This window comes from Apteryx mantelli, chromosome 3 (assembly GCF_036417845.1).
Source record: "Apteryx mantelli isolate bAptMan1 chromosome 3, bAptMan1.hap1, whole genome shotgun sequence".
NCBI lineage: Eukaryota > Metazoa > Chordata > Aves > Apterygiformes > Apterygidae > Apteryx > Apteryx mantelli.
Window position 1 is genome coordinate 74993512 of NC_089980.1, and position 137131 is coordinate 75130642.

At 37.3% G+C, this 137131-nt stretch overlaps 1 protein-coding gene across 4 annotated transcripts; it reads left to right on the plus strand.

The window, feature by feature from the left end:
- Positions 1-2351: 2351 nt before the first annotated feature.
- On the plus strand, positions 2352-111677 carry AHI1 (Abelson helper integration site 1). Of its 4 annotated transcripts, none has more exons than XM_067293687.1 (25): positions 2352-2624; positions 6639-6710; positions 7557-7678; positions 15654-16264; positions 16835-16992; positions 18028-18241; positions 18985-19177; positions 20627-20722; positions 22317-22511; positions 23666-23818; positions 25969-26101; positions 27098-27221; positions 29675-29904; positions 31304-31407; positions 32003-32121; positions 35163-35293; positions 36820-36960; positions 39168-39370; positions 55770-55887; positions 84641-84699; positions 90104-90169; positions 92363-92525; positions 93996-94096; positions 105375-105454; positions 109445-111677. In XM_067293687.1, exons 2-25 carry the CDS (start codon positions 6701-6703, stop codon positions 109671-109673), a joined length of 3753 nt encoding a protein of 1250 aa, XP_067149788.1. In that variant the 5' UTR covers positions 2352-2624; positions 6639-6700; the 3' UTR covers positions 109674-111677. The 4 variants fall into 4 exon arrangements, with proteins under 4 accessions (XP_067149788.1, XP_013814566.1, XP_067149789.1 ...); XM_013959112.2 differs by having other exon boundaries at positions 19066-19177; XM_067293688.1 differs by lacking the exon at positions 2352-2624 and adding an exon at positions 4089-4435.
- Positions 111678-137131: the final 25454 nt, after the last annotated feature.

Below are 137131 nucleotides of genomic sequence, written 5' to 3' on the forward strand. Positions count from 1 at the left end.
GAGAGCTGGGCCTGTTGAGCCTGGAGAAGAGAAGGCTGAGAGGAGATCTTATTAACATGTACAAGTATCTTAAGGGAGGGTGTCGAGAGGATGGGACCAGACTCTTTTCAGTGGTGCCCAGCGACAGGACGCGAGGCAACGGGCACAAACTGAAACACAGACGCTTCCATCTGAACATGAGGAAAAACTTCTTCACTGTGAGGATGACAGAGCACTGGAACAGGTTGCCCAGAGAGGTTGCGGGGTCTCCTTCTCTGGAGATATTCAAAACCCGCCTGGATGCAATCCTGTGCAATATGCTCTAGGTGACCCTGCTTGAGCAGGGGGGTTGGACTAGATGATCTCCAGAGGTCCCTTCCAACCTCAGCGATTCTGTGATTCTGTGAGTAAGGGCTGCAGCACCATATTGCAGCTAAACACAGATCCTCTGAGAATTAAATTTCTATAAGCAAAGATTTCTCCCTGGAAACTTAAAGATGTATTTGCAAACATCACGCATGGATGTTTTTTCACCTCATCACAGTTGCACAAAGATATGTAGGCAACAATGGCTGAAAAAAAAAGAAAAAACAACTAAGAAAAAAAGAACTTCAAAGAATCAGTAGAATTTCTCATAGCTTTAAATATAAAAGGATTAACATTCATATTTGGATTCCTAGTTTGGTTGGTTTTGCATATTTTTATTTTAACCATAGGGATGGTCACAATAGTAACCAAGAAGTTCTGTATTACAGGGATTTCTGTACATCAGCAACTAGCAAAGATGAAAAAGACAGCGAACTGTTAGAGGTAATAGTTGTACTGCTAATACCTCATTCCCCAATCAGTTGAGTGTTCGCATGCATTTGAGAAAAAAGACAGCAGAAGAGAACTGGAAAAAGAAAACAGCTGCTTCTAGTAAAACATCTTGAGGAACAAACAAATAATAATGACGTATATTCTTTTGATAAATGGTGCAAGTCTTGACAGAATTCTAGGAACTGTATACTTTCATCGTGACATTCACTTTTCCCAAGCATCACAAGCATTAACTCACCTCTAGGTTGTACAAATGGCACAGAGTCAACTGAAAGTGAACTGAAGGCTAATTCTGCCTGATCTAGCCTATGAATAGATACGGTCACACTTATTCAAGACCTGCATTGATTTCAGGAGCTAAAACAGCGAGCCCTCTAGTGTTGTAGTGTTGAAGGAACTTGGAAATCTTGTTTTGGGTTTTTTGTTTTTTGTTTTTTTTACAAATAAGAAATGAACAAACCTTTCTTGATAATAATCAGTAAGTATTTAACTATTCATAGAGAACAAAACATCACATAAATTAGCAACTAAATCACGCAGAAAAGTTTCTGGAGTATCTGTCTAGCTTTAGGGCATACATTTGTACTGCCCTTTGCAAGAGCAGATGTCTTTACTACACAGTCCACGGAAAAACTCCCGACTGCAATAAACATAGAGTACTGGCCAGACACTTTATTCTTCTAAAGTAACTTTCATTGTCAGTATGAGCCCAGAAAGATATTTTGTATATTTGACATTTTTTGAAATGGATTACAATTTAAAGTATCTTTAAGGGACTCCTCTATTAGTAAAACTTTCCACATTTTTTATGCTTTTTTAACTTCCCATTTCATGCTTTCAAGAAGGGGTTTTATCAGCCTGTCACCCAGAAGAAAGCAACACTATGAAGAGACTTTGAACGCCTGAGCAACTGCACAACTAATGAAAGCTACTGACCTTTTCCTGTTTTGTAAAATGCACTGTCCTGGTCTAACAATGAGATTTTTGCATGGTGCATCGCTTTTAAACGATTAATATTTCTCTCCCGTTTGCCACATGCAGTCACGTAGGGGCAGCGAGCAAAGGCAGGGGTGCAAACCGCGCCAGCACGCTCCCGCGGCGGAGACGGGCCCGTCTCGGCCCCCACCGCCTGTGGCGGGCCGGGCGGCGGGAGGCGCCTCCCGCCAGGCGGCCCGAGCACTGCCGCGAGGCTCCGCAGCGCCCTGGGCTGCGACAAGCGGGACTGCACCGCCGGAAAGCGGCGCCTCGAGGCGGGCACACACGCTCCCGGCCAGCCCCCGCCCCTCCAGCGCCAGGCCCAGCCCCGCTGTTGCCACCGCCTCCGGGCGCCAAGCCCGAAAACAGCCCAGCACCGAGGCGGCGCAGAGGCAACGCACGCACAATGGCAGCCTCAGCCCAGCAGCTGACTCTGCGCGTGCGCATGCGCACGAGGACCTCCCCCGCGTGCCCTACAAACTGCCGCGACGGCTCTCAGAGAACCCGGCCCTGCCGCGCAGCCGCGCTCCCTCCAACCTCCGTGGCTCACCACGCATGCGCATCGCCGCCGTGCAGCCGACGCCCCCTTCTGGCAAGAAGGGCCGTGGGGGTGCCCCACCTAAACCGACCCGACGTGAAACACAAGCCATGCGGGTTCTCCATTCCGCCCTCCTGCGCGCATGCGCGCTGTTTCCTTGGCAGCTTCTGGTTGTTTTCGGCAAAACCAACTGGGAGGCGCTGCGAAGGGGGAGCCCGGGATGAGGGAGAGACCAGTGACGGGGGAAGGCAGGACAGCCGCAACAACCGCCTGGCCGTGGTAACGGCGCTGAGCGTGAAGCCGGCAGGCCCGAGTGAGTGATGCCCTGGCGCTGCTGAGGAGCTGCTGGGCGGGGGTGGAGGGAGCGGGGCGACGCCGGGCCGTGCCCCCTCTGCGGGCTGGAAGGCCCGCGCACGGCCGGAGTCCCGCCGCGCGTCTGGGTGCGCGGCCGCAGAGGCGGGTAGGCTGGGGCACGCCTCCCTGCCGCTGCTCCCTCCCCCGGCCCCCCTTCCCTCGGAGTCGCCCTCCCCTCTCCCCTTCCCCCGCCGGGGGCGGGGGGCTTGCGCTGGGGGTTGGCAGCCGTTACAGCGCGCGCCGTGACGCGGCCGTTGGCGCGCGCGGGCGGGCGGGCGGGTTGGGGAGGGGGGTGGAGAGGGACCGGCGCCGGGCGCCCCGCGGGCGAGGCCGGCGGCAGCGGGGCCGGCGCGCGCCTCGGTCCCATCCGTTAGTGCCGTGATGCTGTGTGTGCTTCTCGTGCCCCTTAATATCTTCGTTGTTTTCCGTTATTCCTCTACGCAAAGAAAAATAGCGTTCGGGAAATAAATACTTGAGCGTGATCTGTTGCAGAGAACCCATTTTTATCATTGTAACCTATGATAAGGCAGAGACTTAAAAATGTACGAAGCAATTAATTGAGATATACTGCTTCATCGGAAACTGAAATCCATAGTTCTGCCATCAGAGTATCAGACTGATTTTAATTCAACCTTCTAACCAACAAAAGTTCCCAAGAGTTCTGGAAAAACATGACGATTACTCAGAAACTAAAGTTTTCTGGTATGTTACTATTACACAACTCAAATGGATAGATAGTATCAGCTCCTTTAAATGTCCTTTTAAAGTAATGTAGGCACAAGGTTGTTACAGGCATGTCTAAAAAGCTAGAAAGCTGGAGTGCCTCTAGTAATGTTTTTGATATGCTGATTCATAGGTATTTATGTGGAAATAATAAGGCTTTTAAGTGATACTGGCAGTCAGCTTTCTTGAATAAAATACTTAATTTTCATGAATAAAAATGGGCTCCTCTTTGGTATCACATCCATCATTAGTAAATAGTGACAGATTCTTTAGTGCTATTTTGCTTTATAATTCTGATTTAAACCTTTCTCAGCTCTCAAGAAATAGTGATACCTGTAAATATTTAAATGAGAAACCTATTAGTAAAACCCAAGTTATCTCACTGTGATGACTGATCTCATCTAAAAGTCTGGTTCCATTTGTTTCCAGTCACTTGATGATTACATTTGCTTTTTGCAATAGTGGGAAAATGTGGGGTTTATTTCATTAAAATTCTGAAGTGCACAATTATATTCTGTCAACTCAGTTTCAGCAGTGACCCTAATTGAATAGGGGATTTGTCACTTACTACCATGTAACATTGAACAAATTTGTTCTTCTTTGTTATATTATAGGTTTGACTTCTTTTTCTTTAGTGGTTAATGAAAGAAATTTTCCTGAATTGTGTGCTTTGTGATGTGTTTGGGATAGAAAACATCTCTATTACAGATAAAAAAAAATATAGGTATTGTAAAGACAGCAACAGCTTGATGAATTGGAAAAACATATCTATAAATAAAGGTGAAGTATTAGAGGACAGTAAATTAGATGATTTTCAGAAAGTGTCCAGTAAATTCTTGGAAGCTTTGGCTCTATTATTTTGTTTTCTTGGCTATTCTTGATGGCTGGCATATACCCAAGTATGTATTTTTGTCATTCCTGGAAACATTGCCTTATATTAGCTAACATAAAAAAGATGAAAACTGATCATGCAAAAATACCATTTAACAGATGCACCTCAATGATAAATGAATTTTTTCAGATTGGGGTACTGTGATTGCTGAACTGGTAAGATTAAATTTCTCTTATTTTAAAGTGAGATTATACAGAGCAAACACCCTTGTTCTTACCCTTGTTGATTAATGGGCTATATTTACACAAGTTCTAGTTGCTTTAATGAACTGTGTCAAAGGTTATGTAATTCTAACTTGGAAATATGCTGGAAATAACAGTGCTGTCATAAGACTTAAGATAAATTCTTCTGCTGAATAAATAGAGGTAAATACAGTGTAGTGAACTCACTGGTGAATTTCATAAATCTGCATTTTACAGAGGAGAATAGTGGTAGAAATAAGATGAACAAAGCCCTTGGAAAGGTGATTGTTCAATGATAAGCAAAAATATCTGCAAAATTAGTTTGCCTATAGTTTTTTGTGGTGTGATTTATTTATCATTTGGCTATAAAATTGTTTTCGTGCTTGGACTACGTATGCACCATGCTTACTTTGCAGCATTGTTCTGTATTGTTTCTCATATTTTTTTTCTTTCTGATAAATCTAAAAGCACTAGTTTTTCTGAGAGGTGGTTGAAATCACTAAGCTAATCATAACAGCAGTTTCTGTGTTCCTGCTATCTGCAATGAATGATTAAAGTGATAGACTCTGCTATATTTTATAACTATGTTTTGTTTTCTACACTTTCAAATTATAAATATTTTCTAGCTGATTGTGAATTGTCTAATTGAAAAGCAGCACTTACGACCATGGTACTTTTAGAATGGGCTTCCTATGTATCTAAGTATAAACTTCAAAGGCAGATTTATTTTTAATTATGTTTTCTTCTTCATATCTTGTAAGAATCAGACATTTGTATTATTTTTAACTGTTACTGTTTTAATTGTGACAGTAAAGATTTGCTTTATCAGGCAAAATATATTTTAGTAAGGGAAAATATTGCTGCCCTGTTGGTGAAATGATGAAACATATTATGGAACAAAACATTTTTTTCCTTATATGAAGGCAGTTCTGGTCATCCTTGCTCATTTCAAACAGGCTTAGACTGTAGGATAGTTAGTATAAAAGCTTTTGCTTGATACACAAAATAAACTAATGAAACCTGGCAGCTGACTAATCAGTACTTTCATAATTCCAAACCAGCCTCGGGTCTTTGCCTTTTTTGGGTGTTGTTGTTCTGGGATGGGATTTTTTTTGTTTGTTTGCTGTGGCCAGTTGGCAGACTAGCCTGCTGTAAGTAGTAGGTAGTGTTGTTTGGGAGAATGCTAGCTGGCTTGGACTAAAACTGTGCCAGGGATAATTTAACCATATAGACTGGCAGTATCTTCTGGTACATCTTAATTTACTAGGATGGATGTAGTCTGGGTGTACTGTGGGCATTAGATGGTGGGGTATAACAGAAGGTATTATGCGAAGAGAACTTGGGGCTATTGCCTAATGGACTATTGGGGGGATAGGTAGGTATAATAGTTTATTGCATGTAAGGCTAAGAGGAACATAACGCATTCATAGGGAGCGAGGCTTCATTAGTTCCACTGTTTACAAAGCAACTATTTTGTATTAAAGTTTTTTGTAAAACATTCTGAATTCTGTTGATGAGAAGATAAAGCTGTATAATATTATCTGCCTTTAAGCTTTACTTGGATTGCATTTTTAAGCTTTTCTGCCCCACCAGGAGGGCCTAACATTTTTTCTTTAAAGAAATGACTTTCATGCAACAGCTTGTATGTTTTATATGAAATACAAATGCTTTATGTAAATGTAAATATTTAGAAATTTGCAATGAAGTTGGATTTGCTGGCAGCTATGAATCTTTGCATTTGAGGCTATCAGCTGACTAAAATGTTGCTTTCTTGATGATACTATCAAGATAGGAATCTGATAGAAAGGCTTCTTTGTAAATGGCTTCACGGGTCACTATTTAGATAAATTGAGCTTTTTTTTTTTTTTAAGATGGAAATACTATAGTACTGAGATATTTAGCTACCCAGAAAAAAATAGTTATTTAAATTGTTGTAGCATTGCATTTTATTTATTCACAAATAACAAGTATCAGATGGATAGTGAGAAACCTGAGCTGAGATGCGAGGACAGAGAGCTTGTCATAATTTAGACAAATATCTATTTTTAGACTGTTTGTGTTGTATGCCTGATTTGAGACCTGTACTCATCCTTGATATTAATTAGTATGCATTGAATTTGTAGTATCAAGTCTATGGGCCAATTTGGTCATTAAAGCTGTCAATTACTTCAAATAGGATGATGAATTCAGAGGAAGAAGCGGGTAGTGTGTTGAGCCACTCTTAATTCAGAACTGAAAATGCCAGCAGGTAAGATTATTTTGTGTTTGATTTCTAATATGTATTTTATAATCAGAACTAGATGTAAATGATAGGAGTTACTTCCGTCTGTAAATTTGTAATGCTGTATTGGCTTAGTTTTGAGTCAGTGTCCATAGCTGATTTTCCGTGTGTTTAATTTTGGGGGGGGGGGGGGGGGATTTTACTTCTAATGGTAAACATATAATAGCTGAAGATACAGTAGCCTTTTTTAGCGATGTGCCAAATTGCATTTTTAATTCTTTGGCTACAAATGAGCATGCCTCAGGGGAGGAGCTGGAACACCTCCTGCTTCAAGGGTTGAAATGGTGCTGATGGCAGTATCATGATTCACTGAAAGGCAGTGTCTCAGCTCCTGCGGAGTTCAAGTCTGTGAGCGCTCCAGCCTGTTACAGCTCCATCTCGGGGAGCAGCGGCTGCTTGTCTCCTCTGGGTTCCAGCTTCAGTAAGAACCCAGCCCTCCTCTTGCAAGCAGCGTGTCACCTCTAGCAGCAGTGTGCTACTGCATGTGAACGGGGAGGGCAATAATCTGTCATCTGCTTCAGCTAGCTGAGGGTCTTGTGCTGATCCTGTTATGGGCGCCCTTCAAAATCTTAGACAGTGCTGACTTCTGCAACAAGTAATTGCGTGGTGTGTTTGCACGCTGTTGCTGCTGAGTTATCCTCATGAAGCTTACGTTGTCAGGGAAAATTCTTAACTGAGTTCCAAGTAAATTTCTTGGTAATTTTTTCCTAATAAAGTAATTGTCATATATTGCAATTTTAAAGCATGATTAGGCACTATTTTAGCAACGGTGATTACTGAGCAGGTAAAGCATAGTCTAGCTTCTTTTTACAGTTGAAAGTGAGGCAAAGGCAAAAACCAAAGTTCGCTTTGAGGAAATCTTCAGAAGTTATGCTGGCCTAACAGACAGAAAGAAATCAAAGAAAAAGAAGTTTCACTCTCAAGAGAATATTGTGGTGAGTTTGAACACATCCAAGTTTTGTTTGGTTGCCTTAATGGAAAAAGTTCAGGAAAATACGTTTTTGTAAACATTTACAAAAATAAAATATAAAGTATCTTTGTGTACATATCTTTTATTGTCAGTGTGGTATTTATTTATTGTTTGTGCAACAGAAATACATCCTAGTAGTTTGGAGGTACGCCAGAGTTATTCAGAGTAAGTGGCACATGCAGACGTGCTCTTATTAAAAGTCTGTCAATACTTTTTTTTTCCATGTTAGGACTTCCTCACAGTGTGAGTGATGGGCTTACAGGCCATAATAGTATTTAGTTTTGAGATTAAGTAATACATCTGTGTGGTACAGATGCACCTGTGTAATACAGATACAAACGTGCAATACGTGTGAATTGACAACTGGTGAGAATTTATAATAATGGAGATAACCATCAACTTTATTACATTTCCTAAAATTACTGATATGAGAACAAGAATTTACAAACACTATTATACAACATTTAAAACAATTTTTTTTTCATTATGGTCCCAGTAATCAGCATAATTCTGTATGTGCTAATCTTTGTGGTCCCGTTGTGATTACATGTGTACTTAGGCAGTACACATCTCTGAAGAGTTGTTCTAAAGATTTGGGCTGCAGTGTATAACTTGCAGATTAGGAATGATTGTATCAATCTCACTTTATCATTAGGTGACATTTCTGTTTGTGCCATATCTCTGATTAAAAGAGCCTCAGAGGTTTGCTAAGGTTTGATTCAGATTGCGGTCTTTTTCTTGAACACAAGAATAAATGTTTAATAAGAGTCCTATAGATCCCAAATATTGACTCATAATGCTTGGAATTAAAACAAAATTGCTTAATTGACAAATGTGCTGGGTGTTTTATTTTCCTCTTGTTAGGATTTATGTTTTCAATCTTTTCTTTGTCGCATCCATACCAGATGTTGGAAGTGAATGTTCATTTTATTCTCTAATATTTGTTTAAGATACAGGAGTTGTATTTTCTGTAATATCAGAAATTAACATTTGCTTATTGTATACAACTATTTTCTGCATAGTTGTAAAATACTTCTTAGTGTTGTCATACTGAAACATAATTTTGTCTTGAGCTTAACAATTCAAAGTTGGTATTTGCATGCATATTTTTTTTTTTAATTTTGTATGTCTTTTAGTATGCAACATAATGTCCAAAATATAGTATAAAAAAGTCAAAGATGATTTTTTTTCTTTTGCTTTGCTGGCATATATATAAGCACAAGGATAAATTCCTCCTTGCTTAGATTTATTTCTTTGGTGAAACATGAGTTTTTAAATCTATGTTTTGTAAGTATGATGTAAATATCTTTGAACACATAATTGTACATTCATATCCAACTATATATCACTCAAACATCTGAAGATTACTTTGGTTTTAAAATTGGCTTCCACTCCGTTCCAGAAGAGACTTTGATGTAAAACACTAGTATTTCAGAGTTGACTAGAAACACTTAAAGTCACGGTGAACTGAATCGAAAGTTAATGGTGCACACACATATTAAGAATTGTTTTAAGATCTACATTAATCAGTATGGAAGCCTAACTATTATTACAGTTTTGCTGAAGCTGTAGATTTATAACAATTAAAACACTAAAAAACTAAGAACTTAGGAACAGCGTGTATCAAAACGCTTCCCATTTGGAACATTTCATTATAGTCTGGCAAAGTACTAACAAACAAAGAAGGCCTGGTTGAAGATGTGAAGGTCGGCGGCAGCCTTGGCTGCAGTGACCATGAGATGGTGGAGTTCAGGATCCTGCGAGGAGGAAGCAGGGCACCAAGTAGGATCGCAACCCTGGACTTCAGGAGAGCAAACTTTGGCCTCTTCAGGGACCTACTTGGAGTAATCCCATGGGTGAGGGCCCTAGAAGGAAGGAGTGTTCAAGAGAGCTGGTTAATATTCAAACATCACTTCCTCCAGGCTCAAGAGCGGTGCATCCTTATGAGTAGGAAGTCAAGCAAAGGAGGCAGGAGACCTGCATGGATGAGCAAGGAGCTCCTGGCAAAACTCAACCAGAAGAAGGAAGTCTACAGAAAGTGGAAACGGGGACAGGCCACTTGGGAGGAATATAGGAACGTTGTCAGAGTATGCAGGGATGCGACGAGGAAGGCTAAGGCCCGTTTGGAATTAAATCTGGCTAGAGATGTCAAGGACAGCAAGAAGGGCTTCTTCAAATACATCAGCAGCAAGAGGAAGACTAGGGAAAATGTGGGGCCTTTGCTGAATGGGGTGGGTGCCCTGGTGACGAAGGATACAGAGAAGGCAGAGTTACTGAATGCCTTCTTTGCTTCAGTCTTTACTGCTCAGGCCAGCCCTCAGGAACCCCAGATCCTGGGGGCAAGAGAGAAAGTCTGCAGAGAGGAAGACTTTCCCTTGGTGGAGGAGGAGTGGGTTAGAGATCATTTAAGCAAACTTGACACCCACAAATCCATGGGCCCTGATGCGATGCACCCATGAGTGCTGAGGGAGCTGGCAGATGTCATTGCTAAGCCACTCTCCATCATCTTTGAAAGGTCATGGAGAACAGGAGAGGTGCCTGAGGACTGGAAGAAAGCCAATGTCACCCCAGTCTTCAAAAAGGGCAAGAAGGAGGACCCAGGGAACTACAGGCCAGTCAGCCTCACCTCCATCCCTGGAAAGGTGATGGAGCAGCTCATCCTGGAGGCCATCTCCAAGCATGTGGAGGAAAAGAAGGTGATCAGGAGTAGTCAGCATGGCTTCACCAAGGGGAAATCATGCCTAACCAATCTGATAGCCTTCTATGATGGAATGACTGGCTGGGTAGATGAGGGGAGAGCAGTGGATGTTGTCTACCTTGACTTCAGCAAGGCTTTTGACACTGTCTCCCATAACATCCTCATAGACAAGCTCAGGAAGTGTGGGCTAGATGAGTGGACAGTGAGGTGGATTGAGAACTGGCTGAATGGCAGAGCTCAGAGGGTTGTGATCAGTGGCACAGAGTCTAGTTGGAGGCCTGTAGCTAGCGGTGTCCCCCAGGGGTCAGTACTGGGTCCAGTCTTGTTCAACTTCATCAATGACCTGGATGAAGGGACAGAGTGCACCCTCAGCAAGTTTGCTGATGATACCAAACAGGGAGGAGTGGCTGATACGCCAGAGGGCTGTGCTGCCATTCAAAGAGACCTGGACAGGCTGGAGAGGTGGGCAGAGAGGAACCTCATGAAGTTCAACAAAGGCAAGTGCAGGGTCCTGCACCTAGGGAGGAATAACCCCATGCACCAGTACAGGTTGGGGGTTGACCTGCTGGAAAGCAGCTCTGCCGAGAAGGACCTGGGAGTGCTGGTGGACACCAAGTTAAGCATGAGGCAGCAATGTGCCCTGGTGGCCAAGAAGGCCAATGGGATCCTGGGGTGCATCAGGAAGAGTGTTGCCAGCAGGTCGAGGGAGGTGATTCTCCCCCTCTACTCAGCCCTGGGGAGGCCCCATCTGGAGTACTGCGTCCAGTTCTGGGCTCCCCAGTACAAGAGGGATGTGGCACTACTGGAGCAAGTCCAGCGAAGGGCTACAAAGATGATTAGGGGACTGGAGCAGGTCTCTTATGAGGAAAGGCTGAGAGAGCTGGGCCTGTTGAGCCTGGAGAAGAGAAGGCTGAGAGGAGATCTTATCAACGTGTACAACTATCTGAAGGGAGGGTGTCGAGAGGATGGGACCAGACTCTTTTCAGTAGTGCCGAGCGACAGGACGTGAGGCAACAGGCACAAACTGAAACACAGACAGTTCCATCTGAACATGAGGAAAAACTTCTTCACTGTGAGGGTGACAGAGCACTGGAACAGGTTGCCCAGAGAGGTTGTGGAGTCTCCTTCTCTGGAGATATTCAAAACGCGCCTGGATGCAATCCTGTGCAATATGCTCTAGGTGACCCTGCTTGAGCAGGGGGGTTGGACTAGATGATCTCCAGAGGTCCCTTCCAACCTCAGCGATTCTGTGATTCTGTGAAAGTTGTAAGACCTGAGATTGATATTTTCCATGCTGGTTCTTACATTCCAGTAGAAATTTCTGTAAAAGCTTGAGCAAGTACCTGTAATTTCTTTGTCAGAAATAAATGTGGGGTGTGGGAGGAGATGGTGGTGTCTGGCTGATTCTGTTTCAGTTCTGTTCACTTCATATAATTTAGCTCTGTAGTGTTTCACATACTTTGAAAATATGTGAAATCTATCAGTGATGGTTGTCCTTGTGTCCCTTGCCATGAACAGTCTTGATCAAGAACAGGTCACGGCTGAGAGCATGTTTCTACTGGAAATGTTCCAGCCTGCTTCTTTCCTTTTTCTTTACTGGATCTAGCCTTTCTTAAAGTAACAAAACGTTCTCCATTCATGATCCATCAGCTCCTTGAAACCTGAGTTCTGGAACTGCAGGAGATTGCTAAGTTTGTTCTGGAACTGCAGGAGATCGCAACTTGCTGTTGCCAAGTCCTCCTGGAGAGAAAGGCAGTGGCCTGACTGGGATGGGAAAGGCTGATATCAGTGGGGTAGGAGGAGTCTGAAGTCACAACAGTTCAGAATGAAGGGATCATAGCAGAGATGGTGATAGCAGTTGTTGCAAGTAAAAGATCTGGTTTGACATTCAATAGCCAGAGATGCAGTGGGTGCGAGGCCTCAAGGCACGGCTGAAATGAGATTCCAGTTTTTGCTTTTGAAAAAGAACAAGCAAAAACCAAGCAATGGGATGCAGTCAGAAAGGAAAATTGTTAATATCCGTTCCAAGCCAACAATATCGTATTTATTTTTTCCCAGTTTTACCTCCTATTCCATTTATTAGAATGAGGTTAGCCTCAAACCAGGCAATGATTTAACATGTCTAAAGTCAGTGTGAAAATGATTGAGCTTATTTATTTCTGTCTAAATTTCATATCAGAAAAGAGAATTTTTAAGCAGGAAAATATCAGTGATGCTTTCTACCAGATAAAAAGCAAGGGAGGCAAGAAAGTCTTTCCTAGATTGCAGCCTGGCCAGGTTACACTATTGAATGGGCACACATTGATAACTAAGGCTTAGTTTTTTGAGGCAGGACTTTATCCATGGGTTTATCCATTTGAAATTTTTTCTTCTATCTCACTGAGTCCACTCTTTCCCTTTCTTCATAAGGCCCTAAATGACAGCTTGGAATTTTGAATCTGATGAGGGTACCAATAATGAGTCTATCTCCAGCCTTGAAAAATCTTGCAATTTTTCTTTGGGGAAACATGGACATTTTGTAGGTTTTTTCAGGCTAATTCTGTCCTTTAGCTTCTGTCTTATATGTAAGACACCCCTGCTGCGCTTTGAGATTGTAGAAGTTTCTCAGGTCTGTTTTATAGTCCATTTTTTTCCATGAGCTGACATTCATTGGATAATTGTGGAGATTCAACAAATGGAATTTGCTGCATTTTGCGATAGTGTTTTATTTCATTATGAGGATTTTTTTCTTCCTAAGAATAAATTTGCAGTAATTAAGTATAGGCTGCTATTATTCATGTCAGGTATTTGTGGATGTGTGTTTTTGTTTATAGGTATAATAAATAATAGATGCCAGTAAATATTTCGAGCAGGACTTTGCAACAGCTAGCTTTCTTTGAGGAAATGATTCTTGCATATGAGAGTGACATTTCTGAGAGTTTCTAAAATAAAAATTAGTTTTCAGTTTTGATTTTCTCAAAAAATTGTAGTTTTGGGGCAGCAGAAATGGATTAAAGATCTATCAAAGGCAAAAAAATTTACATGATCTTGATTGTTGGTAACTGTTGGGTCTTAACAATTGCTGCTATGTTCTAGCCTTCATTCCTTGTACTCTGCATTTAAAGCCTACCCAGTAAAAATGCAGATAAGGAAGTAGATAACACATGAGAAAGCGTTCTTATTTTTGTTTTAATTTGGTTAATACAAAGCTTGCTGCTTAAAATGTTATTTTCTTTCTCTGTCTCTCAAGTTATTTGTATTTAATCTTTCACATCCTCTTAAATTATTGATTTGTGAATAAAAAGGATGTTACTGGTCTATTTAGGTGAGAAAAAGTTGAAGGTACAAGACAGGATTTTTCATGATTTGATTTTGAGATAATTTAAACTACTTTTAGATATTTGGTACTAAAAATAAACATACTGACTGAAATGATATATGAATGGCTTTAGATTTTTCTGACGTAATAGGTACACATCCTTGCATGAAATTCTAGACCCTATTTTTCCACTCTTTTATATTCTATTCCTGATACTGTCATTTAATATTTATCATCAGTATTTCTAGTTAGTGCATTTTAAAGCTTTTTCTCTAGTTTCAGACTTCAGCTTATATTTCTGTTTCATTTCTGTGTATTTTCCTCATCATACTGCTTTTATTTGACAATTTTCCTATACAAATAATAGGCTTCTTTAATTTCTCCCTTCTCTGTTGTTACTCATATACTCCAAACTTTACTTTCTTTTTCCTACCTTCTCCTTCAATAGGTATAATTCCTCCCTTGGTGTCCACACTCTCTCTTCAAATGTCAGATGTGAATAAAACAGAGTAATGATGAAGGTTCGCAGGCTAAGATCATTGTAATGCGGGCTAAGCTAATGTAAGGAATATGTTATGGAGGTGATGACTTGCATATAGACTGTACTTCTCTTCCTAATCAGGCATATCATTCTCACTGCTGGGCAGGTGGGCGTTTTTAAGTCAGGATCCTCCAAAGCGTCATTGCCATTGTAGCTTCATTTTCTGGCCATGTCAAATACTTTTTTCTTCCCTTTTAAGTTTGTAGATTTTTGTGATTATATTCTTTTTTGTATACTGTCCCCTTTTTAAAAATGTTTGAGACAAACATGATTTTTACATTCTGCATAGACTGTTTATTCAAGAAATGCCTATGATAGCCTCCATGTTCAGTGTTTGTGAAAAAGTACAAAAGGAGTCTTGGCTTCTGTGCATTTTTAACACATTTCTTAAAATGGGAGAAGAATCCCAGGTAGGCTGGAAAGACGTTTATGTTTATTGAGGGAGGAAGAAGGCCTTGGCAAAGAAAAGATTAAATGTAGATACTTAATATTTTTTCCAGGTATATTTGTTTTTATTTGCATTCTTAATGTTTTAAAGCCTTTCTATTAATGTTTCATCTCAACACTCCAGAGACTTTTAAGACAACAGAGTAAATGAACCACAGTGACTTAATCTGTGCAAGAGGAGAGATCTGTGTGTCAAGCTCCTTACAGAATCGGGTCTTAGTTAGTTACGGTGTTGTTTGGACATTTTCCTTGGAGTAATAGGGGAAACAAACCTGTAAGGAGGGAGGAAAGTTTACAATGTGTTTTCTAAAAACCACAAAAAGTGGGCAGAAGGAATGTAAAGATAAATGTGTTAACTGAAACTAATCTTAGGTTTTCTTTTTTTTTACTGGACTGGCTTTAGATTGACTATTTTTTGTCAGTCTACTAAGAATAATGTTCTTTTTCAGCTTTATAAATTTCTTAAAAAATGGCTTAAGGGAAATCAATTTTTTTAATTTTAGCACTTTTTAGTAAAATTTCAGTGTCAAACTTTGGCAGCCAACTTTCAGCAGAGTCCAAACAACTGAACCTGGAGTCTGCCTCTAACTTACATTTTAAGTGGATGTAAATATTTATTTTGGTACTGCATGTTATTTCCAAATCTTCCATAGTGTAAAACATTGGCATATCTTTATGGAGTAGATTTGTCTTCTTGTTGGATATACATAAAAGTTGTTTGAAACAGTGAAGCAACAATCAGGATGGAGTGCCTAAATACAAACTGTTTTTTTTTTCCAGTATGAAATATCTGTTGCTTTTCAATCTGTCACTTGTTAATTTTAAACAAGAAGGTAATTAATTTTTGATTTTATTTTATTTTGTGTAATGTTTAAAGAAATAACATTAAAAAGTACTATGTTTATTCTTAGAATGTAATTTTTATTATCAAGGATGTTTTATATTCTTATTTATAGCTTGACACTTTTAGAAGTAATGTTGATCTAGCTAAAGAGAGTGGGAATGATGAAGTAATTATAAACAACACGTATAATCCTGAAGAAAAGAGTCCCCGATTTACAAAAAATAAACTGAGAGAGAAAGCTTCAGTTGCAGAGAAAATAAACAATGATGTTGTTAGTGGAGAGGAGAACAAGCAACCGAAGTTTAACAAGAAGAAAAAGAAATCACTGTTACAAGAACAATTTAATGAGGAGGAAATTTTATATGAAGTTAAATTGGAGAGTTTTGAAAAAAAGAGTAATGATGTTCCAAAGAAAAAAACAAAAAGTAAATCACAAGCAGATGTACCTCATCAAGAAGGTGATAGAAAGATTAAAAATTCCTTGACTGAAGTGAGAAATGTAACTGAATTAGAGGAGGAAGAAGAGCTAATTCAAGCCTATCAGGTGCATGTAGCTGAGGATGAGGCAAATGCAATTAAAAAGAAAATAAGAATGAAACTTAAAGAACAGATGTCTGAATTTACTTCCACTGTTCAAAGCCATGAAGTTGTATTGAACAATGAAGTGGGCAAAAAGAAGAAAAAGAAGAAAGAAATGCCAGTTTTATGTGAAGCTGAAACAAGGTACCGTGATAAACTGTAGTCAATGTGTCTTTAAATCTTTAGCAGAGTGTTTCATATTGTTTTAAGATAGGCAAAAGCTCTCTGATAAATTGTACATATTTTCTAAGTGACGAACTAACTAGATGATGCTATTATGGAAAAAATATTACTACCTGATACTGTTTCAGAATGCTGCCAAGATTCATATTTAACTTGCAGATTTTGTTTAACTTTTAAAAAATATCTTCCATTACTATTTGACTTTTATTTCCTGTGGAACCATCTCTTAATTAATTTAAAACAATTTTATGCATGTTTTACTGGTGATGAGTGATAGCCCTGATTCAGCAAAAAAACTATTGGCTTAGCTTTATTCACATGAATGGTTCTACAATCGTCTGAAAATTAACGGGAAACAAGGAGGGGAAAAAAATGAAAAAAGGAGGTGGGAAGGGTTGCATTTTGAAGATGCACAGATGATGGGTTGGGGAAGTAAAGAGGAAGTTTCAAATGGATTAATAATGGTAATGAGTAATTGTATCCACATATGCAATAGAACATAACTGCTGATAGTAATCGATTACATTGCAGTGCAATGTCCCTCTCAGAGCTACAGCATTATCCAGCAGAAGATGATAATGAAAGTCAGTCCCTGGAAAGACTGTTTACATCAGAAGGACAGAAACTGGAGGAAGGCGTGGAAAAACAGAAATGTAAAGCAAGGAAAGTTAAAAGAAAAACTAAAAAAGGTTCGCCATCAAAATGTTAGAATGGTGTGTTTTATTACCCAAGGCTTTTTTTTTTTCTTTCTTTTTTTTGATTCTAAGGCACATTTTAACATAGTAGTAACACAGAAGTGACTGAGACTGCTGTTGAAGTTACTTATGTTTCCTTTACTTAATTGTATTTTTGTGCTTCCCAATTCTGAGCTTAATTTGTAAGGAAGTCAATTTGATATAATTGTATAAAATCCTGAGAATTCATTTACTAGAAATACTTTTGAAATTGATAAATAGTTAAAAATTGTTTTTGAGCATAATATTAATTTATTATGCTTAATACGTACCAGCTTTACAGCGTAGTACTTAGATGCATAATCTGATTGTCTTTATTATTTCAGCATTTTTAGTTGCTATATATTATAAAAGGTATATGACCCCTGTTTTAACCTGATACTCAATTCAAACATAAGAAATACTTTTTCCTGCAACACATAGTCAAATTTTGGAGTTCATTTCCTCAAAATGGTGTGGAAGCCAAAATAAATGGGTTCAGAAAAAGGAGGTTACACAAATTAATGAGGGATAGGTCTTTTGATAACAATTAAGATAGTGGTCTCACTGTAATATCTGATTCAGGAAGTTCTTAAACCAATGGTTGGTAGATTCAGGGAAGACGCACTATAGAAAGCATGAGTTGATGCGTATCTTGTTTCTTACATTTTCCTTAAGAAACTGTTACAGGCTACTGTCTGTAGCAGGATATTGAGCTATATGGATTTTAATTCATCATGGCAGAGAAGAACCTATATCAGTCAAGAGAAAGAGCTTGAGTTTTAAATTAAAAAAAGAAGTTTGTCAGTAGAAATACATTATATGAATTAATACATATTCATGTATACCTTTATCCATGTATAAAATGCTGCAAATTTGCTGATTTTATTTTAACCTATTACATAGAGAACACACGAAATATTATTGCTTTATTGTTGATTGCTGAGAGAATACTTTTAACTGTCAGTAACAGAATATAGTAACCTCTATTTACTTTGCTTCTACTTCTAGAAGAAAACACAGAAGTTGCTGCAGAAAATGTAGAGGAAATGAACAGTTCAGAAATTTCAACTCAGTCTAAATTTGTTTTTGATGATGATCTTGTGTTGGGAGTTTATATCCATCGAACTGATCGACTCAAAACTGATCTCCTTGTATCTCATCCTATGGTTAAAATCCATATTGTTGACCAGAGAACTGGCTTATACGTCAAGAAGAATCATAGGTGACTTTTTTTAATAAACTGATTCTGTTGTCAATGATTCTTACAATACATTGATTCTTCCCTAGAAAACGAAATATGTAAATAAAAATAGTGCTAAAACTTAAGCTTGCAAGGCCATTCATTAGGTTCTACGTCTCTGATAATGCATATCTAAGAGAAAATTAGAGTGATATTCCTCTTTTCTTTTTGGCACTTGTAAATGCTCTACATTGCAGTATTGCTCTCAAGGTCCACACTTTTACAGCATGGTTCATTCTATCTTCTTTCCAGAGAGAAAAATTCCCAAATCTCAAAATATTTAGAAGCCAAGATGAGAATAAGTAAGCAAAAATCATGTGGCATAAATAGCATTTGCCTTTTTTTATAAAAGCACTTTTAAAATGCTGAAATGAAGTTTGGTTCTCCATATTTCTAATCACTTCACTGACTTGTTTCGATTGTCATTTTGTATAATTATCCTGCAAACCAAATTTTACAGAGTTATATAGTAGACTCCATCAGGATCATTATGCACAAGTTTGGTTACAGTAACTTAATTTTTAGGATTTTGTACTTCAGCCTTTCTTATTTCTACATATATGGTCAATTGCCTTAAATTTGGGGTAGTTTTGGAATTTTCTTTCTAAAATCAAGTGAATGCATCTTGTATGTTTCTTTGTTTTCAGTAATTGGAATACTGCTTTGCGCGAGTTTTTTTTTTAAGGCATTATAACAAATGTAACTGTTTGGAAATTTTCAAACAGCAAGAGGAAAGTTTCGTCTTACTATGAACAAGAGCGAATAGAGCACATTCTTCCTATTATGACGCAACCGTATGATTTCAGACAGTTTAGATCAACGCTTCCAGAGTGGGAGGAGCAAGTCATATTTAATGAGCGTTTTAGTTATTTTATTCAAAATACTGAAGAAAGTCCTAGGGTAATCCTGTTCTTTGAGGTAAGGCTTAAATATTTTACATCAGATTTTTGCATGTTACAATTTTCTGTCTATGCTGCTTCAACGGTATATGTTTAACTGACTCAGTTCTCTTTTTCAGTTATATTGGATTAATAACATAGCTTAAAGATAAAGCATTAAGTGGAGATGCCAAAAAATGATATTGGGGTTAGTTAATACTAATAATCATTATTTATATGTTAAGAATCCCTGTTTTGATAATAGTAAGGAGGACGGACCGTTCTTATTGACTCAGTTGAGAAACTTCTGGGAAAGGCTGCTAAGTTTGTTCCAAATCAGGAGTCATAGCCCCACACGGAAAGGATACAACTTAACTTTTTCACATTCTTGAAATACGGAAAGATGCCTAAGTATCAGCAGTTCAAAAATGGAGTTCGTCTGCCTGTAGCGACACCTCTTTTCTCTTGTACCGATGAACAAGCTTTTATATTGTTTTCCATTAACATTGTAGACTTCTGCTTTTCCTCTCCTGTTCTTTACACAGTAGTTATTACTTCAGCCCCCAATAAATTCGTGTTCATAGGAAAAATTGTAAGGTTTTCAGCATGCTTTGAGCTTTAAATATTTCAATATTTGTAAAGACTGTGTACAAGAGAGATTCTGTAGTGTTAACATAAAAATGGAAACCTAGTACAATAAATGTTTTCATTCCATGTTACTTATGTTTCAAATACATTGTATATACAATATTGCCAGATGTTTCTTTATGTTCTGTGATATTCATAAATGAACACATTTATAGAATTAAGAGAAGTCCCTGGTTGCTTAGCACAAAAGTAATTACAGTTGTGTGGACGAGTTTTCGTGAAAATAATGTTAATGTTGGAACCAAAAGTATGACTACACTGAAAGCCTGCTATTTGACTTTGGTGTGGTTTCTGAAATACAGATTTGAGGATAGCATGATTCCAATTTTTTGTATACCATATAGACTTCCAGGAGTGGCTAAATATCAGAAGATTCCTGTTACAGACCAGAAAAATCAAAAAAATCTTGGTCATAACTGATGGAGTTAGAAAAGGAAAATTAATTCTTTGCCCTTTTTTAGCTAGGTAAATATACAGATGTTTCTGGCGAACTATAAAGGACTTATGAAAATTACATATGAAATCAGTGAACGATATCTCTTTTCTAGCAACCTTTTCCTTTTTTTAATGATAAAGTGGGAAGCATGAATATTTTCTGAACTTGCTTATGATCTTTTTTTTTCTTTTTAATAGGCCATAAGCAGCCATCAGACAAATGCAAAAGGGTCTGCTATTTCTAGTTCTGTCCTTTTGTGGAAGAAGTACTGTTTTTGTAATTGCCTAGAATTGAAATCTGCTTAACTTAATGAATCACATCTAGAATATTTTCAGTAGTATTTTTTATTTTCATGAAGTTATATATTCATTAGAAATATAAATATATTCCCACTAATGCTTGCAGATCCTTGATTTTCTAAGTATGAATGAAGTAAGAGCCAACTCTGAAGTACAAATTCAGGAATGTGGTTTCCGAAAAATCTGTTGGGCATTTCTAAAGGTACTGTGAATATTCAAATAAAGAAACAAAAATTACAAACACTTTTATTAAATTATCTATAGAAACTAACTCTATTAAATGGGAAAACTTTTTTGAATATTTCCAGGCAACAGACATGAAAAGCAAATCCTTGCTTGCTTGGCTGTTTATTCTTTCCCTCTCCTTCCCTCCCCCCATAAAGTTCATGGTACAGAAAAGTTTGACAGTAAAGAATGTAAAGGAAGCATAAGAAGTGTGAGATTTTCTTTATTCATTGAGTGTAGAACTTGGTAGAAAATTAGCAGATACACTGAGGAATATAATGAGTTGAAATACTAAACGTCATGAAGGTTTTCTTTGTGTTCCTGAGACTGTCTCTGCAAAGAAAAGGACAAATTTGCTGATATCTATACCTCAGCTATTCTGTATTCTAGTGGCATTTTTAGTTAACCAGTCTTTGAAAAGACTCGCTAGCCTAATTATAAAATGCCTGTCACTTCTAGTTGCAGAGTTTGAAATGATCCAGCAATGAGATACAGGCAGCTTAGCCTGCACATCATGTACCTTTTTCCCCTTTTAGGAGAGGCTTGGATGTGCCTGTTGATTGGCCTTTGGGAGCTGACAAGATATTACATGCTTTAACTTGCCTGAGGGTTGTTAGTTTTCACTTGCCCCTGTGGATAGCAGATCTTGACAGCCATTGACCGGTCCAAAGCAGCAGGTGCACTGGAGAGGCTGACTGACTGCAAGCTTTGGGGAAGGGGAGGGACCTCCAGATACTTACAGACTGAGTCTCTTCTCATCTCAAGTCAAGATGAATCTGCAGGAGTCAGGGGTTTGGAATCCCCTCTCTGGGTGTATATTGATGGGAACTGTGCATCCTGGCATTCAACACAGTCTAATACTGAACAGATGGATGAATTTCCAACTCATAAATACAAATAAAATAATGACTTCTTGTTCATTACTTTTTGCTTTATCTTTTCACCTGTGTCTGTCAAAGCAGAAGCATCCAGATAAACAGTTGTTGGTGTTAACGTCAATAGGTATATGCAGAATGAAAAGCATAAGCACCAGTTTATATCCTCTTCTAATAGTATAACTTAATTTTTAAAACGTAACAGCAGTTCACTCTAATTCCATTAGTTTAACAGAACTCTGTTTCCTCTGAAGTTAGAAAGGCTGCTGCTTTGCTATATCTTCTGCTCTGAATCAAAGCCTTACCAGTGGCCTTTGCTGCAACATTCAAAATAATGTGGGGGAGGAGGCAGATTTGAAAGATGCTCTTTGCAGCATTGACAGTCCACTGAGATTTTGGTGATTCCAGGAAGTGTTGATTTAAAAAAAAAAAAAAAAGTGGATGTTAACATTGAATCAGTGGATATGAAGTACGTTTCAAAAGTAGGCTGTGTTCTGAGCTTTAATCTTCATTGTTTATTCATGGGGATGGATATTTAATGCATGCCTACTTCATTACCGCTTTTAGGAATAGTAAATTTCCCCAGTGGGAAGTGGATTTCAGAATTTAGACTGTAGTTGTTTGATTTTAATTATAATAAATGACTTTTATTAATTTTGTGTTAACACATTTTTTCTCTTTTAATCACCCTTTCAGCTTGTAGGTGCAAATGGAGTTCTAAACATTGACGGAAAACTGCGTCTGCAATTGTATTACCCACCTCCAAGACCTCCAAGGACCAGGTCACATTCAAATGTTGTTGAGGTTTATGAGTGGTGGGCAAAATGTCCTAGAAATCGTTACCCATCAACTTTATATGTAACCATAAGAGGCATAAAACTGCCAGATCATGTAAGTTAAATATATATAAATGAGATTCTTCTGTAGATGCTAGTAATTCTAGCCTTTGTGCCTGTGTATATGTGTATGCATGTATATAAAAGCTATATTTATGTATATGATATAGGATAGCTAGTATATAACTAGCTTTTTACAGTCCTGTCTAGTCTCCTGCTGCCTCTCCAGAAGGGCACAGGTCTCCCATATCTGCTGCATGGGCTGGTAGATGTGAAAATGGATGTCTCATACAGCAGAGCATCTGACATGGAAGCAGACGCCTATGTGTGGGCGACTGAATTAAGTTTCTAAATCAGTTTCTACTTGCGTAGTAGGCATCCAACCTCACTTTTTAGTCGGTGGAACTAAGTGTAATCCACCCTACTGTGGACACTTAGTGCCTGAAAGAAAACAGTCAAAGTGGTTAATTCTGCCTGTTAAGGTTTCCGAAAAGACTTTTTGTGAAAGTGATCAGAACAGCTGCCGGTGTTCAGTGGCCTCTGTGCCTGTCAGCCACGCTGCTGCTATGTTATTTGACAGCATTCTGTTTCCTATGCATTAAAGCTTTCCTTAAATCTTAGCTAAGTTTAGTAAGCAAACTCACAGGGTATTGGAAAGCATATATGCTTCACCTACAATTAAAATCACAATTGTTGTCAATCCTCCTGTTCTTTTGTCTTGGCAACACTTGCACATAGTTTGTTGAATACACAGAGCTACTAATGTCTTCTGGTATCATGAATGCATTTCACTACCGAAGCAGTATCTTTGATTTGAAGGTAGTAGATTAATGTCACTGGAGCCATTTACATGCCAAAATGCTTTTTTTATACAACACCTTTACCAGGTGCTAGAGCATTACTAATTTTTACCAAGGAGGATGGTTACTGAAAATAGAAAAGTATTAATTATTTGAAAAAAGCTTTAATATGGTCTGATTGATGCAACTTTGGAAACCCAGTTTACTTTCTGACTTGTTGGTTACATTAAATGAAATAGTTGCTATGTAGTTGTCATGTGTAAGGCTTTTCCCAATCTATTTATTTTTCAGTTGAAAAAAAATAAAATGCAATGCATTTCATGTTAAAAGCACTTTTTAATCTTTTCAAATATCACAGTGTTCATTTTGAAAATATTTTCTCCTGATATTTCATCTTGTTTGCCTGAAGGTTGATCCTTCTTTCCGCTCTATGATGGCTGTTCAGCAGGAACAGGGTAGTGCAACACTGTGTGAGCTACAGAGTGAGGGATCTAAAAAAACGGGTGAATCTCTTCCAGAGGAGAAGAAAGAGCAATTTAAATGGACAAGATTGCCTGGACAGGTGAAGCATTTTGTTTTTGCCTTTTTTTTTTTAATAATGTAAAGATCTGCTATCTGTTTATGAATTTATATTTATGATGTAAATGTTATGAGGCAAGTGCTTCATTAAAATGAATTTTTTAAAAATCAACAAAATATAAAACATAAGAAAACCTCAGAAATAGGTAGAGGAGGCTTGGCTTCGTATGCAAACCAAGTGTGGTTGATTTAACCATTTTTTACCCAGAACAGTCACATGCTTTTTCTCCAAAATTCTCTAGTAATTTGAAAGAGTAGGGCTATTCAGGTAGTGGCATTAAGACACAAAAGCAGATCTCAGCTGCATTCACATGTTTTCTTGGTTGGTTGGTTGGACCTTTTTTTTTTTTCTTTTTTTTTAACGGTGTAACAGAATTCTGAAGGAATTATATTGATGAACCTTATTATGAAGGTTATGGTGGCTTCATGCCAGCTCCCAGATCACTGTTGCTAATGGAAATTAGCAATCATGAAATGGGAATCTTTTTGCAACCCCACATAGAATGTCCATACAATGATTTCACGTTATTCTGTTGAATGGCATTAGCATGAGTTCACAGGTCAGAACAATTCAAATGATAAACCTATTGCACAAGGCACATTTGCTTACAAGAGAATGTTGATTTTTGTTTTGTTTCCATACCGTAGTCCTTGTACAGATCGCTTCAAAAAGAACATTTATGTATATATGGACATCATGTTATTTCCCAGTAATGTTTGATAATAATAAAACAGTGAAGAATCAACAAGTCTGTTTTACAGTGGAAACTTTCATATTAAAAATGGCAACATATTTAAAGCATGTATTTATGTTACTGTTAATTATTTTTCAGAAAGCTTCTCAAGATGACATTTTACCTTTTTACTAATAAGTGTATATTCCAAACCAAGTGAAATAAGATCCTAAGAATATTGACTTGCCATCATAAAAATAAAATTTGGTAGCTCATTTGTTCTTAGACTAGTCCATGTACACATTGAAGAACTGAGTAGCAATGATGATGTATTTTCTTGTGTGCTGTCATGTGGAAAAGTTTCAGTAAGATTAGCATGATGTTGTATATGTCTTTCTTCCAAAGAACATTAAAGCATATATTTCTGTTTAAAAATGAATAATCACTCAAAATTATTTCCTTTATATACATTACAGCAACTGTTTTATGTTGACCTAAAAGGTAAATTATTGTTTAAAGAATCACTCCATATTGAGACTCTGCTGTCTCTGTAGATAAAGATAGATAGATGGATGACATGTTACTTTCCCAAGATTCTCTATAGAATTATGAATTTATTTTATATATGAATTACATATACAAATGAAGTGAATTTTATATATAGCTATATGACTTTTAAGGAAAAGAAGTTTGTTCTAAGCTGAAATTGCATCAGTGTTGTAATATTTTATTTTAGAAGTTAACAAGCATTACAGTGCTTAATTGCATATATAGTTTCCAACAACATGTATTTACCTAGATCTACTTGTATTTTTTGAAGGCTTACTAATTTGTTCTATTTTTATTCTTAAAAGTATATAAAGTTTAGGTTAAATAATGTAACTGCATTGGATAGCTTAATTTGCCTTCAAACTTTGAATTTATTTCTTTAGAAAAAGCCTGTGGAAATGTTTCATCTCCAGTTATTTGAAAAAAAAAAAAAGTACTGAAATTTAGATGAAAAATGCTAAAGGTGATTTGGTAAACCAGAGTTTTGTTTGCATATAGTTAGTTTTCTGAGTTTACACTGCAACAACTAGTTTGAAAAGTTGAGCTTAGGCTCCTTAAACAGTTTAGACTTACAATCTAACTCTACAATTTATATTAAGTGAGGACAGATGTTATTAAACATCTCTTAAAATTAAGGAAATCATTTTGGTTTTAGCTTTTTTAGATTTTTAAAAGTTGTTACCAGTCAGGAATAAAATCTAATGGAACAGAAGCTAATATACAAACTAAATGGAGCCTAAGTTTATACAAGAGAACAGTCTATGGACAAGGTTGAATTTTTGTGTTCAATTTGCTTAGGATATCAGTGGCTCTTTAAAACCTATGCATGACAAGAGCTGCGAATGTGTTTTAAGCATTGGATAATTAGTATTCATAACTGTGAAGTCATAATTCTTACCTGAAAAACCAGGTTTGTCGCATACCAAACAAGCATCTGTTTTCACTGCGAGGAGGAGATATGGGCTGTTTCTGTATTCGTTTCTCTCATGATGGGAAAACATTGGCAGCAGCATGTGCAGGAAGGAATGGCTATCCCATTATTTGTAAGTTAAAAACGCATTCTCCCTCCCCCCCACCCCCAATAATTCATGTACGTCGGAATTAAAGGAAAAATGAGTATTTTTTAAAATTCTTTTAGAAGTTTTGTTTTATAATTTCATTTATTAAATTGTTGTATGCATTAAGCATTTTTCAGAAAAATGTTCTTGTGTGAAAAGTTGGCTTTTAGTGCATGGTAATGTACTTGCAGTTTAAGAGCACAAAATAATATCACTTCTGCACAGAGTTCTAATGGAAATAAAAAATCAGTTTGCACGTAAAAACATGCTTGCTGATAATAAGGTTTTAAGGGACATAATTTTTCAGTAACACACCCTTCCCCCCAAGTTTTATGTAAGTTTTTTTGTTTCTGTTTTTTTTTTTTTAACCTCTTATGAAAGTCAGATACCTGGGCATACTGACATCTCCAGAGAAACTTCTGGAGGCTACTGTTTCCCATGTTCCAGTACAGTTCGTCTGGAACTGCAGATATTCCACATTATTTAAACTGGGGGCTGCTTTTCACAGATGCATCAACTACGTAGTACTGAGACCCATCATAAGAGTTTAGAGATTATATTATAGAGAACAATATTTTAACTGCACACAGAATAAATGTTTAAATGCAAGGTACAGTAAATTTATAATGCTTTACCACACAGCAACAGAAAATGATCTCTACATTAATATTTTTCTAAGACTGTTCAGGTAGCAGTCAAAAAAAAAGTAATCTGTCTCTAATAATTTAAACCAGGTGGGACCAGTTTCTTGAGGGTTAATATGTTAGTGACAACCTCAGACCACTAGATGGAAGTATATGCTTGCTGTCCATGCGTATCTAGCAAGTACTTGATCTCTGAAAATAAGAAGTTGAAGGAAAGTAGTTCACTTATGCTAGCAGAAACTTAGCCTAGACTGAACTAAACTTTGCACTAATAATTGCATATAACTGCTGGTAAATACTTACACATTTTTTATTTTTCTATTTAAATTTTCACTAGTGTATGAAATTCCTTCTGGACAGTACCTGAGAGAATTTTATGGTCATCTTAACATAGTGTATGATCTTTGTTGGTCAAAAGATAATCAATACCTCCTTACTGCATCTTCTGATGGCACTGTCAGGTCAGTATGACTGAAATGTTCTGGCAAATAATGTCATAAGCACAAAAAAAAGTGGTGCACTCTGTGGCGTGTTACTACAAGTAACTACTACTACTTTGCTGTGAGGTTTTAATTAAAGATTATTGCAGTGTGACTTGTATAAAAATTGTGATGGATTTACAGTTACTTGTGCTGTATTTACTATATTAATCTTTAGCGTATATATGTTTGAGAGTGAAGCTTTTCCAGTAACTGTAGGATCTAATTCTACAGCACAGCACCAAAATTAATCGATTTATATTTCAAGAAATCAGTGGTACATATTGTTGAAGAAATTATCATATTATGAATGCAGTATTAAGTTTGCAAATTTGAACATAAGGCAGAATATTTTAAATCTAAGATTCATTTAATGTGTTTAAATTGGCCACATTGTATATATATGTATGTAGTTTATTGGATTTCTGGATACACAGCTAAATAATTCAAGTTAAATTACTTTAATGTGATGGTATTATTTTTGAGACTGAATGTTTATCCATTTTTCTCTATAATTACAAAGTGTATTTTAATGCACTGTTAATGTTGAAATCCTAATTTGTTTGAGGTTTAAAAGAAAAGCCCTCAAAACCCTAGGAAAAAAACAGGAAAAATATGGTAATGACACTGCACAATTTTATTAAGAGCAACTTCATAGATTTTGGGGTTTTCATAGTTTTGTTTTGTTTTGTTTTTTAGCTCTTCAGATTCCTCTCTGTTGTTTCTGTTATGCAACTTAGTAATGCTACAGGCAATTGCGTAATTAAAATGCCAGAAGAATTGTTAAATGATACATTGTATGTGTGGAACTGCTTTGTTTTGTTTTTCCCACTGATTACTGCTTGTATATAGTAATAAAAAGGGTATTTTGAGTGTTTGTCCCATGTATTTTATTTTTGCTTTGGATGCAGATTAAGTAAGAATTTTTGATATTGAAGTAAATATCAATTTCAGTCAGTCGTATATATATAAGGCCTGAATGTTCCTCAGTTCTTTTTACAATTTGTGGCAGCAAGATGCAACTCTAGTGGTCTGCCTCCTTTTCAGTGTACTGTGCATCGTCATGGTATGAATTGTTAGTTCCTGTATTTCTTGTCCGTTGTCTTAAGCTCTTTAAAAGAAGTCTAAGTTCAGGCAAGGTCTTTCTTCTCTTTTCCCTGTCATATTGGAGCCATTTTGTTGTGAAAACATGGTAGAATTGGAGGATTAGGACTGAAGGCGCCCTACTGTTGTAAAGCCCTACCAGTTTATTTCCTGTATCATCTGTGAGATGGAATTCTAAGGCAACTTGGAGAGAAGGGAAATTTGAGAGCTTATGTGAGTCCTTTATATGGACATGGACGTACATGGACAGTATTACCTTTGAGCCTTTTCTGATTCCAAACCCAAACTTTTGTCCCACTTTGTTTCTGGGTAGCATATAAGCGAATCTGGGAACCTCTAGTTTTCTCCCCCAAGATTCCCTTGATATAAAGTTAACTGAAACTTTAAATAATAATAAACTTTTCTACAGTCAGAGCAAAACCGATCTAAAAGATAGGTAGACTGTTTGTGACCTTTGTATATTAAGTTGCAGTTTAATCGCTATATTCTTAGAGATAGTGTTTACAGTAATTTTGTAATAAACACTTTTTTTAAGCCACCTCAGGGTAAACTTAAAATTCTTCGATTGTCACCAGTAACAGAATTTGGAAGGACAGCAGTCAGAGTTATCTTCCATATTGTAACTGTGTGTTCTCTGAAATGTGCTGTCCACCCGGATTTCGTGATCCGGTACCATTCCATTCTTTATGAACTCTTCTGGGGGGAGGCTCCATAATAAAATGCATAGGTGCAATCAAAAGAATACTTCCTAAGAAAAATCTGATCTTATGGCTATGGGTGGTGAAGGATAGGAAATAGATAAACAGATTCAGAACTGAAGAAAACATCCTTGAGATCACAATCAGTGTCTGGTAGGTAATTGTTCTTCTAAAACCTTCTCGACTTTTATGTATATGTAGTGATTCTAAATGTCCCTTGCGGGTTTTATGGGTTGGTTTTTTTTTGGGAGAGAGGGGGTGTCTTTTTTTTTTTTTTTAATGAATGAGATCCCAAAATATCTTAATAATATAACTTCTGAAGGAAAGAGACTGATAAATTCCTTGGAATACTTTATGTTTATTTTAAAATGTGCAAAATATCTATTAAATGAGAATGTGATCATGAATTTACTTGGAATACAGAGTCATAGGCAATATCCTAATTCTTATTAGAAAATACCATATTAAAGGATTAAGTATAGATGGAAAAAAATGCTAGGATGTGGCAGGTGCCACTAGGTGTTTGCATGCATTTGCCTCTAGCCTCATTAGCACAGAATATGGCATCAGTTATATGTAGCTGTGTGTGTGATTGCTTTATACAGTAGCTATCCTAATTTCCTTTCCTTTTAGAATGTGGAAAATCGAAACACAGGCTACATCTGCTGTGACAGTTTTCCCTCATCCTTCATTTGTTTATACTGCAAAGTACCACCCAACTGCAAACTCTTTGGTTGTGACAGGATGTTACGACTCTGTGATTAGAATTTGGAATGCAAAAGTGAAAGACATCCATGGGCAACTGCTACAGGAGCTTGATGGTCACAAAAATTTCATCAACACACTCTGTTTTGATGCAGAAGGTATTTTCTCAGAATTACTTCTTTATTACTTTTTTCTCATTTCAGTTGAAGACCAACTTGAGCATTACTAGTTTGCTTTATTTCATAGAGGCAATATGAAATACTATAATAGAATGGAATACTTTTATCTGTGTTTGCAATGAATGTGTTAGTACGCTGTCTTATTTGGGACTACTTTGAGCAAACACAAAGGGACATGTAATCCCTGATATAAATTAAGAATAATCTGGAATAGAAGGGACAAGAAAACAAATGTATAGTTATCAAGCAATGATGACTGGGCAAGTTTTGACAGTAGTTTAGTTCTCATTGTCCCTATAGCTAGCTATTATTAGTAGCTAATGTTTTGAACACGTTACAGCAAAAATAAGCAGAAAATAAAGCCCAGAAGCTACTGTTCAGAGGGCAAAAATGCCTCAGGATGCAGGTAGCCTAGTAGTGTAGAGAAGTAAATTGGGAAAAGGGCAGATTTGGATAAAGTAAGTGGCAGAATTATGTAGTAATCCGGTTTCTAGAGAATTCTCTCAGCAATCCAGAACAGGAGACATGATCAGAGAGGCAAGGACAGTTCATCCATATTGTCATTCAAACTTATCAACTCCATACAAATAAATGAGGTAGCAGTAATTAGACTGTGAGAATTTTAATGCTAGACTAAAGAAGTGGTAAGGTGATGAACTTTTCAGTGTTGACAGAATGTGGAAAGCTGAGAGAAGAGGACAGAGATTAGTCCAAACATTGTGAAGAATGTTAACTGGTAGATTAACAGCTGAAAGCAGGTGTCAGAGATGTACAGAAATATATAACTGGAAGAGCTGTGAAGAGTTGAAGATAGGTAAATGAAGAAGATACTTTAAAGTATTTGATTTTTTTTCTAGTATTAGTAAGATTAGTAATTGGGTGGTTCACTCTGCAGATATTCATGGAAGAAGGTACTAGGAAGAGGAAAGAGTGCCACTTTTTATAAAGGATAAGTATTTATGTGTAATATAAGAACACCTATTGGAAAAGAGTATTTGTTCTTGTTCAAGATGCTCTCAGTGAGTGTATTCAATGTGTACATAAGCACTAGAGTATCATCTAAAGCTCACTGAGGTAAACATTTTCTCATTTTCATGGTTCCTAGAAGAAGATAAAAAGTGAAGAAATTTAATAAAATGTTCAGCATCCCGGTATCTGACTTATTACCAGCTAAATCCACATTTACGGTATCAACTTTTGTCATGCAGTGTGAGCAAAACGTATTTGCACTGAAGATATCATAGGAGAAGAGAGGAAAGAATTGGTGTTTGCCTATTCACAGAGTAATAGAAGAAGCTGTTTCTTGTTCATGCATCCTTTTCTTTATTTGTTCCTTTGTTTGGCATTCTTTTGGTTATATGAAGTTATTATTTTACAGGGCTTCACATGTTCTCAGGAGATAGTTCGGGACTGATTATAGTTTGGGATACATTTGTCAAAGGAAGTTCTCAACATCTGTTCCAACACTGGAGCATTAATAAGGTATACAGATTTCTTGAATTAGCATTGTAATTTTTATGTGTACTGTTCCAAATCTGGTCACTTGATTTAAATTCAGTTATTTTTATACATTAATTTTTGTTTAACTAGAAAGGTGTTATTTTCTTTAAATAACTTGTTAATGGTACAAAACGGTTGATAGAACGTGCTGTGTTCATTGAGTTAGGATTTCTGGATTGTCTTGCAACTTTAATTTTCTGTATAGAAAACATAAAAATGCTTGAGATTTAATAACATCATATTAGCAGATGATAATGTGTTAAGTTTATTCTCTAATGTTCAATCAGCTTTTCTGCCATCAAGCATGTTTCAGAAGTTCATAGTCATAATACAGTCTGCCTTGCGATTGTGAAAAGTTGATTGCTTAGGATATAGTGCCTTAATCTAGGAACAAACTGTGTTTCTTCATCAAATAGTGAAGAAGGAGGAAAAAAAGTAATGCAAAACTAAAATTAACTAAAGGATACAAACATGAGTTTTAAAACACAGAAGTTACCATTTTTACTGTATTTTCCAGTTTTGCAAAATTAGTGATATCTTATAACAGAATCCATTCTTTTATTGTCTCTTTTTGTAGGAAATAAAAGAAAATGATATTAAAGGAACTCCAGTAAATCATTTGGAGGTACACCCAAATGGAAGACGTTTATTAATCCATGCCAAAGACAGTACCCTGAGAATTATGGATCTCAGAATGTAAGTAGATTTTGGTAGTAGTGCATACTTCCTTCTGTTTTAAAATTTACTTAGCCGGGAAATAAGGTGCCATAAAATTATTAAATACGTGTAGAGAAGAAAGATGTCCTAATAATTAAGGACAGCAATATCAGGGTTAGGAAATGATTTCAAAACCCTGCTGTATTACAAACCTTTTGTGTGATATTGGGTAAGTCACTTCGGATAGATGGAATATCCAAAAATGACTAGATGACTTGGGAGCTTAAGACAGCATGAAAATGAAGGCCCTAGCCTCCTAAAGATTAAATTCACTTTTAAAAATGTAATCTGGGCCTGAAATAGCTTTGAAATAATAACATTTATTCATGTCTTAGTTCCTCATTGGTTAGACTCTTTAAAAGAGTGTTTTGATGATAAAATGGAATGAAGATTGTCATCATAGATATTAAATAATACAATGATGTACCTATTATGCTATATTGATTAGGTGGTGAGATATTTTAACCTAGTTTTTGATGAATTTCTCATTTCTAATAGTGTTTTGAACATATTGCTTTAATAATAAGCTACAATAAAAAAACAAGAGGATCACAGAATCATTGAGTTGGAATCACAGAGGTTGGAAGGGACCTCTGGAGTTTGTGTAGTCCAACACCTTTGCTTAAAGCGGAGTCACATAGAACAGGTTGCTCAGGATGTTGTCCAGTTGGGTTTCAAGTATCTCCAAGGATAGAGAGTCCACAATGTTTCTGGGCAACTTGTTCCAGTGTTCTTTCACACTCACAGGAAATTTTTTTCCTGTTTAAATGGAATTTCCTGTATTTCAATTTGTGCCCGTTGCCACTTGTCCTTTCACTGGGTACCACTGAGAAGAGTCTGGCTCTATCTTCTTTACTCCTTGCCATCAGTTATTTATATACACTGGTAAAATGCTGCCAAACCTTCCCTTCTGGAATGTCATGTTAAAGATATGAACACTCTTTGTAAATGATTTATCCTTAATTTCATGTCTGCCTCTCCCCACACACACAGACAATCAAAGGTCCCCGGTGTTCTACATAAAATTGCCTAGGGGAAATACCTTTTAGACTCTGATAGCACAAGGAACTATGTTCTTTTAGAATGTGCTTTTGTACACGTATACGCTCTTTCAAGAAATCTCACTCTTAAAATAATATATGGTTTGAGTGTTTGAACTAGCTGAAGACTTTTCAGTCTTATAGTCCACTCTTCAGCTTTTACTGTAAATAATAAATTAGAATGACAATGGTAGAAGGACAAACTAATCCAAGCATGAAATGAGTGGATTAACAGAGGGATCCTGTAGTTTTTTGAAGCTGGTGGTCTTCTGTCACTACCATTCCAGAAGAGTGCAGAGAGTTGTAGTTTGTGAGAGAAAAATGGAGATGTATATTAACCTCTAAAAAAGGGTTAACATGGTGTGCAGTTTCACAATTATTTTAAGCCAGCCCATCAATAGGACCCACAATCTCCTCTTCTCCTCATCTCCCACACCTTTGGCCATATATTCCCAACATTTCCGCTTTATCAACTCTAGAAATCTTGTGGTGCAGGGTTAAGTCAGATCAGTGAACTGATCCGACAAAAAATCAGCCTAAAAAAGCAAATGATTAGTCTTCAGTTGAATCAATTATCTGATCCAACCCATCTGATAGCTGCCAAAACACTGGAGAAGAAACAAGGGGGAGCCTGGGAAAATAAGGGTGGAGAGGACAGCAGAAGGACTGCTGCTTTGACCGCAGCCCACAGTTACATTGGCTTAAGTCTATCAATAAACCATGGGGTCAGATGCCCAGCAGTGATAATTTTACATGTCAGCATTAACTGTTCTTTCCTTGCATGAGAAAAGAGGGGGTGGAGGTCACAGATCAGCATAATTTACTTTGAGTGGCAGCTAGTTGTTCTTAATTGTCCTCTTTCAACTTTCTTTTTTGATCTTTTTGGATAATGCTCCTATCCTGTCACTCAGGTATGTGATCAGGGATTTGTTTTTGGTTCAGACTTCTTAGGTTTTCATATGCAAGTTAGGTTTACATCTTATAGAGTTGTTCTACATGACATCTCAAAGATACTATCTTTCTTATTCATTCAGGCAACTAAAACTCTTATTTGGACTAATATGGTTTTGCACTGTGATCATTAAAGCATCCTTTTCTCTTGCTTGTCAAGTAATGTGCTTTCCCCAACATCTCCATTGTTTCTGCAGTATTAATCACATTTTAAAAATTATCTTCTTCCTTTGAGGGCTGTCTTGGCCTATCCCTGTTCTCCTTGCCTCAAACTGTGTATCATAGTATGATTCCTGTATTAGCCTCCATTTTGATTGTGAACTTTCATACTTCTTTCCAACTTGCACCTCATGCTTGAGACAACCTTTTTACTTACACTTTTCTAAATCCTGTTGCAAATTCTCTCTTACATGATGCCTGCAAAATGTTTAACAGCAGTTAGGTCATTATTACTATGCTGACCAGTAGTATCTCACTGAAGAAGATTTGGGATTCCTAAGCAGCAAAATAATATTAACAATAGCAATGTTAATAGTAACTAATATTGCTGCCTGAAGTTTGTTGATTGTATTACTGTTTTTGTAGTCAAGGAGACATTAGACTAAAGAGTTAAGGGGTGCTTCTGGATAAATTTAAGCACTACTGAGATGTAATCAAGCTCAGGAAGCATAATGAACTCTTTTGGCAGAGCTTGGAATAATAGTGCCAATTTGCCTGTTTTCTCCAAAGCCAAGGATCAAGAAGGTGCAAATAACTATAATGATATCCATTCTCTATATCTGAATATTTCCTTACTCTAGCCAAAGGCAATGATACATACTTTGATCTATAATTTCAGGCACATTATGAAAGCCAGGGAAAAGGAAGGGTGAACAACTGCACTCTGCAAAAAGTGGTGCTTGCATATCTATTTTGGATGCAAGGTGTATTGATTTTTCTGATGTGCAGAGGGAAAGATTGACAGATAAAATGTTCGAGTGTTTATTATGAAAGTATTTGCCACACTTGCAAACTATTTTTTATCTTTAGCTTAGCTACAAAGAAATATATAGGTGCTACAAATTACAGAGAAAAGATTCACAGCACCTTAACACCATGTGGTACGTTCCTTTTTTCGGGAAGTGAAGATGGAAAGGCATATGTTTGGAATCCAGAAACAGGTAACTAATTATTTTATGGTATTAAGTGAGGCTGCCAAGGTTGAAGGGATGGCATTTGGTAAGCTTTCCTGAAAACATTTTGTATGGAATAAAATTTCAATAAAATATTCTGAAATCCTTAAACCTTTACTCCACCTTTTAAATAACTATTGTTAATCCTCTCCTCTAAGATCTAATTGATGTAATTCTCTAGAGGAGATAAATAAATAGACAGAGGTAGCATCTGTTATATCCAGCAGGAATGGAGCACCTTAGGCTCAGCTCCTTGTGTATTGCAGTTTTTTATATGTGGATGAGGGTCTTAAAACAGAATGCACAAAAATGTTTAAGTCAAATCAGTCTTTCTTTTTTTGGGGGGGGGTGGGGCAGGGGGGATTTTGGGATTAGGCTGTTGTTGAGAACAACTACTTCTCCTTCCCAAGGACTTTGGAGTACAAAGTTTCTTCATATATTATTCCTTGAACTGAATAGTTTTCAAGTAACTACCAAAGTCTTCCTGGAAAAATCTTAAGCAAAGCATATATAGATAAGGTAAAGAGAGTTGTCGTCTTTGTTGTACAGTGAGGTAGAAGGGACAAAAATGACAGCAGGATGTAACAGAAACACCTTCTGATTTTGGTGACATTATATTGTCTCCAATTATAATCTAAATAATTTTCTAAAAGTAAAAATACTGAACTATTTTTTTAAGCTAACCAACAGTTCTGTTTTTAATTTTTTTCATGTTTCCAACTAAATTAGCTTACACTTATGCCACTGCACAATTTGTCTGAAACATTTAAAAGATAATAAAAGTAAAAAGAGAGACTACATTATTTTTTTAATAGGCTTTGAGTCTTGCTTACACACTGAAATTTACTTGCATTCATAATGCTGTCAAGTTAAGAGCTAATTTTATTTTTTTAAATAATATTGTGCCCAACTTTCACTCCTGTTGCCAATGTCATATAATGGAAATCCACAGCTAGGATCTCTATCTCCTGGCAAAATGCAGGCACAAGCAAATACTGTGGAAGGCCACCTTTCTGGAACTTGCTTATCGGAACAGCTAACCTGATGCATCCTCTGGGGTTTCCTGCAGTTGTTGCAACTGCACTAATTTTTTTACTTAATACAGGCTTTTAAGTTATTGAATATTTTTTATCTTATGCCAAATATTAATTTTCAATAAGGAAATTGACTGAAAAATACATATTTACAGTGCCATGGCAGTCAGCACACTGCAGTAATACAAGCTTTGACCAATCCAAACAGTGTTACGCTCCTTAAGTACTTGAGTTTTGCCATATTACAGTTGAGTATCATTTATGTTGTTGTGTTGTAGTATGTCTTTGGCTTTTTAGGTAGAGGATTGCTCTACCTTGATAAGAAGAAAGAAAGAAAAAAAAGGTTTCAAAAGCATTATCTATTTAAAAAGCTAAAAAATACCTTTCCTCTAATGCTTTGGAACTATACAAAGTGTTGCAATTAATCAACTTTATCAAATACATTTTCATAGTATTAATAACTATATTTCACTTCTGTAGGTGATCAGGTGGCCATATATTCCGAACTCTCCTTCACATCTCCACTTCGTGATGTTGCCTTTCATCCACATGAACACATGGTGTCATTTTGTGCCTTTGGTCAAAACCAGCCAATACTTGTATACATTTATGATTATAAAGGTACAGTAGAAACTTTCTTGATACATATAACTGTAAATATTTTATTTTTTTAGAAGTGATTTGCTAGTGTTTTTATTTCTTTTGAAGGAAAAAGAAAACAGTCATGTAATAATATATATCTCCATGCTTGGCGATACTCAAAACCCCACTGGACAAGGTCCTGAGCAACCTCCTCTAGGTGACCTGCTTTTGAGCAGGGGGTTGGATTACCTAGTCTCCAGAGGTCTCTTCCAACTTCAGTGATTCTGTTATAATTTATGCGGAAATCTCTAAAAACAGTTTAAGATTTATTTAGAACTGACTTTGAATTTGTTTGGGAGGGACTGATCTTCCAAATCAGAGCTTTAGATCTGCTATTGTATCTTACTCTGTGCAATGTTTACAGCACTTTATGGTATGTAGGCAGTGTTATACAGCTGTTTAGAATCCCCTTTTCAGTATCAAGGTGGATTATGGAGCCAGACAATATGATCATTTTGAAAATTAATGAATAGCTTAATGGAAGTCTCAGCATTTTGTGCTGGCTGTATTACAAATAATTTTGAGGAGCTGTATGGAAATGAATGTAACATGATTAAGTATAGCTTGTTTTTCTAAACAGGTGTTCTCTACATAGGTAAGTCTCTGGTGTGACTATGTGACAGATATGTTTATCCCTCATGCTATCTGTATATTAAAGAGAAAATGGTGATAAATTCTGCCTTTGCATTTTTAGTTTGCAGAATAAAATCCAGAAGGTCCTTTACAAGCTTCTCTGGTTTTGCGTTTTTGTGGTTAGGTTTAGCAGTGTCATTCTTTCAATTAAGGGCATAGTTTCAGAGTTTGTGTTATATCTTGATGGTAGATAATGTTAATATGATTTATACAGTAAATTATGAATATCTATGAATTATGAATATCTAGGTATATATTTATACAGTAAATTATAAATCTTTAGTTTTATTTGCAGTATACATCTGTTCATAAAGTTAATGTTGTCTTTATACATTTGCTTTTTAAATAACATGTACTAATGAGATTACTCATATCAAATCTCACAGTTTAGGTTATTTGTCTATTGAACTGGCTGACTCTTACAGGAAAATAAAGTGGAATGACTTCATAATTAATATTCAGTACTAAACTTCAGCCCAGTAAGGTATCTGCATTCTTTAGTTGTTGTATTAGAAAGCAATGGAAAATTCGTCTCACACTAATACAATAGTTGAAAGACTTTTTTTTAAATTTTGTCTGTGTAATAGACAGTGAGTCTTTAAAAAGCTAATAGGGTATTTTAATATATATGTGTGTGTATATTTAGAGATCACACTGGTAGTTATTTGTATCGTCTGACTGTTTAACTAAGTCACTGGTGACAGTAAGACTTTGCATAGGTTGTGGTCTTTTCTACATTGTCTGTTACTAACTTTTTGTTCCTTTTTTGGTTAAAAGCACACACTTCGCTTTCAGAAGATACTCTTACTGCATTAGAGTTGAAAGAGTTAATCATATAGTAATACTAATTTTAGTCACTGGCACAGTTTTTAAGGCTCCAACAGTAGCACAGTGTTTTACATAGACTAAAGTTTTATAAATATCCTGGACAAAACTTACATGAAGAATCCTGTTAACCTTTGTTGGCCTAAGACCACAGTATAAAAGTTGCAAAAGTCAAGCCTGTTGTTTAAATGAGAGTGAGCACAACTTTCATCAAAAGTATCCTATTCAAGAAGGTTAGGCTGCCTCCTAAGAATGACTCCTGTGCCTGTATATTTGTTTAGCAACTTTTGAATTTTTCCTCAAGTATAGTAAGTTCACCTGAACTAGGCTGGAAAAAGTAGTAGCTTGAAGTATACCTAGCAAAATGGCTCACTTGAATTGAGTGCAAGCTATATACTTTTTGCTTTTGAAAAAAAAAAACTCTTTCTTTTTCCCTCCCTCCCTCCTTCTTCACTGTTTATCAGCAGTACGATAAAATCAGCTCAGTATGAGCTGTTACTGAACACAAATAATGGAAGGGAGATATTGTTATTGGGAAGAGTTAGGATTGTCAAACGTCATTTTGAAGTTCTCCCAATAGCGCTATTATTACAGATTTTGATGGTGTTTCAGTAAAGATATGTCTGGCCATGGCAGTAGCCATTCAAATTAGTTGTTTTCTTTTTTTGTTTAATTTTTTCACAGCAATTTCAGGCTTCATCTGACATTAATATTGGTTATTTCTACAGCTGCACAGCTGGAAGCTGAAATTGTAAAAGATCTCAGTTCATCACTTACCACAGCTGCACCAAGAGGGCCACAAATTTTTAGCAGTTTTTCTGAAATTACTACACAACAAAGTTCAACAATGTCTCCAGCAGATCAGTTTGTCAGCGTTGCAAGAGCATCAATGAGAATGCGGAAGGTGAAACAAAAACTTGATTCTGTTACAGTAAGTCAAATTTTTGTTATTTTCAAGGAACGTGTAGTTTCCTCAGGCAGTGCTCATATTCTGGGACTGCTATATGTAACATAATATACATATATAGTATTGGGATTTGTTCTTCTGGAAATGAGTGTATGTCTCACTAGTATTAATGCACTTAAAAGCAGCTATTCAGAAGAGATTAATCACATAAAGCTAAGTTACTTTTGTTTACCAGGTGTCAATGATAGGGTATTCTTTTGTCAATTCCCATTGCCATTCATATGATATACTACCCAGATCATTATGGCTGAGCTTAAGAAATTTCACTTTTTTTTTTGTCTATTCACTTTTAGAATGCAGAATATTCCTGAATTGCACTCTGCAGATCTAATTGCTGTTTAGAATGACATGGACTGTGTTTGGTTTTCTGCTTATTATTTTTCATTTTTAAGTACTTTTGAGCATATATTAATTTCATGTAGTTTTAGACTTTCTCAGCTTCAGTAATTAGTAAAGCACAAAAGAAGCAGATTAGTAGATGAAAGCAGTTTTTGCTAAGGACCTGTAGCTACACTTGTCATGCTTCCAGGAGTTTGCTTTCAATTAGATCTAGTCTCATTCCCTGGCCTGAAAATCCAAATTATGCATGTGGTTGGAAACAATTTAAAGAAAAGCTATCCCATAAACCTTTGCTTGTAGTGGACCACTTTATGAAATACCATACTGTGGCTAACATGGAAAATGGTAGCTTGTTGCTGCTGCTACCACCATTACCTGTGGAAGGAGGAGGCAAGCCTTGTTTCTGTTTCTGCTCATTTTGTTCCTGTTTATCCACAAGTGACACCCTGGTTGCTTCTCTCTGAACCACCACTGAGTTGATTATCAGCCAGACTGGCACAATATGGAAAGAATGGAGCATGTAACCTTCTGCTTTGGGCTCTAGGAAGACATCCCAAAAGAAATGATTCTTACTCTTCCAGATTCTTCTTCTGAGGAAGAAGATAATGATTTTGTGGGAGTCCTTATCATTGCAACTGTTTGGCCTCTGACTAGCCAGAGGTTCTGTGCTATGGGAGAAAAATCTGGATTAGTGGAATCACATAGTACATAGTACTTGGACAGCAGCAATGAGCACCAATTTTTCGTTAAAAAATTGTACCTTGAGGCCTTCTGCCTGAATTGGCACCACAGGTTTCCTGTAGATGAAATGGCGTGAGCCTATAATTGTATTTAAGAGAATAACTGTCAGCTGCTGAACTTTTGTAGCCCTAAACTCCTGTTGCTCAAAGGCTAAGCAGTTTGGAGTGAGCAATTCCATTGTGAGCAGAATCATGATCAAGGTCTCAGACACCATCTTCCAAACCCTCTTCTCATAGACCATAGATGTGGGAGATGTCAGAAAGATCATCTGAGCCTTCTCTCACTCTGGGTTTCCAAACAGTAGGAGAAGGTGGTTGAAAGAATCCACATCCAGTCTCATGCCTGCTCCAGAGCACTGATGATTATGTAAACTGCAAGATCTTCCTTGCAGGGGTTTGTGAACCACTGTGATCTTAGGAGGAGACTTCTTTTCATCAAAAGGACCTATGATACTCATTTTCTGTATTCTAGCATCAGACTCAGAGGACAGTGGTAGCTCCTTCCCAAGCAGGGACAGGATCATTTCTGTTATGTGCCTGCAGTACCTTCCCGCATTATGAGAGATTCTGGACAGCCCCCACACTGCTGGGTCAGGTGGCTGTAGCTGGGCAACAGTGAAGGCCAAGCTAGTGTTTCCCACCTCTCTTTCTTTCCTCTTTCCTTCTTCAGTATCTTACCTGCTGCAGAATGGCCTTCTATGAGAGGGTGTATATTGCCTCCTGCTGACAGCCATGGGGGGATATAGTTTTCAGGGAGGGGGCTTTCTCTGCCCCTGTGGCCCCTCTTGAACAAGGGAATCTGGAAGAGAGAAGAGCGATCCTATCAGTCCTTTACTGTATAAGGATACAATTCAGCAGTTTGTTACCTGTGGCCATCCTCCCTACCCCCAGGTTCTCAAGGACATAGTTTTTTGCAAAACAGTGGGTGTACTGGGATGTCTGCTTTTGCCCTGACTAGTTTCTCTGAAGGGCAGGTGAAGTAGAGCTCAGAACAGAGTCACTCCTCTACCCAGTAACTGGTAAGTTACCTTATGCTATGGCCAGCCATGTGCTGTAGGAGAGTCTCTCCTATGATCTGCTGATCTTTGAAGCAGGGGAAGGCAGAGCAGCTAGGCATTTGGGCGGGGAGTGTAGATGGGAAGGTTGGTGTAAGGCAATGAAAACAGAAAGGGCAGAAGACGTCTACCATGGTAATGTCTATTCCTTGTTTGTTTTTCCAGCCTCCACTGAATGGAGCATTTATCTACATTCCCATCTCACGCTGTTATGATACGTGGTGTAGACTCATGGCATATGAGATGTGATAGGGCATCCCTTTCCATCCTCCCTGGGGTACGTGACCCACAGCTGATATCCTGTGTATTGGTGGCCCACTGAAACCAGGAATAAAAGGAACTCTGTACCTAACACCCTTCCCACAAACCCCTGGCTCCCCAAACCCAAACTGACTACTCAGTGCTATGCAGGATCTCTGGGCAGAAAGGTGTGTGACTGGGGGATTAGGATTGTGCCATCAGTGTTCACCATGAATATTAGATGGAGGGCAGGGAGCCATTAAATTTTCTGTGCTTAATAGGATGCAAAGGTGGGGAGATAATCACCATGACAAACACAACCTCAGCCTCTTAAAGCCTCACATCCCAAATAAGTGGAAACCACTCCAGCCTGTACTTGTCTGCACTGATACTTATGGAACTGTGAATGGGATCTTAATTGCATGGTGCTGATACCATGTCATCAGTCTTTGCACTGTTGTTAAAGTTGTAACAGCTGTCCTGGTCAAACCAAAGATATTAATCACCTCTTTGCAGTCCCAAGACTAATTCTGTGGTTCCACCTGAAGCTTTGTACACTCTGTTCTTCTCTTCTACCGTAAGAAGAAGTGTAAGAGAGCGTTATGCATACCTTGGTTGAAATCATGGGCACTGTCACAGGGAGTTGTTGATGAGGGTTGCAGCTGGGATTATGCAGAAGAGAAGTCTATGGATGCTGACGTTCTTTCACAGGGGTATTTTTAAGTTCCAAGAACAGGAACTTCAGAGAGGCACAGGAGGTGGCTTTTTCCTCTGGACTCTTCCACACGATAATCCTGGGCAGCAGGCTTAGTGATGTGGTTCCACCCAAAGACATGTTCAAGACCTCTCTAGTCAAGGTGATTCTCCCCAGTCTTCAGAATGACAGTCTTCATCTTTTGAACTTTATGCAACACTGATCAGTTGTCCTCTGACATTCACTGACAGTCATGAGATAAGCGACTTCCCAATAGCACCACCACTAGATTATCCTGCTGCCAGAGAAGTTTTGGCCACTTAGCGAGGTTTGTTGAGCAATGTTGTTTCCTGGAGGCCGTGGGTGGCCCCATGCTGGGTGGCTGAAGAGGTTGATGTCACTAAGTTGAATAGCAGTTGGAAAAGAGCAACAGAAGAAAGAAAAGCCGTAGCAAGGGAGAATGATGACAGAAGGTAGGACTTGTAAAGAGGAGAAGGGGACACTGAGAGGACAAGAAACTGATGTACTATCAATGTAAGTACGTAAACCTCATTTTGTTAGGAAAGCTAGGATAAATGTTGACTGTGAAGTAATTACAGGCAAAATTAATAAAGCATACATACATTGCCAATAACATCACTTCCAGAACTAAACACAGTAGTTATTTCAGAACCACTTTTAATAAGCTTTGGAATTACAGGTTTTGGCCTTAATCAGCATGTTTAAATGTTACATGTTTGACATGCTCTCTGATTATTCTCCATCTGTGAAGACACTAGTAAACTCACATGGCAAATGCTAGTTCAAAAATATTTATGCTGTTATTTAAAAATGCTCTCATGGATTTTTCATTTTTTTCAGTTGAACACTTTTTAATTTTAAAAATGGGCTCAACTTTTTTAAATTTAAAACATTTTTTCCATATAGAACTTTTCTTTAATATCTTGACTTCCTTCTTTGTAATCATTAATTTAAATTTGAAGAATTTTATATTTGAGTGTGAAATAATACTTATTTACCCAAGGACAGTAGTTTTGCGTGGTTTCCCTGACATCTGTCCTACACAATTTGATGACAATATCCATGGCTAAATGATGACACCTTCCATATAAATCCTGATAATATATCAGCTTTAAAGCTTAAATTCTCTACTCATCTGTAGTTTGGATTTACAGCTTCAAATGTGTGTATATACATGTGTGCAGCTTTCTTTTGCATGTGAAAAACTTGATGTATGTTGATGTGTATGTACGTGTAGGTTCTCCTGGAACATTCATTAGAATGTGTACTCACATCAGTGCTTTGCTGAAGTGTTAGTCAAAGTAGGCCTCATACAAGTTGTGACCAGTTACTCAGCTGCCTATGCAAGGATGTGCTAATATGGCTGGGATGATGGTACAAGATGCTTAGTCCTGTGAAAATGCAGTAAGGGGTCTTTATTATACCACATGTACAGTGGCAGGCTACCCCATGACAGGGGTGGAAACTGAAACTCCAGATGAGGGAGCAAGTGATATCTTGTATGTATTTGTCTGACACTGTGTAAAAGAGGTATTGGAAGCTGTGTAAGCTTGGTACTGGTCTGTGGGTCGTGTTTGTGTGCCAGTGCCTCATCACGGACACATAGGGATTGCCATTTGGAACAAGCATGCAGGGAGCATACCTGGTAGACAGTAAACCTGGCCTGAGGTCAAGCCTGGGCACATGTTTTATGAAACAAAGGTATTGGAGTCTCTGCAGCAGATAGACCAGCACAGAGGTCTCAGGGTACAATATAGATGTACTTAACAGCAGTAACCAGTAGGTATAGAAATAACTTGTAAGTGCCACGTTTGAAAGTCTGCAACTTAGACATCTAATTTGAAAATGTAATGTGAATATATTAAAATTTGGTTTAAGTTAGATAGAAATTGAGAGGAATTTGTTCCTATATGAATTCTAGTTTTTGTATTGTGACTAATGCCTCCTTTCCAGGTACTTTTATAACCAACCTGTTTGTTTTTCTTCTTTGCTACCTAAAGAGGAACCTTGATGAATGATAGAGAAAGTTCCTCTTCCTTTATTATATTCCAATTCTTGTCAGCCCAGAAATTATGTAATTAGAACAAAGAATTGAATATTGGGCTAAAGCTTTAGCAATTCACTATAGCATTACAGCATACATGTTAAAAGTATTTCTGTATCATTTTTAGAAGTTAAATATGAATTTCTTTATAAAACCAGAATGGAGAGTTGGCTTCTTTGCCCCATAGAGAAATTACGCTATATTGAATCTTGGCAGCAATTATTATTTATCTCTGCCTCAAGGAACTAATGCTAATGTATGTTCTATTCATAATGGTTTTTAATAGGAAAACACTTAACCCACAAGTGTACACTTAACATCTCTAGTCATCAGAAGAACTCCTAAATGGTTTTCATTCAGTGTTGCTATTTATGTACTTAGAATTTCACTTCCATCTAGCAATCAAAGTACCTGTTTATAACTTTCCATAACGAGAAGGTAATATATGTTATGTAGTTATGGGGAGTTATCTTTTAAAGCTATAACATCCTCGCTGTGACATAATACTTTTTAAATGTCAAAACTATCATGCTATAGCCTGAAAAAAGAAAAACTTTGGAGCATTTAAGAACAAAATCTATATATACTCTGTGTTACTAACCCTGCAACAAGGCTGCCTTCCCTCTTTAATATGTGAATACTTCTAAATAATTAAAATGTTTGTTTTTTCAAGACTTCTTTACTTCCCGATATGTTTCTGGAAAATGTTATTAAAAGTTTATCAAAGTTACTAATTTTGACTAAAGGTTATCAAAGTAATTACTAAAATTCTGATACTTAGGGGGTTTGAAGTGCTACAATAGACAACTAGAATATAAACGGGAATATGCTTTCCTATATACAGAACTAACTAAAACTGTTTGAATTTGTTATTCACTGATTGTAGTTACTGTTATGCCAGAATGTATTAAGAGAATAGGGACTGTGAGGTCATCCAGAAACTTGCTACCTTAGATTGCAACAAATATACTGAACTTCCATCATTCCAGATGATGTCCTTTTAGAATTTAATTGAGATTCAAAACATATCTTATTGTGTTAAAACAGAATTAATTTATAGCATTTAAAGCCACTGTTTTTTCAGAAAAGATGTGTAGGCTTTTTAATTAATACGTAAGCATGATACTGATATTATCTAAACAATCAAGTGGAAGAAGCTGGAAGCTTGTCATTTTTGTCCACTACAAAGACTCAGAGGCAGAGCCAGACCCTGAATTTATGTATATATTTTTTTTTATGCTACTGTTGTCAGTCTTGTAGGGATCTGTCCTCCAGATTATCTTGTATTTGGTAGATCCTGAAATACCTTGCTTGACTTCTGGGTTTCAGAGCAGATCAGGAAGAGAAGAATTCTGCAGTAACTGTTACAGCTTCTACCTGAAGATGGAAAACCTGAAGATTGTAATGTATTAAGTACTTAGGACCCTTGTTAAAACATTGCCAATTTTGTGAATATTTTTGGTCAGGTATTGGGAGATGCCATGGTGTCTCTGCAGGCTGAAATAGCTTTTTCACTTGATCATACCTGTGATGCAAAATATTCTTCTACACACTGTCAGAGGAGGTGCTGATAGAAATTTACAGTATTTTTAAAGCCTCTTTTTTGCTCTGAGTAAGTTCATAGAATTTTCTTAACTTGCTCTCAAAGAAAACTTGCAAATGGATAGAAAGCCTTTTTTTTTTTTTCTATTATGCCTTCCATGGTTGTAAAAAGTGTAATTTTATTTCTTATTTCAAACAAAAAAGCTGTAGCTGAGGAGTTTTTAGGAAAGCTTAGAAGTAAGATCCATGAAATGATACAGCTAGTGAAATTAGTATCTTATTAAAGGTAAATGAATACTCTTCTAATATGATTTAAATTAGTATTTGCATTCTGCATTTTGAGGTCTTTTTTTCTTAAAATCAGGATTTTTTCCTTGAAGTTTTTAACTTGCTAAATATACGTATGGATAAAAGTGTCCTCTCATGCAGATAAGTTTATCCTTCATTTTTTTAAATTTTTTTCATACGTTTTCAATATAGTTGTGCATTTCTTACTGTTAACTTGTTTTTTTTTCTTTAAGTGGAAAACAGGATGTAAAATATTTCTTCACCTTTATTCTGCTTTTGTTAAACTTATTTTATTTATATGTACACACGGTAATGATTCTGCATTTTATATTATCCTATTGGATACCTAACTAACTACATAGTATCACCTAATTACAAGGTGATATTCTGGAATCACATTGCGTATTATCTGCACAAGCAATTAAGCAGAAGTCAAATGATAAAAGTAAAGGAGAAGATTTGAAATACTAGAACAAGAAAAGAGAGAGATGAGATATATAGAGCTTGCCTTTTTAAACATCAGATGTTGCATGTTTGTAGAGAGTATTTCCTTATGGCATTGGGTTAGAGTCTCATGGTGTACTTTTTTCATCCTTTATGAACTTCCTTTCCAGTCTGAGTTTTCAAAGTGACAGCAGAAAACAGATAAAATCAGCAAAAAAATATTGGTAACTGTGATGTGCAAGTTATGCATATATGTCCATTTTCAACAGATGGGATTTGATCTATAAAGTTTGTTATATGTAACTGTACAGTTTGCAGATCTGTGAACAGATCCTTTTCCACTACACAGGTACCTGTATAAAAACAGTTATTATTAAAATAATATTCTTTTCAGAATGCTAGCTGCAGATGATGAAAATATGATTGGTTGGTTTTCTAGATTTTAAATGATTGTTGTTTTGTTCTTTAATGCAGCACTAGCCAAACTATGTGGGGAGGATGCTTGTGTGTTTCTACTTAGGAAATCCAGGGTGAACTCATGTATTGAACACAGTAATTAGTTCTGGCCAATAGTAATTAGTAATTAGTTAATGGATTCTGAACAAGAATCTAGTAAAATTAAAAAATGTTCAGACAAGAGCAGACAGATCCTGGGAGGTACGTAAGAGCTTGCATAAAATGAGACTAAACTGGCTACAGCTTCTCAGCTTTGCAAGAAGGACAACTGGAGATGACTGAGATGGGAAATGTGATTAGAAATACATAAAATCATGAATAGTAAGAGAAAAACAATAATTTTTTTCTGTTTCTCACAGCTGAAGTGGGGACAAACACTGAAATTATTGAAAGATTGCCAGAGTGCTGCGGAGGTCAGAAATGTAAATGTTTTCACTGAGATTTTAGGCAAATTCATAAAGGAGAGATTCAGCAAAAGCTATTGGCGCGACAAACTGATATTACTTCAAACTCAAGCTCAAGAAATTCATAAACTGTTGACTGATGAAAGTGGAAGGGCCTCACAGGAGGAAAATCTCTCTAGACTTTTATGTACCTATCTGCTCTAGTCCACTGTTGGAGAACATGAGAATGGATCTTTGATCTCATTCAGCGTAGCTATTCTTATGTTACAGAGTATAAAATATATATAAAAGTTATAGTGATAAATGGAACATTATCGTGTTATATACCAGTGGATTGTGTGGTAATTCTCCAGAGGAGTTACTAATACTCTTTTAATTATATCACATTCGTAAAGTTCATTTGAATTTTAAAATGTTTATTAAGGCTTTCTCATAGTTTTGCTTTCATAGTGAGTCCAAGTAAGATCCATGTGGCCCACTGCATGATAAGTGTGGGAGTTGGTTTATTAATTATCAGTTTCATGCAGAACACGACAGTGTAACATCACAGGCAAAGAGGCAGTCATTTTTCTGATGACCTGTGCAATACATTCCAATGGAATGAGGACTCTTAAATTAGTTAGGTGCTTTTGAATATGTTTTCTTTTTTATCCAGTTTTCCTCCTCAGAATCTTAGGATATGCTTTTCTTTTTTTAGGAAATTCTGTTCCAATTAATACTTTAAACATAGCTACTCCAAGCTGCAGACTTACGAGGATGTGTTTTATAAGCCATGGTGGAACCACTTTGGAATCTGAAATCCTGTAACCTTGAGCACATTGTTTACTAGATACACGATTTTCTTATAAGCTTCTTCCCATTTGCCAAGCAAATAGTGTTGAATGGTTGTGATTGCACAAAGCAATTGTTAATACAAAATAACTGAAGTATTATTGGAAGCTTTATATTGGTAAAGTACTTATTGATGCATGAGTGTTTTGCCTGAATTTTCCATTGTATATCTTTAAGCAATAGTTTATTATAAAGCAAGGTTTTGGAAATGGTCATAAAAATATTTTTCATTGCCAATTCATTATTTTTGCCAGCTTTAATTCCAAGACATTTTACGGCAACTGGACATCATTCTAAATTGCTTTTAGATTCTGTTACCTGTATTAGGAAAAGTTGAACAAATAACTATATTTTTCTGTATTTTTTCTATACAAAAATTTCACAAAGCAGGTCAGATCCTTAAAATCTAAAATATTTCTTCATTTAGCAAAATTTTTGTCTAAGCATTCTTCATTTTTAACCAACATCAGATAAAATATAAAACAACACAGTCAAAGAGACATGAAAGAAAAGAAACTATTGTCTGTATTTTGTAGATGAATAAACTTGGGCACAGATGTGACATGAGTAGTATATAAACACTATCTTCATACTAACTTGTATGGACTTACCACAATTTGTTACTCTGCAGTAACTGCTAGTGTTCATTCCCACACTTACTCAGTGATAAAAGAAAATAGGTATATTACATTTACCATTAAATAAATGTCATTATCTGGGTAGTTACCTTGGAATAGGTAAAACACTCTAAATATGTGTTCCAGCTTGGTAGTATGTGGTCTGATCCTCAGCGAGACTGAGATCTCTAATAAGATCTGTTATTAGAATTCTGAAATCTCACTTCACTAAAGCAATAGCTGAAATGGACTTACTAAAATGTCTCTTTATTGTTAGGACTGTACTTTCAAATACCTGGTCATGGAGATGCTTCTCAATTCCTTGAATATGTTATTTAGTTATATTAAGGTTTTTTTCCTTTCTCCGAGCATTTTTAGCATTAGCAATAGATGTAGGATTTTCCATTTCAAACTATTTCTCTATTATTTCTTAAGGCTTTTAATGTTATAAGTTAATGAGGTACTGTGTTAATCTTCTGTTGTATACGTGGATTCCTATTATGAAAGGGAGAGGTTGCATGTTTTAGTGTGAATCTGGAATTTAAATCTGCACGCTCACAGCCTTTTACTCAAGTGGAGTAAGTGACCTGTATGAATCTAGTTGTAGCATTAGGGCAGAAGTATTTATACAGGGTCGCTCTTTCAGCCAAGGGTACCTGTTTTTAATTCTTGCTGGCAGGATTATTTGAATAGAGATCTAATTTAGCACTAGTAAGTTACAGCCAGCTGTGACAGAAGATTTAGTTCCACTACTATATTGTTAATTCTCTGTCCTCCTTTTCATAGCCTTATATTTCACTCAGTAGCTTATGTTTTATATAGAAAGTATGTCAGACATGAGGAATGTATTGCATTCATTTTCAGCATAAATCTGTAGCCATTATAATTATTTTCCCGGAGGGTAAAATAAAATGGTGTTAAGCATTTTAATAAAATGTGTATGAATTTTACTGATCAGTCTTTTAATTCTATTTCCTGTTTTGTCATCTTAGTTTTCTCTCAGTGAATGTTTGTACAGTGTTAAGGAAAAGTTACTCACTGTTTGTTTTTTCTCTGCTGAACAAAGTAAACAGGGATATCTGAGTAATGCTATGTTTGCTCATATCATAGAGCAGAGAAAGCTAGATTCACTCATGCTGGTGAAAGAAAACAATTTATATCACCTGTGCCAGCTGGCTTATTGTCACCAAGGTGTGGGGAAAGCAGCTTTCATTAACAAGAAGGACCTCTGCGAACTTTCAGTGCAAGAGTTACCTTAAACATGCGCTGATTCAATTCACTTCAGACCACTGTTGGGGCTGGGATAGGATGTGTCACAAGATGGTGGGTGCAGAAGGGAACCTTCCATTTTAGTTGCAGCACACCCCTATGAATTTGCTCATGGCCCAAATACTGAGATACTGTAAACTGAGAGTAAAAGACGCATAGATGAGATAAAATCTCTCTGGATTTTTAATAAATTTTCACCGATTATTTCAATTTTTTGTCAGCTGAGGTAAGCAGTTCATTTCTCATTCAAAAAAAGGGCTATGTTCCTATATTTTCATCCCAAACTGCTGCTTATCCTGAGGAGATGTGGTCAGTTTTTGTTAGCTTTCTCTCTTTATGGTTACATTAGAGTTAATCTTTAGAATAATCAAATTGGGGCTGGTCAGCATAAGAAATTAGATTAAACTTTGTGTTTAAATGCATAATTTTTAAACCAATTCAGTGAAGTGCAAACCTGTTTATAGAAAGTCCCTCTTTTGTTCAGAACAATAATGTTCAGAAAACTTACCTAGAGAGGATTTCATATATGATGGGAAAAGCCTAGGATCCAGACAAATGCTTGGCGGGGTGGGGGAAGGGATGACTTTACAAATGTCTTTGGGTATTTACATGATTACCTGGAACTGTGTACTGTGTTTAAAGAGTCATGCCCTAGTGTCTTTTATCAACAGGTATAGAGGAATAGGTCTTTGTACGTATTTAGCAAGCTGTAAGTCAGAAGACTTTCTGGTGTCCATTTTTCTTAGAAGGAAGAGAAGTAAAATCGTAAGACTAATACCTTCTCGTGTTTTGTTTTGATTGGGACATAAGTTAGATCCATTTTTCATTTGCAAAAAAATGGACTTTTTCCCCCCCCCTTTCAACTGGTAAAGAAAATCATGGATTTTCATTGTTTTTTTGTTTGTTTTTTTTTCCTTTTTTTCCTGGCCATATTCTTTGATAGGAAGCATCATAACCAGCCTCGGAAGAGGCAAAGGTTTATGCAAGTTACTTAGATCTTACTAAGAAAGACCTTCTGCTGCTATTGGTCATTGGCCATTCTGTTAAAATGCATATATGCCGGCATGTAGTTATGCTGAAATACCAGTTTTATCCAGCCCAGGAAGGGTCATACCCTGTGTGCTTCACGACTGAATTTACACAACTTAGCCTGCGTTTAACTGTTTTGTGTCTTGTACAAAGAATTCGGTTTTCCTTGTTGGCAGAAAAAAAGACGCTTACTAGTTCAAATGTTTATAGTAGTCTTAGTTTCTTCTTAACAATAAAAAAAAAAAAAGGAAGAAAGGTTTTGTGGTAAGGACTGTAATAGAAGTGCAAGAACTCTCTGGCAGAACTAAGGATTTGAATATATAAAATTACTGTATGACAAGACACATGATCTGTATACAATGACTATCTCTAAACAGTAGGATCAAGCACCTTCTAGCTTCTATTTTCACATGGATATCCTGAACACCTCTGGGTTTGTATGTGAGAAGTAAGGGGGGAAAAAAAAAAAAAAAGCAACAGGCACTCAGGTTACAAGGCAGCTATATTGTAATCCAGATGGGTTCCTGATCTGGATGATCAGAGTAAGAGAACTGTAGGGATTATCAGAGGAACACGCTTGCCTCAGGCAAACGTAGTCCATGTGTTTCAGTTTTGCCTATGTCTGCGTGATTACAGAGGACCTACCCCAGTGGAATCCCAGTCTTTGCTGGAGTCCTTCAAACACTGCTGTAATAGAAATAATTGATTTTACGTAGATGTAAACTTGACTCAAACTTATATTGCAAATTTAAAAATTGTAGCACTGTTTTCTTAAAGTTAAATATTATTCTTTCTATATCTCTTCCATCATTGACAAAAAGAAATAGCCTAACTTGTGTTTTGTTTTCATTTCAATTCTGTTGTCAACTTTAAATTCTATAAAATCATGGTCTAATAACCTTTTAACTGTCTTTAAAAAGAGTGTCCTAAAGGCCTAAAATTTCAAAAGGGAAGCCTAAAACTGAAAGAATAAGAGGTACTATAGATCTGGCCAACTTGATTTGACTTGCAAGTACATATGGAAATGCTGATAATATTGGTTGCAAAGGTCATCAATTTGCATTCTTAGGAAAAAGAGAAATTGTTATTGTCAACTTGTCAAGTCTTGCAGTATTCCCTTTTTTAATCTCATTAAATTCACTTTTAATGTGAAAACTAATTCCACTGAAAATGTTTATTTGCATAATTTGCGTAGAGCTGCCTTAACACAAAAAAGAAAATGCAAATCAGCTTTGTTTAAACTTGGCAAAAATTATGCAGGTATTTTTTTACCTCTACAAAAACTACATTAATTTTATAACTTAGTTTTACTCAATTTGGGATAGTAGTAAACTGTGTCTTTGATAAAGCTGTGGTTTTTGCATGAAGCAAGCGAAGTCTGTTGTGAAAAATAAGTAGATTGATGTTTGGCTATCTTAGCCAACTTTGCTCGTTGTTGTAAAGGTATGTAGCAATCCTTTCCCACAGCATGCATTTCAAAAATAATGATTGCTTCACTCTGTTCTATAGGTAGTTTTATATGTGTCTGTTGTAGGAAAATTAATTGCTTTTCATAGGTAATTATATTTCACCTGGAAGCAGTTCTGCTAAATCATTAGTCTGCAACTATTAGCTGAATGCTTCCTTCCTGTCTTACAGTGTTGTTCTTTTCTCTTTGGTCCTTTTAGAGTTTTAAATAATATTTAAGAGCTAGTGCCACAAAGATCATAAAAATGCTGATTCTGTATTTACTTCAGATGGGCAGGCTTATATAGATGAGCTTCACTGCCTTTAAGAAGGGATGAGTCACTCTTGTAAGACTTCTTAAATTTAAAACTTTTCAAACTTCATTTGAATATCTCTTTCATAAAAGCCTTTTTTGTCTTGTTATTTTAAGGGCTTGGAGAGGAAGGAAGGATAGTAAGATAGAACTTAGTTTGCATTTTAAAAGTGCCAATTTTCTTAAAAGGAAACTTCAGGAACATATTTAATCTTCTAATATACATGTCTATTTGCCGTGTGTAATGAGTGTATTTGAGTAATACAGCAGGAAAATAGAAGTGAATTAAATTCTGTACGGATATAATTTACATACAGATTTTCATATCTCTTCATTCAAGTACCACAATCAAGACAAGTTTCTCCTGATTTTTTTTTTCTCTGTAGGGCGAAGCAGAAAAGTATCTGTAAGTGCTAGTTTTGAATAGTTTGCTCTGCTGTGTTTAACTTGATTTCCAAAGGCTGATATAATCAAATTGTCTTCATTCCCTAGTAATTTCTGAACCACTTGTTTGATATCAAACAAATTTGAAAGGGAATTCCAAAAACTTTCATGGGGATACTTCCCTGGACAACATACACAGGTTTCACTCATTGAGGAAAAAAATGCAGTGTGCGCTCACCCAGAAATTCATGCAGGAGGGAGATCTTTCTCACTACAGTTAAGTCAGTAACAGAAGATGATGAAACATTGGAAAACTCGGATTGACATGTTTGTAGAGGAAGTTATTTTTCTGTGTTTTAGTAAACACGTAAGCTAATGGCTTTCCACCATATTTGTGCATATCAAAGAAAACTTAACTTACATATGTAACATAAAAAAGCACTTACGTATGTAACATAAAATATAAAAATATTTTTTTATTCAGTAAAACAGCCCTCTCTTCATTCTGCTTACATTTCACAATTACTATTTTTAACATTCAGTTGTGTTCATACACTCCAGTAAAATCCAGCTGTTACGCTTTTGTATCATGTTCAGTGTTTAATCTGATCTTCTGTCTTACTTTTCTTTCGTGTCAGTTTTGGAATATAGTCATTAGAATTGCATGCAATTGCTGAGACAGTACTCCATTATACAGAGTAAAAGACAGTTTTTATCACATACTTTTCAGTAGAATTACATCCATGTTACTGGATGAAAACCACCTACAGTAAGATGAAGGTCTAGTGTAGTAATAATTTAACCTATAATTGATTTATGGATAATAAAGCCCTAAAAATACGTGCAGAGTAACCTGACTAGGGTTTTCAGATAAACAGTCATATACCTGAAAGTTTGCATCAAGCTTTGATTAAATATTAGTGTTTAGGTCCAAGGGATGTAAGCACGTATGTAAGTGTGTTTATAATTAAACATGTAAAAATGTATATGTGTTGGCATTATTGAAGCCTGTTGAATTGCATAATGATTGTTAAATGACAGAAATAGTTACATAAGTTATATAACTTTTGGAAATAAGTTATTGTTTCACTTTGTTTTTGCCATCTCCATTTCTTTAAATAGAAGATAGAATCCAGTAGATTGAAAACTGGCAAAATATCATCATTATATTTTGGCTCACAACTACGGTTTAAGAGTCTGAACTAAAGTTTATGGGGGCAAAGGAAGTGTTCCACTGAATGTGGGCTTTCATTTGGGTTAAGTGACCACATACATTTATTCTAAGTTGCGGAATAGGTTTGATTTTTTTTTGAAAGTGTTGAGAATTATATTGTTTTGTGTAAATCACTCTCTTAAAAGTTTTTGCATAAATTTTGTTTCATTTGAAGATAATTAAGAACATTTTGTTTAAGGTCTGTTTTCCTTTCCTTGTGGTCATATTACAAAGGCAGCCAATGAAAATATGTTTAACAAACAAGAAAATTCTGTATTTGATCATGTAAAAACTTCAGATTCTCATAATATATTATCCCAGAGAGCCTATGAAAAAATATATCAAGAATAAAGTTTGAGAAAAGTTTACGCTTTGTGATAGCTGTGTGTGTGCAAATAAACTCCATAGCATATTTTATCTTATCTTTGTTATTATGGAAATAAGGACATATACTGCAGGTGTCTTTTGTGTAACTTGCATAAAGAAAGTGTATGGTGTTTTGGTGTAAATATGCTGTATTAATTTGCAGAAATCAATTTTGACTTAGGATAGGTTTAACCTTTTTTCACTCGTTCTAATACAAAGTAATCTCTTAGATGCAGTGTAGTGTAAATACTAAAATGAGAAGTTATTTTACATTTTTTTCAGTTTGTTACCATATATAAATGTAATTTTATTTTATACACTAACATGCAAAGAGAAGTAGCCAATTCAAACAGTTCTGTTCCATTGTTGTCACTGCTTGATATTTTCTGTGTCCATATATAAACATGGAATTCCATTTATAGCTCTGTCAATAATTTTTCCAAATCTTGTGTTTTCAAATATTCTAAAAAAAGGCCCTTGAAATTGCTGTTTACCATCCATTTGACTCTTTTTCCCCCTAGAGTTTAATACTTATTTAGAGTAATCAAATATTTCTCTTTTAGCTGTTGCATCAGTAAGTAACCCAGGAAATTACACTTCATTTTCTGATTTGCCTTTCCTATTACAGGCGAGCTCAAATCTTTCGCTTCCTGTGCCATCATTGCTGTCACCACACTCCAAGTTAAGACTGTCAGGCACTCTGAGCACCTCATTGAATCCTCTGTATCCTTTCTCTACTAAAAGTGGTAAGCTTCTTTTTTTATTTGATCATTCTCTCTAGGGAATGGGTAATAACTTTTGAGATGATTTTTTCCTGTCTATATAATTTTGCTGTGAATCTCTTTTGTGGAGTGGCCAGGTTGCTGTATGTGCCATTGTTTATACAGCCAGTGTAGTCTGATACAGTCCAATATTGATATTTGTTCCCTTGTAATGTTTTTTGTTCAAGCTCTACACTTACTTATTAGTGCTTTAAGTTCTTAAAACAATGTGTAATTACCAGCTTTTCTTAATTTAACATTTTGTTTTAGGATATTTTAAACACAGACACTGCAAAACAAAAAAAATCACATTTAAAAAAGCGTAATTATTAATATAAGAAAACAGTAATAAGAAAAGAGGTTTATTTAGGAACTATATTATTAAATCAACTCTTTGCAATTGTGTTAAATATGTTTTTAGAGTTTTGGTTTTTGTATTCATGAGGAAAAACTAAGCAATGAAATTATGCATTTTTATGATACTTGTTTGTTTTGACAGTATCTTGTTACATTGCTAATCAAAATATTGAATAGCAAAATGGATAATTTCATGTCTTTTTTTGGGTCCCTGTAAGACACAAAATTGTTAGCTTAGTTTCCAAGTGTTTTCATTTTGTATCCCTGAGCAGAGTGAAAAGAAGTAGGGGGAAAAAAAGAAAAATATAAACGAAATAGGTAATAGGGATTTAAAATATAGATAGTAAAAATAGGAATAGTCTCTATAATTATATAGAGTTGTCTCCTAAAGGGAGATAATTTTCTTCATAAATCAAGTTGTGATTACTTTTCAAAAAAAAAAAATTCTCAGCATGGACTAAAAGATTGATTAGTCTCAGAATCACTCTTATCACTAATTCACAATACAAATGGCCAACCACCAGTTAACCTCTGTATTTCCATTTTTCCATCTTAAAAAGAGAGTTGTTAAAGCCATAATAATATCCATCTATCTCACAGCAGATGCTTAGTATTTTCAGGGCATGAAAATCATATAGAAACAGTAGAATACCTTTTCTGTCTTATACATTGTGAATATTTAAAATAAGTGGACTAACCCTTTAAAGAAAATTAACATATACCTTAAGTTGTTTTAAGTGTTTATATCTAATATTGCTCAAACCAATGCACACATTATTGTCTTAAATTTTACTTTAGATAGAAGCACAGATAAATATGTAGATGGAGACCTTTTAATATCATGATCAAACTTAAATATATACTATAGGTGTTCATGCATGCTTCCAATACAGTTGTTGCCAGAACTGACTAATGTTTTAACACACTCTTCAAGCACAGAGTGTTATTTATGCAAGGAGAGTAAAGTAAAAAAGAAATAGAGGTAGTGCTATGCTTGGTACATATTAATGGTTTTTCAGTAGACAACAAAAGTAACAAGGAAATTTAGATTCTTAGGGAAAAGCAACATAAAAGACTACTGAAGCGTAATTGAAATAGATTTTCCTGTAAGAAAATCTTTAAAAATCTTAAATGACTTCTCTTCGTCATTTTGGGGGGCTCCAAGTTCTACTACTGTGATTAAATTGCTATGCTAGAGTTGTTTCATCAAAACGTAGAAGAAAGTTTCACTCTAGTTCATCTTTTCCCATTGACTATCAAGTGTGAATATAGTTGCTGGTATCTATAGCTCTTCCCTGTCAATTTAGTCTTAATTTTAAATAGAATGAAATCTTCACTAAAACAGATCTACTCATTATGGAGTGTGCTGGGAGCACAAAGACTCCTTCTGTGCTAGTTTTATATGTACACTATATATACTTATCTGTATTTATTATAATGGACCTTGCATCATTAACAACTGCCTGTAATAAAGGGATCCTTCATTTTTGTCTACTGGACAGTTAAAGATTCCTGAAAGTTTTGTTGGCATACTGATACTCAAGTTATTCTGTCTTATACTTCTCACACTTCCCTGTTACCTTTTTACATTTTTATTTAATGCTTCTCAAAGCAGAACATGGAATTCCTATTACAGTGAAGTCCCTACAGGTAGCATGTATAAAGTCCTGTTAACGTTCTTTTTTAGCTAATAACCAGCACATAAGCATGCTCTACTAACTTGATAAGGTTGTACCTGTTGTCTTGTGACATGGACAGTGTAGCAGCCTGGATACGTGCAGCACTTTGTTCTTTTAGCAAGACGATTTTATTAGCTAGGTCTTCCATTAGGTAGAAACATTGGAAAATCTGCATAATCCACCTTTGTGTTTTTTTGAAGGTAGCAGAATCTCTCCTGACCTTTAAATCTTCTTGTATCCAGAGATCTTTGCAGAAATAGTTTTAAATTATTTTATAGTACTTCAAATAAAAGTAATTTTCACATTACTTTTAAACATGCCTAGTCATTTTAACAGATGTGCTGTGCATGCTCTCTTACATGTTGTATGTTTCAGCTTTTCTTTTAAGTATGCATTTCCACATGTAGGTAGATTTGTTTCACACAAACACAAATACTTTTATGTGAAAAATCCAATAACCTTTTCCCTTATGAAATTTCTTACCCTATATTGGAATTTCCTATATTTCAACTTCTGACCATTGTCTCTTGCCCTTCTCTGTGCACCTCTGAGAAGTCTGTCTGTCTTTTCAAACCCACACCCTGATTTAGAAGAGAGCAAGTAGATCCCCTTAAGCCTTCTCCAGGCTGAACAAACTGAGCTCAGCCTATCATCTTGCATGATGTTCTCCAGTTCCCTAGCCATCTTAGTTGCCTCCTGCTTGAGTTGCTCCAGTTTGTCAATATATCCTCTGTACCGCAGAGCCCAAAACTGGACAAAGTAGTCCAGATATGGCCTCACAAGTACTGAGTAGGGGAGAACAACCACTTACCTCAACCTTCTACCTACATTGTTAGTAAGGTTGCAGTTAGCCATCATTGCTGCGAGGGCATGCTACTGGTTCATGTTCAACTTGCTGTTCATCAGAACCCCCAGGTCCTTCTCTGCATATCCTTTCTGTACCCAGTCAGTCCCCAGCCTGTACTGCTGTGCTGTGTGGGGTTGTTCCATCCCAGGTGCAGGACTTTATATTTGCATTTGCTGATCTTTGAGATTCTTGTCAGCCCATTCCTCAAGCTTGTTAAGGTCCCTCTGAATGGCAGCCCTGCCCTTCAGCATACTGACTACTGCCCTCAGTATGGTGTCATCTGTGAAGCTGCCAGTGGTGCCTTCTGTCCCATCATTCTGGTTGTTGATGGATATGATAAACACTATTGGCCACAACCCCTGAGGAATGCCACTTGTAACTGGTCTACTAGCAAGGCCTCAAAGGTCCAGGCAGTCTTTCACCTATCTTTTAGTCCAGCCATCCAGGTCATATTTTCCCAATATGGCTACAAGAATGCTCTGGGAGACTGATAAAAGCCTTCTGAAGGTCAAAGAAAGTATTCACTGCTTTCACCTCATCTGCGGAGTCAGCCATTTTGTCACAGAAGGCAATCAGATTAGGCTGGTGCAATTTGTGCTTGATAAATACACTATTTCCAGCCACTTTCTTATGTCTAGAAATGGTTTCCATGACATGAGGACGGGCTCTGTAGTCTTTCCGAAGATGGAGGTGAGGCTGACCAACCTGTAGTTTCCTGGATTTACCTTCTTTCCCACCACACACCTTTTTTTTTTTTTTTTTTTTTTTAATACAAGGAGTGTAACTTTTGCCTTAATCCAGGCATCAGGAATCTCAGGTCTTCGAAAGATACTGCAGAATGGCCTTGCAGTGATGCCAGCCAACTCCCTAAGCACCTTTGGCTGCATCCTGTTAAGTCCCATAAGCTTGTGTGTGTCCAGTTCACTTAAGTAGTCCCTGGCATGCTCCTCCTCCTACTACCACAGGTAGTATCTCACTCCTCCAAACTTTGCTGCAACACACACAGGAAAAGGACTGAGAGCAGACATTGCCAGTAAAGACTGAGGCAAAGGTGTCACCGAATACCTCAGCCTCTTCATCTGCTTTGTCACTTGATCTGCCACATTGGCATCAGGCTCTCATGTTCCTTGATCTTCCATGATCTTCTTGTTGCCCATCATATCCCCCACCAGTTTCGACTCTAGCCAAGCTTTGGCCTCCCTAATTCCATTCCTGCATGCCCAGTAATGCTTCTGGATTCCTTTTGGGTAGTGTCCATGCTTCCACTTTCTGCGTACTGCCTTTTTAACATTTGAGCTCAGTCAGGAGCTCCTTGGTCAGCCAAGCTGGCCTTTTGCCATACCCGCTCATTTTCTTGCACATTGGGATGGACCAGTCTTGTGCTTTGAGGAGGTTGTCCTTGAAGATCAACCGTCTTTTATTGAACTCCTCTATCCTTCAGGACAGTTTCCATGGGATCCTCCCTCCCAGTTTCCTAAACAAGCCAAGGTCTGCTTTCCTGAAGCCCTTTAAGCTTTGTTCTGATACTTGCCTTCCTCACTTCCCTCAAGATTGGTCATTTCGTGATCACCGCAGCAGGATTGTGTTAGACTATCACATCTCTAAGTTCTAATTGTAACTAATGTAATTCCATAGTGTATCTTGTATTGTTTCTTTAAAGAATTTCTTCAGTTATATTCTTTTGTCTTTAATCTTGAGTTTTGCATGTGTTGCTTAGGCATCCTAGCTTGCTTTGTTATAAATTAAATCATTCATTATTTAACCAGCAAATACAGTGCTTCAGCACTTTTCCCCAAGCACAGAACATCCTTTATGTGAAAGTGAAGTTAAGATCGTAGAATCACAGAATCATTGAGATGGGAAGGCACCTCTAGAAATGGTCTAGTCCAAACCCTCTGCTCACAGCAGGGTCACATAGAGCAGGTTGCTCAGGGCTGTTGTCCAGTCAGGTTTTGAGTATCTCCATGGACAGAAGCTCCGCAGCCTCTATGGGCAACCTGTTTTAGTGTTCGACCACCCTCACAGTAAAAGTTTTTTTTCTTATGTTTAAATGGAATTTCTTTTATTTCAGTTTGTGCCCATTGCCTCTTGGCCTTTCACTGGGCACCACTGGAAGAGTCTGGCTCTGTCGTCTTTACTCCCCCCCATCAGGTATTTATACATATAGATAAGATCCCTCTGAGCCTTCTCTTCTCCAGGCAGAACAGTCCCACGTCTCTGTCTCCCCTAAAATGTCAGATGCTCTAACCTCTTAATCATCTCAGTGGCCTTTCTCTGTACTCATTCCAGTATATCCATGTCTCTCTTGTCCTGGGGAGTCCAGAACTGAACACTGGACACCAGTTGTGGTCTCACCAGTGCTGTATAGAGCGGAAGAATCACTTCCCTCAGCCTGGTTCTTCCTAATGCAGGCCAGGAGGTTCTTGGCTGCCTTTGCCACAGGGACACGTTGCTGGCTCATGTTCAACTTGTTTACCAGAACTCCCAGGTCCTTTTCTGCAAAGCTGTTTTCCAGCCAGATGGTTCCCAGCCTGCACTGGTGCATGGAGTTTTTCTTCCCCAGGTGCAGGACTTCTCATTTCCCTCTGTTGAACTTCATGATATTCCTGTCAATCCATTTCTCCAGCCTGTCAAGGTCCCTCTGAATATCAGCGCAATCATTTGATTTATCAGCCACTCCTCCCAGCTTTGTATCATCAGCAAACTTGCTGAGGGTGCATTCCGTCCCTTCATCCAGGTCATTAATGAAGATGTTAAGCATTACTGGCCCCAATATTGAGCCCTGGAGTATAGCACTAGTGACTGGCCTCCAGCTAGATTTCGTGCCAGTGATTACAACCCTCTGAGCCCTGCAGTTCAGACAGTTTTCAATCCACCTCACTCTCTATTTATCCAGTCCATATTTAATCAGTTTATCTATGAGAATGTTATGGGAGACAGTGTTGAAAGCTTTGCTAAAATCAAGATAAACAACATAACTGCTCTCCCCTGAATGCTGTAGAGTGCTGTGCAACAGGTGTATTATGAGTTTTGTCATGAGTATGGTTAGAATTACTGGAAGATCAATATTATAAGAGAGAAAAAAAAGTCATTGATTTTCACAAATCATTACTACTGAAGTAGGTACCACAAAGCAGATACAAGACATGCAGATCAGCTTGTTTCTTGTATGTTAAATTCTGTGCATTTCATTAGAGAGATTTCCTTAAATTTAACAAAATTAATTTAAATTTAAGAAAACTAATCTTCTATGCTGTTCTCTCACAAAGATCTTGTTAAATTTGAGAAGAAGGCATGGAACATAGGTTTTCTTAGTGATCATCCTGATAGCCTGTCAATCGGACCTTTTCTGCAGGACTGTAATTTGTTTTTCCATATCAAATTTTCTTGTGTTTCTTGTGTTTGTGCCTCAGTAATGCTGCAGCTGAAATAGCTGATAGCTCTCTCAGTGGTTTGCAAAGATTGCTAGATGTGTGTTTTTGGAGAAAATCACCTCCTCTAAGTCTCGTCTTTTGTAATTCGTATTCTTGAAGTCTTATGAAGTCTTATCCTAGCTTTGAGTCTCCTCAGATTTCTACTTGTTCTATATACAGCAAATTACTTTATTCTTGCTGGAATGTTTAGTAAATTTTAGGGAATCTCTCCTAAAAATATGTAATGTTTAAATTTCTGGCACTGTTTAGTTTTTTTAAGAAAATTTGTCTAATGCCTGTCTTTTGTAGTCACAATTGAAATTTTATCTTCCTTGTGCTGTATAAGCTCTGCTTTTGCTCGTGTTTGTGTTGATTTTATCATATCCATCCTGCGGCACTGCTCTGCAGCACTGCACTGAGCATGATCCAGTACTCTCTCAACCATTCCTGTCTTTTCCTTCTCACGTTCTCATCTTTGTACCTTCTTTCGGGATTACCCATTTCCTGGTTGTTATTTTTTAAACAAATGAGGAAGTAACAAAAGCTCCAGCTTTCATTTATCTGTTCTCTGAGAAACATTAAAATCTGCACTGTTTTTATTTTTTCCTATTGCCTTCCTCACTAAGATTGTAAGCGTCTTTGCACAGTGAAATCACCTCCTTGCAGTCTCACATACTGTTTTGCAGATCTGTGGCATGACATGAAAGAATTGGCCCACTTTTTTAGGCTTTATTCAGCAGTCACTTTTGAATTCAGTAACTACCACTAAGTTCAGGGCAAGTGTTCTAAAATAAATTTTAGGTTTCAAATAGTTATAATTAGCAGTGACTCTAATAGTTATAACTGTATGGGAGGTTGAAGTTTGGCTATAAATATTGCACAGAGTTTTTCACTAAAATTTTCACTTCAATAAAGCCAGGTAATTAAACTTGCTCTTAAAATTAATTACATATGTGCTAGGAACGTGATGGTTCTTGTATCTTAAAAAAAAATCTCAAAAACAAAAAACACAACACTTTGGCAAGGTTGAGAACAATTAGAAGGTTTCTATCCATTAACGCAACTGACAGTCAAAGGTGTTTTCACCTATATAAAGTGAAAGTTTCAAAGGACTCTTTCTCACTCTTTGAACATATTAACAAAATTGAGTATTGCACTTCAGTCCTCCAATATATTTGATAGACTATTTAAAAATTCTTTTTTCAGTCTCAAGCAAACAGCGAAATCAAAAGTAGTATATCAAAATTATCAAAAGTATTTATGCATCAGCTAAATACTCTTAAAACATTGTTTTCTTTTTCTTAGGAGAAAAAGGAGATATTTCAAGTTACAAAATTCACATTTCTGCAGAGATACTGCAGAAACATTGTCAAAAATTAAACCCTCATATGTTTGTTAGTATCATTGATTATTGCAGTACTATTAGGTTTGCAGCAACTTTTTTCAATGTTTTGTGTAGCCTCCCCGTCACTATAATATCTATCTTTTGTACTGCTGTGATAATCCATGGAGGACTTAAATCGGTCTTTATTTTGACAAATCTTTATTTTGAAGATATTTACTTTATAATATTCTACTAACATTACGTGTAGATAAGAGTTAGTGCAATTTCATGGGTTTCCTGGGTAGAAAAGAGTGTTGTGACTTGATTATCAAAGTTGTTGTGCCTAATTTGTCCTGAGTTTGGGTGGTTACATGAGAATTTAACATTCAGTTGTTAACGAAAGATAACATTCTAACAGCTTTCTATATGGACTGTTTGAATAAACATTAGTCCCAATGGCTTAAAAGTCCCCTACATAAAAAAGGTCTAAACTTACTTTTAAAAATAAGTTCATATTTGGGGGAATGGATCTGATTCATTATTTTGAATATTTGGAGTTGGCAGTGTTACAACTGAACATTGATTCTTATGATACACGAACTTTAAAAAGATACAGTGAAGCTCAATTACTATGTTTCTTGTGTTAGAATTAAGATATTACAGCTTAACAGAGAGTGACCAACACCATTCAGTCAATTTACAAATCAGATAAATTTTTGCTTGTTGTCTTAGCAATTGCATAGAAATATAGGATCTTCTGCTAGAACTCACTTGTGCACAGCAAGCTACACTCCTTGAGAGGTAATGAAAGCAAAGATGATTTTATATTACCTTTGAAGCTCCCCAGTACTTGTATCAGCTTGAGTTTCAGCACAATTTTGGTGGGATGGGGGATACTCCAAGTTGTTCTTGGCTATCTAGAGCCCAGTTAAGCCTGTTTAGGATAATTAGATCATGTATGTTGTATATTAGATTATATATATATTAGGTCATATGCGGCTCTTTTCCCTGACTAGATCTTCTCCTTTGTGGACTGAGAGAGACTGGAGGAAAGCTACTAACAAAATATTGTGCTAGTCACAGAGGAGCGTGTAGAAAGCCAGTTCCTTGTGGCCTAATCCTTTGAATCTCTTGTTATTTAGAAACTGTAGGAAAAAAAACCCAAAACTTGTTATACAAACTGTAATTGAAAATGTCTTGTATCAAATGAACAATTGAATTTTATCGGTTTTACTATTAGAATAGCTTACTTTGAAAATGAACAGTGATAAAATATCCTAAAGAGGTTTACGAGTTAAAATATTGAAAGACATGACAGCATATGTATTAACTGAAGGCTGTGAGTATATATGGTGTATATATTCCAAGTATAACATGAAATACAGTATTTGTAGCATATGGTTGTCTATGTTTGGATACAGGTTGGTGAGGTTTTCAAAGGTGGCTAAAAGAATTATTTGGCAGACAGATGACTAAGAGAAAGCACGTAGTATGGCCAGCAGCATTGCAGGCCTTCCCACACTGCTGTACTGAAGTTATATAATACTGACCCTGAGGGATCTTTTTTTTTTTTTTGTGGGAGTACCAGTTGGATAAACCTGTTTACTGGGACCTGATTCATGCAAGTGAATTGAACAGCATGCAGATCACTGAATACATCCATTTTTATTTTTTGATCCTAGTGTAGTACTGCAAATACTGTATTTTACCAAAATAGGAGTGAAATCTCTTCCGATTCATCTTTTAAGAGAGATAGCTTTGTTGGGTTATATGTGTTTTTATATGCATGTGTGTAAAGGAGAAGGTAAAGATAAGAAAAGATCTCTCAATTTTGTCTTGAAAAATCTGGGTATATCCATTCCCTGTTGAGCTTGAATTTGTGTTGCCTCACTAGCTCACCCAACAGTTTCATTTAGATTTGATGTAGTGGGGAAAGCAGTTAAGCCTGCAGAGCTGTACAGATTGGAGCTATAGAAATGGTGTAGCGGTTTGCCATAATGTCTAATTTCAGCTGAGAGAACTTTTGAGTCATTTTGAGATGTTTCTTTTCAGCCTTGCACTTTCTTAACATTGGGACAGGAGCATAATGTGGTCAAATACATACATAAGAGTGATTCAATACCATGCACTTGCTTGAAAATGGTCTGAGAGTAGTGCAAGATGCTAGGAAGTGACAGTAATGATGGAAGCTAATTTTCATTACTTTTTTTCATTGAAATGCTTACAAAGGGGAGGTAGGTAATGTTTAGTATAAGGCACTCTTACAAATTCATTAATATTGGTGAGTCTGCTGGGGGGGGGGGTTGTGATACTGATTAATAAAAGAATGAAATGAAATTATGATGCCTGCACAAAAGAGTTTTAGTAGTTTTGATTTTATCCAGTGTTCTGATCTCTTCTTATTTGTCCTTACTACTACAGACGGAGAGCTGTGAACTTCTTGTTCACTGTGGAACTGCGATAATAGCCTTCATTTTATTAGGCAATTTAGTGGTGAAAATCTTTAATTAGTATTCTGCTAGCCATTTTGGGTTTAATCTCATTTAAAAAAAATTCCTTTGTGTATAAATTTGGAACACTTTGTCCTATAGTGGTCATGCTGAAATAGAGAATGGTCTAAGAATATGTGAGAAGAAAGCTTGCAGAAGGACAGGTTCTTTTACTAGATTAGCTCATATATTTAAAAAGAGTGGATGTACGTTGAGATGAAAAAAATCTATGCCCAGAACTTCTCTTACTTTTCAGTTATGTTTCTATGTTTTTATGCAATTTTCTTTTCTTGCTCTGTCATACATTTGAAGAACTGATCCTGCCTGATGTATTTTTTTATAAACTTGACTTTGTAAAAATTTTCAGGAGAACTCCCCTCTCATTTAAATTAATTTACTAGATTCCCAAAAGCACAAGATACCTAACAGCTCACGTTTTTAAGGTGCTAGAATTTTTTGGAAGTGTGGCATCTTCATTTAATTACTCTAATGGCAAATTGGTTCTAACTTTCAAAATTTTGCCCATTAACTGTCTTTTATTTTGTATTCATAATGTAAAAACATGAATTGACTTTTTATTATTTTTATATTTTTATTACTATTACAGGTATCTAATTGCAACTTTGCAGAATTTTAGACACAGCAATTTACAGCAGTTCATGCAACTTGAATTATCATGGAAATAGAGCACTTAGAAGATACAAGTGTCAAAATAATTTGATATAAATTTTACAGTGATCCATAAACCTGAGGGAGGGAAATTCACATTTTGCTTTAATTTTTAAAATTGAATTGCTTCTTAACTCTGGACTAACTGTGCATGTTTTCCTTCTTTTGGAAATTGGATTACATTTTCCCCTCAGTTTGGATATAAATAATATTAGAAAACTGTTAAGAGAAAGAACAGATGACTAGCCCTTTATAAAGTGAATATACTTTTGTTTTAGTTCCTAGGTTTTTGTTTATATTATTCTGTTTTTTTTTCTCCTAATAAGTAAGGTATCTTAGATAATATCTTCACATTCATTACAAGAGTAGATTTTAACTATAAAGCATTGCATATTCACAGAGAAATTACCATAAGGGGTTAAGTTTTAAATCCAATAGTCAGAATTTCTCTTTATTTTTCAAAAGAGGGTGAAAGAACTGAGATGAAGTACTTGCTAAGCAAATAAATCAGATCTTCAGCAGATATGAACTGACTTATCTACACTGACTTCAGTTAAAAGTATTTTGACTAAAAGCAGAAGAGCATTAGGTTTAAAACTTCCAAGGGCAACTTGGAAAGTATCATCAGTAGGATTACAGAGCCCTGGGGATGGTAGTCAGGGATCCGAGGGCCCAGGTCATTTTCTCCTCGGTCTTGCAAGTGAGGGGAAAGGATAGGAGGAGGAGTAGATGGATACTGCAAGTAAACAAGTAAACAAGTGACTGTGCAGCTGGTATCGGCAACAGGGTTTTAGTTTCTGTGACCATGGGACCCTGTCTGAAGATTGACAATGGAATGGGAGAAATGAGATCCACCTCACTAAACGGGGCACACATGTTCTTTGCCAGCAGGCTGGCCAACCTGGTAAGGAGGGCTTTAAACTAGGAAAGATGAGAGAAGAGGAAAGTTATAGAGACCATGCAGTCAGCAAAACAGGGCTCAAGTGGGGAATACCTCCAACAGTTGCATGCAGCTAAGGAAGTAGCTACAAGACAAGACTATGAAGAAACCTCTTGCACCCCTCCTTGGAAATCAGCATGCTCGAATACCTCTCTGAAGTGCCCTAAGTGCCTGTACACGAATACACGTAGCATGGGAAATAAACAGGAGGAATTAGAGATCTGTGTGCAGTCGCAGGGCTATGATCTCATTGCGATTACAGAGACATGGTGGGATGGCTTGCATGACTGGAATGCTGCCATGGATGGCTGCATGTTCTTTAGGAAGAACAAGCCAGGAAGGCAAGGTGGGGGAGTCGCTCTTTATGTTAGAGAGCACCTGGAATGTATGGAGCTCTGCCTAGATGTGGATGATGAGCGGGTCAAGAGCTTATGGGTAAGGACTAAGGAGCAGACTAACATGGGTGACACTGTTGGGGGTGTTTGCTGCAGGCCAACTGATCAGGAAGAAGAAGTAGATGAGGCCTTCTGCAGACAACTGGAAGTAGCCTTATGATCACAGGCCCTGATTCTCATGGGGGACTTTAACCACCCTCCTCTGCTGGAGGAACAACACAGCAAGGCACGAGCAATCCAGGAAGCTGCTGGAGAGCACTGATGATAACTTTCTGACACAGGTGATGAAGGAGCCAACAAGGAGAGGTGCGCTACTGGACCTTATACTAACAAACAAAGAAGGACTGGTTGGAGATGTGAAGGTCGCCTTGGCTGCAGTGACCATGAAATTGTGGAGTTCAGGATCCTGCGAGGAGGAAGCAGGGCTGAAAGTAGGATCACAATCCTGGACTCCAGGAGAGCAAACTTTGGCCTCTTCAGGGACCTTCTTGGAAGAATCCCATGGGACAGGGCCCTAGAAGGAGGAGGGGTCCAAGAGAGCTGGTTAATATTCAAGGCTCAGTTCCTCCAAGCTCAAGAATAGTGCATTGCAATAAGCAAGAAGTTGAGCAAAGGAGGCAGGAGACCTGCATGGATGAACAAGGAGCTCCTGGCAAAACTCAAACAGAAGAAGGAAGTGTACAGAAGGTGGAAGCAAGGACAGGCCACTTGGGACAAATATAGGGACGTTGTCCAAGTATGCAGGGATGGGACTAGGAAGACCAAGGCCCATTTGGAGTTTAATGTGGCAAGGTATGTCAAGGACAGCAAGAAGGGCTTCTTTAAATACATCAGTAACAAAAGGAAGACTAGGGAAAATGTGGGCCTGCTACTGAATGGGGCAGGGGCCCTGTTGACAGAGGATGCAGGGAAGACAGAGATACTGAATGTCTTTGCTTCAGTCTTTACAGCTAAGCCTGGCCCTCAGGAATCCCAGACCCTGGAGAAAGGAAGATGTTCCCTTGGTGGAGGAGGATCAGGTTAGAGATCATTCAGGCAAGCTTGACATCCACAAGTCCATGGGCCCTGATGGGATGAACCCTGAGGGAGCTGGCGGATGTTATTGCTAGGCCACTTTCAATCATCTTTGAAAGGTCATGGAGAATAGGAGACGTGGCTGTGGACTGGAAGAAAGCCAATGTCACTCCAGTCTTCAAAAAGGGCAAGAAGGAGGACCCAGGGAACTACAGGCCAGTCAGCCTCACCTGCATCCCTGGAAAGGTGATGGAACAGCTCATCCTGGCTCCATCTTTAAACATGTGAAGGATAAGAAGGTGATCAGGAGTAGTCAGCATGGCTTCACCAAGGGGAAATCATGCTTAACCAATCTGATAGCCTTCTATGATGGAATGACTGGCTGGGTAGATGAGGGGAGAGCAGTGGATGTTGTCTACCTTGACTTCAGCAAGGCTTTTGACACTGTCTCCCGTAACATCCTCATAGACAAGCTCAGGAAGTGTGGTTTAGATGAGTGGACAGTGAGGTGGATTGAGAACTGGCTGAATGGCAGAGCTCAGAGGGTTGTGATCAGCGTCACAAATGTTAGTTGGAGACCAACGGTATCTTGGGCTGCATTAGGAAGAGCATTGCATGTCATAGATATCACAGGTCGGGAGAGGTAATCTTCTCCCTCTACTCAGCCCTGGTGAGGCCGCATCTGGAGTACTGTGTCCAGTTCTGGGCTCCCCGATACAAGAGACACATGGAGCTACTGGAACAAGTCCAGCGAAGTGCTACTAAGATACTGAAGGGACGGGAGCATGTCTCCTACGAGGAAAGGCTGAGAGAGCTGGGCCTGTTCAGCCTGGAGAAGAGAAGATGGAGGGGAGATCTTATCAATGTGTATAAGTATCTGAAGGGAGGGTGTCAAGAGGATGGGACCAGACTCTTTTCAGTGGTGCCCAGCGACAGGATGGGAGGCAATGGGCACAAACTGAAATGCAGGAAGTTCCATCTGAACATGAGGAAAAACTTCTTTACAGGTTGCCCAGAGGGGTCATGGAGTCTCCATCCTTGGAGCTATTCAAAAGCCGTCTGGACAGGATCCTGTGCAACGTGCTCCAGGTGACCCTGCTTGAGCAGAGGGGTTGGCCTAGATGATCTTCAGAGGTCTCTTCCAACCTCAAACATTCTGTGATTCTGTGATTATGTGTGTTAGTTTGAATGGGTTCTCCACTGAGGGGGGAAATGGGGGAAAATGATCATTCATTTTAAGGTATTCTTATCTCTCACCTTTCATTTTGGGGAAAAGTATAAGAGAGAAGAGAGTAAGAAAAGAAAGATAAGTTTTTGAACTTCTTTTGATGTTTGTAATGGGATAGAAAAATTGAAAACTTTAACCTAAAATACTTTTCTCAAGGTTATTTTTCTTTTAAACACCCATTACAGGATCTTGCATATGCATCTCTGGTTCCTTTGTAACCTATTTTGCTATACCATTTGCATTATGAAGGCAAGGTACTTCAGTATAGTGTCTCACTTCCTTCAGTGCAAATAAATTATGAAGACTCACTTGTCACCCGCAGCCAACCTTTGTACGTAGTTCCTTGATCTTAGTGTTTCTCTTCAGTCACTAGAGCCATCTCCAGGATGCTCTACCTTATACCTGACCTTTTCAGTAAACAGGAGTTAGAGTACTAAGACAGGACTGTATCCTCACTTTGGCTCTTTTGCCATTCAGGCGATGCTGAAGGGAAAGATGCAGACCTTCCATAGAGCTCTGTGGCCCTCTCGTGCTGTGCCGCCAGCACCAATTGCCTGTGTCAGAGTTCTGGCCCAAGGCACAAATACAGGACCTTGTTCTAAGCTAGAAGAGCTTAGTGTTTATGTTTATAAATGAATAGTAAAATGAATTTTTAATTTGAAAACAAAAGATGTATAAATAGGCTCATCTAACCACAGAAATGTTCCAACAGAGTAGTAAAGACACAGAGACAAAACCATTAACATTAATGACAATCTAGTTCTTCTATTTTAAAAGCTTGCTTATCCAGTTTACTATATCTGATTGATAAGATGTTATAAATGTCAAAGAGTTTGTATTTTCTAGTTCAACTTGCTAGAATTGTTTATACTGAGATCAAAGATACACGTGTTCCTTTCTTATATGTTCTTCTTCATGTTTCTTCTAGGCAAGTTAATTAAAATATTTCACTAAAAATTACACTGAATACAGAGCACAATAACAGCAATCTTTGAAGATTCCAAAAACTATCAAAAGAACACCATTTATATTTACTTGAAATTGGTGTATGCTGTGCCTTCAGGGTAAAGGAAGTACTCTTAGCCAAATTATACAAGGGTGTGGATTAAATGAAGCATTACTCTCTGTTTGGCAGCACTGGATATAGATTGCGAAATCAGGGTGTGACGTAGTACTGTAGAAAGACTCTGCCAAAAGTGATTTGGCCCGAGTGTGCCCTTACTTTTTCAATTATGTGCTATCCTAAAATAACTAAATCTAATTAATTCCTAAGTAGAGAGGTCCTGTTAACTGTTTTCAGCCTGAGTTTGTCTGTACTTTCAGACAAAGCTTGTCTGTATTTTTTGAGCTGCAGAGCCACAAGACAGCAAATGTTGACAGAGTGCATGCTTAAATGCAATTCCAGCTGGTTTTAGAGGTAAAAACAGTGCACTACTTCTGCCCAAGGGCTGTGCAGTAAAGTATCAACAAATAATTTCAGCAGAAAATTCAGGTCAGCAAGGAGGCTCTCTGTATAGCAATAAGCATGGGTGAATAAGGCGAGAAAACTGATTCCATGTATTGCTCCAGTCCTTCTGACCTTATCATTTCCTGAGGAGATGGGAGGACTGTAGAAAAAGACCCTGTAGCAGCCACGGTGTACAGGAGGGAGGTGCTCTCCCCACCCCCAGAGAGGGCCTGGATCCTTTGATTTCATTCCTAGTTTTGAAAAGTGAGCAAATACTAAGTACGTTTAAAACACTGTTCTGATTTTTAAGGTATATTATCCTTCCTTGTTTGGTATGCATGCATACTTTTTCAAATATTTTTTAAAACCTTTGTTAATTTTATAGATGTATTTTTTTCTGTGTGAAACGACTGGGTTTTCAGGGACTCGGACACAACTTCTGTTAATCGAGTTGCTGAAGCACCGCATTCAGTGAAGAGCCAGCTTCCCTCGCATGATTCATTCTGCTAACTTAACTCATTTAAAATTAACTTTGGATATTTCTGTTCTACACTACGGTCTTCAATTTATGCATGTGCTCTGGTAGCAAGGTATTTCATAGTAACTTGGTACTGATTCTGTTGATCCTGTAGAAACCAGTGGTAGAGGATGGTTGTTTGGGAAAATGTTAAGAAAACAAAAGACATGTACAGAGAAATGAGGGCCTCTATGGGTGCCTAACTCAGATATTTCTATTGTCAAACAACTTTGTGACTTGATAACATTCACAGAACTGGCCCCAGCATGCTGCTTTGCTCCAAGTGAGATGAGAGTTTCACCAGAGCCTGCCTCCTCACTGTTAGCATCCTTTCTTGTTCTGAGGAGGTTGTAAGAAACAGTGACTCGTTGCCTGTTGACTTCAAATGAGGTGGCCTTAGACCTCTACATGTCACTCCTTCACACTTTCATTTGGGAGTTTTCTGCACCCTTGTGACACACTCAAGTGAAAGAACCAATTGTACAGGTTCCTTCCTTATCTTTCTCTTCACAAACGGGCTCAATCTCCTCAGTTTTTACTTCCTCAGCCAAAGAAAAAGATCAGAATGACATGCAGACAGCTTAAAAAAAAAAAGAGAGAGAGAGAGAGAAAGAGAAGAAAAAAAAAAAATCTCTGTAGAGCTTTCCTGCTCACTGGACCCCAGGCTCAGCTCCAGCATGCCAGACAATCCCTCTTCTGCAGAAGACTCCTGTCCAGGCTATATAACAGACAGCATTTGAAACATGGAAAACTGATTCTCATCTGAAGACTAATTCTAGCTTATCACATCCCCATTTGTTTCTAGGTATCATATCCCCATTTCCTGTCCTATTAGTCTCTGCTGTTTTGAATAGAGGGCCACTGTCTGTATTAGCTTCTACTGCCTAACTGATTGAGGTTTTTCCAGATTTACTAAAGCATATTGCAATTACAGATCTTGATATAGGTCTTCCTGGAATCCATTCAGAGCCTGACAGGTCAACGGCAGCAGACCGCTGCAGCTAATATGTCAATAACTAATACATATAAAAATAGTGTTTACTTAATAATTGTATGCTGAGCATCTTTTGGTGTGATAAATTGCCTAGTACCAGAAGATATTCTGAGAATTCTTTCATCTTCTACCACATTTTCTGGTTGTTGCTGTCCAGTAGTAAAGCATAAGAAGCAATTCCTCAGCTTTTTTTCTGGCAAGAGCTATAAATGCTTAGACTCACTTTGTAAGATGTCATTTTATGTACCATTTTTCAAGTGACGAGAGTGAACAGGCTCTGCTTACATCTTTGAATTTTCACTTTGGATAACCACATTTAAGCAGAGTTCACCTCTCTGATAAAAAAAGGGTCATCTTATCTTTTAGTTTTTTTGCCTCTGGCTGTCTTGATTCAGAGGAGATAGCAGGGAGGTTTGTCACCTCCTGTGTTTGTTCAGAAGAATCTCTTGTAACAGAGCTCTTGATAACTTCCATATGATGCTCATTGTTATTTGAAGAACTTTTCTCATGGGCTGGGTACTCTTAAGAGCTAAAACTAACTTGGTATTTACCTCCTTTAAGGATTCCAAGTCACACTGAGGTCTTAGAATTTTTCATTCTAGAAAGGAATACATTCAAACTTGAATTTTCATTTTGAACTGCATATCTATTAATTAGTAGTAACTTTTCACCTTTTATGTCAAGCAGCTTGATCTAGGAATGTGTTCAGCCCAATTGTACTTCCTCCAAATTTAGCTGCTTTTGTATAAAAGGAAGAACCAGCAGGAGAAGAAAGAATTGTGCTGCTGCTATTTGGATGAATCTGAAATGCAATGCCCACTTAATGCGTATGTGTAATACACTACATTGTGTACCACATGATAACAGCACTTGATACCAGTTTATAACAGTACTTTATAATAAAGTTCTTTTGCTTGTGCTAAAGAGCATAAAAGGCACTTCCATCTTTCTTTGGCTATTCATACGTGTAAAGCATCTTCAGAAACTGCAATTGCGGTTTGAATTAAGATTCTTCCTTTAAATCAGCCTTTCTTCTTATCCAAACAAGTCCTTTTCAGGGTAAGTTCCAAGAATCCTGCAAAGAGAACAAGCTGTGTCCAGAGTTGTGTCTGTGTCACTAGTTTCTGAGTTAATAATTTGGCACATGTAGATGTGCAAAAACCATCTAGGAAGGTTTAACACCTGTGTGCTTTGATGTGAACAAGTGTGTTTAGGGATATGCTTTGAGAGTCCCAAACTTTCATAGTGTTACTAGACAGTCTTGTATGTTTTGTACGTTTGTGTGGTCCTTTTGATAGCATAAAACCGATGTTTGTGTTACAGCAATGAAGTCAGTTTTAAATAACCCAAACATCCTTCACAATGCATAATGTATAGAAACAGGTTACTTCCATATTAGGGCATGGAGAATTTCCTGTCATTGAGTGTTCAAAACTCAATAATGCCATTTGTCTTACTAATGAGTATGAAAACTTAGCAGTCACTGCTTTTGTATGGATTTGGGTTACTGGAGGTGCAGTATGAGCCATACTCAGTAGTTATTTTAACTGGTGGTATTAGTGAAGCCAGAGAGCATGGGGGCTATAATTAAGGTTAAATGTTAAAATACAGCAATTTATATCAGTTTGGCACTACCTGTGTGATGATGTGAATAAAGCTCTCATGATGCTATATTAAGTATTTAGTCAAATTGTATTTCATGATATTATAGTAAATATTTAGTAAAATTGTACTTCTGTATTAGTTTTAAATTTAAGCTTTTAAAATAATTTTGTTTACATCTTTAGACTTGCTATGCAAATACTCCTCTTTGTAAAATTGCTATACAAATAAGAAACAGGATTAATTGGATAGAACTGTATAATTTTTACTGACTCAGCACTGAGATAATGCAAAGTCTTACTTTCTTCTCATACCAGATGCAGTGATTTGGGCTGCTGATTGAACCTTAAGGAAAAGTCAGTTCATTCCAGGATACCCAGAGTTCTGGCAATCTGGTTTTGCCCCAAATCTGCACACAGTCCCTTTTTATGAAACGTCTGTCCTTGTTTTACGTCTTTTACCTCTCCTCAGATCAGGTGCTAGCCTGTAAAGGAAAGGAAGTATTGCCTCTTAATGATGCTCATTACAGTTTCCTTCCCGTGTTTATATTTCACATATCCTCCGCCTAAGGAAAATTACTGTCTACAACAGATTGCTTTGCAGCTTTGTCAAGTAATAATTTAAGCTTTCTACCAGAGTCTCCCTTACTAGAAGAAGGCCGCTAATGGCCAAGTCATCTTTTTGACTTTCTATAAGACAGCATAACAGTTAGCGTTCACGTATTTGCAAAATCAGTCTAATTTCTGCACAGTGGCTGAAGGCTGCGAGTATGGCAATGCTGATGCTTTCTAAAAAGCCACTGCCATAGAAGTAGTAGCAGGTTGCTATTGCATCCTAAAAAACTTTGCAGACTGTGTAGGTCAAGGGAACTGAAAAATAGATATCCTTGAAATCTGTGCCTAACAGGATCTGTAACATATTGTTTTAATGTTGGACTTCACTTAATTTTTCAGTATATTTTCCTCTGTAATGGTTGATACCAGCCCGGTATTAGTCTCACAGTACTTAATGATACATGGTTTGATAATAGTGTTTTCAGATTTTGTTATCAAAATTGCTACCAGCTATTATTTTATTTCCATGTACAGATGGAAAGGAATTAGAAAGTACTTATTTATTCATACATGTTCTAATCACTGATAAACTCATCTTAGAGTAATTTATTTGTAAACTGTCTGAAAATTTGAAAGTTTGTGCACGCACAAGAACTTACGTGGGACATAGGTTCCACCACACACACATTCTCATGAAATATCTGACCAATACAGTTTTTAAGCTACAGTGTAGAAAATAAGTTTTGGATTGTATTTTAAAGACATAGTCTTCTGTTTCAGAAAGTATAATAAGTGTATCGGCTGTGCACAGAATTTTATTACTGTTAATTTTAGACCATATTAAAATTAACATGGTTTCCTGATTTAGTTTCTGCCTATGATCCTGCATGTTTCAGGCTTAGTAACTATGTATGGATTGTTTGGCAATGTCATAGAACTTCCTGGTAATGTTTTCTGAAAATTAATATTCTGTACTAGCTGAAAGTGCTAGTTAAATAGAGAATAGGCTGGGTACAAACCAGTGGCTATTGTGTTCGTGATAAAGACCTGAAAGATCAAGCTGATTATTTTTTCCAGCATATTGCATATGGGTTTGCTGGTATTTTTTTCCCTTGAATGTAAATGTTACAAAAATACTACATAATGTTCTTCAAGCAGTTATAAGACTTTTTTTTATTTGTTTGTTTGTTTTCGGTGAAGACTGAATTGACGTTGTGAGGTTACTGGGTAATACAGAAACTCATTAGTTCACAACATGCAGTAACTTTATTTTCTTTGAGAACTTTCCATTGCAAAAATGTTAATGGGTGATTTTTTAAAGTATTTATGATATTCTAAGCATATGTTCTTACAGCTTTTCATTTGCAGACCAATATGCTAATTTGGTTTGTTCTATGAAACTGTGGGGTAATACTGGCCATTGCTGAAGATTTTTTTCAGTTGTGGGAGGGACCATGCAAAATAAATTGTTTAGTTTTCCTTCCTTGCACAATTTTCATTGTTTTCATCCTATTCAAGCATGGTTCTTAAACACATGAGTAGACCTCCTGAAGTCAATAGCTACTTGTCTTTTAGAGTTATAGTTATAGTTCAACTCTATATTTGATCATGACTGTCATTACATATTTTGTGTAACAGGTAAGCATAAATCCTGCTTAAGTGGTCCATTTCCTCTGGTTTAAGGAGGGGAAGTTAGTGCAGCACAACAGAAGAAAAAATATTACCAAACCCATACGTGAAGGCTATTATTCAGTGTTGGGCATCCACAGGCCTAGGGGACTACAGGCTTAGTGTGGTGTCTGTATTTCTCTAATATATTTTACCACAGGGTAGCACCACAAGCTTTATTTATTATAATGCAAAATAAGGTTTTTTTCAAATTTAGTTTAAGTTTTTTGCTTTTAAATAGTCTTGATGAGCTTAGCAAAACCAATAATGACTCTCAGGATATCAGCAGTGCTGGAAGAAAAATAACACTTACTAATACAAAGCATGTGTCATAGTCCGTGTTTTCCTTAAACCTTTTTTATCTGCTACCTAGGACTTGTAAATAATATTGCCAATCTGATTGCAGAATGCTGATGATATCTATGCAGGCTTATTGATGTTTGCTGTGTAGTCACTTTCCATTCTCTACATTGTAGAAAGAAACAGCTAGGTACCCCTGTTGATTTTCAGTTGTATCCAAGTCCATTATGATGTAACATTAGAGGTTGTCATAAATTAGTACGTTCCTGATTAGCATGAATTCGATATATGTGCTTTACTTCAAAGGAATGCTTTGGACACGTGCTACTACTTGCATTGTTTATATACAGTACTGTAGAAACTTAACATTTGCAAGAAAAATGTAAGATGATGATTTGATAAGATTACTCAGAAATAATTAGGTGGGTGTGTAGGCTGCTAAATGTATTTGATTTTAATCTCTAATTAAAAAGTTGGGATTTTTTATTGTTTTTGTGATGCAATAGTTTTTACTTCATTATACCTTGTATAAAAAGGGGCCAAATTCAGCCTGTTCATTGTGCGTAAATACTAGATAAGTGTATTCATATGAAACAGTATTCTTCTCAAAGCCACTGATGGACTATCGCCATAGTTCCTTTTGGAGGATTATTCTAAGATTCAGACCAAATGCCTGTTAGTGCCCTTGTACACCTTGAGCCAGGAATGAAAATGATGGCTAACCTTGCATGAACATCTCTGTGCGTTCTTTTGGCTGATCATAGATATATTTATTTTGTGGGATATGGCACTGCCAGAAGCATAGTGTTGTTAGTGTTAGTACTGTCTGATTCTGAGATCTGTTATCTGAGGATTGGAATTGGTTGGTGTTGCAGCGAAGGTATCTCTTTGCAGATCTACAGGTGTGAATTCAAGCCTTGCTCCATTGCACTGCTTCAGTGTTCCCTCAGTGCTGCCGTAAGGGCCACTTGGGCTAGGGAGTCAGAGACAACCAGGTGTAGTAGCTACTGATAACTCTGTCAGTCCTTTCATATGAAGTTACAGTGTTTAAGCACATTAGACCAGCTGTCTTTCTCAGCTTAGGAGGAATATGACTGACTCATAGTTTTAAAAGCCTGAATTTTCCCAGTCCCTAGAGTTGGGGCATCTGCTGGAAAATAACTTGGTCTGGAAGAAGCAGCAGCAATATGTGCGAAACTGCATAGTACTGAATTGTGTAAGTCTCTAAAGGTACCTTTCTAGATGACTGTTATTAATACCAGTATTTAGTAAACAATTGTTAAAAAGGTAAATGTTGGCATATTTCTTATGGAAAGCTTATCTCCTCCTGTGCAGATTTTTCTGTATAGTGTAATGTTTTGAAAGGCAACCACAGTCTGATCTGTTGACGTAAGCTCCCAAGTTTTTTTTTGTTTGTTTTAAATTTTTCATAGTATTAACAGGGATTGGGAAAGGAAATGGATGAGAAGTTATGCTTTACCATCGTCTATCAGTCCTGTTTTGGCTTATTTGATTTTTCTTGCTGTTGCCATCCAGATCAGTCTCTCTGCACTATATCTGGCAGCAGTAGAGCTAAGGCTTCTCTCATTTCTTTAAATATACAGCATGAGAACAGTTCTCGTTTCTGACTGGTAAAATAAATCAGTGGAAGTTTCTTTTATATATTTTATACAAATTAGGGCAATAAACAGAGAGGGATTTTATTTTTCCTTTAGTTTTGTGTTTTGTTTTCAAGTGGATGGATTTAGATAACAAAGTGGAACCCCTTTTAGGAAATGAGAACTAAATTAAAGATAGTTTTTCAGATGACTGGAGAGATTCCCTAAAAGAAGAAAAAAGTGGTAAAGACAGGAGTAATAGAATGAACTAACCTGTCATGGAGTAGACTTCTGCAGAATACACTGCAATATTTGGATGTTTGTAGCAGACCTTTCCATTCAGTAGTGATGCCATCTCAGCACTTTTGTATATACACTTAAACATAGCTTGCGAAGACTGTCTCTTCTGAGGATATACATTTTAAGTGGTTTGCAAGATACAGGCTCTCAAGAGAGTTAACCATTTCCTTTGGCCTTGTGCTAGTTACTAAATGTAGCCTATTCTTTGCCTCACTCTGCTTTTGAACATAGTTTTCTTGCTGCACAACCTGAGCCAGATGCATTCAAAACTAGCTATAAAAGCTTTGGTACATATTAAACTTTGTTGAAGCAGTCTTCAGTACGTTTTGGTCCTGTCTGTTCTCCTATTCAGTTTGAAATATGTTCAAAGTCATAGGAGCCAGACTGAATCGTGCTTAGCAGCATTTGAAACAGGTTTTCACCTACAGGATTGGGTATTAGTAAAACATTTTTCTCTGGTAAAATAAAGATGTAGGTCTGTATTAAGTGGGTGCATCTATTTCTTTAATTTTGTGTGAACTGCATCTGAAAATGTTTGCAGCATGTTTTGAAAGTATTTATGATCCTGTTTTCAAGTAAAGGAAAACAGTTTCTTATCAATATATAAACAACTTTTTTTAATGAATTCTGTTTGATCTATTACAGCATAATTGTTGTGAGGATAAAGCCTTTGAGGGAAGATTAATATATATTTAGATAATTACAAAACAATCTTCTTTCTCTTATGCTATACCTGGCTGAAAAATAAAACTCCAGAAGCAACTAAGTGATACTGCTCTGAAAGCATTTATTTTAGAAGAACTTTTCTTTTGAAACCTGATTTAGAGACTATACTGCATACTAAAAGATATTTTTGTTTCAAAAGTCATACTTTTGAATAGGTGACTTTGCTGAAAACAAAGTTCTTTTTACTGGGGATAGTTTTAAAGCCAAGAAAGATAGGTAATAGAAGGGACTGAACTGATATACACATACTCATCTCATATCTAGTTCACTTTTTTTTCCTGTGCTGTTTGTTTAAGTGGATATGTTTTAACTATGCTGTGTTACAAGAGGCCATGATATAAATTAAAAGAAGCATGTCTACAATAAGAAAAGCTATTTCCTAGAGGCATAGTTTATCTTCTTGTCTTTCAAGGTTTGTTTTTCTGATACATTATTAATTAATGTAAACTTCAAAGTAAAATTCATTTAAGAATAGAATCATATGGAACTGGAAGAGATATAAGAAAAAGATTTTTTTGTCTCATTGTGCTTTAGAGGAGTTCATCACAGAAGTAAGTCTGGATGTTAACTTTCCTCAATTCTTTTATGTATTTGTTTATATTCTATTTATATTCTGTGATTTCCTGAAGATTTTCCATGATAAACATTTGACTGATTTCACAGGTGACTGTAGATTCCATGACATTGGAATTCTTGGAGATTTGGCGTGTAACAAATACCTTTTTATTAATTAACAGAATTAATTTATCAAGAGAACTTCATGGAGGAAGAAATAGCCTTCTTTTTACAAATTAATTAAAACATAATTCTGTGATGAATGCTCTCTCAGCTTCTATTAAATGAAGAATTTTTCATATAAACATTTAATATTGTTTGGTGGTAGACACTGCGATAGAATAATAGTGGAATTATGTGACTACTTAGAAGGACTTTTTCCCATGTCCTGGCTCTATCTCCATTAATTTTAAACAAATATAATATATAAAGATGCTGCTGTTTAGTAGGAAGTGTTTTCAATTTAATTATCATGAGTGCCATTCTGGGGTATTGTTGCTGTCACTATTGCTGTAAAATAAAAGTTACTTTCTCATATAAATTTCTCATAAATTTAATGTGTTTATAACTGAACTCATCTATTTCCTATTTATTTCAGCCAGGCTATTTGGAAGATGGTCACTTAAAACTAACATGCTTACACAGAGCAGAGGGTAGTTTTTCTCTTTCAGTGAAAGCACACATAAAACAGGGAAGTTGGTAGCGCAGACATGCAACTACCTGGTTTCTAGCTTTTCTCTTCCCTTTAGTTGCAAGGAACTAAGGCTACACTTCCAGTTCACTGTTCTGATTGTACAGGAGGACTATAATGCAGTTTCAGTCTCCTTGTCAAGGCAGGCAGCTACACTCTTTTTCAAAAGGTACCCATTCTTTGGTAGTCGTTTGCATGAAGTCAGCGCATGCTTGGATTTACAAAGTAGTCCTAACCATTGGATTATGTGGAACACAAAGAACAACTGTCCCACTGTTAAATTGTGTCAATATGGAATTCTGACAGTCTGAGAAAAAGCGGTAGCACCTATTATTTTGGGACATTTAAAATCACATTTAGACACTATCAGTAGGTTCTTTTAGAAATAGTTTATCTTCTAATGTGAAATTCCATGTCAAGGAGGCCACTGAAGAATCAGTGCAGTATAATATAAAATAGAGCAATTCAAATGTTAATACTTTCATAGAGAAGATTAACTTCCCAATATGTACAGGGATTTGAAGGTGAAGGTAGCAAAAGCTGTGAAGAAAAAAAGTTGTTGGAGAGTTCAAGTAAATCCTGTGGACCAATAAGAATGCATCCCTATGAGTGATCCTGAAACATCCTTAAGATAAGACAGTCTAGATTAACCTCAGGTTTTTTGCAGGTTTAACCTTACCAGAGATTTAACGACCTTTATATAAGCTCAGGCTAAATGAGGGTCCCAGTAGGTCATGGTGTCCTGCAAACTTCATTTTTGGGTGAAGTGGAAGTGTCCTCCCACAATCCCAACCTCAGTTTCAGTACCTCCCTATAGTAGTTGGAAAGTTTGCACAGCCTGGATCAGAGGTGACCAAAGCAAGCACCACTGAGACTGCCAGTGACACCTGCTCAGTGTAACTTACAGGCTGCGTTGAGCATGGAACCATGCCAAGCCCATAACTCTGCAAAATTGTGTTAAAAATCTACTGCATCATTTGAGAAAAGAGATGGATATTCCCCTGCTTGCTGAATTGACCTTGTTTTATGAATGAGTAAGATTAGCACTTTTTTTTTTTTTTAATATGAGTGTTCTGAATGCAAGAGCTAATAAAGGAATACTTGATAAATGAAAAAAATAACAACACTAAAGAAGAGTTTGGGGTAACCAAGAAAAACAGTTAATTTAGGAAAAATGAAAAATACTTACAGTTGTAACGGGCATGATCAATATGAACAAATAGCATTGGCTCTGTGGAGTGCTGAATATTGGACAAGTGTGCATTGGACAGATTATTATTTCCACCTCAACCAAAGTAATAAAACTTTCCTGATTATTCTGAAAGAAGACTGCTTTACTCAGGGAAAGCGCAAAGTCAAAACCGCTGCTATGTTAAAATTCAGTGCAGCGTTCCTTATATCTTTGAGTTACAGATCTCTCTCTTTCCTATGCTTGCAGCAGAATACGTCTGCACAGCCCTTTATTCAGGCTTGATAGGGAAATGTCAGTCTAACCATAAACTTTTCACCTGACAAGTAGCTGCACATAGAGATGGCACAGGAGTACTCACGTACTTAAACACACAGTCTGGAAGTGACAGGAAAATACATCATTTCCTTAGGAAAATGAGAAATTTTTTATGATATTACTGATTAAAAAAAAGTCTTAAAGTTTGAAGAGTTTTTCAAACAAGGAATTGTTTTCATCATACATTTTATGCAGTTTTCATCTAGACAATTAAAATAGCTTAAGTTTCAGTGTGTTTGGATTCATGTGTACTAGCACAACAGTACAATGCCAAAATTGAAAATCCTACAACGGAATGTTTAATTATCTAAAGAAAAAAAAATTTATTTTTTTCATGCCAACATTTTATTGGTCTCGAGTTTGAGGTTTTTTAATCAAAGAGTTGACATGTGACATCTGTATGTAATTTATATCAATATATAGTGTCATCTCTGCAGCAGCTTATATTGCAACTGTATGAGTGCGTAGATAACATTAATAGGATTAACATTCCTGTTGACTTTTGGTGTTAGTGCTAAACAAACGTTTTGGCAAGTAGCTTATGTGAAAAAAAGTAAGCTTCAGGTCCACCATCTTAGGAGTGTGGGTTGAATTCAGAAATAGTTTCAATTCCCATCTCTTTTCCCCTTCCAAAAAAAGGTGAGAAAAGTGTTTGAAAAATAATAAAATACCAAAGTAAGCTTTTCAAAATCAAGTATTTCAGATTTATACAAACTTTTTTTGAAATGATTAAGAACATGCTATTTTTTAATTCATACACCAAATTGAAAAATTCTCATTTAGGATTTCTCACAAGTGCAAAGATACTCACATGCAGATTTGCAGGAGCATGGCTTAGCTAACAGTGACTGAGCTTGCACCTTTTATTATATTTAGAAATATCAAAATATCTTAATGATTAAACATCTACAAGTAAATCTCCTGTGAAAGTCTAAGCCACTAGGCTTTAGACAAGTATACTGTAGGTGGAGTTGTGCAAGCTTTCTTACGGATCTGTGCCAGTACTTGGGAGCCTGAATCTGAAAAATCCTCTTTATTCAGATACTGGGCTCCTCAAAAGCAGGCTTTTTGGGGTGGTAAATGAAAATGAGATTTCAGAACTTATTCCTGTTTCAAACTAAACTTGTTTCAAATCTAGTGTCTGACAGAGAAGATCCAGTAAGCTTAACTCTGTGTTTTCTAGTATCCATATCCTTGAAAATGAGAAGGGTCAAACCTTTCTTCATTGGAGCAGTAGCATTTTTCATTGTAATGTTCAACAATTTTCAGATTTCTGTATCTTTTTAAGATGTTTTCTTAAGTATGTAGCTGTGGAAACCAATAAGGAAAAGATAAATCCATAGATGATGAAAGGATTTTCCTGAGCTTAGTAGTTAATGTAATAGTTTGAAAAGGAAACAATTTACAAGTCCTTGTTCAAATGCACTATGTAGAGAGTGAATAAAATAAACAGTAAGATGTGTTGTGATAGGAACTCAGATGATGAAAGGGAGCTACTGAATAGGCATGGTTATTCTTTCAGATAAAATAAGGAAGTAATTCCTTTGAGAGGTTTTGTGATCATTTCTGTTGGAAAACTTCATATGCATTACTCAGAAATTCAATGAAAAGAAAAGCAATGCAGCCTAGATAATAGTGTCAACTCTGAGCACGAGGTGGTGGCATGTGGACATAGCTTGAGCTATTTCTCCAAATCATTTGAATGGAAATATTGGATTAGTTAACCTTGTGTCAGGTCTGTTAGTTAAATAAACCCTCCAACTGTTCCTGACTGAGGGATGCATAGTTATGACTGAAAGATGCTGCTGCTTTTCATTAGAATTTTGTCATACATATCCTGCTAACATAATGATTTTAAAAGAAAATGGTTTATTCGATGGAAAAGGATAACAAGCAAAAAATTCACAGCCTTTTCTTTTCACAGGGTGTTTCAGCCCAGTAGGAAATCCTCTTAGCCTAACACTATTGGGCAGACTACAGACGGTAAGGAATTTTATCTTTGCATTTTTTTTTAAATTGATGTTTAACTATAAAATGCCTTTATTCACAAGTTCTCATTGTAGAGAAGCTTTTTTTTTTTTAACCTATCTTTATTCACAAAAGAAGTATCTTCAAGCAAATTGTCTGCATGGGCAAATAAGCTTTTGTTACAGCCAGCCAGTAGAGAGGTCAGAGATCTGCAAATTAAAGCTTTTTTTTTTCACTGTTTACTTTTTGGTGTTAAGAAATAAATAAGCCAAAATCACAGTCAGTATTACTGATTTTTACTAAGAACACAAGCACTGATAAATAGAGAGAGAAAACTGGAGTAATAACTTGAATCTATTTGCAGTGCCATGTTTTTACTGTTTACTCATATTTCACTTGTTTGTAACAAGTGAAATCACAGCTGTCCTCTGTTTCTGTAAGTATTAATTGGAAACTTCTAGCAATGATATTTATTCTTTTCTTTGTTAAATTTCTCACTTCCTGATCACTGTAATAAAAACCCAACAGGATCTGTAATTGCCATTAATTCCAGCTATACACTTGATAAACCCGGTTTAAACAAACACAAAACATATGAGGGACTAGTCATAGAAGAATGGGTGGTGGTCTGAATACTGAAAGTATGTATAGCCCTAGAAATCTGGGCCTGTTGTACTAGAGATGTTAAGTCCACCCTCCCATGTAGCTAATACCATGATTTAATATTCTGTGTTAATTGTGTGCCAGTTGTAATTTTTCAGAGAATAGTTAGAAAGGGACATAAATTAAGTTGTATCCTTTATACTATAAAGCTGTTTTACAGTTTGGGGTTTTTTTGCACCTACCTCACTGAGTCCTTACTTTAACAGAATCTGTTAATAGAGTTTGTGTAAGGCTGATATGATAAATTTGATTTATCAAGAAATTTCAAAAGTATCTTTTTACCCTGCTGGGTTTTTTTTAGTGGCTAAATGTGTTTTTTAACCCATTTTCAAATTTTTAATTATCAGTATGTAATGATTAGTAAAAACTACAAGTTGTTCAGTCTGTATTTAAGTGTCCTCTGTCACAGAAATACCTATTAACATTTATAAGATCAGCTGTTTTGGAGAATATTACATAGCAGTTAATTTAAAATATTTTTTATTTTTGCTGGAGTGAGGAGGGTTAAACGAAAGTTTTGAATATTTTCATTATTTTTGTTTCTGTTGTTATAAATGCAGCAATATAGGTATATATGTTATAAATGCAGGTAAACTGAGTTCTTTAAATCAAGAAAGTAGCACATTTCCAAAAGACAAAATAGTAGAAGAGTTTTTGAATAATTTTAGGAGCTGAAGTATTTCACATACTTCTGAATTGATCCCCCCCCACTTTTTTTTTTTAATCCCCGTAGGCTTTGCTACAGCAGCTGTGTTTGCATTTCTATTTTCTGTTTGTACATTGCTGGTTTCAATAAAGTGCAGCCTGGCACAGTTTTTTTCCTCTAGGCAGATTATAGATTCCCATGCTCATTAAATATTGAAGGGCTGTAATCAAATAAGGATTGTAGTCATCTGAAGACTAAGGAAGTAACTTTACAGTAGTTTCATGATAGCAGACAGATTAATTAGGCCAAAGAAGAGTACATTATTCTTAGCAGTTAATACTTTCAGAATCATTTTAATTTAACTATTAACACTGTCCTTATACTTCCATTTTCTGTACACTAAATTTCTATGGTTAGGTGGCTTGAGCTAAGCATGTGTTGACAATTAATTGGACCAGATAACAAGAACAGAAATACAACAGTGCTAACAATATTCAATTATTTTATGCTAAGTATCAGCTTATTTAGTGTTTCATTTAAAACTCCAGTTACTGGAGTAAAGAGATTGTGTGCCATTCTTGGGGAAGGAGAGGATTAAGTAAATTTCTAACCCTCGTGTTTATGAAGAAAAATGAAAATAATGGAGTGACTGTAAAAGCTCAGAGTGATTCTATACATTTAAAAAATGGTTAAAATAATATCTCATCTTTAAGACAGTCATGATTTTTTTTAACACTGTAAACCCATTTCTCATTTTGACACTTTAAAAAAAACCTTAATAGTCTCAGAACCTAGGCTATTATACACTCAGGCACAGATTTATTGGGAAGACTAGGGAAGCTTTAACATTCATTTCCTGAGTCCTTATGAGAGCGCTTGCACCAGTCACACTCCAAGTTTCGTTCCTATTTTGGCACGTACTACATACAGGAAGGTGGAGAGAGGCCATGTCACTGTGGAGCATCCAAGCAACAGATGTTTGTCCTTCTCCATGTCAGAGTCTGTCCAACGGGAAAAGGAAGGAGGGTGGCTTCGCCCCTGTATGTATACACATCGGGGTTCACCCCAGTATATATAGTGTCTGCCTAAGATTATTATTAGGAAAGTTTATTTTCCAAGGGTAGTTTTTGAGAGCTAATGACTAATTAGAAGTTGAACATTATCTGTACATGTATTCTGTTACAGCTAAGAATCAGTATACCTATAAGGAAGAAGCATATGAAACCCTTAGTAGACTTTTAACTTTTTCCATATATTTCCTTTAAATTTTGATATTGAATTTAAAGTGTATTTTGGGGTAGTAGGAATAAAACGCCAAAATTAGTACAGAAAAGAAGGCAATAACGTATCATTTGTTTTTAGTCAGTGCTGCTTCTCCTAAGGTGATGAATGCTATCTAAGGCTGAAATCTTGTTGGCCAGTGCTGTATATAGCTAGATGAATAAAAGCAAAACCTCCATTACCACAATCACTGAAACAGCCCAATAAAGAAGAAGTCATAAACATTTTAATTAGTGCTATTATCAGGAATCAGTGACACTTGATGTAACAACTTAGTTTTCTGTTTATTCTTGCTGGCAATGCTCTTTTTTGTCTTAATTTTTTTTAAGTTTTTCTTTATTTTTATGTTAGAAATATCAAAGCTATCTTACTGGGTTTATTGTGGACAATCAGTATAATATTCCACAGTCTAGAACTCTAAATCAGCTGCTGAATCTCTTTATCTTCTGTGGATGTTCCTTAAGCTGAAAGTTCTTAACAGTTTTGTTCAACCAAAACCTGTGTGACACAGCAGGCTTTTTCAGCAAGCATTTTCTTCCTGTTTCTCACAGATGGTCTGCCTCCCAACAAGACCAGCTCCTTAGAACATAACTATAGGTCCCACATCTATTCCAGATGCAACAAAATGGTTAACTAGTTTTCATCTTGCATTGAAAAAGACAGTAACATTGTGTTATGTATTCATAAACTTCAGTATGTCTGTAGCTTTTTTGGAATTCTGAAAATGTGACTGAATCTTGTGCCACTATTAAAAAAAAAAAAAATTAACAGAAAAGCCAGTAATTTTTCCTGGCTGTTACTTGCAGCGTAACTGGTAGTTAACACAACTTAAGAAATTACACAGCACAAGAGAGCCAGCTCTGCTACCTTGCAGTAGCTACCATCTGTGGTAAGCAGCCACGCTAATTCCTCTGTGCATGCTTCTCCCTGCTAACACTTGGACTGGAATTAGGATGCATGCACATTCAGTGACATACTCGGCCTATCTCTTTAAGTAGAAACTCTTTGGATTGTTGTTGCATTAAAAGTTTAACACGGTATCTGAGAACATTCAACATAGTCTCAGGATGACTCATGGATTTTAGCTTGTTATTTCCAAACAGCTCACTCTCTTCAACTTCTTCTTATGTTTTAGAGTACATGAATACTTTATTAAAAAGAGAGAGAGAGTGATTGAGACACAATAATGGGGCAATATGAGTACCTGAACTAGATACCTAAATAATAGTGCTAATAATTCTGATGAATCATTTTTGAGCAACAGGAGGCACTCCCATCCCACAGGCTAAGCACATTGCCTGCACAATTCTCTTAACCTTGAGAATGGAAAATGAGAATTAGCTGAAACCTCTAAGGCACTGCTAACTACTAATAGACCACTGAGCAAGCCACATACTCTGAACTGCAATTCCACTGTTCTCTGTTCAAAATTTGTTTGTCAAATCAGGCAGATATATTTTTCTCTGGGCATATACATAATTATTCAGAACTCTTTAGGTGTTAGGCATAGATGTTCTTGTACATTCCAAGAACTGAGAGCAAGTGTGCAGCTTTTTTACTCTGTTCATCTGGATATACTGTAAATATCTGTAACTACTGTGACACTTCCTAAACAATCTGGAGAGCAGATAAAACCCTCGTTTTCAGGATCATCAATGATTTCTTTCCCATATGAGATGAGCCTTGCTGAGTTAAGAAAACAATGCATACAGCAGGGAAAGGGATCTCTGTTCTGGAGAACACCATTAATTCTGCTGAAGTTTGCTATAATGATGTTCCTTGGATCACCCCAATAAAACAGTAGAAAATGAAAAGAGCAGTACATATCAGATATATGTTTAGAAAAGTGAGAGAAGAGAAAGAAACTTATGCCAAAGACAGTTAGATGGGCTGTAAAATACAAAAAAAAAAGCAGAAGTATGTTAAATAGAAATTCTCAAATTTAAGGGTTGTTTATAATGTGGTACAATCTGTTACGGATGGAAGTGGTTACTTCAGAATATTCACATTTGATTCTTATCCTGAAACGTTCTAATTGCCTGGACCCTAGTTTTATGTTGGCACTTGTCTGCCGTAATATTTCTGTTCTGCGTTGTAGTTTGATTACTTTGGCACATACAACATCTAGGGGAAACTGGTTTTGCCCTTTGCAAAAATAGGCCACTGAAAAATAAATTAATTTAAGTAACACCAACAAAGAACTCGCATCTCTTCTGTTGTTCTCCTTTATTGTTCCTCTGCTAATTTTCATAACTGTTCAGTTTTAAATCTTCTTTCATCTGAAAAATTTTACCATTTGACAGAAACAAAATTTTGTAGGCACATCCCGATTATTCCATTTTATATCCAGCATTCCTTTGACTTCTGTGGAAGTCTGAAAAATAGCAAAGGTAGAACAATTTGAAGTAAATGTAAAAGTATTAGTTATTAGGACCAATAATTCTCATTATATGCAAATGACTTCTTTTGCATTAGAGTTCAGAGGTGAAGTTCACTACTAAATTCTACTATAATGTTTGCAATACAGATAAGCTTAGACTGTTACAATCATCAATTCACTGTCTTACCACATGTTGTCTTTAGTGTAGCGTACCTACTTAAAAAAATGTCCCTTGATAAATGTATTCTAAACATCTAGGTAGCCAATATTACTCAGTGTTGTTTAACATCACTTCTATTTTTTCTTTTAAAAAGAAAAACATTTTTATTACAGATTTATTACAGATTCTTAACTTGTCTTACAGTGGACATGACAAATATGGATAAACTTCAAAATTATAATCCATCAAAATACTTCATATTAAAATTAAAAATAATTTCTTCCTCTAGAATAGTGACTGCCTGACTGCACTCAGGGTGAGAAGAGGAAGTAGTTGTCCACTAGGGCAAGAGACAGTAAGTACTATTTTTTTTTCAGTATCTCTATACCTGTTACACTGTATCTGCTGTTTTTATATCACTCTTGAAAAGTCATTTTGTAAAATTTTGATAGATGCAGATTTTTTGCTTGAATGTGAACCCAGACAACATTTTACAAATACCTAAACATGAGATCAGAAGACATTCCATTGCTGTGGGCATAATTTTGAATCTTTTACATTCTTCTGTAGGTGACTTTGGTCTTGAGGTGCATTTCAAGTATCCCCTTGTGATTGTCTTTCTGAATATATTTCTCTACTGAACATAATGGCAATTTCCACATTCCTTTTAAATTGTCAGGCTTGCTAACCAATCATATTACAGGACACATTGCTATTTGAATTTTTTGTTTTGAGGAGCTAGATTGTGGTACTGGCTTGGTTGATTTGATCTGTTTGTTGGCAGTGTTTCCATGTTACTGAATTTTTGTAATTTTTTCAAAATGGCAAAATATTTTACTCAAACTACCATATGAAAGACACTGCAAAAGACAAGTATCTGTAGCTCTTTCATTGCTTTTCATTCTGCCAGTAGTTACAGTGTAACATTCCTTTTTTACCTTAAGTGACCTCATGAGTTTCCTAGTACTATCATTAAGGAAACCTTTGCCGTTTACTGAAGTGGGCACTGTTAGAGCACCTCTTACTGGACAAGATCATTTAAGCTTCCAGTTCTGTATTGCTTCTGTCTTGTATTCTGTACTCTGTTTTAATTCAATTCTGTTCTGTAGTCCATACTTCTACATTGTCACCATCACCTGTAGTTAATGTACTAGCTTTTCTAATGCAGAGAAGAGAGTTATGATAGAGGATGATATTTCATTTCTTATCTCCTTTATGTAAGTTCATGGTTACTGAATGTATGTTTAGATAAAATTTCTGTCTACTGAGAACTAAGCTGATGTTAATTCTTTGTTGCTGACCCAGCTTACAAACTACCACACAGAATTTACAGTGATAGGAGCATTTCCATCTTTTCCCACTTGTAACTGATTTAATGTGTCTCATCTGTGACATGCAAGTATGAAAATAAAAGCAACATTGACTATATTTTTATAGCTATAACTCATAAGTAGTCATACTGAAAACAGAAATACAAAAAATTTTGTGCAGTTCAGCAGTCTTAAGGTTTAAGTGCACGCATAGGTAATAAAAATGGAAGTTTATCCCATATCCCTATCTTCATAATAATTTTGCAGTCTTTAATCCCCTAATGAGAAGTGACCTTCTCTCACTCCCTAACAATCCCTGTATCTGACCTCTTTACTTATGATTTCACGGAGGGATCTGATGTGACGATTATGTAGATGGGAATAGTGTTCTATGTGTAAAATATATCATAATTTTTTGTTCACTTATGATGAGTGAAGTGAGCAATTCCCTTATTCTTTCAGTTCACTTGTTTTCAGTCTGTTCTGAATTAGTCGGGATGGATTTTTGATTGCAGATCATAGGGAGTAAATAAGAAATTGTACATGATATTTTTATATTCAAGTAGCAAGCAGGCTTCTGACAGAAGCTGATGTCTTCTATATAGTGTGCATGGTGCTGACCACCGTTAGTACTTCTATCCAGCAAATATTGATGCATTATATTTCACCAGCAAAATGGCTTTATTATGTGGGATAGAGTATACACCTATTTTTGCAGATATTTATAAAGTTGTGTATGTAAATACTTATTTCTAAACAAAAAAATATGTGAAGGAATCAATATAAAACTTTGCAATGACATTTTTCCACTAAAATTTTCCTTCTAGTAAAGCTATCACACTGTTGAAATATTTATTCAAACGCATATGCTTCATGCGCACACATAGAATGGGATCTGAAGGTGGTGTAACAATTCTGAGAAAGTGAATGTATGAAGTGTTTTTTTTTCTTTTGCTTCACAAGTAAATTGCTTATAAAACTAACAGCTGCTGTTTTGAAGCTAATCTTAGTGAATTGAATGTTCTTAACCATTTCTACAATCCCACAGTCCTTTATCTTGCCTCTCCTGCTGCTTTCCCACCACCCCTGATCCCATTAGCAAAACTTGAGAGAGCCTCGGCTTTTACCAAAGTGCAGCTTTGGTTTCAGCTGCTTTTCTGCAAGAGGAAGTGAATGTTGCGCTTTTTTCTCTGTGGCATGGTTGTGATAAAGCTGTGGTGCTCTTATCTCTCTTTTAGGTAGTGGCTCTTTATGACTACACAGCGCATCGATCAGATGAGCTAACCATCCATCGCAGTGACATTATCCAAGTGTTATACAAAGATAATGATAACTGGTGGTTTGGCAGCCTAGCAAATGGACAGCAAGGCTATTTTCCAGCTAATTATGTGGCTGGTGAAAGTAAGTTTACTGCTGTCTTCCTGGTATACCGGTGTGGGTTTAACTGATGGTCCAAGATTTTAGCATGCTGTATGGCTTATTACTCTGAAGATATGAATTTATTTAGCACACATATGGCATAATGATGACTTAATGTAATGCAGAAATTGTGTCAAATTAGCTAACCACTTAGCAAGTTGACATATCTAACTTCAGAAGCTGTTGGCACTTAGTGAAACATTCTAGCTTATATAAGCTACTGGCTTGATTGTCAGTCAACTGGTTTGACTCCTCTTCCGTTCTTACATATAGCCACCTGTTCATGCCCTGCCTTGGCAGTGTTTTAGGATACATCTAAGGATTTCACAAACAGCTTAGACTTTTCTTAGATCTCTTAGATCTGACCAGTTAACTTTAGAAAAACTCTGTTTTTACCCCTACTCTAGCAGAGAATGTTCAGTTCCCAAATAAGTGGAGTTCATTTTGAAGTTTTAAAAGAACAGTGATGGTTAAATCTCAGGTCTGAGCATTGAACTTACTACCAGGTCCTTGTCATTAAAACAGTTTTGATTAAACTACTACAGCCAAACGTAAAACAAATAAATAAATAAACTTGAAATCTGATTGAATAATATAGGAAGTATTCTACTGAGTCAACTAATATAAGAATGCTCAGTGTCCTGCCAGTTCTTAATATTAAATTTATAGACAGAGTGTGTGGTCTCATGCTACAGGAAATTCATGTGCTTTCTAAACTATCAATTATACTAGTGTTTAGAAATCTCTTAACCCAACATTTCTCAAGATGTTTTCCCCTGTTTTCTGCTTCCTCCCTCTGTCTTCCAAGTGAACTCTAGTGTTTATGCCCCTTCCCTAAAAAGCTTGGACATAATACTGTGCTAACTTGATGATGCTACTTGAAATAAGCTTAATTGCTGTCTTTCTCCACTTTTCTTCCCTCACACATCCTGTGCATTTTCTCCTTCCTCTCCTCCTTGCAAAGTAAGCCAGAGGGGAGCCTGTAAGAACAGTCTTCAGTGATGGCCTGTTCTTGAGAAGGCTTTAAAAAAAGTCTTTGAGGCAGTTGGCCAACTATGCAAAAAACCCGTGGTGTATATTTTCTTATTTCGGTTAGTGAACATCTTATTATATATTCTATTATTGCATCGAAAGAAGTGTCCATGATACATTTGTTAAGCTTCAGTTTTATTGCTCTGAGTATAGATTCTGTTCTTAGTTGTGTGTTTGATTGTTATTATTTTATGTAATTACCTGTAAATGTAGATCTAAGCTTACTAATATAAATAAAACAGCTAATGGGGAAATTTCGATAAGTTCTCATACAAAGTTTGACTTCAAATGTTTTTGACCAGTTTTAGTTCACATCCCAATATCTGCCAGATCATAATATCATAGCTATTCAGATAAAACAAATACTTTCATAATTCTTTTATGGTGTGCACAACAGTGAATTATGGATCATATTTTCAGAGGAATATGAAGAACAGCCTTCAGGATTAGTACCAGATTCTGCTCCTCTCCTACCTGATGGACGAACAGAAGCAGAGGAAGGCTCTCCAATACTACATAAGGTAATTATTTTAGAAGAAAGGATTCTGTAAGTAGTAGGGTACTGTATATAGAATATAGTAATTTTCCCTTCCTTTCCTTTCTTTTTTGTTAAAATTTCTAATGTCTAGACCTCATTCCAGGCAAGCAGATATATTTTCAGTTGACATCTAATGTGCATTTCTTGTGTGGATCTAACTATTCTGTCATGTGGCAATTAAATATTCAGCCCACTCTTGCACCATTGAAATGAGTAGCAGATCTCCCTTTGACTCCAAGGTTGACGGAAGCATCTCTCACAGCTACCTGGTGTAAATAGCTGCTGAAGCAACAGCATGGATTTGTCAAAAACTGATACACTTTCTGACACTTGACTGTCAGTCTTGGAATATGCAGTGCCCACAAGTTCTACAGATTTTCTTCCATAAAATTTCCTTTTCTATCAAGTTGCTTAGACAAGTTAGACTGTTTTTCTCTGGAGAGTTTGTCAGTCCATGTAATAATTTCCTAATTAACATGCACCATATGATCATAAAGTCTCATTACCAGGCTATGCAATATGCTGCGTCCAAACCCACTTACTTGACAATGGATGTTTCCATTTAAAAGCTGCTGATGGTCCTTTGATGAATGATAGCACCCTTCCTGTAGGTTGTTCAGGAGGATATACCCTCTAGTTTGGAGGAGCAAAGTAAAGAGATGCCAAGAAACTTAAACAGAAACAGTATATGGGGTTTTTTGACTCCACCCCTTTTTCTTAATTCCAAATGTAATTATTTTCTGTGGGTAGTCCATAACACATTACTGAAATAGTACTTTTAGATGTTGTCTGTTTGGTTAGTTATTTTTATCATTAAAGCATGTTCTAACTAAATAAATCAGAGTAGTTATGTTCACCAGCCAGTATACATGTGTTCCACTGTTGGTGTTTGTTAAGGCTTTTGTGTTGACTGTATCTGCTCTATCTCTACTCCCACAGCATGCATACATTGGGTTGCAATTGTATATTGTATTATGTTGTTGGTGGTTATATATCACATGCTATATTGTATGTTTATGAGACATTCCTGTTTCTGTGACGTAAGTTAGAATTCAGATTGCAGTATGTACAGAAGAAAAAAGAAACTGCAGCTGGTTTTTAGTCAAGTTAGAGAAAATGTACTGTATGTGAAGGAGGGGGGAAAAATGTTGATTTTTTTTTCCCAGATATTTAGAGATACAGCTATGTGCAAAGCAGAATAAATGACTCTCACTTCTCCAGACAAACAGGGATTAGAAACTTTGCATAGCTAATGTTCCCCTCCTGTGAAATAAGAATGTTTGTCTTAAACCATAGGATGCTTTGTAAGCAAAGAAGTAATAGAAAGGAGTTCAACAACTGTTAGAATGTAAGAATTATTCTTTATTCAAAATGTTTGTAGCCCTCTTAAGTTTGCTTCCCACAGCTATTCAGTTAGTCAAATGTTACTAACGCAACTACTTTAAAAATGACTTTTTTTTCAGAGTTCTTTCAAATGACTTGACTTGTCCATATATTTTCTAAACTGGAATTTAATATTTTGTCTGATTTGCAGGACTCGAAATGAATGCTGTGTGGCTTAGTTACTGTTTTTTTCTGTTCAGATGATTTATTTAAGCTTTACCACATAATGTATATTGTAATATTCAAGGTTAAAACACACAAAACCACTTTAATTCACCTATTCTGTGTAACTTTTGTTTTTACATAGATGAATAGGGAGGTAATGTTTAATAAATTACTTCGTACAGATTACTCACTTGGCAATCCTGTTGAAGCCAACTGCTGTAAATCAAATTATTCAGTATTTTGTTTCTAACAATATTTTAAAACAGAATTAATCACTACACTGAGTAGAAATAATTAATCTGAAATATCTTTTACTTTATAGCTGAGAAATTCACAGCCAAATCAGGGTCCCAAAAAGGCAAGAATACATTACTTCCAAATATGTGCTCTACTCTAAAGACAGAGTGGAACAAATATAGGAAAATATGGGAAAGATAACAGCAGTATTGGATAGCATGAAGATTTCTCATATCTATGGTATATACATTGCTGGAGGGAAAGAAGGTATCCCGGGGGATATGTTGTTATACTCACTCTGTTTCACGCACACACACAGATTGGAAAAGGGAGAAGATACAAGCTATTTAGTGTCATTAAAGGGTGAATGACTTTTGATCCTCATCTTTTTCTTTTTTTTTTCTCCCTGTTTTAATCCAGTAGAAATCTAGTTGGTTTACTAGATGAATATAATTTTCAGGCACACTAATGTCTATCAGTTACAGCCAGTATTTATTATTCAACTTTATGGGAAGTGATGTTTGATTATGTTTGATCATTTATATCTTCTCAGATATGTATGGTTGGAAATACATTTTTCTCGCAATAGTTTCTGAATTACTAGTAGTGCTTTTGATAACATTCATTTTTAGTAATATTTCAGAGAGAGTTTCTTTAATATAATACTACTGACACTTTGAATTAAATTGACAATATTGTTAATCATTACTTTGAATTTTGTAGCAAAGGTTATTTGGCACATACAGAAATTCCAAAGATAAAATTAATAAAGTACTCAATAATAGTTCAAAAACAAACAATTAGATTTTTTTATCTATTGCTTTTTGATACTGATTTAGATTTGATATTGATACAGGTTTTTCCTTTTTATCTTGAGCTGCATTCAAGAGCACTACAAAATGATAAGGAGTTCAGAGAAAAGTAATGAAAGATTTTGAAGTCCTGGGAAAATGGTGCAAGAGGATACACTGAAAAGATTAAACTGGGAAAGAAGGAGCAATGAAGAGAGAGTATATAAAATAATACATGGTGTAGAGAGGGTGCCCTGCTGTTAAACAAGAACAGGGGACATTAAGCTGAAATTGAATGCATCTAATATCAGTAGAAGGAAGTATTTTGTTTATGCCATGCTTAGTTAACCTGGTGAACTTGCTGCCACAAGAACCATTAAAGCTAGGTGCTCAGGGATTAATTTTTTAAATACAAATTTTAGGCTGCGGTAATGGCTGAGATTCCAACAGCATCTAAATCTAAATGACTGGAAAAAACAAATCTTGTTGATTTTTTTTCAAGTTACAGAAGCACTGTATAACTTGCCACAAAGATAGTGAGTTGAAGTTCCAGCAAATCAGTCAAATCCCTATGTAAGACGTGATATGCCTTGAAATATAATGGTTCTACAAATGCCACTTAATACTGCATAGAACAAAACAACTTGTCATTCAGCTGTTTGTCATAGTCAAGGAAAGTTCTACAGTGCTTTGGTTCTAGGCAATACCAGATACTTTTGAGACAAAACTGCTACAAGGACCACTGCGGGGGCTGATCAGTTATGGCAGTTCCTGTGTTGCAGCAATGGCATAGCAACTTTTCTTCCTATCCCTTTCATTTTTTTTCTGAACTTTCCAAAATGTATTATTTTTAGAACTGATCAAAGGAAATACCAAATTCTTTTACATGGGAAATATGGAAAATCTTCAGTTTGAAATATCCTATGATTTTTTCTGCTTTGACAGAAAATGCATGGGTTTCTTTGAAATTCCAGAAATATTTATTGAATAATGCATTAACTTGTTGCTTAGATTTTTAGCCACAAACAGGAAAATATAACCAAATTTTTTGTTGTGTTTGCTTTTGGCAAAAAGCATTTTTCCCAAACGCTTAGATAACTATATCTGGGTCTGCTATATCTCTTGTTCTTTCTGTATTTTTTGAGAAATCCATAAATATTTAGCTGTACTAAGACTGCAAAAATACCATTAATGTAAAAAACATCATAGGAGTTACTCATGAGGTTTTGCTACCATACAAGACTGAAAAGGGCACTTAAAGTGTACATAAATAATACTACAATTTGAATCACTGAGAATTCCATATAGTCTTATCTAGAAGTAGTTTTCCCTAACTGCAGATATTATAAATAGGTAACTAGAATTTTATGATGAGTGAATAAAATGGAATAATCAATTTGCATTAGAAGAGCATGTAATACTTAGAATTCAATATTAATCTTTGCAAATGTGGACCATTTTGTTGTAGTTCAACAAACCTGCTGCGAAAATGATTTCTACCATGAGCTTAGCATTCATAACATAATAATTTTATGCAAACCTTGTTTTCCTGCCTTATGAGTTACTTAACTTCTGAGCCACAAAATTAGGTCATAATCATCTTTAATTACAACATACATCTAAACTGCCAATAGAAATTTCATGGAGTAAAGTTCTCATTGAGCAGATGAAGAATCCCAAGAGACAGGGACAGAAGATAAGGTGTAGAGTAAGGTCATAAGCATGAAGAAAAGGGTTACCTTCTAGAATGACATTATTATTGCACAATATGGATAATCTTCCCAGAGATCACTAAGAGTTGATTCCATGTATATGTAACCAAAGATTGGGATTATCGCTGTGTTCACATAAATAATTCATATTCTCTCCCTTCTTTCCCCAGAGTAGGTTATTGTCAGAAACTTTCTGAAGTCTTAGCCTAACATGTATGAAACTGAGCTGCCAAGCCACTGAGGCTTTTTCCCTGGGCTTGAGGTTTAATGCGGGTGTTTTTGTGAGCTCAGAATTTATTTATTAGGTGTAAGAATCAAAAAGCTTAGAAAACTTACTCAAAAATATTTCTAAAAATGCTGCCTAGACTTTTTTTTAGTAATTTCACCAAACATTTTAATTCTGTAGTTTGTTCTGTTTCTGTTTTCTCCTTTATAAGTGCCTTTCTTCATGTTCCTGGGAAGTACCTCAGTGAATGAATATCTAGTAGGAAAGATAGGGACTAGGAAGATATGAGAATGAGTATGAGGGAAACATAGTAGGATTAATGTGGTGAAACTCTAATGATGAATGGAGTTGAAGACTCAACATGTTGGAAGTGTGTTCATTTATTTTGAAGGCTCAGAGAGGTTGCAGACCCACAAAAAGGTAGTTACCAGAGATATCCAGTTTAATGAGAATTTATTATAGTGAAGTTTGTTATTCTAGGGTTCATTCTTATCTAATGCGATTAAAGATCTATTCTTCTAAAAGGCATTGGCACATTCTGGGCTTGAAAGAAACCATGCTTTTCTAGAATCAGTCTGCAAAGCTGCTTTGTAGTCTTCCCATACAAACCATTGAACAGACATTAAAAATATATACCTCTTTGCAAATCCTGGTCTTGAAATAGTAATTACTTCAGTTCTGGAAGAAATCCCTCTTCTGAAGGAAAAGTTGCTACAGTGCCATCTAGAAAGAATAGACCATTTTCCTTAAATGTTATCTGACCTTAACATATACCACCTTTTTAGTTTTTGATCTGCAGTTTCCTATTTTTAGATATTTATTTTCCTTTTAGAGTGGAGTTTGTACTTTTCAAGTTGAATTACTCTCTATTAAGCATGTACATTGCTACTTTATTTGTAAGCTGTCAATTCTTCCATTTGCAATTCCAAAACCAGTCACTGCGGTTCCTGATGAGTTCTGTCTCATAAATCTTTGTGCCTGTGTCTGTAGTATTACTTGAGTCATAGAAAGAAATGGCATCTGTTTTAATATCTATGGGAGGAAAAAAGCAAAAATTATATGGCATCAATAGCCATTCACTGTAAATGATTGAAACCCAAGTGACCTGCTTAAAAATAAGAAAAATCAGGCTGAACCACTGAACTGATGAAGCAGAACCAAAAATATTGAGGGGCTTTTATGTCATTAAGATAGCTCTCAGGGGCAAGCTAACTTCTCTCTTCCCCATTGTTTTTTCCTTGAGCCCTAACAACCTCTTTCTGAGCGGGATTGAACTATTTTTATGCAAATTTTAATGCAAATCTGTAACCACAGATAAATTCCCAGAGGCCAAGACTTTGAGACTGAAAACAGCTGTTCTGAACCATAGTACTTCAGTCTGAAGTTTCTTGTCTCCACTCCTTCTCCTCCTTTTGCTCTCTCTCATACAATCTTCCAGTTGATTTGATTTCTGAGGTGTAGTATTTGTCAGCGTTCAGCCATGATACTTAAGATTATTGTTTTCATCCACCAGACTTCCTGCTGATCTCTTCCTAGTCCTGGACAGACCCAGAATTTTGCAGTTTCAGAGACTAGAGAAGGCAAAGTCCTCTCTCTGCCTGTTGTTCTAGCATCCATGGATGGAGAAATTAGTGAGTGTCAGCTTAGTCCTCAACATTTCAGTGACTTAATTGCTGTTTACATGAAAGGATCAGATGCATTTCAATATCCCTCTTGTATATAGAGCCCCTGTTCTGCTAGATACCCGTAACTGAGTTAATACTATTAGACATAAAGGGACAATACGGTGTATCTGATTTAGATAGATTTGTACTTTAAAAACATTAGAGAGCCAAAAAAAGTAATTATAGGTTAAGTTGCATTTCAAATAGGGAGGTCAGAGTAAAAGAAATGGATACGATTCCCGTAGCCAAGCTTTCTGCTGGATGTCCATTTTGGAGGGGTACAGAACAGGAGGAGAGAAGGGGTAATTAGTGGGATGTGGTGTCATGACATTTCTCCCAAACTTGACTCATTAAAACAGTTTTGACAGGAGACATCAACATAGTTCTGGGGAGGAAGAGTATGTTGGCATAAGTCATTTTATCCATGGACTATTTAGTAGAAAACAAAATGCAAACTTATTCTTAATTCAGAAAGAGTTTAATGTCCTAATGACTAGTCTGAAGAGAGACATGTTCATTCTTGCTCTCTCTGATCCAATGAATCTTTAATTAGACCAAGTTATGTAGCAATAGCTTCTATGGGAGAGTTCCCTGTACACAGTATGCTATATAGCAAGGGCATTTCTCTTCAGGGATTGAATCACTTAAGTGGAGGAAGGAAATCCATTCAGATTGCACCATTCCATTCTGTCCATCTACTTCTTAATCTGTCAGGGTACCTCTCCAGACCATCAGTTTTTGAGGCAACTTTTCACAGCCTAAAGGAAAGTACTGCCAAAGATCTAGGCTTAAGATGAAACTTCATCTTTGCTATGACCTTTGGATGCTCCCTGCTTCAGATTTTGCTATGTAGTGCATTCTGATGCATTTGATTCTTTCCATGCATTGCACAGGGAGGGTTAAGTCCCCAATTTATGGCTGTGCATTCTGCTGCCAGGTTCAGGAACTGAAATGCTTTTGTGGATATAGCCTTCAATTTTTTTGCCTTAGTTGCTTCTTATGTGGAAACACTGAGACAGTATTAACTATCAAAGAACTGAGAGCAAATGAATTGTAAAGCAAAGAAGTCTTCTAGAAAAGGAAAGTGTATTTTACTGTAATTTTATTTCTGTTATAGTAAACAAAGCAAAAGAAAGTTCAGAAAATATAAGCCTCTACAGTTGCTATGAACTGATGGTCCCCTATCTTTCTTATGGGCTGTATCTTTCAAAAGGTGGAGAATTAAATGAGCATGACAATAAAATTGAACACTGTTGGTGGTACTATAGAAAGGAGCTCATATTTTCTACTGTCTTCAGTATTTGTTCTCACAGGCATAAAACTTCAAGATATTCATATTAATTATCTGATTCTTTCATTAATCTTTTCTCTAAAGTAAGTGCAACACCAGTAGTTCTGTATTTGTATTCAAACTTTGGAATCTGAATTATTTTAATAGCTACCACAATATCTGTTACAATTCTGGGTTTACTGAATCTTAGTAGAAGCACACAGTGACCATAGCAGAGAGGTGTTTGGAGCTTACTATGAGATTTACCCACACATAGAAAGTTTTAGAAGTGGGGCAAGAAGACAGTAACAGGCTCTTCAGCTGCTCCACCCTCTAGACTTCTGTTGCTTGCTGCTTACATTAGCATCCTCTCCCCTGGTGCACTGTCAGCATCCAAGTATTATCACTACCTCCTTAGCCAAGTATCTCCTGCCTGTTCCCCCACCCTCCACCCTCTCATTCACTGTGCTCTTCCTGCTGCTCTTCCTTCTGTTGCATGAGCTACTGCACTGCCATCTCAAATTGCTGCTGAGCCCACTTGCTCCTTCAATACTGCTACTGCTTGCTCACGTCACTGGAATGGAGGTAGTAGTTCAAGGAGCAGGCTGACTGAGAGGGACACAAAGGTATGTGGGATAGGGAAGAGGAGAAGGTAGCAGCAATGGGGTCTGCTTCTAAAAAAATGTAGTAATCCATTGCAGTTCCTGCCTCACTACCTGCTTGAAAGTTTGTAGGAATGAGGTAAGAAATTGCTGTCATGTTTGAACACTGCTCTGGAGAATTGGGAGTCTGCCTCTACCTTTCCAAGGAATTCTTACTGATTACCAAGTCAACTGAACATAGTTATCTAATTGCGTGTTTTTCTTTCCTTGGTACACACATTGAAATGCTGTGCTTGAATATATAAAGCCTATGTAATATCCAGATGATTTTTAAAACAGGTCATGAGAACCTTCAGTTAGGCAGCTTAAATTAGCGGATATTTTAATCTCTTACCTGTAAAACAGGGACAATCTCTGTACAGATACTGAAGTATCTGAAAGTATTTAAAAACTCAGTCAATTTTTGATGGAAGATGTCAATTTTCTGTAGTGCCACATAGGGGGATTCTACCAGAATGTGCTTTGGAAAGGTCTGTGTTTGATTACAATATCAGTACAATGCAGAGATTCTATTATTAAGATTATTTTTAAAAGTTATATTAGCTCAAAAAGGAAGATGAAAAGCCTAGTTCAGCATTATTCCATCGCATAGAATTTTCAGACTGCTCAGAATTTTCAGAGTTTTGACTGCTAGCAAAGGGAGTGCATAAGTGTGTACGACAAGGTTATGAATACTAAAGCAAGTATTAATTACTTATAGTCATTCCCTTTACAGCACTCCATTGTATTTTGTTATCAGTGTCATTATATTTCCTTCTTTTGTGTTTACTTCTACCATTGATTAAGTCTCAAGCTTATTACTGTATTAACAAAGATTTTGTGTGTAAATGTAGAAGTTCTTTCCTAGTCCAGCTACCTTATTTTTTTCTGAATTTGTGATTTTTGTCTAAACTAATCCAGTGAACTGTGTTATTTCAGCAGAATAATTCTAATGACTAATGTTTGAACAAGGTTGTTGTGAGCATTGTGCTTATATGAATGAATTCAGGAAGTCATTGGGAGTTTGATCCTGTTACCTTTAAGTCATCAGTAAAATAATATTCAACTAGTAAAATAATAGTAGGAAGCAGGACCAAAATAATAAAGTAGGAACTTTGTACAATCACTGACACTGACTAACTCTTTTTTTTTTTTAATTAATTCCATCCTGATTTTGAGAAAGTAATTAAACTGTATCTGTGTAAAGCTTATAACTAAGGCTTGGTAGATAAGGGTTCCATTTCCAATATACTCTTAATTTGTGTGTGCAAGGCAATTATTATGTGTGCCTCACTTGACCCTGAATTAAAATTGGACCCTAGCTGTTGACAGGGAAATTTTAAGTTTTATTCATTAGTGTTTATAAAAAGCTTTGAAATCATTGACGGAGGAATTTAGTATCTGAAAACTATTTGCATTGTATTTTAAAATACTGAAACCAATTATTAATTTTAAAAAATTGCTGTAGAAACAACCCTTTGTTTTCTGTCTGTTTAAGTTAGATATGGAGTGGCTATGGTATACCCTGCCTATGAGGCCGCACAAAATGAAACGAACAGTTAGCAGACTAGAGAGTCAAGAACTGTCTTTTTTTTTTTCCCTCTCTGTGTTGCTTTCAGAAGGTTCTTTCTGACTTTGTAGTTACTTCTTTTAGCAGCTATAAGGCAGTTCAGAGCTTCTGAATGATACTCCGTTCTTAATACTGCTGATTTTTAACAGGGATTTTGGAAACAGTAATGTCAATAACTGGCCATTTCCTAGAGCAATGTAGGGTGATATCAGAACATTAAACATCTCATTTACAAGCAGATGAGTATCTCTGTGCATGGCAGAACTGGATAGACTGATCTTTTTAGCACGAGATCTGTTTGAGAAATTCAGAAAAAAAAAGTAGTGGGTTTGGCTTTAGACTGACTATAAATCTGAAACTCAACTAACAGTCTTAAAACTTGGCCAACATTTATGATTTTTTGAGGGCTGAGTTAGTTTCAAGCCCATCCTTCTCCTTTGCTCCCTGAAAAAATCTTATTTTTTGGAAAGTACTAGATTTAATCTCTCCCTCTCTTCTCTGGCCTAAGGCTCCAGTATCCTGAAAGTGACCTTTTCTCCAGCTTCCTAGGATCTTCACAGGAACCGGTCCCCACTCTCCCAATACCTGCCTGCATATGACTTCTGTTTTTCTTTTGTATGTGCCATGCCAAACAGACACATACAGAATGTAGTAGACCTGTCAACCTGAAATAGAGGGCCAGGAATGTTTTTTAATGATAGCATTACGGTACTAGCTCTGAAACTAGAGTATGCTTGCTCCTTTCCATAGCTTCTCTAGTTGATTGTGGTGCTCTGAAGTTCAGGGCTGGATGTGTAGCCATAGGCTGGATTCCAGTGAGCTTTTGAGTGAGACATCAGGCCTGTCTATTGTGTTGGCTTCTCTCCTCTGTGAAATGAAGCTATATGGATAGTGAACATATGTGAACACTCTGGTTAGGAGAAGGTAGAGAAAATAGTCTGTCCCTGAAGACAGTAAACTCAGGAAGGCCACTTACCAGTTCTTTATGGGAATTCTTACAATAAATGTCAGACCTGTTAGTATTAGAAGAGGTTCGTATTTATAGAAGACAAGCTGGATATGAACCCACTAATTACACTGGAAACTAGAGAATTATACACAACTTTAAAATGCTTTCAGTTTTTACCTTTTCTTTGAGCCTGGAATTACAGAGTAGTCTGGACTGATTTGAATCACTTTTGAATGAAGCTTGCAGGGTTAGATTAGTTGAGAGAAATAGGCAAGTTTCATACCTTCGTTCTTAAAACTATGCAGTAAAATGGCTTTTTATCATTCTCTATTTATTCATTCAGTAGCAGAAATAGCTTAATTTGAGACAGACTGTGTGTATTTTAAGCTTATTTCAAGCATATTCATAACCTCTTGTTTTTACCCACACCTGAAAACTGTCTTTTATTTGCAAGTAGCATTCTTTTTTTTAAAGCAGGGGTACTGTTTCCTTGTTTTTAACCACATAGGAGTTAACATTTTATGGCTGATAGACATTCTTTTTCAAACGAGGTATATTCTCTCCTTATTCAGGAAGCTGGTGGGTTTTCAATGTACATATGTTGGCCCCATTGTCTGTCTGTCTTTTTACCTTCCTGCCTTTTTTTTTAACAGATGTCACCAGTCATCAGTAAGTCAGGAGGGCTGACATTTATCTCAGAGCATGACACAGATACAGACTCACCTGCAACAAAGTAAGCAAGAAATATTTAAAACAATTTGCAGTGTTATTTCTACAATTGCTGTTAGGAAACTTTGAGAAATGTTGGAGGGCTTATTTTGTTTTAGCAAGCAAAACAAGAAATTAGCTTCAGAATAATCATTCAAAGAGAGTGTTTGACACATAAAATGTGAAGGAAATAATGGTTTATATATATGTACGTATGTACTTACTCACTCACTCACTCACTCTCCCCCCAAAGAGTGAGGACTGCAGTGTACAAGAGAATCAAAAGTATAATCTAGAGATACAGGATTGTCCTGTGGCATCCCTTAGCTCTATATTAACCTTTATTGCTACAACCTGCAAACTACTTTTGCACTTTCTAAAAATTAATTAATGTAAATTGAAAAAGTTTGTCACATACAGAGAAGATGAGCAAGCTAGCATCTTTGATTGTGACGCATGTATTTTTGAAAATTTGTGTATTCATTGTGTGAAAGTTGGAAGCAGATAAGATCTCAACATTTTAAACATGAGCTTCCACAACATCTTTAACTTATTTCAACCATTTATATTTAAAAAGTACATGTGAAAATACTTCTTTTGTTTGCCATTACAGGCATCTGTCATCTAAACAAAGTTATTTCACTGATCATTTTCCAGACTGGACCTCTCTTCAGATAATCTGTGCTTATATAGTATAGATGCGGCTAGATATCTAGTTTCAACTTTTCTTTAAATCCTGATTTTTTTATCTCTAGCTATATCTAGATTTGAAAATTAATTGTGAGTGGAAAATTTAACACACGTTTGAGAAGGAAGAGACTGTAAACTGCACACTGACAGAATGCAGGGTTGAAGTATTCTAATAGGACTTACATTAAGGAAGGAAATGCCTTACAGTGGAGCTACTGTCACAGTTAATACAGTCTGTAAAAAGACAGGATCCAAAATTTGATATGATTCAACTGTGTTAGTAGAACTTAAGCAAACAATTCTTTTGAGTGACCTTTCCAGGATATCCACTGAAGAATGTGGGACCACAGTTTTAAAATGTGGAATTAGAAAGAATTTAATCAGATTCAAGTATTTTGAGTGATATGAAATATGAAATACTCATTTTGATGGAAACTAACCTGAGTTACACTAGAGTGTCATGCTGAAGAAGTAAAGGCCAAAAGCCTTTTCAGTTGCAAGATGAAGAAAGACACCTGGAATGTACTCCCTCCTCCTGAACAGTAGGGAGTGGGAACATCATGGAGATGCCAGTCTAAATATGAAAGTCATGCTTCATGTCACCGCTATACAGTATGGGCAAACAGCAGTGTTGCAAAGCCTCATTCTCAAGCTTTCAGAGTACCAAGCCATTTACACCTGATCAGTAGTGAGGGAGAGTCAAAGGCAATGGCTGATGCAGGTGTTGTGTCTGATGCTTTATCTTGTCAGGAGAGGGCTAACTTGAAATAGAGGAAGATGGGCATGTCAGTACTATGCAGTGCTGTGTTTTTCTTCCATGTTCCAGGACATTCTAGATTTTATTAAGTTTTTGCTGCCTTTTTTTTTCCCCCCCATGTGGTTGTGTTTTGTCTGTCTGTGGAGAGGGCTGCTTTCACTGAATTTTTAAGATCAGAATGCAAATCTGAGTAATGCTTATTCCTGATCTAAAGCTTGAATCTGCATGCATATGCTTTTTGAGTTCTTCCGTGATCTAGAACACAATGAAATGGGATCCGTTTGTCTTTGTAATTATAGCAGTGGCTGCACATATAAAGTTATTTCAGAAGAGACTACAAGATTTTGCCTTATTCAGTGAGCTGGAAGAGAGAAGGATCTTCTTGCATTTCTAATGCCCCTGGTTTGAAAGACTGCTCCATGCTTCTGTTTACAAGTTATCTGTATAATACAGATTACATGGTAAAGCATTTCAGAAAAATGCCTGCAGATACATCATTAAGTCTCTGACTTCTTTTTATCTGAAACCTTTTCTTGTTCACTGCAATTAGCATGCCTTGAAATATCCTAGAAAACAATGTGCTTGCAAATATTAAGATCTGGAAGAGGTTTCTATTTTAGCATCCAATAGCAACATCACATGACTTGAGATCCAGTCCAGTCTGTACTTAAATACTTACTTCACCTAAAACTTTCCATTTTCTTCCTATTTTCTGTGAAAATATACTCAATATCCATGTCACATGCTAATTATGCAGTAAATACATTTTTGAAGAGTCAAGTGAGATGTAATTGCCAAGTACACAGTTTCACTATGGAGAAGTGAAACAGTTTTAGCACCTGCACAACTCATTATACCTTTCTTTGAGCCTGAAGATGAATGGTTGCTATTTTGCCTGTTAGAACAGTATTCATTATGACTGTAACATTTCCTGCAAAAGAAAGTGAATTGCCAGCCCTTATGGCATATCCACCCTTCAGAAGAGTTAATCTATCTTTTCCAGATTTTAGAAGAAATAGAGAAATGTCCGTGTGATGGATGCTAAGTGAACTAAAGTTTTATCTAAGGAGGCTCAAAGATTTGATAAGTCACCACATGTGATACTCAAAATAATAAAAAGATGAGAACTACTTCTCAAACTTTGAGTAGGTGAGATTTTATACTGAAAACCTGCATGCTAGCCTCACCCTTCTAATATTAATGGTTAGATCCCATTTGTCAATACAGACACAATCTCCTTAGGTATATTCCCATGGTACAGTTTTGTTGAGCTATGCTAGGTAGAGCTTGCTCTGTAAATTTACAGTTGATTATGCATTAGGCCCAGTTGAATGCTTAGTTTGGTAGACTGGTACTTAAGTTACTGTTTAATTATGATTCTATGCCCCAGGTTCCTCAGACAGCAGTACTTCTCAAATGATTCCAGGAATCCTAAAGCAGAGGGTCTTAAACTCTAGAACCTTTTCTTTCAGGATGTTCCACGCTGCAGCAATCTACATATTTCAAGAATACACAGTTTAGGTTAAAAAATTTCAAACTATAAGCAGGTAGCCATAATTCTGTTAGCAATGCTGATGTGTAAAGGGTTTCATCTGTAAAATTTTACTACATTTGGACAATATCACCAGCAGTAATTGCTGCTCTTGCATCAACGTTTTGCTGGTAACTGCACACACCTCATTACTATCTTTAGTCTTGATTCATCCACTTGTTTACATACATTTCAGCAGCTTCTAACAGTTCCAGTCACAAACCAAGACCTGTTTGTGCTATGCGCAGCACATATTTTGAACAAAGACAGTACCTGTCCTCAAAAGATTAAAATCTAAGTACTATTACTTATTCATAGTTAAATAAAGTTACAACTTCTGCCAAAAATGGGAATTCATGGTAGAAGTGGTGTAAGCTACACATTATCCCTGGCATCAGCAGCAAGACCAGTCTAATCCCATTTTTAAATGGCACTAACTGGGAAAGATACAGGAGGATATAGGCTGGATTGATGCTTTTGGCATTGTATGAAGTGTGATAAACATGAATTGACATTAAAGTGACTTCTGATTCATAAATGTATCCTACTTCAGGTAAATTAAAATGAGCAGACTAATTTTTTGCACTTTGCCCGCCTGACTTTCTTACAGTAGTTGCATAAATAAACCAGAAATCTCTCTTCGATTGCAAGTATGTTGGCGTTTGAGCTTAGGAAAATAAAGAAGTGCAGTGACTTTTATGAGAGGAGGAAGGTGGTAATTTTTAATTACATCTGTTGATTATTAATAAAGGCTCTAGCTGATTTTTAAGAACATGGGCAGTTCTTTTCAAAGCAGTGTTAGGACATGCACTGAAAGGCAGACTAATAGATTTGGAATGGGCTCCTATATTTTGTCCTCATGTTTTTTCTGTTTTTGTTCTGCAATGGAACAGTAATTTTTATAGCTGTTTCAGCATTGTACTCAGGGGAGACAGGCAGGCAATTGTTTTAACATGTCAGGTGTGGATGGAAAAAGCTCTAAACTTGAGTTAATTTTATGTGTTTCTTTTGCTCTTTTTATTTCCACCTTCCTCTAGAGGTGCAGAGAAAAAGAAGAAAAGGATACAGAAGAATGAAACAGAAAATCAGTCCAACTTAATGGGTCTTGATACTCTTGTGTCATCAGTTACAGCTAATGGTGTTGAAAATGAACCTACAGCCCATGGGATGGAATTGAAGAAGAAGAAAAGAGCAGGGAGAGGCTCAAACTCAAACACAAATGGAAAGACAAATATTGCCTTTGAGCCTGAATGCTATGATGTATAGTCGTAATTTAATTCCAGAAACCGGTGTGACATTTAATATATACAGAAAAATGGATTTGAATGCTGCAATTATGATCTCACTTCTAGGATTATCAAGAAATAAAAGACAAAAAAAGAAAAAAAAGGAAATACAAAAACGGTGCCAGTTGTGACTTACCAATGGTGCAAGCCTGTTTCAGAATAATTCCCTCCGTCCCTTGAAATCAACAGAACTTGAATATTCAGCTCCTCACTGGACCAGTAAAATCTGAAATGTATTTTGATATTTCCTGAGAACCCCACTGACAAAGGCAATTTGAAAGAATTTAAGATCTGATTAGCCCCCTAGCGTAGCCTAAACAGGAGTTTCAGTAGACTTCAGATGAAGCCAAGAAGTGTGAAATCTGCAGACCAATCCATTGTGAGCAGAGAATTGAGTCAAAAAGTGTGATCTAAAACAAAACAAGCCTAGCCACGACAGAAGTTATTAAATTAGCAGTTCAAAATTTGTTGTAAATAAAATAGAGCAGTGTTCGGAATGGTAACATTCCAAAGGAATGCCAACATTACAGTGTACCTGAAAACTTAAGCTTTATAAAAATATTTTCCTGATATCAAATATTCACTTGGACTACATTTTGCAGCTTTTGAGCAAATTGTTGAGTAACTACCTATGCAACTAATCTGACTTCAGTGGGACTCTTCATGCTTACCAGTCGAAGTAAGTATTGCAAAGTCTAACCATTTGCGTTTTCAGATGAGGTTTTTATGCATATAATAAATGTGCATTACAGTTTTGTTTGACTTTCTGGCTGCTTTGGCAGCAGTATTGCCAAATACACTCTCTGAATGTCTGAATGAAATGTCTTATATCAAACTGTGTTTGTTTTACTTTTTTGTGTAGTCCTTATTCACTTGTATGTGTCATTAATCTATTTTTAATCGAGTGTTGTGTGGTGAACTTTTATTAATGATTTCACTCATTATCTGCAGTTCTGAATAATTTACATTTTATGTTAAATGAAACAATTTCTATCAGTTACTGTTGGTATTTTTTCTGGCTGATAATGTCCAGTTTATTTTTACTCTGCTAGGAAATTCTTCCTCCTCCCCCTCTGAAGCAATAAATAACATAAAATTAGAAAGCCCTTATTTAGTAGACAGGGCACTTGATTCCATTAAAAAAAGAAGTGAGAATAACAATGTTGGGCACTGATGTGTGAAATGCACCCAGATGCAGAGGACTAGTTGCTATATATTGTAATATCTTCCCTGCACATGGTTTAAAGCCAGAAAAATCTGTGAACATGTTTCTTTTGAGTAAAACACGATAAAAAATACTCTTTTTTGGCCCCACTGATAATTGTTCCTTGCTAACAGTCCTAGTTCTGCTCTGCCCAGTGCTTGTGTATGCCCTGACTGGAACTTACACATATGTGCTGCCACATTCTTGTTTGTCTCCCTAGTCATATGTGGTGTAAAATTGTATTAGTCCTGCGACTGCCTAATTGCAGCAAGGCTTCTAGCTTCTTATCTCTCAGCTTTTGAAATATATTCTAACATGTAATTCTGTGTGATTTACAAATTTTACAAGAGAGAAAAATCTCAACATCTTATGTTTTTTAAAATGTCCTGGGTCACATTTAAAATAAGGGCAGAGCATGACATCAAACTCCACACCAGGGAGAGCTGAGCAGTCACCAAGATCTGGAAGCTCATTGGGAAGCATTGTAAAATGTTAATTTGGCATTGTGGACACTGAAGACAGAAATAACCCTTGAGATAAACACCACAGAGGGATGGTAGTTCTAATCAAAGGCACAGCACCTCCTTTCATGCTTGCGAACTAGGGCTCCAATTATGTTCACTGCTCTGAAGCTGAATAGAGCTGCTTTGCCACACTTTCCAAATTGAGAGGAGAGGCAGCAGTAGTGTCTTCCAAGGCACAATTCCAAATAACAATTAAGCAGAAGAAATCAGATAAGAGCCTAGACATGAAAATGCATGGAGTTGAAAATAAACTTTTCATAATGCTTTTTTTGTAATTTCAGTATCTTTTTTTTTTTATCATTTTTCCTCCCTACCTCCTGGTTGGTTAGATTCTTCTATTGCTTTATACTGTGTCCCTGCAGTATTAGAGCTTTCTGCATTTATTTAACAGAAAATGGGGTGAAAAAAAAAATTTTTGCATTTAAAGAAAAAACATTTCTAAATGATTTTTTCAATATTGAAATTAGAACCTCCAGACTAAAATTGCTTCTAATCAAATTACTATCAGGCATAATGTTTACCTTTTATTTAGAAATATGTCTAATACATTCATTTTAAGGCAAATACTTTGTTTTTCTCTCCAATGTTAGTGGATTCGGACTATGCCTACCTACATTCATTCTTCAGGCATTGCTGTTGGGATTTTAAACTTACAAGAAAAAAATTAACCTTTTAAACAGTTTGGAATAGAGTGATTGCTTAAAAATTAATTTTTGAGATTAACTTTATATAATGCATTTTGTTTCTGTTTTTATGTTAATGCAAAGTGATTTTTAAAATCACTTTAAAATGTACACTGCCTGCATCTCCTCAAAATTGTCCAAATATTTTGAAGGAGTTAAACTTCAATTTAAAAAATTAATTCCAAAAGGTTTCAGATTACCTACTGAAAAAAATCCTTCTTTTATGTAATTAAAGGAGAACTACATTAAGTATCCTAAAGCATGAGTGCACTGCAGAATTGCTCCCTAAGTCATGATTTGAAATGCCAGAGTTATAAACACCTGTTCGAGGAGTTTTTACAGGTTAAAATCAATGCTGTTCACTGATGATGCTATTTCAGTTCTGGAACAAAGCAGGTAAAAATCTGTATGAAAAAAAGATTAAATACTAGATATTTTTAAGTGCTTAGTGATAGTAGCCAAGTACTAGGTTTGTCATTACTAGTGGTTTTGGCTTGGTGGGGAGGTTGCGTGGTTGCAGCATGCAGCTCCTTCTATTACATATTTGTCATTTGCCAGAGACATCATGAACAATGCACAAATTAACAATTAAAATAGAAAGAAGGGGTGGCATATTTTTTCCTTGTGTTTCCCAATAACCATCAGATTGCATTTATTTTTTTTCCTTAGAATAATTTAAGGAACAGACATCATAAAACACAAGTAGCTATTTGTAGCATCACTTAATTCAGAAGGCAATAGGGGAAGGATCACAGTCAAACAAGGGCTAATGAGAACACAGAGGAACATGACAACTGAAAGTCTCTGTTGACTAGTGAACTAAATCTGCCGGCTGGACCCGATTGTCTGGGGGAGAATTGAATGTCAGGATCATTTAGGGTTAACAATGGCCCATTACAAGCAAAAGCAGACAGCTATGAAAAATAGCCGGCATGGTAGCCGTTCTGCAGAGACCGTGGATACAAACTTGGTAATGAGGCACTTCATTCACTACATCCTTCTGCTCTAATTACTAAGGTGAATAGGAAATACTTCATTTAAGGCAGGAACAGACTAAAGCGAAAACACTTGTTTGGTAAACACAAAGAGTGGGGGGGGGGCTTTAATGATCTTTTTCTAGCACATATGAAATTAGTATGTATGCACTACAGCCTGTTTTATGAATGTGGAAATTGGGAGGAAAAACAAGTGTTTTCTGAATAGTGAAGGAAAGCTGGAAAGATTCATGTACATGTCTGTAGTGTTATTTTTCCTTAGCATTCTGTCCAATGGCTCTCCAAAGTGTTGTGGAGAAATTAATTTATTGATATGCACCTGCACCTGTAAAAACATACAGTATCAATTCAAGGGACTTTATTGCTTGAAGTATAAAATATCTGCATTTGGAGCAAAACTGCTGCATGTAAGGAATAGAAACGAGAGGAGGTCTGAGAGAGGGAAATAAGCAACTTGAGAAAACTGCTCTCTGGGGGAGACTTGCAAGAATGTGGCAATTAGAAATTGGAACTTAAGAAGAAGGAACAGAAGATAGTGGGAAGGCGTGTTATAGCAAAGCTTTTGTGGCTTCAGTCATATTTTTTGGACTTTAGAAATTAGATATTTAACCACTTCACCTTTTAATACATTAAGTTTTGTGCCATTTACAGGAGCCTTTAGGATGAACTCTTAGAACCCATGAGGAAGATTCTCTTGTATCTCTCCAGCGATTCATAACTTTGCACTTTCCTAACCCTGAGCTACAGTGCAGAAAGGTCCACATCATATGCAGCTTGTAGTGCTATCTGGGATTCCTGAAGCTTTAGTTCTGTAATTCTCCTTCTGGCAGAGGTCTTCAGAGGATGCCTTCATGGATGTCTGCTGCAATATGTGCCTCTGCGTAGACTCATGCAGCTCCAGCCTCTTCATCTGGTATGAAATAGCTAGAGTGGAGATGAGCATTTCACACTAAGCATCTAGCTGGTGCTGCTTTGAACATTAAATATTGTATGATCCTTTACTTACGTGGCACTTAGTAGAGCACTTAGATGTGTTCTCCTCCCAGGGTTTTTGGCAAGAGTTTTACCCTTTGTTCTGTCTGTTGTATGCCAGTTGGTTGCTGCCTTCCCCTGCCGAATGGTCTGTGTTGTAGCAGGGCCATGTATACAGAAGAGTCCCAGTCCTGCAAGCTGCTCAAAATAGACCCCTATACTGAAGCAAAGCCACAGCAAAGTCAGAAAGGTCTAGGCTTTCAGTAGCAACATCAAGGCTGTAGTTTATCCATTAATCTACATTACCTAAAACATCTACAAAATGCTATTTTAGTTTGCACTCATAAATGAAAGCAATTGCTCTGCATTTCATCTAAAACTCCAGCCACCTGACCTCTTGTGAGGCCTTTGTAAGGCCAAATGATTTTGCACTGTGTCAGGCTGTGGCAAACGAGTTTTACAATTTCTGTCTAATGCTCAGATGCAAATACTCAGAAGAAACTGCAGATGCCACTTTTAGCAGAAAAATGTTTTCACACCGGTAAAGCAGTATCAGTAAAATCTATGCACTAAGAAGACATCGAATTCTTGTTGCACTTATATCGCCTGCACAGGCAGGGAGTATAATAAACTAGTGTGTAGCAGCTGTAAATTTTCTGAGGATTTATCTAACCACAAATACATCGAAATGGGGAAATGGGGCTATATTAAACTGTGCAAGATGCTGCTGGAACTCAGCCATTTCTGCAACATCCTGTAATTAATTTATTATGACAGGTCTGGCAAACTGAAACACCCAATACACTTGCGACAGACTGTTATGATATAGCTGTTTGAAAGCTCTGTAGTCACATAAAATGCAGGTATAGCTGGAACGGGGGGGAAAAAAAGTAAGACAGAAAGACCAATATTACCATTATTTCTCTGAACCTAGAAATCTCTCCCAGACCCACATTCACTAATGTCCTGGAACGTGCATGGCAAAGTCAGTGCAGACAGAGGTACTAGCTGGAAAGGAAATTGTTGCAGAATATATTGGCTTAGATCCTACTCTGCTGGGAGTCAGAAAGACAGTTAATGGCACTCTGTGGACATGATCAACAGAGGAACCTCATTTCACACATTTTGTGAGTCAGTGCAGGCACTAACCATGTTTTTCTGATGATGAAAGTAGGACTTGGAGCTGAAACACTCTGTGTTGGTGAAACTTTCTTCTCGATCAGCTCATATTTGTGTTTTTCTACCTGTGTTAAGCACACACAGTTTTGTTTAATAATGCTGAGAGAGTTCCAGTGAAGTTGTCTATGAGTTGAAAATTAGTACAAATTTCTCTCAAATCACTTTTTTTTCAAATGTCTCTTATTGCTCCATTCTTAGGAAGATGATCAGAGTAGGCCTTCCATGTATTCAACTGCTCATCCTAAACTCTTTGCCTCGGTTCTCAGTTAAAATGAAGATAAACTGAACTTCATCTTTTTCTGGGGATACCTTCAGACTTGGATTATCCTGCTTATTAATCCATGTCTAAATGTAGCCCATTCTGCACTGCACTTCTGTGCAATTTGAAGAAAATTCCTTTTCTCCTCTCCCAAATTTTGACGAGTGAAATAGGCTGTTTTGCTTCCTTACTTGCTCTAGTTGTTTTAATGTATGCAAGTCTCTGTCCAGTTATCCATTGCTGCAGGTGAGAGTGAGACGTGTGTTGTAAATGCAATTTGTTAACATCACCACCTATTTTATATTATTCACCTGGCAATGGTTATTTATTGTGGGCTCTAAATGTTCCTTTACTTCCACTTCGATGTTTTTATTTTGCCATTGCATCATCAGCCATTTTTTTTTCTGTGTATATATCATCAGTATTTTGACACCTTTGTATAGACACTGGATAAAGCAGCTTAATTTTATGTCCTGTATTAATTTTAACATTTAATGGGAATATACAGTCATGGCTGTAATAGTCACATCAGCTCCAGACTCGTTAAAAGAAATGCCATCTAAAGCCAAGCTCCAACAGCCTGCATAAGCCTATAATAAGCTTATATGGGGGTGGTTAATCCCCATTGTGATTTGGTATAATGTTGTAATGAGAAAGTGTTATCAGGAAAAGGGCAGAAGGGGCAGTAAATGCGCTGGGCGCTGCGTCCGCGGCACAGCCAGGGCTCCTGCTCAACCAACAGCATGATCAGAGCTCACCAGTGGCTGCACAGGGCTGACAAACATGCTCGCCGTTAACCGCGGCAGAGGGGCACGGCTGCACGTCCTGCAGTCATGACTCCCATTTTAGACCCCGAAGCTCCTGATCTGGTGCCTTGGCCCCAACCATCTGGACCTCTCACCGGCAGGTCAGTGGCCGGCACCTGCGCGGGGCTGCAGGCAGAGCCCCGAGCCTTGAGCTGAAGGGCAAGGCCACCAACAGTCCTAGTGGAGACCTGAACCAAGATCGCTCTCAGCGCTCTTTGTATTGATATTAGACAGTCATTAGACAAAACGCAGCGGCAGTCTGCGGGCGCTCTCGCAGCTCGGCAGCGAGCTGTGGCCCAGGCTGGTCAGGAGCCTGCATTGCTTCCCCAGCAGCGGCACTGCTGCAGCAAGGGGGAATGCAGCGTTTCTCTGCTCGGGGCATGATCCTCAGAGACAGGGCTGCAGGTTCAAACTGAGCGGGGCCCAGGCTCCAGGCTTCCCGCTGTCCAGGTATGTGCTCTAATTATTAAGCCGTTACAAGAAAGGAGGTGGGAAGCACTAGAAGCCCCTTGCCATAGGATTAAGTGACATGGTAGCTATCACTGCTTTTGCTTGCAGAGCTTTCAGTCAGGGTTCAGGTTTGTTCTGAAAGCAGAAAAAGCCCTAGATGACAGTTTGTGGAGTTCAGCATCTCTGAAGTTTTGGTGTTCATACTCTTTGGCAACAAAATAATATAGGTTTTCAGGCTACTTCCAGAAACCTGGGCACCTGCCTTTTGCTGAGAATCACTTGAGGGAGTTGTTTTACACAGAGCTTGTAGGCCAAGAGATGCAGATTTGACTGCCTAAAATTAGGTCCCTGAATACCCTGAATTCACAGAATGAAGTTGTCTGATACTTCCCAGGTTCTAAACCTTGGACTAATTCTGTGTTGAAGTATAGAGATCTGTGCAGACATAGGCTAGCGTGCAATTTCCTGCCTCCTGCTCTAACCATTACTGAGACCCACATCCCAAACCCAACAAATTAGCCTGCACTATTATCTAGCAACAATTTGAATCAGTCTGGTTCATTGGGAGAGCTATTGCTTTAACAATACTTAGCATTCACTGGGATTTTTTCATGCCACTAAAACAGGATGCAATAAAGGCTGTTGATGGTCAGCTCATACCATTACCAGTGAAGATTTCTCCTGGGCCATGAAAAACTGGGAGGTTTGGAGGAGAAAGCTTAAAGGATAAAATCCCTTTTAGCCTAAGCGATAAGTGCACTTAGACTGGGCCTGCTGCCAAAGACTATAAACCTGGTGTTTAGCTCAGGTTATTTATTCTAGGAACAAGTTTTGCTGGGAGAGGAGTGTGCCTTGAGGTGACACACTGGTCAAACACTGTCAAGATTCAATCTTTTTGTAGGCTGAGGTCGCCTACAGTGAGGTTCACTGATGTCAGTTGAACCCTGCCAGTTTCCCCACTAAGAATCTAGCACTCTAACACCTGTGATTGTTTGGGGGTATCTTTTCCGTTTTGTTCTTTTTCTGGATGTGTGGGAATACATATTGGAAACTTATCTCTGTCCCATTCAGAAAACCTGTTCCTAATCCGTTTGAACTCTTGGTGTCTTCTTCTGGAGCCTCAGTGTCTTTTCTGAGACCTAGAATCAGCTAAGTCTAGATACCTGCTTTCATAGGACTTGACAACAGACCGACGCAGCTTCCAAATTTGCAGACACATGTATTTGTACCTGAAGCCTTAGTTCAGCACTGGTTAACCTCTCTTGTGCAGTGTCCCTTCGTGACTTGGATGGAGTTGCTTGCATGAGTACATTTTGCAGGGTCAAATTGAATCCTGTGCACTGAATAAGAGTTTAGTGAGACAGAAGAAGAGAATTTACTTCCGATCTGCCATTACCTCACACTCGTCACTGCAGCCTGTGCAAAATCAGTGGAGAAATACTTGAAGGGCACACTGATAGGCTCTTTGCTGCCCAGTGCAGCAGTGTGGAAAACAGGCCCTGTTATACGCGTATTTGTCAGCAGTGGGGAATGTCACACAAGATTAAGGGCTCCCAGGAGGACATACAATTTGTGGTGAGGCTCCCATTCTCCCTCACAACCGCTCTTGCTTCCCCCACCAGCCTCCCACCTTCCCCAGGAGAGCCCAGCTGAAATGGAGAAACACGAGGGGTGGCAGCATGCCGGATGTCCCAGCAGCAGCCACCTCTCACTTCCCACCCTGCCACCCCCAGAGCCACTTGCTTGTGCCTCTCCTAACTCAAAGGGCTTTTTCTCTCCTGGATAAATTTGTGTATGTATTGATATAGCTGCCTTGTTTTGTACCGGACTTTTTGAAGGTTGGGTTTTTTGTTTAGGTTGTTTGGCTAGTTATTTACCACTGTCCTTACAGCTGTCATTGACTAGAAAGGTGTGAATGGGACTGTTCTGTGCTGCTTCTGCCCTAAGGTGGTGAAGTATCTGCTCTAGGATGCAAAGCATTTGGCCAAATTAAGTTTAAAACTGTGATCTAGAATCTTAGTGTTGTCTGAAAACTGGAAAAATACTTTCATGAAACAAGCTGAAATGATGGCATTTGTTTCCATTTGGGATTGGGTTTAATCGAGGTCTGTTTTTCCTGACTTTTTTCATGGTATTTTTACCTGAATTTTTAACCCCTGAAACTGAAACTGAAACTTTTGTTGAAATAATCATTGACCTAATTCATGATCCTAAGTAGTTTTAGCAGTATTTGTTTAAGAAAAATACCAGCAGTGATTTTACAACAGTTCTGGAAAAAACAGTAACTAAATAGTAACTAAAAACTAAAAATATTGATAACATTAAGAGTTTTTCACAGAGAAGTTCTGTCCTTATTTAAAGACCATTTTTTAGGAAAAATCCTTGTATGAAAAACAGTGACATTGAATACTTTAATGAATTTGCTTCTTTGGCAGTATACCTGGGCTAAGTGAGTAAGGCTGAATAATGGGTGTGAAAATTTTGATTTTGGTAAGATATTTGATACTGTGCCACATGATATTTTTCATAAACAAAGTAAGGAAATGTAGTCTCCTAGATCAGGAGTTGATGCGTAACTAATTAAAAAGGAAAAGCTGCATTCAAAGAACAGTTATCAAAGTTCAGTTATCGTGCTAGGGAGATGCTGCAAGTAAGGTCCCTGAGGTCAGTTCTCTGTCACTTCTATTTACTATTTCCCCTAACAACTTGGACGATGTAGTAGTATTTATAAAACTCGTGCATGACACCAGAAGTTTGCAGGCTCTTTGCAGAACTTGATCAGAATTAAAAATTATTTTGGAAAGGGGTGAAGTGGTGCAAGTCAGTAAAGTAGCAGCCAGTAAGATCTGTGCAAAGTACAGGAAGAAGGAACCAAAGGCAAAAATACAAAATGCCTTGTCAGTTTTATGGCAGAAAAATGTCAGGGGCAATAGTTCAGACACAAGCTAAGGGGATCAACAGTGCACTATGACTTCAGAAAACACCCCACAAACCATATCTCATTCCAGTGTTGACATTAACAGGAATGAAGTGTGTCCTGGACAAGGATTATTTCTTCCCAAGTTGGGCTGGTGAAGCTTCAACAGGAATCCTTTGTTCCAGTTTTGGGCACCACATACTGAACCCTGTAGACAAACTGAAGAGGATCCAGAGAAAAGCAGCAGGAATAACAAGAGATTTATGCACCTATGCAAAAAGTTCAAGGAACTGAATTTGTTAGTCTAGAAAAGAGACAAGTAATGGGAGACATGATAGCACTACTTAAATACGTATAGGTTTATGTGTATAGGTTTTTATAGAGAAAACAGGTTAGACAGCCCTCTGCTCCGCACAGTCTATGTATAAGTGATTTTGTTGCAAAGCATGACTATTTTTTTTCCCCCTCTCTCTCTTACGGACAGGCTGAGTTTTATCTGACAGCAGTGTGACAAAGTAAAAAAATGTGTTTCTGGGACCATTTACATTTCGTGGTCATATATTTCCTTTCTTTCTGTGTTAAACATACTATTACTAGTTGCCTTTTTCTTCCTCTAAAATAGCATCTGTAAGACCTACTTGATCAGTGTTGGTGCTTAACAGCTGTTCTTTAAGAAAAATGACAGTGAAAGTGTTTTATTCATTACCTTCTCTGCCATAAATCTCTAACTGGAGCAAAATCCTGACCCTGAATCTTACTCCAGAACTCATGAGCCCATGGCTATTCAGTTTTAATCATGCTGTTCCAATTATTTATGGCATGGCCTTGGGTAAATTGAACCTCTGCCTCAATTTTCCTGTCTTAAGCTGGGGATACTAATATTTCTCCTGGAGAGAGCCTGAGAGCTAATCTGTATACAAATGCCCTGACAGTGTATCCTCCAGCCCTTGTCTAGCAGAATCTTGAAAGTTTGCTGCCACACATCTGCATGACCCGGTAAGTAGTCAGCACATAGACCGTATGTATGGTGGGACTAAGTTTGTGGGTTGTTTTGCATGCTTTTGTAAACTCCTCGTTTTCAGTCTTATGGCTTGGATAGGCATTTCTGATGATTTTATTTTGGGGGCTAGCAATAGCAGGCATGAGATGAAGAAGCTCTGAGAAAGCCCTTTCTTTGTAAAGGTGGTTTATTCAGTTGTAGTTGGAGACCATAACTTATCACAACACAATCTCCCCTGGCAGCTATAATAGACTGTAGAGCAAGCCCCACTGGAGCTCCAAAAATCTGGGATGGGAGTCTGGCCAGAAAATCTCAAAGCCTTGAAGTATGTTCCATGGCAAGGAAAGAGAGGTTACTTTTCCCCTCGGGTTTCTTGCATTCATAAGTGATAATTACCATCAAAACAGAGAGAGAAGATAAATGCTGGATAAGCTGGCAAGGAAAGGACATAAGTTGTTGTCTCCCAACAAATGGGAATGCCTACCTACCATAGAGGATGAAGTGCTGATTTCATAACAAAACCAATACATTAAAAAGCAGTTGAGGAGACAGTGCTTATTTTACAGTCCACCCAGTATGTGAAATAATAATGCAGTATCATAAGATTTGAAGGCCATGCTGCAATTCCAGTGCTCATCTCAATTGTAAGTGCTCCCTCATTAAGGAATGGAAGTATCTTTGGGCAGAAACAGAGCAAATAAAGGCTGTAACTACTTAGGCCTTTGAAAAATATGCAGCCTAATACTATGATAGGGGAGGAGAAGATTCCTGGCAGGTCCTGATCTATGTATCTCCAGTTCATTAATTCATTGAGCAATGTGTTAAAATAAATACCTCAGTCCAGTTGAAAATGTTTTGTTTTTGGAGAATTGGGCCTTTTTTTCATGTCCACACTACTTCTCCTATGATTTGAGTCAGTGAACAGTTTGTAATGATCTCACATTTTTTCTTTATGGATGGATTCCTTCTCCACCACTCAGAATTAACACTATTTCTATTCAGGAAATAATATAGTCAGTAAATGCAATCATTTGGGGGAAAGGAGGGAAATAATAGTCAGGAAATTAACTGTGCCATGTTTTGGTTGGCTTATTTTCTCCGCCCTTTCCAGTTTCCCCAAAACATTTAAAGGTGCCAAATCTATTCCAAGTACTAGTCCGAGTACATATGGAATTGAATAAGCCAACCAGCCATTAAAATAATTTGGTGTTTGGTGACAAATGTCAGAAGCCAGACATTCCTTCTAATGGGAGTGATGTACAGCTGAGTGCCCTCGACCAGCATCTTTTATTGTCCACACATTTGGCCCAGAGAAGGCTCTTCTATGGTCTGCACTGAAGTGCTGGGGCAGCCTTAGTGATTAATTTCCACTTCACAGCCATTACCCAGACTGAGCTCCTCTTAACTTTAAAATGTGGAAGTTCTTAAAGCATAAATATTTACATGTTTCATTGCTGGGCAAGTCCTGCTGAAGTCAGTGGGAGCCGCTAGGCTTCACTGCTCTGTGATATTTTAACAAAGGCTCTGGTTCACCCCTGGGTGTTTTATCAGAGGCTTCAATGGCAGCCTGATTTTGGAGGGTCTAAATAAGAATGAGGAGACTAAATACTTTTGGCCTAAATGACTCTGGCCCCTAGTCTAGCTTTCTGCTAACATAACATTTCCTTGGTGCCTCCAGAGATTTTGTATTTACATGCCGTCCATAATGAAAGAGAGTGTAACTTCGGACTCGGGTTTCTCAGTTGTTGGTACCTCATATAGGTCATGTTGACAGCACCTATTGTTCTGAAGCATTTGAAGGGCATCCAAGTTTTGGCATCATTAGATTATTGCCATGGTGCTGGGGCTGCAGATCCTGTACAATAAAGGAGTTTTACTTTATGTTCAATCACTATGAGCTGTTATCTGTGGCTTTCATCTAGTCTCCATTAATGAAAGAACAAATCATTCCAGGGACTAAATAGATATTTGACCATTCAAATATATGCAAAGTGATATGATTTATGAATGGGAGGAAGCAATTTTGCAAGCTTAGAATTCCTTTCACTATGGAATTTCAATTTAACAGTGTGAATCCAGTTAAATCCTGAAATATTAGAGTTAAGAACCCTTCACAACCAGAGAATGCATTTTGTCATACTGCATTACTAAGCTGTTCTGCCCTTCAGCTGAAGATTTCTAATGACTAATATTTATAAATCTCATTCCATTTCATTAGATGATTATTTATTAATATTAATTATTTACATTGCCACAAAGAGGAAAATAACAAACTGTTCTTCATGCCTTTTGCCAATTAAAAAAAAAAGGGGGGGGGGGGGACTGGGCTTAAATCATAGCAAGGAAGATTCAGATAAGACTTTGAGAAACCATCCTGACAGAGAGGCCTGAAGAAGGTTGCCTCAAGAAACTGTGGCATCTTCACCACTGAAGCTGTTGAAGAAGAGGTTAAACATATCTATTCCAGGAATGGTTCTTAAGCTTGATCCTGCCTAAAAACATGAGGATGAATATAGTGAGCTGTTAAAATGCCTGTGTTTTCTGGTTTTATAGCCAATAAAACGTCCAAGATTGTTGTTAAGCTGTCTTGGCAAGGGAAATGGTTTTCCTTTCACTGAGTCTGTGTATGGCAAAATGAGGGACACAGGAGGCACAACTGGCACAGCAGCATGAGTGAGTCTAAAGGAAGCACAGGCGAGGATTGCCACGGAATTGCGTGAGGGCCTTGCTTTCCAGGGTGCCAGGCGTCCCTGTCCCAGGTCCAGAGGCAGCACTTTCCTTGCCGCTGCTGGTGGGAAGCTGAGCGGGCGGTTTTGCTGAGGGCCAAGGATTCAACTGCAGCAGAGGAATCCCAAACCCCAGCCTGGCAGGATATGTTTAACTGACTCATTTGAAATGAATTGGCTCGTGCACAGCAGCTCTGATGCTAGAGCTGAGCTCATGCCGTGCCAGCTTTACCGCACGTTTCCCCTTTTTGCAGCTTGCTTTGTCCTCTTCGTCCCCATCCGATGCACTACTCCCTGTTTACCAGGACAGCCTTCTTTACAGCTACAGAGGCTTTGGTAGGGCTGAGTTTGGGTCCTGCTGAAGCTGGAGAACAGCACCAGAGCTTCCCACCTGGGAGGCTGAGGCACAGACACTGTGAAAGCAGGTCACTTGGGAGAAAATGCTGAGCAAGGCAGAGAATATATCCCTTGTTTTTTTTCTTCATCCTCCTGTCTCTCCTCCTAACTTGGTCACACTAAAGAGTGAAGGTAAAAAGAGGCCCAAATGCTGCTTCCCTGTTTGGACTTTCAGTCTTGCTATTGCTTGGGTTTTCATTGCAGCTAGGAAGATGTCAGTATATTAATATTTGTGAGAAATCAGAAATGTGGTTAGATCATAAACCAAGCTGTTGTGGAAAAACTGATGTTGAGGGAAAAAGTAATCTGGACCAAATATACTTCCCATAAGGGAAGAAACTTCTCTGATAGTGAAGTTAAACATGTGCTCATCATGTGATCGGAGAAGAAAAAAAAAGACCAGTGCATGTTGAGATGACCTTGTTGAGATATCAGATGACTGTGGAGAGAGGCAAGACTCTTTCCTTCTCTGTGGTCATGCTGAACCTGCACTTGGAAGACTGGAAAGACTCAGAAAGCATTGGAGCGATCGAGGGCTGACTTCGCGGAGATTTTGAAAGAACTAAATATACTTCAGCTTAATGACAGCCATTTAGCTAGAAAGGACGTGAACAGGAGGTAAATATTTGAAATGTAAATAGCAATGATGGATGTTTTCTATTTAATGGGGGAGGTATAAACATCAGGAATGAGATGAAAATGAGAAGCAAAACTTAGGCTACATGTAAATGGAAAAATCATAAGATTGGAATTGTGGAATAATCTCCCCAGGGGAGTAGTAGAAGCCCATAGTTTAGGACTTGAACAACCAGACAGAGAAGTAGCACTTTAGAGAACGGTCATAGAGAACAATCCTGCTTTTTGCACAGATCATTTGGATTTCTCCTGCCTTTTTTGAGCAAGAAAGCTAAAAATCATAGGACCCCTTGGCTACTTCTCCTTGAAGATCCTAAGGAATGTTTAATGTTGATGTCTCGGCTTCACTGGAGCTTTGGGAATTCTTATCTATCCTCAAATTCTTATCTTTATTTTCAGTTGTTTATATTTCCTGACTTCCTGTCTACAGTGCTTATCCAAGTTTATTGTTTAGTTTTACTATTCCTTGTTTAACAACTGCTCCTTTACACTCAAGAGTTGGCCGTGCTTCAGCAGTAGGTGATTTCTCTGTTTATTTTTACCACCTCATTCAGGTGTTAGAAGTAACATGCTGATGCTTGGAACAGTCTCAGCCATCCCAAGATGCAAAGTTTTCCTCATACTTTTGCTGTTTCTTTTTTGCTTTTGTAGCAGTCTTTTAATTCGCAGCTCAGTTTTGGACTAGATGTGATTATTCTGTTTCTTTACTTACGTAATTTTAACTTGGATTTTTTTTATTTGTTGTTTTCTTGTTTCTGGTCCATCCTAGGCAAAAAAGGGTTAATTAGTCTCAGTAAAACGTTGACAGTCACTAGGGACTGCTGCAACTGAGATGAAAAACAAGACTGCACCTGTATGCTGGCAATTTCAGATAGATTCTGGTCAGCTATTTTTCTCTCATGCTTTGTTCTGCCAGCTGCCTCAGTGCTTTGGATGCAGGTGGAAGGATGGACTTTGCTATCTATAAAAAAATTTAATGGTGAAGACCAACTTCCGCTTCACCTCCCAGGGGATCAAAGTTATTGTATTGCTACATAACATGGCAAAGCACAAAACAGGCAACAGGCTGTGCGTGCCTAGCTTCTGTGTGGAGTTCTCGACTCAAAATAAATAGCTTGAGGTTTTTCTCTCCCTTCTCTCTTCTTTTCTTTTTCTTTCTTTCTTTCTTTCTTTCTTTCTTTCTTTCTCTCTTTTGAAAGACACAATGAATGCATGGAAGGAATCCCAAACTGAGCAACTGTATGCAGAAGGGACAAATAGTCGCTTTATAGTACGTGCCATGCCATTAGTGTACTTCCTTGACAGAGGAACTGTTATATTTGTTCCAATAATCCCATGTAAGGCAAAGAATTGCACTGGAGCACTAACTGTACAGCTTGATGTATCCTCACAAAAGAAGTTCTCACAGAGACCCTATAGATTTATGTCATAATGCGCTAGTGTATGATGAAAATAAATAGCCCCACCTGCCCGTGAAGGTACCTTCATTGCCCGTGGTGGAGCAGCAGATAACACACGGACTCTTTGAAGGGGCTAAATCTATTCTCATGACAATACAATACTCTTAAATAAATCTTGTAACAGAGGATTCTGCTTGACACAATGGGAACTTTCTGGGGTTGTGTTACATTGTATCATATAATAAGGCTCTCCTTGATATTTTTAACTGCAGTTGTAATTAAAAAAAACAATAGCCTGAAAGCAGTGTTAGAGCTGAGATATTTAAATGTGAGTGAAACATAAGACTTGTAGGATAACAGTCTCCATAAGAGGACCTTTAGCAGGGGGAAAAACCCAAAACATCCCATGGAAAACTTAAATGTTAAAGAGCTCTGCACTGTCTGTGTGGGTTTTGAAAATGCTAATAGAAGCAAAGGACATCTGCTTTCCAAGGACATCTTTTTTCCCTCTTTTTTCCAACGGTATGAACAGATGCTTAATTTATGTTGTTTTCTAAGATTGTTGTTTTGCATCACTGCTCTGTAACCCCACGCCTTCAAAGTGCCATAAAAAGAGGAAAAAATACAGAAGTCGCTAAATGGAGATCAACGAGTTACAACAGCTGAAAATAGCTCACGTGTACATTGCAGTGAAATATGCGGGGGCTTTGGAAGAGGTAGAGGGTTTTTTTCAATTTTATTTTGAGCTCCCTATTACCTTCCAATGCTAGTCTGTCTATTAAGCGGTGTATTTATGTATATAACACTGGTAACTGACCACAAAATAAAATTTGGTGTTAAGAAAGGTTAACAAAATCTCACATTTCAAGCCATGTTGCACCCCAGAGAAAGAACTTCTTTCCCTTTCATCCACCTCTAGAGAACATATTTAGCTGGTTTATAGCTGTGTCACACCTGTCTCTACAGCAACATCTACTGCATAAGACAAAATATAATAACAGCTGGACCGAGGATCTTATCTTGTTACATATACTATGTGCTCCTATGCATTTTGTGGTGTTTGGACTTTCTAACGTGGAGTTTTGTGGCCACATATAACTTTTTACGTAGGAGGCGCTTGCCAATGTTCATTTTAAAACACTAGCTTCCTACGTAGACATGGGACAACACTTTTCTCCTGTGTGTCTCATGTAGTTAATGATGTTGTAGCTGTGACTGTAGGGATGCAAGTGAGATTCTGATATCTGCTACAAAGAAAAGCAAAGAAACTATTCGTATAAGAAGCCGTGTCTGCTTGCCTTACTCTGTTAGAAAAAAGTCATTTTTTTCATCATAGATGATGAGTACTTACATGCATGATGAATGAATGGTTTTCTAAGTTTTCTGTCCCCACTCTTCAGTTTTATCTGACGTCTGGCAGAATATCGGTATCATTAAGACAAATGATTCGTTACTTCTCTTTGGTTGGGGGGGATTACACAAAGCAGTTACAATGATATTCATATGCCTTACTTTATGTCCAGATATATTAGTTATTCACTGCCTTACAGACAGGTTTAATTTACTGTAACATTTACAGTCTGTACTTTTTTAATGGGTGCTATTTGTAAATAGGCTATTTCATATTGTTGTGAATTCTTATGTGACAACATTTCAAATTGTCCTCCCAGTGCACACACATTTTGTGTCAGTAGTATTAACAGTCTGTATAAAATAGTGGAGCTGAGACCTGACATACTCTACTCTGTTGGCAAATATTGGTTGCTGAGGTAAATGAATTGTGATCACTTACCCAAGTGCACAACTTTTTAACCTCAAATCAACTGATCCCAAAAGGCAAATGTGACTTCCTGAAGAGAACTTTTTATTTAGACATACAAGTGAGCCAAGTTAGTGGAGAAGGGCTGAGTTAAATGCTATGCTGTTTTGCTGATAGCCTTTCACTTGGTAAAACTGTGTTTTTAGTCAGGGTTAATCATATTGTATGGGTTTGTATGTGATGGCGTGCTAGGAATGGCATCTGATTGCATGTTTTGTAGTGTGAATGCAGACATATTCTTGATAGGCAGGTGGTACCAGACATGTCTGATGGCAGGGAGGGGTTTGGTACTTTGCTTACTGAGCAAGTTGATAGATTCCCTAGTTCCTCATGCCTTTATACTCTACAGTTTGTATCACCTATGAAAACACTAGATTTTTTTCTAGACAGAAGTCCCCAGGATCCTCATGTACTTCTTGCCATACTGAAAAATGCCCATTCGATCCTGGGTCCCATCAAGGTAGCACAAACATATGCAAGACATTGTGTATAATGAAATATCTAGTTAACTCATTACAACAGAACTGCATTCAGGAATATCCAAATTAATGGGAGTGTATGAACATCCTAATGCTGATTTCCGAAAGTAAGAATTACATAATGGATCTTGATATTGAGGTAAGATAAAGAAGGGACTGCCATCATTCTTGGCATACCTAAAATAAGATCAAATGAAGGTGTAGTGTCATTTGCCTTGCCAAAGATTGATTTTGGCTGTCAGAAGCCAGCGCTGCACAACCATTGCACTTTCCTTTTCAATACTATTCACCTCTGAGGCTTTCTTTGGCATGGAAAATGAACGTTTGTGAGTCTAAATGACATGAAGCTGTATTTCCTTTCAGTATTAAACATTCCCAAATAGATGTTTCTGAAGGAGAGTTTCTCAGGTTCCATTTGTATCTTTGATCTATCTGCATTCCTCTTGTAGTGATATTAAGCTATTCCAGTAGACTTAATAAGTTCAGATAGAAGTATGTGGAAAGAATGCTGATCTTCATGATGTACTAAGTGCCTAAAATAAAAATAACACTGTGTTTAATGTAGCTTTGCCTATATTAATGTGCTCGTTTACTTTACCTGTACTTAGCTCAGAAGTGCATTCTGCATATCTTTTCATTAAAGGCATTTGCATCTTTTCAATTACTTTTCTTTGCTTGAATGTAAAGTGTTGGTGTAAAATGTTGCCCATCTTTTTTGAATAATCGAAAGGAAAATTATCATTTAAAGTATAAATTAAAAGATCATTAAGGCTTGGGAGTGCAGTACTTCAAAGTTCGGAGAGTCAGCACTGAGGTTCTCCATGCAATTAATTCACCCTCCTCTCACTCCCCACCTTTCTGTATATGCATTATAGTACTAATCTTAATTACCCAGTCACAGTTATGTGCACACACACACTCATGCCCACATTTACGTGTGGATCCTCACCAGTGGCTCCCATTGCTTCCAGATTGTCTTTGTACCCACTTTGCACTGCATCCCTCTGCAGTTGCCTCAGAAATTTCCTTCTCCTCTGTGCTCAGCGAGGGACAGCAGGTGGAGCATCTAGAAGCCAAGAAACAAGGCCAAACTACTGGGCAACACCGCACCGGCCCCCCACGGCACGGCAGCACACTCACGGAGGGCTGGCTGCAGCCCCCCAGCCTGAAAGGGAGCGTGCTCCTTGCCAGTGGATCTGCCAAACTGTAGTGAGGCTCTATCACTCCCGTGCCAAATGAAATTTTCAGAGGTTGACTTGGTCAAATTTGTGTGAATCTTTATGGGAGTAATAGCAAAAAATAGTTCCTTGCAAAAGATACTCCCTTGCAAAATTTCAAGTCCCTGATGCATGACATGAAAGCAATGGGTTCTTAATTCAAAGGGAGGTAAAAGTAGTTAAACAGGGTGTCATGGTTTCAGACCGAATGACTGTGTGGAGACTAAATTGTTTTGGATACTAAACCTTATTAATCACTGATATATGCAATTTAAAACAAAATTCAGTTAAAGTTCATGGTTTTATGCTAACAGCTTTGCTAACTAGGCCTACCAGGTCAAAGAAAAATTAGTTCTTCTCAACCTCATTCTCAGAAAGGGCTGAACCGTTTTTGCTAAAGCTTTTTTTTTTTTCTTCGACGGTTCTCTTTATTTGTTTTCCAGTCTAGAATGTGCATTCTAGTCATTCTCTTACCTGTGGTTAGTGTTATTCAAAGAAGACACACTCTAACTGAAACTTTGAGTCCCTTGCAGCTAATCCTGAACAACCTTGCTTGACTGAAAATCCTGAAAATACTTAAAGCAAATATTATGTTTTTCGAGGTGGACAAGGCTGTTCATTTCTAAAATGAACAAGAACAAGAAGATGAAATCTTACCTAATAAGAGGCTGTTTTTTCATCAGAACTTAGCATATGGCCAACTAACAGGAAATGTATTGATAATCTGAATAAATATTTTTCTATTAAATAACACCTGCCAGATACATATTTGGCTGGATATCATCAATTATATGTGGAAGAACTATTGTGCAAGGCACGCATTAAGGCAAAAATGATCCACTCTCCCCTAAGTGTTATAGGAACATGTGGCTGCAATGTCATGTCTGGAGTACAAACTCTGGTTTTTTTTCATATCTTAGCTGTAACTCAGGCAAGCCTAAAATAAGCAGGGCTTAGACTATTCATATTTTGTACTATTCTTAACAGTTAATAACAAGTCTGTGTGTGTTTTTTCACACAATCATGATGAAAAATTGTGAAAAATAGAGCAAGCTATGTATTAGATCACATCAATCACAGTGAAAATGCTGCAGTTCTGGAGTTTTGAAACCCGTGGATACCCAGATAGCAGAACCTCTATAGGATGCCAAACATTCGCAGGATGCCTTGGACCCCATGATTTTCTCAGTCAAACTTTTCTAAATCCTTCTGAAGAAGATGGCTGCAACACAAGTTGCCCAAGCATGTTGTCAGATCAGCATGGACAGCTGTGGCTTCCAACAATGAGCGGCTTTGTTAGGTCAATTTTAAAGTAGGTCCTTAAAGTTAATGTGATTATGCAAATGTTCCCCTAACTACCATGGCTGTCTTATATCCTTCACAAAAGAATGCATTGTCACTTTTCATTATGTGCATACAGTCCTGGTGGTTTGGTGGTATCGTTAGATATCTCGGAAATGGACCATGTAAAGGCCATTCACTGTTGGCACTGCATTGTGCTTTTCCCCAAGCAGACCAACCTTGACCCACAAACAAGGGTAGGAGGGATTTTCGGGCCAAATCCTGCTTGTCTTATTCACATGATTACTCCCATTGACTTCACTGGAACCTCTTGCGTCAGGCGTGCAGGAATTAGGTTAAAACATGATTGTGAAATTAAGTCCAGTCCACTCTAAAATGCAGTGTATCTGGACAAACCTCTGCCAGTCTAACTTCAAATATAAATATCTTTGTGTGAAATCACTTGCAACATAAATGTTAGAAAAAACCCTAATCCATTATTCACTGGGGAGAAGAAAATGTTTTGGACAATGTCAGTGTATGTCTATTTTTATTTTCCTGGTGTCTTTACTATTATTATTATTATTATTATTATTATTATTATTATTATTAATTTCATTTTAATCATGAAATATCCTTTCACAGAAATCTACAATCACAAATGAGGAAGCTGAGAGGTCTCAAGATCCATGTGTTCTGGAAGATGGAATATTTCAGACGACTCATCAGTTAGGGGACATGACTGATTTCAAACTCTTGGTTGCATTGCTTTCAATGAAAACCAGTGACTTGCAGTTTCAGTTCTCATCACAGAAAATGTTCTCACAGAAATCTCTTGTTTGGATCATTTTCTCTTTTTATGACAGTTGTCTTATTTTTCTCCTTTGTAATTTTTGTCCTGCTGGCCAAGAGTCTCCATGACACAAGCATGCTACATACAACCTGTGATAGATTCTGCCCACTGTTTGGGATTTGAGCCTCTTTGGTAAAGTGTCCTTACTGCTTTTAAAAGTATAAGTAAGTAGATCTATAGCTAAATAGATATACAGATATATAGATATATACACACTTATAGATATATATACACACTTATATAAGTAAATATAAAGGAAAATCATCACCTTCTGGGGCAAGTCAGTGCTTCTCCTTTAATGGCTTACCACAGTTCTCCAAAGACTGCAAACTTCTTCAGGAGATCCAGGACCTTCAATAGCAATATTTGAGAACAGACCTGGAAAGTACAAGGGCAACACATTGTCCTGCTCTATTGTGTTATTCTGTATGCAGCTCCTTATAACATCCTCGTTGCTGTAATACCTCTATGTTGCTCCAGAACTGGGTTAACCTGCCCTATGCCAACCCATGTGTGCAGCTAATAGAAAGCTTACTAAGTCCAAACCTAGATAAATAAAAATCAAGCTCTCCTTCTTCCCATAAGTTTGATTCTACTAGGAAGTTTGGATTAGGGTGCAAAAACCTGCTTGGTGTAAAAAGGCTGAAGTTTTAACACCGTCAGTGTCACCTTCAAAAGAATGCACAAGAGATTTGGAACTTAAGAGTATTCTGGACAACTTCCTTTCCTTTAAACAAAAGTTGATTTCTGTTATTGGAAATCCTTTGAAAAAAAGTCAGTTATGGGTGTTAAAGAGGAAGGAAGAAGAGCTTGTACCATTCTGACAGTTAGGCAGGCAAACCAAGGTATCATTTTAAATTTCACGTTCTAGCCATTCAAGCTGTCATATAAAAAAGCTAGTTGCCCCATTGATCCGCTGCCAGAGAGGATGGTAACAGGTATTTTTGATGTCAGACAGGCACCATAGCAAACCTTAGAAGTGACAACTTAACAATAGGAAAAGAGAATCCAGCAGCTTCAAGTAGGTGAGTATGCTGCTATATGTTGCCTGTGGCAAAAATCGTGAGGCAGGTGTGTCAGGTTCACTCCTTTCTTGTCACAGTGGGGCTTTCTGGAGATCCAGACAGTAGTTTTGCCAATTGGATGCGATGAAAATCTGAGCTAGAAAACGCTGGCTTTTAGAGCGGTCATGGAGGGGTGTCTACCACACCAGGGCTGTAGATTATCACCATTTGAGCTGTGATTGTATTTGTTATGGGTTTTCTGTTAACGGATGTGGCCACGAATCAGAGGTTGACAAGGAAGAGATTGCTCTAACCTCTTTGGGCAGAGGTGTGCCTCACTTGGCGTTAACTCCAGACCTCTCGCTGTGATTGACTGCTCCCCAGTGCCGGCTGAGCTGCTGCGAGGGTCTCCGCAGGGCTGGCGGGAGAAGCCATCCCCACCCTGGGCATGCAGGAGGCTTGCTGAGAAGGGACCAGGGGTCATGGCGGCGAAGCAGGGCTCCCCAGGTGACGTGACTCTGCCTGTGCCTCCTGATGGGCCTCCCAGCTTGTGTCAACTCATGCCCCTGTTCAAGGGTTTCATGCACTGATGGGACTTGACTTGAGGACAGTTATAACCTGCCTTTGCATTTCAGCGAAGGCAAGCCCCTAACCTGATGGGCAACAGAAACACCACAGTAAGTGCATGGGTGCCTTTCCTGAGTGCCAGGTAGCCAGGCTGGGTCAGCTCTGGGTAATGAATTATTAATATTCTCCACTCTCACTCAGTGTGGGTCAGAGCCAGGTTGAGATCATTGAAACCAACTACTTTTTTTCACTCAATTTTCAGTGGGGTTTGGGTCAAACTCCTGAATGCCCTTGTAATGTACAGCAAGCATTGGTTGGGAAGGTAAGAGCTAACAAACAGCCCCATGGAGGTTTGCATTTCGCCACCAGCAGTACGTGTGTGTAGCACAGTGCACACCTCTATCTGCACAGGAAGGCTGAGCCAGCGCTTCTGAGGTCTCCATCTAGCGCTATTAGGAACAGAGATATGGAAAAACCCATAGCTTAGATTGCTACTGCATCCGTTCAAGTTTAGATAACTCTCATGTTGATATACGCTGATGAGAGAGTTGATGAAACTTTAGAGGCGGCAAATAGAGATACATGCACATATTAAAGCACACCTGCATTCATCCTTTCAAGGTTCTGCCTTTATTGGGGCTCCCGAGGCAGCCTTGCAGCTGGGCCAGCAGCAACCGGGAGACAGAGCGCTGGTTGTGATGGTTAGCATAGAAATCTGTTTGTGGAGAGTTTCCTGAAGCTTTCTTCTTTGCTGTTTGTGAACATTATCTGACAGATGTGTACCAAGAGTGAATTTTGGATCTACAGTGATGACTAGTGACTTAATCAAGTAGTAAAAGTTGCTTCCCCATGAAATGAAATGTCCTTAGGCATAAGCCAAACAAGTCCCTAAGTGTCAATCCATCTGGTCTGAGAAGCAGAGACTCAATAATAATAATAATAAAAAAACCCAGCAACTGTTCTGATACCCAAGTGAACTGTGAAAATGCTTTGTAGAAATCCCATAAGAAGGACTGAAAAAAGAAATCACAAACAATGTACGGACAAATAATAACAGAGTGGATACATTTTACACTTTTTAACAATGAGTTGTATAACCCATGCCAGCTTGCAAATGTGTCTTGAGGCAGAATTTGGACCTTTTTGAGCTATCTTCATTATCTTACCCTCAACAGTCACCAAGAGAAGAAAGCTGCAGATGAGTTTATGCTGCTACCAAGGTCTTCAGTGAAAACTGCTGAGACATCTAAGCCAAGTTCAAAGAAAAGAGGCAAACAAAGTGCAATTGGTCAGGAATAACAGCTTCTGTTCGATTTAAAATGTTGTGCTACTGATTGAAAGATGTGGCCAGTAGGTTTTTTTTTTTTTTTTTTTTGGCTGGCCAAGTAAAATGCTACTGCGTTGATCCTGGCAATGTCTGGGGTATCAACTAACTCCACCTGTAATAGCGAATGAGAAGCCAAGTAGGATGCAGAACAGAATGCCTCAAAAGCTTTATTTCTTTCACAAACTGAAATATCTTAATGGGTTCTTTTTACTTTTGGGGGTTTTGTTTTTTACATGTTTTAAAGAGTTTTCTAGGAATAAACTTCCTTTCTGACCTTTGTCATCACCCCTCTCCCAAATCAGGGGTGATGTAGAAATAAGATGTGGCAGGAGTAAGAGAAGGTTAAGATTATGATGCTGTTATCACAATCTCACAAAATATCTTTTGCTTGTGTGACTGACTGCCTGGGCTTGAAGGAGGGTTGGTAGCCATTGGTTTAGCTGGCCTGAGTGAAGATCAAGATTGCAAATACTGAGCATAAACATTTTCTTCTGGCTTTTTTGAAATACCAATCATCTGTGCTACAGTATATTCAGTGCTGTGCTCTGTGCCTTATCCTCAGCAGACTTGCTATTTTAGCTCCTAACTAGAAAGTCTGACTAATGTTTTATCCAAAAACAGTCCAAGATCTGTCTCTTTTTCTGTTTAGGCTGATAGCTGTCAGAGAGGTAGGACTTGTGGGGTTTGAACCCCTGTGTCTCTCCACACAGCATATGCTTTATTCAGGAACAATATGCTGAGCAGAGCTAGAGAATTACATAGTTTAGCTGAGAAACACCTCACGCTCTGGTGTTTTCCTTTATTTTTTCATTGGCTCCTTTGCCTCTTCAGTTTTAATTAGTGACACATGCTGAAATAACAATTCAAATTCTTTTCAGAAATCAAAAGAATTCCCACTGACAACATTATTAAGTTATAATTACAGTGAAGAAAAAGGTTAATAGGAATTTGAGCCAAATATCTGCTCTCCATTAAAAGAGAACTTGACTGAACCTGTTTTTCCTTCATTTTGTTAGGTTACTCTGGCTTTAAATGAGTGAGTCTGAGATAGATATACACCTGTACAAACGGCCAATGCAAGGCCAAATATCCCTTGCCAAGACCATTTACTTGGACCTGTCAGAGGACAGTTCTTGCCTGCCCTATGCTCGAGATGATAGAATTTAGCAGACACGTTGGACTGCTCTTGGACCTTGAAGAGATGTATATTTTGGACTGTAAGCAGAATACGGTCATGTGGGGCTATTTGTGTGAGAAAGACATGTAGGAGGTGGTGGCACTTTGTTGCAAAGGAAACTTACTGAGTATTGGTGGGAAAAAATGATCAGGTTCCCGGGCTACCGCACTCAGACAAAGCCTCTTGCTTCATTCATGCTAAGAGCCACATGCACGCAGAATCATATGCAAAGCAGGCCTAATCTACCGAGTGTTTTGCATTTTCAATGTAATGAGAGGAGGGAAAAAGAAACATTTTCTTCTGTATTAGCTGTTAAGTGTGCCCATCAAGAAGACACTTATTAAAATGGTTTTGCATGTTAAAATGGGTTTTAAAGCAACTAAAGGTATACGAAAAAGAAAAAAAGCTCCTTACACTGGGCACCTGCAGGGTGAGCCTCCCTGTTACCCAGCACAGCTCTGCACCGCACGCTAGATACCCATCTGTTTCAAACCAGCCGTGCTTTGTGCAGTTACAGCTGGAGCACTGCAAGGCAAGAGCTTTGCCTCTGAGACCTGTTGAAAGCTTGGTGTTTCTTTTTCCTTTTTTTTTTTCTTTCTTTTAAGCTGTAACACGTTGCTTAAGTTGTGGCATGCCTCAAAGACAGAACTTTCCCTCTTCCCAGGTTGCATACCATGAAATCCTGCAGTCCTCTCTCGCATCTTGCACAAGCATTTTTTATGGCTTAAGCCTGCAACCTTTACACACACACAAGTGCTCCCACAGACTTCCTGTTTTCTGTAATCCAGACCCAGCTCCTGGGTCCTACTTGATATGATAACTGCTCTGAAAACCACTCGGGGCTGGCTCCCCTGACCCTGACAGTGGAGGTGGCCACTGCAGGCACTAGCCCCTGCTTGCACTGACAACCGGGACTGAGAAGCACCAAAAAGGCGACCATGCAGAAGGTGAAAGGTCCTTTTTGGCACATGGCATGAGAGCCAGCACATGGTGTAGGCTAGGAGCACCGCTCCAGCCATGGGGGATGAGCTAAGGGGTCTGGGAGCCACCACTGGGTACCCTCAGTATGGGGTGGCCACAGGAGGTGGGAAACGGTTCCTGTGTCTCTCCCTCTCCACTCCTCATGGCAGCCCTTGGGCATCCGGACAGCTCTGGAGCTCCTCTCCAAAAGGGTGACTGCAAAAAAGCCCCCAGGAGCCCAGCAGCAGCAGCAGTGCCATGGTCCCATGCTGACATGGCCCTCCCGGACCCTGGGGAAAACCTCCAATGGGCTCCTCATAGGTTATTATTAGTCCACCTACAACGGTATCTCAACTGCAAGGACTCTCCCAGGAAAGGCTACAGGGCTTTTACACTGCCCTAGATCTCACCACTGGCCTTCAGAGAGTTATTTGGATTGACCTTGATTTATGATGAATTATTTCCTTCATAGAGCTGAAAGCGGCTCTCAAGAATATCAATATGTCTTTGGCATAATTGCAGCAACTTAAATTTCAGCAAAGGATGCATTTTCAAGCCACTAAATAAAAAGAATTCTTTTTTTCTGGCAAGTTGTGTCATTTTCTTT

Bases quoted from the DNA above. Each gene is read 5' to 3' on its own strand.
- AHI1 (XM_067293687.1), top strand. The intron at 7,679-15,653 runs GTGAGTTTGAAC...TCTTATTTATAG, and splicing joins ACTCTCAAGAGAATATTGTG to CTTGACACTTTTAGAAGTAA. The intron at 55,888-84,640 runs GTAAGCTTCTTT...TTCTTTTCACAG, and splicing joins TCCTTTCTCTACTAAAAGTG to GGTGTTTCAGCCCAGTAGGA.